At 63.1% G+C, this 120492-nt stretch overlaps 8 protein-coding genes across 16 annotated transcripts; 5 read left to right on the top strand and 3 right to left on the bottom strand.

Annotated features, from left to right (window-relative positions):
• The first annotated feature begins 905 nt into the window (after positions 1-905).
• Positions 906-6470, top strand: NMRAL1 (NmrA like redox sensor 1). 2 transcript variants are annotated; one of them, XM_042798527.1, is made up of 6 exons: positions 906-1199; positions 1397-1462; positions 1768-2006; positions 2840-3089; positions 3569-3759; positions 5176-6470. In XM_042798527.1, the coding sequence occupies exons 2-6, from the start codon at positions 1423-1425 to the stop codon at positions 5344-5346; spliced, it is 891 nt and encodes a 296-aa protein (XP_042654461.1). In that variant the 5' UTR covers positions 906-1199; positions 1397-1422; the 3' UTR covers positions 5347-6470. The 2 variants fall into 2 exon arrangements, with proteins under 2 accessions (XP_042654461.1, XP_042654462.1); XM_042798528.1 differs by lacking the exon at positions 906-1199 and having other exon boundaries at positions 1228-1462.
• DNAJA3 (DnaJ heat shock protein family (Hsp40) member A3) lies at positions 6181-17797 on the bottom strand. Of its 2 annotated transcripts, XM_042798525.1 has the most exons (12): positions 17610-17797; positions 17280-17413; positions 16830-16913; positions 15869-16075; positions 14663-14815; positions 13592-13739; positions 12691-12755; positions 11680-11808; positions 11132-11247; positions 10267-10364; positions 7962-8078; positions 6181-7208 (listed from the first exon to the last, which is right to left on the bottom strand). In XM_042798525.1, the coding sequence occupies exons 1-11, from the start codon at positions 17773-17775 to the stop codon at positions 7975-7977; spliced, it is 1404 nt and encodes a 467-aa protein (XP_042654459.1). In that variant the 5' UTR covers positions 17776-17797; the 3' UTR covers positions 6181-7208; positions 7962-7974. The 2 variants fall into 2 exon arrangements, with proteins under 2 accessions (XP_042654459.1, XP_042654460.1); XM_042798526.1 differs by lacking the exon at positions 7962-8078.
• A 917-nt stretch (positions 17798-18714) lies between these two features.
• On the top strand, positions 18715-54906 carry CORO7 (coronin 7). Of its 2 annotated transcripts, none has more exons than XM_042798333.1 (28): positions 18715-18814; positions 21825-21921; positions 22243-22317; positions 23988-24058; positions 24394-24577; positions 25175-25251; positions 26356-26406; positions 34475-34561; positions 34801-34883; positions 50185-50239; positions 50521-50578; positions 50679-50824; positions 51533-51628; positions 51728-51847; positions 51952-52084; positions 52173-52348; positions 52426-52534; positions 52636-52722; positions 52839-52981; positions 53071-53175; positions 53285-53370; positions 53443-53584; positions 53692-53781; positions 53879-53995; positions 54076-54211; positions 54324-54415; positions 54515-54601; positions 54686-54906. In XM_042798333.1, exons 1-28 carry the CDS (start codon positions 18755-18757, stop codon positions 54689-54691), a joined length of 2769 nt encoding a protein of 922 aa, XP_042654267.1. In that variant the 5' UTR covers positions 18715-18754; the 3' UTR covers positions 54692-54906. The 2 variants fall into 2 exon arrangements, with proteins under 2 accessions (XP_042654267.1, XP_042654266.1); XM_042798332.1 differs by having other exon boundaries at positions 51728-51856.
• On the bottom strand, positions 41157-48697 carry VASN (vasorin). 3 transcript variants are annotated; one of them, XM_042798335.1, is made up of 2 exons: positions 48629-48697; positions 41157-43845 (listed from the first exon to the last, which is right to left on the bottom strand). In XM_042798335.1, exon 2 carries the CDS (start codon positions 43833-43835, stop codon positions 41814-41816), a length of 2022 nt encoding a protein of 673 aa, XP_042654269.1. In that variant the 5' UTR covers positions 43836-43845; positions 48629-48697; the 3' UTR covers positions 41157-41813. The 3 variants fall into 3 exon arrangements, with proteins under 3 accessions (XP_042654269.1, XP_042654270.1, XP_042654268.1); XM_042798336.1 differs by having other exon boundaries at positions 48639-48667; XM_042798334.1 differs by lacking the exon at positions 48629-48697 and adding an exon at positions 44109-45064.
• A 223-nt stretch (positions 54907-55129) lies between the features above and the next one.
• PAM16 (presequence translocase associated motor 16) lies at positions 55130-57475 on the top strand. 2 transcript variants are annotated; one of them, XM_042798341.1, is made up of 6 exons: positions 55130-55245; positions 55485-55569; positions 55965-56104; positions 56529-56594; positions 56768-56900; positions 57198-57475. In XM_042798341.1, exons 1-5 carry the CDS (start codon positions 55243-55245, stop codon positions 56852-56854), a joined length of 381 nt encoding a protein of 126 aa, XP_042654275.1. In that variant the 5' UTR covers positions 55130-55242; the 3' UTR covers positions 56855-56900; positions 57198-57475. The 2 variants fall into 2 exon arrangements, with proteins under 2 accessions (XP_042654275.1, XP_042654274.1); XM_042798340.1 differs by lacking the exon at positions 57198-57475 and having other exon boundaries at positions 56768-56926.
• GLIS2 (GLIS family zinc finger 2) lies at positions 57413-65982 on the bottom strand. Of its 3 annotated transcripts, none has more exons than XM_042798337.1 (6): positions 65674-65982; positions 61200-61575; positions 60715-60891; positions 60110-60243; positions 59721-59839; positions 57413-59594 (listed from the first exon to the last, which is right to left on the bottom strand). In XM_042798337.1, the coding sequence occupies exons 2-6, from the start codon at positions 61557-61559 to the stop codon at positions 58789-58791; spliced, it is 1596 nt and encodes a 531-aa protein (XP_042654271.1). In that variant the 5' UTR covers positions 61560-61575; positions 65674-65982; the 3' UTR covers positions 57413-58788. The 3 variants fall into 3 exon arrangements, with proteins under 3 accessions (XP_042654271.1, XP_042654273.1, XP_042654272.1); XM_042798339.1 differs by having other exon boundaries at positions 57413-59570; positions 65674-65978; XM_042798338.1 differs by lacking the exon at positions 65674-65982 and adding an exon at positions 61868-62181.
• A 3150-nt stretch (positions 65983-69132) lies between these two features.
• Positions 69133-78422, top strand: TFAP4 (transcription factor AP-4). Its single transcript, XM_042798929.1, has 7 exons — positions 69133-69379; positions 73723-73888; positions 74427-74525; positions 75095-75265; positions 75525-75662; positions 76811-76969; positions 77070-78422. Exons 1-7 carry the CDS (start codon positions 69291-69293, stop codon positions 77262-77264), a joined length of 1017 nt encoding a protein of 338 aa, XP_042654863.1. The 5' UTR covers positions 69133-69290; the 3' UTR covers positions 77265-78422.
• A 1428-nt stretch (positions 78423-79850) lies between these two features.
• On the top strand, positions 79851-105567 carry SRL (sarcalumenin). The gene is made up of 8 exons (XM_042798658.1): positions 79851-79911; positions 88396-89478; positions 91145-91243; positions 92041-92136; positions 95976-96011; positions 99951-100067; positions 100777-101010; positions 101790-105567. Exons 1-8 carry the CDS (start codon positions 79851-79853, stop codon positions 102599-102601), a joined length of 2538 nt encoding a protein of 845 aa, XP_042654592.1. The 3' UTR covers positions 102602-105567.
• The last annotated feature ends 14925 nt before the right edge of the window (positions 105568-120492 follow it).

Below are 120492 nucleotides of genomic sequence, written 5' to 3'. Positions count from 1 at the left end.
TGGTGGAGGTGGCTGGTGGAGCTCTGATGGTGAGGAGCTGCTGGGGGTCAGGGTGGGCTCATGGCCAGACCAGCTGCAGACGGTGATCGGCGTTTGGGGAGGGGAGGTGGGGGGACAAGCGGGAGCTGGGGGGCTTCCAGCCACCGCTCAGGGCCGTGCTGCTCCCGGGGATTGCTCCCAGCGCAAGCCGTGCTCTCTGCCAGCCCCGGGGCTGCGCCTGGGAAGGGGTTAAAACCTTTCCTCCCCCCGGGTGTTCGGTCTGGGGGTAACCTCCCACCCTGGCAGGAGGCTGATTTCAAGAGGGGATGGCATCTGGGAAGCCCCCGTCGCTTTCTGATAAGCTGTAGCTAAAGATCCCTCGCATCAAAAATGACTGTGCAGAAGTCAGTGGGGGCTGCACCTCCTGCTTTCACAATTAGTCATTTGTGTTAATTCATACATCGGAATTATTTCTTTGCAACTGTATGTAACACATCCCTCACAGGTTTTCTGAGCTGTTTCCTTGACTCAACGCCAAATTTCCCAAGACATTTACTAAATTCAACCTACGGCGTGGCTTGCCAAGGGGGTGACCAGGGACTGTCCCCTCAGCCTGACGGCATTTGCCGGGGACAACGAGCGGCCCCATCCCCGGCGGGCTCAGGGCGATGCTCCTCGGGAACGCCGATGCTCCGGGAGGAGCGGGGCGAGGCGGGCAGCACGTTACCGGGGGACCCGCACCTCCCCCCGGCTATTGCAGCGCGGGGGGCTGCGGGGCTCGGGACGCCTCCGGGGGTACAACCCCCAACGACCTGCCGGGGGTGACGCGGCGGCGGCAGATCCTGAGCGGGGACCGGCCGTGGGCTGGGGCCGAGCGGCGGGACCGGCCGTGGGCGCGCCGCCGCCCCGGGGCCCGGCCCGCGGGTGGGAGGGGCCACGCGGGGGGGGCGGGGCCGGAGAGAGGGATGGACGCAGACGAGCAGATCCGAAAGTAGTCGGGGCCAGCCGAGCCGAGCCGAACCGAATCGAATCGAATCGAACGCAATCGGGCCGAGCCGAGCCTAATCGAACGAAGTGGGGGCCAGCCGAGCCGAGACGAGCCGAACGAAGTGGGGGCCAGCCGAACCGAGCCGAACGCAGCCGGGATCAGCCGAACCGAGCCGAACGCAGCCGGGACTAGCCGAGCCGAGCCGATTCGAACCGAACAGCGCCGAACCGAGGTGAGGAGGCCTGTGAGGGGCCGTGGCTCCGCGCCGCCCTGGGCTCCCGCCGAGGCCGGCGAGGGGCCCCCGCCGCCGCCCCGTTCCTTCCCCCCGTGCCCGGGGAGGCCCGCCCGAGCGGGGCCGGCCCGGGGGCTGAGCCGCGGCCTCGCCGGGCCCTCCCAGCCGTGCGACCACTCTCCTTCTCGCCCTGGCAGAGCCCCGGGGCCGCCCGCGCCGCGTCATGGCGGGGCAGAAACTGATCGTGGTGTTCGGGGCAACCGGTGAGTGCTCGGGGAAAGGGGACAGGCGGTTCGGGGCCCCGCGACACAAGGCAGGGGCATCCGTACCTTCCGAAAATGCCCGGGCCCCCTGCGGCGTTCAGGGGGGCTGGAAAGCGCCCGCCTCGCAGGAGCAGCAGCCCGGGGAACCGGCGGCGGGGCTGGCAAGAGCGGGGGATGGAGGGACCTTGTGCCCCGGGCAGGGCCCGCGCTCAGCAGCGCCGTCTCACAGTCCCAGCTCGTCCCAGTTTCTTTCGTGAGCGGAGCCCGGGGGGGTGCCGGGGCTCTGACCAGCTCCGCGCTTGCAGGGGCGCAGGGGGGCTCCGTGGCCCGGGCTCTGCTAGAAGACGGGACCTTCAAGGTTCGCGCGGTGACGCGGAGCCCCGCGAAGAAGGAAGCCAAGGAGCTGAAGCGGAGGGGAGCTGAGGTGGTGAAGGCGGATCAGGACGATGGGCCATCACTGGAGCTGGCCTTGGCGGGTGCTTACGGAGCCTTTGTTGTAACCAACTTCTGGGAGCACTGCAGCAAAGAGAAGGAAATCGCGCAGGTACCGGTGCTTGCTTTGCGTGGGACCATGTGTGGAATGGCCTGAGAGGGAGGGATCGAGGGACAGTCGTGTGGCATCAGGGTGGGGGGCACGGGACAGCCCTGACAGTTCAAGTGGCCATTCCAGGTCCCAAGGCCTCACCAACAAACCAGGTCCCAGTTCTCGCAAAGCCCAAACTTGTTCCCTGTTCCCTTGCAGTTACGTGTCTCTGGGATCCGGTGCCTTTGGGGAGTCCTTAAATACCATGAGACTGGGTATGGTGGAGAGCACTGCCCCGGAGTAACAGGAGTGGGAAGACTCGGCTGCACAGAACCTTCCAGGGGCTGAGCCAGGACTGCTGCTGCCTGCGGTCCTGTAGCTCTCTGCACTTGCAGCTTTGGGGTCAGATGTGTATCAGAAATGCCAGGGCCTTCCCCAAGGGCGGTGTTCACCCCAGGGCAGATTTCACATGGTGGCAGGATTGCCACGCCTGGATGGCAGCAAACAAAAGATACTTTAGGGCAGGTATGTTTGCCCTGGCAGATTATTAGGGCTGGTGTTTGTGTGCTTGGCGGAGGAGCTTAGCAGCAGAGCCGGGGGGGTTGTGGTCTTTCTAATGTAGGATGGTGTAAGCGTAGGTCTTGGCTCCACGTGGGCAACTCACAGGACTCTCTGGGTCTGCTCAGCCCTGGTTCCAGCTGAGGACTCAGGGTGCCAGTTGCTGAGGAGCTTGCTCAGCTGGTGTGTGTTGGATCCTGCCCCCTGCCCACTGCAACGAAGGGGAAGGAGGGGGTGCAGGGATGCTGAGAGCCTCCGCATGTCCCATCCCTCTCTTCATGGCCGGCTTCACGCAGGGCAAGCGGCTTGCTGACCTGTCGAAGCGCCTTGGCCTGCACCACGTCGTGTACAGCGGCCTGGAGAACGTGGAGCAGCTGACAGGGGGTCGGCTGGAGGTGCTCCACTTCGATGGCAAAGGTGTGGTGGAGGAGTACTTCCAGGAAGTTGGTGTTCCCACCACAACCATCCGACTGCCGTTCTACTTCGAGAACTTCCTCTCCATCTTCAAGCCACAGAAGGTCCCGCAGGGAGATACCTTTGTCCTGGGTAAGATGGGACCTCTTGCTCTCCACGTCACTCTCCGGTAGTTTTTATCCACTCCCACTGTGCAGGGGCTCACTGAGGGGTGGAGGAACCACCAGCGCTGCAGACTGATGGGGAAAAGAGGCCTGTGCCAGCTTATCCACAGTGAGTTGCAGCTGCACTGTGGCCCTTTAGATTTGTTTGGTGACCTGCAAGAAATAAGTGAGATCCCAGAGTGTCTCTGGACATCCCAACTCCCTGCTGTTGGGATGTTGGAGGTCAGAGGTGGGGCCGCGGATCCAGGCGAGTCACGGTGCTGCTCTGGCTGTTCAGAAGCTCAACCCTGCGGGTTCTCTCATGGCCTGCCCTGCCGATGGGTGCTCTCGGCTCTTCCTCGCCTTGTGTTCAGAGCCTGGGTGCCAAAAACTCTAGCTGCACCTCCTGGGAGCTGGGCTCCCTCCGGCAGGGCTGCACTCTGGCTGGCATCAATCTCTCCCGTACAGAGCTGCCCATGGGGGACGCCCCCATGGATGGGATGGCGGTGGAGGACGTCGGGCCTGTTGTGTGTTGCCTGTTGAAGTCCCCAGAGGAGTACGTAGGCAAAGTGATCGGGCTCAGCGCCGGCAAGCTCACCGAGGCAGAGTACGCCACTGTCCTCTCCCAGCAGACGGGCAAGACGGTGAAAGCCAGCAAGGTAGGAAGCGTCCCTTGGTGTATGTGATGTTCTTGAGGCGGGGAGGAAGCAGCCTGGCACAAGGTGGGGAGCAACAACTCTCACACCTTCCCAACAGCTACACGCTCTGCAGGTTCCCTGCCCAGGCTGGGCACAGGAACAGCATGCCCAGGCCCTGCCGTTGGTGTGGACTGGTGGGAGGGCTTGAGCAAGGGCTGAGCACGCAGAGCAGTGGCAAAACAAGCGCTGTGCTGCCCCGGTAGCAAGGTTGGGAGCTGCTGGGATGGAGGGCCCTCGGAGCTCAGGATCAGCCCCTGCGTGGGGCCGGAGCGCACACTGGCACAGAACCTGCCTTGTGGGTATTGTCACCGAGCCCACTGGTGCTCATGGAGCGCGTGGGTGCGCCTGGGCAGGGCCGTGCCTGGCTCTGAGGGGCCGCTGAAGCGGGAGATCTCCAGAAGAACCAGGGGCCAGGTGGGCGCTGGTAGGGCTGGGAAATTCAGCACCCCTGCCCCGAGGGCCTCGCTGGGTCACCCTTGCAGCGCTCCTGGCCTCTCCGTGCCCCAGCACTTCTTTTTATTTTTTGTTTGTGCTTTGGCTGCGCCGCTCCCCTCGGGCAGTCGATACCAGGGGTGTGGTAGCGCTCTGCTTTGAAAGCGAAGCACATTTCAGCAGAAGGGAAGAGCTTCTGGTGCTCGCTGCAGGTTCTGCTCTCCCAGGGATAAATAAGAAGCTCGTTTCGTCCCAGGGCCCCAGCGCAGAAGCAGTGGGCCACCGTTTGATTCAGGGAGGGAATGCTGGGGTGCCAGAGGACAGCCTGGGTTGTTGAGGCTCCTCAGAGCTCTCCTGGACCCCCAAGCCTGTGTTTCTAGAACCCCTCACCCACGGCTTGTGCCCCAGTGCAGGGAAGGGCTCCCTCATTGCTGCCTCAGGCCTCTGCTGCTGGGGAGAGCAGCTTGTGTGCCTGAGGCAGGGCAGGCTGTTCCCTGCCCGGCGGGGCTGCAGGGGGCTCAACTGGCAGCAGCTCAGGGGGGGCAGCTCCAGTAGAAACTGCTCAGCATCTCTGCGGCATGATTTCCCCACCACCAACTCCACCCCTTCTCACACAGCGCCCGGAGGAAGAGGGGGGAGCTGGGGGGCTCCTGGGTCAGTACTGACTGCCAGACAGGGGGCTGCTTCATCCCACCTCGCGCCAGTGTACTCTGGCAAAGGCTTCCCTCCACCTTGCCTTCACGGCACAGGGCTGCTGCTTCCTTTACACAACCCTGACCAAAATGGCTTGCAGAGCCTCCTCACCAGGGGAAATAAGGTGGGAGGGGGGCTTCTCTAGTGCAGCCCTCTTCGGCTTCCCTGCATGGTCTAAGGGAAACAAAACACTCCAGCAGCCTCTGCCCTACACCAACACTGGGGTTTTTTTTTCCCTAAATTTTTTTGCAGATCTCTCCTGAGGAGTATGAGAAACATGGCTTCCCCGGGGCCAAGGAACTGGCTGCTATGTTCCATTTCTATGCCCTGAAGCCAGACCGCAACGTGGACCTGACCATGAAACTCAACCCCAAGGCCCGCACCTTCCACCAGTGGGTGGCAGACAACAAGGCCACCTTCTGACCCTCCCCTCCCACCCGAGCTTCCGCAGCAGCAGTGGGGAGCTGCGCCCTGGTGAAAGGCCGACCCCCGGGGAGCTGGGAGGAGCTTTGGTCCATGTGCCCACTCCAGGGCTCTCCTGCACCTTGGTTCAGATTGTTTAGAGGAAATGTTGGTTCCAGGGAGGTGGGTGTTTAGTGGTTTTGGGGTGTTTTCACAGCTGTAGGACAGTAGTGGCTTGTTTTCCCAGGATCACCCTGTTTCCCCAGCAGCTCTGAGCATAGAGCACGAGGGGCTGTGCTGAATGCCCAGTGCCTCATGGCCCCCAAGGGCGCTGCCTTCGCTGCAGGTACCCACAGCAGGCCCACGCTCCTAAGCAAGCAGAAAACACAGGGGTTCCTCCAGGGACCAGGTTCAGGTGAGGCAGCAGGCAGAGCGGCAGGCCTGGAGAGACAGAGCACGACGAGTGTAACACAGAAACAGCCTCATTCCTCAGGTCAGACAGCTCTCACCCGGGGCCTGGCCTGTGAATCGAGTAAGACCTTTACAAGATTGCCCAACCCTCAGATTTAAGACTCACTTGACCTCCTTTGAGTACTGCTCAGATAAGAGCCCTGGGACGTGGCAGTCTTCACCTGTGCTTAAAAGCAACCACAGCCCCCAGCCACACTCAAGCCTTCTAGCCCTCTCTGCCCCTTGGCTGAGAGAAGACCTTCCTTCCTGTTTTGGGGGGAGGGAAAGGGGGTGACAGGTAAGGCTGGAAGAGTAGACGAGGCAGCAAGGCACAGCACGTGTTAAATATCTTTATGAAGTCAATCTTATTTACATTGATACAGAATCACTTTACAGACAGTTTAATCAGGAGGCAACGCGTGCTTTATTTCAGCAAATTAAGGGCAAGACTATGACACGTCCTTGTTTAAACTGGTCAATTAGTATGTGGGCTGATGGTACCTGCACGGTATAACTAACAACAGCGGGCTACAGTAACCATGAAAATACTCACTGCAAGAGCTCAACTCCACCTGGAAGGAGTGATCCACTTCACTTGTATTCTCACACATGTAGGAACAATGACTCTTTGACCAATCACTTATGCTACGGGTGTTGCACTAATGTAATAAAAGACTTTGGGACAAACTGGCAAAGGGCTTGGTGATCAACTTGTACCCATTCAGAAGCAACAGCAGTTGTGTTGTCACTTTAGTTAATTTGGCGGGTAAGGGAAACCTGAGGCAAAGCGCAGATTCCATCACTGCTCTTTGTGCAGGAAATCAGCAGGACTAAAAAACCCCCAGGGCAGCTGGGCTCCGGCAGGGCCAGCCCCAGGGAGACTTCCACTCCCCGAGAGGAGTGCAGGGCAGCGAGGAGAGCTGTTGTGAAGACGGGGTTGAAACTCACTGACCCACCAAGTCTCCTGGGAGAAGATAAGCGGTGATAAGTTCACCAAGCACATCTCACATTCAGAAGCGCACCTGAGGGAGCAGCAGCCATCTTGGACTCCATACAGCAAACTGCTCCACTCTGTGCTGGAAGGACATTTTTTTTATTTCACATTTCCTCTGTTTCGGATTCTAAATAATATTTCAACTTTAATTTTTACCAAATAAGCTCCCAGCAGCAGTAGGGACCGTGGAGCGACCTCGAGAGCGAGCCGTGTGTCTGCAAAGCTGGCATTTTCCTTCATTACCATTTCTTAGGTCGGTGGGTAGGTTTTATATCATCATACTTGGTGCCTCAGTGGTTTGTAGCCTCTCCAGCTGGGATTCTCACTGTGCTGCTGAGTGACATCCTTCGCTCTCCAGACCCCACTGCCAGAAACATTCACTCCCGACTGTGAAGACGATCTGCTGTTGCGGGCTCTTAGTTTCCAGTAGAACGCTTCCCTGCAGTCGAAGCAAGAGAGACGTCGAACGTTTCCCAGCTGAACCAGCCCGAGGCACGCAGCAGCCCCTGCGGCCTGCTTTGCGAGCGCGCCTCGCCCCCGGCCTGCCTCACGCTTTGCCAGCCGCGCAGAACGGACAAGTTGGAAGCCGGCGGTGACACGAAGCCGAGGCACCAGTGTCTGCCACAGGTGACCTCGAGTCTGCAGCGCTCCCTCACAGCGGGCCAACACCAACTAAATGGCACCCTGAGTTACAGCACTCTGCTCCTTTTTGTGGCCCGGGTTTTGCTGTGCTTTATGACAAAGACCGATTCCCTCCTGGTGCTGTAACCCCGAGTCCAGCCCGAGCGTACCGGCACCGGCAGCTCTGCGGCCCCACCTGCACCTCCCGGCAAGCCTGGGCTTTGCAGGGGCAGCAGAACTGCCCAGTCCCAGCTTTACCAGCTCCGGAACAACCCCCCGGTGCTTTGAATCTGGCACAGCCACTGTGTGGATAAGGAAGCAGAACTGCAGGGGAGGCCAGCAACCTCCCTGAAGATGTACCCAGCATTTTTGCTGCAGCACCAATGCAATTTAGTCCCTGGCTTTTTGCTCCAGGTCACAGGGGACAGCTAGGGCTTTTCACACTGGTGGCTGGAAGGCCTGAGGCTAAGCGAGAAGCAATGCTGTGTTTTTGCTGCTTCTACCTCCCAAGAAGTGCAAATTCTGCTTAGTGTGGGGGAAAGACGACAACAAAACACAAGAGGCCTCCTACCTCGGATGGGGTGTCAGGAGCTAAACATTTTCTTAAGTTTGGAAAGGAATCCCTCCTTGTTCTCCTCAGCCTCAGGCCTATCCCCGCCTGCATCAGCGCTAGCCGTGGCCCTGCCACCTGGACACAAACAGCAAAGGGCTGCAGTCAGATACATCTCCCACCAGCAGCCAGCACGCCTGACCAAGCGAGTGGGTTATTTCAGACAGGGAATGGTCGAGTGAAGGCAGCTGGCTTTGCCTCCATCCTCGCGTACAGGGCTGCGCCTGGCAGCGAGCCATGGGACTGGACCACTTGCAGGGAAAGCACTGGAGAGTCTGGACCCCAGAAGTGGAAATAACCGTGAGCCCAGGTAACACGGTTCCCTTTCCCTCTCCCCAGCCCTCCAAGTGGCGAGGGAAATCTCGTGCTGCACAGTTAACTCAGGGACCCCACAGGCTATGGGAACAAGCACTTGGAATTGAGAGTCTGCCACTAAAAACAAGTTGTTAACTTGACCACAGCCAGCCATGACTTTACAGGGGAAAAAAAAAAAAAAGCTCTATTGGTGGTCTCTGGAACAATCTCTCTTCCCGTTTCATGGTCATGTCATGACCCTCTAGAGCAAAGTAATGCAACACCATACCAGGAGCCTGCTTCATGTAACTTCAAGCAATGCTCAGACAAACGGCATCAAGGACAAAATTAACTCAGGCTAGAATGAAAAAGGCTACAAGTATTTCAGAACAAGTGTCCAGATAAGGAATCTTACTGGCAGCAACGAGCATAATTTTCCTGTATAAACAGGTCCTGAGAAGTTGTTTGTCCCTCCAGAAGTGGCTACAGCAAAAACAAAGGAGACCTCTTTGCTAATCTGCTTTTTCTACAGTAAAACCATCAATAACAAGACCCCCAAATCCTCCTCAAGCCTTCTTTGCACACAGGGAACACGAAGTCCAGTCCTGCCCGTCCTTCCCCCGCTGACTCCCGAGCTCGCACTGATGCAATGGTATGAAATACCGAGGCCTGGGGCAGAGCACGCCTCTGGCCACTCAGCGTATTTCTGCTTCCCAGAGCAAGGACACGCTTTCAGCAACAGCCTGTCTCTATACTGCAAACTACAGGTGGTGTTCGTAATCCACCTTGCTGCTTAATTGCAGTAAAACCTGGCAGGTTTGCTTTTTAAAAAACATAATTGGAGAGCATTTTTCTTCCTTCGGCACATAAACGTCTTTAAAAATCTGGAATGAAAGTTTTGTGCCTACAGATCTCTCCCCCCGCAAGGCTGACCCTTAATGCTTCCCCTCAGCAGAAAAGACGTCACTTCTGTGTTACGGAAGTGCTATAAAACATAACATTGGTAAGTATTTGACAGGTACTGCCTTTCAATATCCTGAACTTCAGCCTGTATTCCACAGGCTTTGGCATGTGGAGCAGAAAGCACCCGAGTTCCTGGGATCATTTAGCAGCTTTGAAACACTTGCACCTTCGCCTAGCTGTACACAGTCATAAATGCCCTTCTTGGTTTCAAGCATAAAAAGAAATCGATCAGCTTTAACAAGTTAATTGTTCCAATATGAGCAAAGAAAAAATTTGTTTTCCAGTAGCAAAAAGACAAAGCTCTTGTGTTACTGTTCTACCGCACGTTTTGCCTTTAGCTGCTACTGATGCCAGGTACCTCACCCCTGAAACTTAAAACATGTATTTGCTGAATCCAAATTTTTGATCCGGAGCTGATAGAACAGCTTTACAAAGCTCCCAGCTGATTTCACTCCCTCCATTGCACTGGACGCTCTCTCCTGACTCAGCACCAACAAGCATTTCTACCCCATGCGCACAGCGTGTGGCTCAGAGCAGCCCTGACAGCCGTACCCACTGCCAGCTTTCAAGGAGAAACGTCCCCACTGTGGTCAGAAGCACAATGGATTAGCTCACACAGCTGGCCTGAAGCACGTTCTCTTTTTCTACCTCTGCTCCTAAGACATGTTACTTCTGGCACAGAGGCAGAAGCAGGGAGCGGCAGGCATTCACCACCACAACTTGTCAGGACCCCGAGTATCTGAACACCTGCTCTGCAGTCATGCACAGATTTGCCCAGTAAGTATTTGAGTAAAGCTTCCCGGGAAGAGGCTACCTCCTTTGCTTTGTGCTGCAGCCTATTACCATCATACCAGAACTATTTCCAAAACAGCGTGCCTGGCAGGCTGTGCTGACACACGGTCTCAGGGTGGCCCTGGCTCCCCTTCCCCCTCCCCCAGGAGCCCTCAGGAAGCGCTCTGCACTCCCACGCCGACTCCACGCGGAAGGAGCACAGATTCCCACTGCTCACCTGACGCTGTATTTGTGACCCCGTTCACCGTGCCTTCCACATCCGCCTCGTCCTCGGCATAGCTCATCATTAACGCTCTCTGGCGATCCGTCAGCCTCCTGCAGGCCAAACACAGAGGTGTTGGTTACGGTTGTCTTTAGGGACAGATGTCTCTACAGAGCTCCTCAACCTCCTCCAGCAGCACGCATGAGAGGCAGCGACTGGAAGTCCAAGATGAATACACCTGGCAGACACCGAGAATCCCTACGGTGCTCCTGAAATGGGCAACCTATAAAGAATAAGCCCCAGTGGAAGAGGAGATATGACCCACTGCATTTCACCAAACTGCAGGGAAAAACCAAAAATACTTTGAAGCGCTGAGAAGAACCGCATGGAGCTGCAAGAGAGCACACATCTGGTGGGGAGACCTCAGGAGATGAACTGCCTTGCCGAGTATAGCAATGCCAGGGAAGCAGTTTCCTTCACCGCAGGAGCCGAGGGTGGCCAAGCAGTCTGAAAAGCAACGGCCAAGGATTTCAACTCCTTGAAGCCCTAGGTGTGAGAGCACAGACGTGTTGTAAGCCTAACACTGAATTTATGTAAGCGGGATCCAGACAGAATCGCAGACAGACAGGCAACATGCAGATGCAGAATTACTTATGTACTTCCAGGGTTTAGGATTTTTAGAGCTGGGTTGCTGAATGGTATTATATACAGAATAAAAAAAAAAAAAAAAAAAAAAAAAGAGTACCTAACATTAGAATAAAAAACGGTGAGAAATTAATCATTTTGATAAAGCAGTCAGGATTTTTCACAAAATCTTTCTGCACAACATTTCTGGCAAACAGTTCAAGATTTCACAGAAACTTGCATTAGCTCTACTTACTGAGGAATTTTTATCCTTATGTGAATGTAGTGGTCTCCGTAGCCATAACTGTTAACCCTGGGAATGCCTTTCCCGCTCATTCGAATTCTCTGGTCTGGCTGAATACCAGGGGGTATCTATGAACACAGAGGTGTCACATTTATTGCTCTGACCATTTTTATAGTAATTACATGCCTATAAAAATTAACTACCTCCCCAGCAAGCTTCTAAGTAGGATGGGAGAGATCTGGTACGTTTGTGCACCTGGACACATTCAGAAGCTAAATCAGCAATGGTGGAAAAGCTTCTGAAGGAACAAGTAAAGAACTTGGCACAGTCTGTAGACCCTGCATGGGATTTGTCCAGCAATCCACCCAGCCCTTCCTTCCCCAGCGATAGGAAAGGAGGTGTGACCAAGCAGGTCACAAACTACCTGACACTCAATCTTGAAGAAGTCCGAAACGCGATACTGGCAGACTGAGGTGATTTGCACCATCTCTGCAGCAAAGGAGAAGCCTCTGCTGTCCACATCAATTTATGCCCAAGTTGTTCCACCTAAGGGTACTCACTGTGATATTAATTGTCTCGTACAAGCCTTGACATCTGGCTGTGCCTCCCAGAACTGCCTGTGCTATTGAAATAAGGAGGTCCGAATGGATATCTGCTCCATTTCTTCTGAACACAGAACTTTTTTGAACCTAAAAGGCAGGCAGTTCCAAAGAGGAGTGAGCACACCACCGCAAAGTTATCATGGTAAACAGCTTGGAAGGTTCTCAGAAGGAAACATGCCAGAATGCTGGAGTCAGACCCTTTACCATCCACAAACTGCCATGGCTAAGAAGTGTAAGTTAATGTTCAGTCTTTTAGAAAAACACAGACCTGGACATAACCGTAATTAGCCAGAGGCTTAGGAGGATGCCTGCTTCCTACCTCAGCAACTCCCCCCCCCAGTCCTGTTGTCAGTTTATCAGTGTCAGTACGACTGTGGAAGCCAGAAGAGCGAGGCAAGCACCTTGGCAGCAGCCTCACAAGCTGGAAGAGAATGAAATCCTCCTGCACCACTAAAAAGGTGCTGAAAACAATTTTCTCCTTGACAGACGCGCATATGACAGGATACCTACAGGAGAAGAGGGCCCCAGCTACTACAAAACACGTGCTAAGCAGCACTTAACGTGTGTCTGCAAAAGGATGCTTGACCTGCCGGCCTGTCGCGGGCATTCCCACAGCCCTCCTCAGCGCTCCCACCCCACCCCTGCAAGCAGACAGCTCCTTCACATTCCCAAGCCAAAGACTGAAGGCGTATCAAGAACCTACTCTGCATTTTGATGCATGCTACCCTAAGGGCCTCGTCCTGGAACAAGCAGCACAATTCTTCGTCAGCAGACTTAACGTTACACCGCTTGTTACAATGCAGATCTCCCGCTATCTCCGAAAGTTCACGTGGATCATGTTACCTCAGCTGTTTCAGAGGATCACTTGCTCTTCCTCCTCCATTCCCCCATTCAGTCAGTCGCTTCCCAGACAGTTGCAAACAGAACAAGCAACCAACTTAAGTAAGGAAAACAGCTTACGATACATACCCTGAACGTAATGAAAATTTCTTTCTTCCCCACAGGCATCCGAACTGTTTGCCCATCCTCAACGCCTGCAATTAGAAGAAAAAATAAGGAGGAATGTTACATCGCGTCCTAATCCACGTGTTACTTGAATACCTACAACTCCTGCCATCCCCAAAAGCTGGCCACCACAGCAGCACCCACACATCCAGGAGCACGAGGCACAAGACCTACCAGCAGGCAGCACAGTAACACTCTCCACAGGAGCCCAGGAGCTGTGGCCAAAGGAAGGAGGCATCAGCACACATTCATACCTCTGAGGTGATCACTACACCCCAAGCAGGCTCCTTAACGTCAATCCCTACAGAATTCTTTAGGGAAATGTGTCAGACTAAGCAACACTGGGCAGCCTCCACAAGCTGCAGGAAAATTACAGGCTGCTCACCCAGGGCGGTCTCAAAGAAGTAAGTCTTCAGCCCCACCACTCATTTCATCCTCTCTGGTGAGGAAGGCTATCAGCACACTGTTCTGAGCCCAGCTAAAGCTTTCAAGATTCCCACCCTCCCCCCATGCTCCATCGACAACAAACAGAAGACGTGAGGCAACAAAACCTTTTGAGAGTTTCACTCTTCAAAACCTGACTAGAAGAATCCAAGCAAGAACCAAAACCTCAGCTCAGGAAGAGCAAAGCAAACATTTATATCCATGGTCAGGAAATTCACCTCATTGCTAGCCCTTTCAATTGCCAAGCTCTCAAACTGCTTTGCTCTTCAGGTAACTTCTCTGCAGCAAAACTTCTTACGCTGCTGTAACGCTTGTACCTGGCAGGGACCAGCCATGCTTTGGAGGCAAGCTGCTGCTGGCCAAGTGGAAGCAAATAACTACAGTAACTTAACAGAGAGCGGCGCACAAATTCACCACTAACCAGCTGGCACAGGAACCATCACTGTCTTCTTTTGTTTGGTTTGCCCCGTTCCTCGACATACTACACATGGTGTTGTTATGATGGAGCCACGACCGCTGCATCGCCGGCATGTAGATCGCATTACAAAAGGGCCGGTATTTATCGTCTCCTAGTGCAGAAAACACAGATAGTACAAATATTCAGTACTGACCTGGTGCTTTTCATTTACACAAAACGCTGCTGGCAACTGGCCCAGCACATTTGAGACCCTCTAATTGTACACGCAACCTGACAGGACAGCGATATCCTTTAGCAAGGGGCGGAGCAGAAAACTGGCTCGGAAATCCAAAGAGGATGCTGCTTGTGAGAAGGTGGATCAGATTCAATGGCCATTGCATTCCGATTTCTGCTGAAAACCACCACTACTATAGCAAGTGTCTCGTGGCGAGGAGAAGGGAAGCATGACACTTTCCATCTCTAGGCTTTAATGTGCAAGGAGGAGGAGAGTTCCTTACAGTGCTATTTCACAGGGAACTACAAACATCTGCTATTTGAGGAATCCAAGGACAATCCACTTGCATGAATTACTGGCAGTGTCTTGGAAAACGCTATGGAGACTAAGCTCTGGACTGAACTGTGAAAGCCAGCCGCCAGGTTGAAGCACACGAGGAAAGAGTGGGAAGAGCTTGCAGTCTCCTCTGATCAACTACATCTGTTCTGCACAGAAAGAAATTCTAGTCACTGACTGATTGCTGGGACCCATTTTGATGCATGGAAACTGAAAGCCTGAAGTTTGACCATTTAACGCATTTAATGCCCAAGTAATTTCAGAACTGTTACATTAAATAAATATGGTTTGCTGGATGTACGATACCAGATGATCTAGCCCTGAAGGCTACTGCTTTTAGCTGGGCAGAGCACTACTTCAATACAGAGACAATCTTCCTAGGGCCTATCAACATCAAGTCCACGTTAACTCAGCTTCACCCAAGATAAGCTGATGACTGTAGTGAGTATTTTTCACTGAGGAGTGGACTGACTCACCCCAACAAGGAAAAGCACAGCAGAACCTGTGTCTTAAAAAGCACTTACCATGCCAGTGCCGCTGCAGTAGTGGCAGTGCTGCACTTTGGTACCAGGTTCGTGTCCTTTGCCATCGCATCGCTCACAGGAGTCGTTGATGTTCACCACGATCTGCTTGTTAACACCCTTCGCAGCTTGGGTGAATGTCAGTTCCATGATATACTGTACAGGAAACACGGACATCAGCCTACAGCAAACTTGATGGGGCTTCCAGCAGACTGAAATTGGTTTAAGCCAAATAGCAAACAATGCTTAAAATACATCCAGGTAACAAGAGGGTGGGAAAAAAACAGATCCAGAAGGGTTCCACCTCACCTGAGGAAGCAATACGCTCATATAAATAAAAAGGGGTACAGAAGGATAGCAAACATTACAGGAATGATGATTACACCAGTCCGGTGAGCAGCTGCGTAGCAGAAATGAGATCTAAAAATCTAAAAGAAGGAAGTAAAAATAGAAGTCAAGCATTCTTCTGCCCTCAGGAAAACTCTTAATACTTCCAAAGACTTTGTTTAATGAGAATGCACAACAGGTGAGAGAGAAGGCTTTCAATCCCAGTGCATCCCAAGCTCTTCCTCAATAAGCCCTTTACATCAGCAAAGATGACTGCACAGAATAAGAAATTCTTTTTACAATAGAAAGGCCGTTTGCAGGAAAGCCAGAAGTACTGAATACCAAGCACTTCTGAAAGCAGCACATGAACCAACACCGTGTCAATACTTAAAAGAGCATTTAGCTGCAGTACAGAGAACAAGACAGAGGTTTTGTCTTATTATGGGGCTCCACTGCAAGTGAAGCCAATTAAGTTGAAAAATTAAGCCAATTAAGCAGTCAAACCTAATGCTGGAAGGCTTGTTTTCTAGTTTAAAGGTATTTAGTGGATTTCAGCATTACAGATCAAAGCAGACATACGTAAATCAACATACAGCAGAAAAGATGCCTCCGAAACGATGGAATTGTTTGGCAGCACCAACTGGTGTCAGTAAACACCAGATGAAGTAGCTGAAGTCTGAAAAAAATAGTCTGTCTGGAGGTGTGGAGAAGGTATCTACACAGCTTATCAAAAATACATGACTCTACCACCCATACAATGGGACATTCCCAGAAACAAATTCTTCGCTCAAGCTCGTTCCTGGAGCAACCTGTGACAGACTAGTGTCCCTCTCCAGCTTTTGTTTTTCATGCCATTACTCAGAAAACGAATGCAATTCATACCTCCTGTGGCTGGTCAAAGACATTCTGAAAATCGCCGAAAGAGGATCCTGAAAACTCTCCAAAGATTTTTCTGAAAAGCTCTTCCGGATCAATCGACGGACCGCTGCTCCAGTACTGCCGCCCGGCGCCGGCGCCTGTTGCGCCAGCATCGAAACTAGCCGTGCCGTACGCATCGTATTGCTTCCGCTTCACCTCATCACTTAACACCTTTGAGGCAAAAGAACGATGCCATCAGGGCACCGTGCAGATCCCCAGGAACTGGGCAGCCCGGTATCTGCAGCGCAGCATCTCTCGGCAGAACTCAAGGCCACCGGCATTACCGCCACAAGCCCACGGTCTCCAACCTCCTTGCCACCGGGAGGGCTATCCCCGCCCTCAGTAGCATATGAATCACCAAAAAGCTGCTTCTTCCCTGGCATCTCCTGGCTCATCATCAGGAAAATTGCAAGATCTTACTAAATTATATTAAGCAAGAATAACTTACGTTATACAGTTGATCATCAATATATCAGGGGAAAGCTGGCAGTAAGAGTGCTGAGGTAAATCTGGAAACCCACGAAAGCAAAAACCAGCAGCAGATTTCTGAACAAGCCGAAGAACAGGATGAAACGGGGCTGAGGGTGCACAGTGGGAAGGTACCTGTGTCTTAAACAGCTAGTAACTGCTGACAGCTTTTTTTGTCCATTTATTTAAGCCGGCCAGTAATTCCACAGCACTGACCACAGCATCTGTGCCGGTCGCTCACTGATAAGAAAGAGCCCAAAACACATTCAGCTAAATCATATACTTGTGCTAAGTAATTTCCTGGAGACACTGTTGGGGCAGATGCACTCAAGCCTGAAGTACAAGACATCAAAAAATACCCACGGTTTTACAAAAAATGTATGAAAGGAACGTCCCCACCGTTCATCCACCCTCCAATCTTTCCTCCTTTGCACCACGATAAAAACCTGCACATTACCTCGTAGGCTTCAGCCAGCTGAGAGAACTTCTCTTTTGCTTTAGGATCGTCCTTATTTGTATCAGGGTGGTATTTCTTTGCCAGCTAAACAACAAAAACCAAACCATTAGCGACAGACAGAATTTACTTTCGCATATCTCACATGCCAGGTAAAACACGTTAGGCAGAGCCTGGCATTCACCATCTGTGTTTTGGGGAGCTGAAAGCTTTAGCTTTCCCATATCGTTCCAATATAAGGAAGAGCTGAAGCTGCTCCTGAATCTCTCGGCAACCCCAGGACCTTCTGGAAGGACACTCGTGATGACAGCGCAGACGAACAGCGCTTCTGAAGTGTGAGTCCCCCCCGGCCCGCAGCGGGGCCAAACGCAGGGTCTCACGGGCCGTTTGCGTTCTCTGCCCCGCAGGAGGCTGCGGGCAGCTCCGGCCGCGTCCCCCCCCGCCCGGACGTGCCTGGTAATAAGCTTTCTTGATCTCCTTCTGGGTGGCAGTGCGGGGCACCCCCAGCACCCGGTAATAGTCCTCGCCGGCGCGGGCCGCGGCGCTGCTGTGGAAGGAGGCCGCGGCGGCGGCAGCGCGCTTCGTCCCTGCGGGAGAGGAAGGCGGAGGGGCCGGGGTGAGGGCCGGGGCGAGGGCCGGGGTGAGGGCCGGGGCGAGGGCCGGGGCGAGGGCCGGGGTGAGGGCCGGGGCGGGACGGGGGAAGGGGCCCGGCCCGGCCTCGCCGCCGCCGCTCTCCCCGCCCCGGCTCGCTGCGGCCCCGCCGCCCCCCCCAGCCCCGCTCACCCGCGGCGCACAGCGGCAGGAGGAGGAGGCGGCGGGCCGGGGCGGCGGGCGGCGGGCAGCCCAGCCCCCGGACGAGCCAGACGAGCGGCAACCGCCCGTGTCCCCGCCCGCGGCTCCCGGCGGCGGCGGCGGCACCGACCCAGCGCGACGGGACCCCGGCCGCCATCTTGGCCCGCGCGCAGCACTGCGCCTGCGCCGCCGGCGCCGCGCGACACCACGCGCTGCGGGACGGGGATGGGAGGGGGCGCAACGCGCCTGCGCAGTAGCCCCTCCCTCACCGCCACCTCGTTGTCGCGCATGCGCGGTGCCGCTGACGGGGCGGGGGGGGGGGGGGGGCCTGGTCCCGCGTGGGTGAGTGGGTGGTGGGGAACAGCGGCAGCACCCGTGGGAAAAGGGCACCCGGGGCCACTGCGCCCAGGCGAGGGTCACCCCGGGGGAAGGGAGAGGCGGGCGTGAGCCTCGTCGGGAAGCGCAGGTCCTTGTGGGCCGGTTTGGGGAGGTCCTCGCCGGGGAACCGAAATAAAGGCGGTTCTGGACCCAAAACGGCCGCGCCAGCGCGGTGGGGGAGGGAGCTTTTCCCCAGGGAAGAGGATGGCTCCTGCCAAGCGCGTTACCGGGGCTGGCGCTTTTTAAAGGCTCGTCAGCAGCGCCCGTGGGGCTGGGCGGTGCGTGGGAGGACGCGGCAGCAAGGCTGAGCGGCGAGGGGTGGGGTGTGTGTGCCAGATCCCCGCTGCTTTCCTTGTGCACACGCGAGTGTCGCAGCTCGGGGGCGGGGGGGGGGGGGGGGGAAGGAAGGAGACCTGGGCTCTGCCGGGCGTGGGTCCCGCATCCAGCCCTCTCCTCCCTTCCCTTCCCCGGCGGTACACGAAGCCTGCGGGGACCCTGAGCCCACGGGAGTGGAAAAACGTCCCGGTACCCGCCCCGTCCCCTCCGCTCGGGGCGCGAAGGAAGCGCTGCCCTTGTCCCGGGTGGGCGGCTACCGGTCTGGCGGGGGCTGCACCCCGGGGGCGGGAGGGGCCCGGGGAGCGGCTGCCGGTGGGGGCGGGGCTAAGGCCCGAGGGCGCGGCCGTGGGCGGGGCTGTGGGCGGGCGTGGCCCCGGGGCGGGCGGAGCGGCTCGGTTGCGGCTCGGTGCAGCCCCGGCACCATGAACCGCTTCAAGGCGTCCAAGTTCCGGCACACCGAGGCCCGGCTGCCCCGCAGGGAGGTGAGAACCGCGGGGCCGGTACCGGGGGGGTGCGGGGTGGGGGGCTCCCGGTCCCCCTGCCGGTATGGCGGGGCCGTGCCCAGCCCGGTGCCCGGCCGCGGTGCGGGAGCATCCCCCGGGCGGCCCTTCCTTGGCACCAGCCGCTTCCCCCCGGCTCGGTGTCCGCGGAGGCTCCGTGCCACAGGCGTTCCGCAGCCCCGTGGGGTGCCGGCCGGGAGCCCCAACCCTCTCCTGGGGTGCTGCAGCCCCCCAGCCGGGAGCTGCTTCAGTGCAGCCGGTGCCACTGGTTCGGGGTACCCGTCCCATGGCCGGGCTGTGCCCCTCCAGCCACCAGACCCCGGCTGGGCACGGGCGGTTGGCCCCCGGATCACGCTGCCTGCCGTCCCAGCTCGGTTTGGTACCTCGCCCGTGCCAGCCAGGGAAGCACCCACCACCCCGAGTGAAATGCTCCTGCCACCCCGCTTCCGCAGGCAAAGAGGAAGCGCTGGGGCCCCACGGGATGGTGCTGAGCTCCGTCACCCTGCCCGCGAGCTGCAGAGCTCGGCACCGCCAAGGCCCAGCAGGTCTGGTGGGTCTCTGCCCCACGAATAACCAGCCCCGAGCATCGTGATCCATCTCAGCTCCTGAAGAGATACTGGGCCAGGGATGGGTTGCGCCGGGTGAGCCGCATCGGGGAGCGTTATCGGGATCCTGCCCGGGTGGCTCCCAGCCCGTGGGGCAGACAGGAGCTGGCGCAGCTGGAGCAGAGCCCCTGCCAGGGACGGTCCCACGTGGGGAAGGGGTGGCGTGGGCCAGTTGCACGGCGCAGGCTGCTCTGGTTACCAGTTGTGCCGGGGCGGCACGCTGGTGCGGGAAGCCAGTACCCTTCAGCATAGGCCGTGTGGCCAGATGTGGAGGGCTGATCAAGCATCAGGTGATGCTGCTAAAAGTCATTGCTTCTTGCTGCCTCTGAAAAGAATTTGGGGGCCCCCAGTGCCACCAAAATGTTCATCTCCCACTCCTTGGACGTCAGCGCTCTCCTGCCCTATAACTTCCCGGCGAAGCCATCCTCGCGCCAGGCTGGCCCATCCTTCACCCACACGCCTCTACAGCCCCTACCAGCACCCAGAACATCCTCCTGAGCTTCAGCAGTAGGAGAGGACATGTCATTGTGCTCAGCCTCGAGCATCCCACCGTCCCCGCGGCGTGCCAGGCCCGCTGTGGCTGCAGAGCAGGTGGCAGGTTGCCGAAATCTCAGCCAGCCGAGAATTTGGCTCCGAACCTCAGCGTGCAGACGAGCTGCTGCCAACGGCCGGCCCGGGGGGGATGCGTGTCTGTGTGCGTGGGTGCTGGGATGCTTGGCTGTAGGGGGGTTAGGGCATCCTCCAGGCGGGGATGTCCTCCTTACCACTACCCCCGTGCCAGTTCCCATAGTGGGGGAGCTCTGTGGGACACAGAGGGACGGCATGCTCTCGCCCCACTGTGTGGGGAGGCCCGGGCAGCCCACGCTGGGCTCGGCACATGGGAGGTGGCCTTTCAGAAAGGCATTTCCCATCCAGGCGTGAAACATGTCCCTGGGAAGCGAGGCCACATCACCCAGCTCTGTGGGGCAGGAGGTGGAAGATGGATGTCCTGTCTCCAAACCCATCTCGGGTGTCACAGCGGGAAACGCTGTTCGTGTCCCCGGCCGAGCAGAGCAGCTTGTTTACAGAGGCGAAGGCAGACACTTGACCTGGCCAGATCAGGAAGCGCGATTTAAATACAGATGATCACATCTGAGTCGTTTCTCCCCTTCGGGCAGTGTCTGCAGGGCTCTGCTGGCAGAGGCGCCCTGAAAGCTCGCGCTCGCCCAGCTTTTCTCTACCAGCCACCCCGTCACGCTGCGGGAGGGATCGCTCCCCCGAGGGCTCCCGCCTGCGTGCGGGGACGATGCGGGGCCAGGATGGACCTGCTCAGCAAACCCGCTGTGAAACCTCTGCAGGGGTCCTGCGTGGTGCTCCCAGATGCTGGGGGGCCAGGTGTGGGCAGTGACACCCCCCCCCCCTCACCAAGGGACCAGTGCAGAGTGATGGGGCTCAGACTGTGACACCCTTCCTCCTGGGTCTTGGTCACGCTCCAGACCCGTTCCCCATCCCCGCTGCAGCCCCTGACCTGCCTGCTGGGTGCGGGGAGAGGACCCTCCCTTCAGCAGGAGAAGGGTTAACAGGACTGCCACCGAGCAGGCTGCTGTGACAAGGATGAGAGGAAGCGCTGCAGAAACAGCTGCTCTCTGTCAGGCCTCAAAAGGAAGCCGTGCAAGGAGAGGAAACCCAGCGCTCGATCCTTTTGGGGCTGCATACGCAGTTCCCTTCCCTGCAAAGGGCTCTGGCTCTGTTTGTGGGGTATCCACCGCTCCGGACACCCACTGCAGCTCCCTGTGACACCGGTGGCTGCCGGCGGGCTTACAGGCACGGTGGCAGCCGTAAAACACCCGTCGTCGCCTTTGCTCAAGGGTTGGACTTGGCCCGGGGTGTGCCGGGGAGCTCCTGGTCCTGGTGGCCCTTTGAGATCGGGTGTCTGTGTCACCTGGAGTGGGTCTGGTTGACCCACGGGTGCAGTGCTTGGCCGTGGAGTAGTAGTGGGAAACACTGCAAAGTGGGATTTTGGTTTTAGAGCTGTAATGAAGTTCCTGCGTCCATGCGGGAAGCACGATGCCGGAGCGGTTTATTTGCCTTAGTCAGCCACAGCCCGACCCTGTGGTTTTTTGCAGCCCAAGAGCCTTTGTCCCATCCCAAATTCCCTGATACCAGTGTATCGCAAAGCCCTCTGAGCCCTTCCCACCGTGGGAGAGCCCAGGGCTCGGATAGTTTCGGGAAGAGGCAGTGCTGGGAGCTGGGAATGCTGCTGTCTGCCATTCCTGGCAAAGCTGGCCCCGAAGCCTCCAGCCTGGTGAGGGGCTGCGCTTTTATGCAGGGAGCGTGAGCAGCCACGTTGCCCCGGCCCCTCCAAAACAGAGGCATCTCCTGACGTGGGCTTTCCCTTCCCATCCCAGGCCTGGATCGGGGGTATCCGAGCGGGCTCCGTCGCGTCCTGTGGGAACCACGTGAAGGCCAGCTGCCGCTGGGTCGCATTCAACGCCGAGGCGGCAGGTAAGGCGCAAGGGAAGGGGTGCTGAGCGTGCCCGGGGGCGTGGGATGGATTTGCCCCTGTGGTCCCTGTGGGGCTGGGTGGCGGGTCAGCCCCCTGGGCCTCAGAAGGCACGAGGGGGGAATGGAGGTGGAGGAGGGTTTCCCCCAACTTCCCCCGAAGGTGCTGAGAGTCCTGCACCTCTTGGTTTGTATTGCAAAGCTGGGTGCCCGCCCCTCCCCAGCCGGTGTCCACCCAGGCTGTGGGGGTTCCTGGGAGCATCTCGTGGGCGATGGGCAGGTTGGAGGGCGGCTGCTGACCTGCTCCTGTGTCCTCTCTTGCAGGTGTCCTGGGAATCGTGCCGCTGGAGTGCGAGGATGGAGGCAAGAGGACCGTGTCTCAGCTCTGCTGTCACTCAGGTGAGCTGGGTGACTGCCAGCCCCGGTCCACCTTGTCCCGTGTCTCTGCTGTGCTCCGCGCCGGGGCACCAAGGAGTCGGGCACCACCTCCCACCTCCACAGGAGGCATTTGGCCCTGCGTGGGCTGTGCAGAGGGGCTCAGGATGCTGTGCTGGGCCATCTGTTTCCCAGCCGAGGGGCTGGGGGAGCTTCTGGAGTCCCCAGGGACCGTCACCCACGGGCAGGGTGGCCCTGACAAGTCTCACTCGTGTGCGAGGCACAAGCCGACTGCAGCCACACTGAACCACTCAGGGCTCTGCCAGGCTGGGCTTTAGCTAAGGAGCCAAACCGACCCACGGCCCTTCATTTCCCGAGCTGCAGCGAGGTCTGGACATGTAGCTCTTGCTCACGCTCTTTCTCTAGCACACCCTTCCCGTGTTACTCACTGCACGCCCTGAAGTTCCCAGTACAGCCAGTGTCGGGCTGGCGGAGGAGCTGGGGATGGCATCACCGCGGGTTTACCCGGCTGCAGCGACAGGAGGAACAGGCCGAACCGGCGGCCGCGGGGGCCCTGAGCAGCTCTGCTGTGGGCAGAGCGAGTGCTGCAGGGGAAGAGGCGGCTGGCAGCACTGCCACTGGCAGAGGAACGCGCGCCGCAGAGGCGGAGGGCTCTGCCTCCTGCCCCGGCACGGGGAAAGAGTGCTGGGGAGCTCAGGGTCCCCCTCTCCTGCTGTGGAAACAGCAGCGCCAGCCCGGGAGGCACCGAGCACCCTCTTCCCAAAAGCTGCACCGGAGCAGCAAGACTGGAGCCGGTCCCCAGCGCCGCCTTCCTGCCTACGGGGCCTTGGCATCGCCGCCGGACTGCGCGGCGTGCCCAGCCTGCGCCCGGCCCCGGCCCCTGGGCACCGGGACCTGTGCCGTGCTCGCGGGGAGCCAGCGCAACGCCGACGGCTTCCTGACGAGATTTAGCACGAGCCCGTTGGCGCCGGCCGTGCCGGAGCAACGCCTCCAAAGCGGGGAGGGGATTTTTCTCTCCTCCCGGGGCAAATGCAGCAGAGCGAGCTGCTGGTTTTTTCGTGCCTCCTGGGCCTGTCTCTCCGCAGCCTCTTGGAAGCGGAAAAGTACACAGTGACCTACTTTCCCGAGCGTGCCAAATGCATCCGAGGGGCTGCTGCTGGTGGTGCCAGCCTTCCTCCCGCGGGGCCCTGCCGCCGGAGCTGCGAGGAGCGTCCCTGCCGCCGGCGTGCCGAGCTGGGGCGTTACAAAGGGAGCCTTGTTACCAGCACAGCCCCAGCTGGCCATGGCCTCGCTCACCCGGCATCCGGGCCGGCACAGATGCCCTTGTGCTGTTCGTGCTTCTCCCTGTGCCTCCTGGGGATGCCTGTCCTGAAATCAGAGCCAAACCTGGGTGGCGGGGGGTTAGACGGGGAGATGCAGTTGTGTGGTGCTGCCCCTCAGGGCTCCCGTCTTTCGCCAAAGGGGTGCGAGGCCCCGACAGACGGCGTGGAGGGGCTCAGGCTCTCGCAGCACAGCTGAGCTGCTCCGAAATGCCTCAGCGGGGCTGGGTCTGACCCAGCTGCCCCCGCGTATGTGTGTATGAAAAGGGTCTGAGGCTGGAGAAGAGCAAAAGCGAGCAGACACGCTGCCTGCAGGGGGAAGGTGAGGACAAACCTCTGCCCTTCTCCTTCCAGATGTGGTCACGGACTTTGACTTCTCACCCTTCGATCAGCTCCTGCTGGCTACGGGCTCCGCTGATGAAACGGTGAGTGCTCGGTGCCGGGGGTCCCCGTGGGGCACCCTGTGTCCCCGACGTGTCTCTGGGATTCACTGTAGAGCCCCGGGGGAGATGGAGCTGGAGTGATGGGAATAAGAGGAGCCTGGGGAGGAAGGAGGGTGCCGGCCTTGGGGAGCGGTGTGGGATGTTCCCAGCTTTTGGGGGACAGGGCAGGTGGTGTCAGCCAGGGCTCAGCCCTCTCCCGCTTGGGATGCCGAGGGGTGTGCTCAGGGACCGGAGCCTGGAAAAGCAGCAAGGCCGGGTCGAGCTCTGCCGACACCCAGCCAGGTCCGGGACTGACCCACCTCTCCCTGGGGCTGCAGGTGAAGGTGTGGCGCCTGCCCGAGAGCGGCCAGGACGTGCCCGGCAGCGCGGGGCTGACCCTGGGGCCCGGGGGGGCTCCGCTGGACGTGCTGCAGTTCCACCCCACGGCGGACGGCGTCCTGGCCAGCGGTGCAGGGAGGCGAGTCACCGTCTGGGACGTGGGGCAGCAGCAGCCGCTGACAGGTAAGCATGGCCGTGCCCACCAGTGCCTGCCCACAGCACGCATCTCCACCCTGCCTGGGCTCGAGCATCGGCCTCGGTGGCACCAAACGGCCAGCACGGGTGGTTTTTGGGGCAGGGAGCGCCGCAGCCCCGTGTGTGTAGAGAGGCTCCCCCTGCTCTCTCGTGTAGCGGTGTAAAAGGCTCCTGTACCGCCCAGGGTGTCTCTAGCAGCTTTGCTGGGGATCCCCCGGGGCGAGAGCTCCCTCGCCCCCGTGCGTGGGTAGATGCGAGTGCCGCGGGCTGTCGCTGACCAGCCTTGCCCAAACCTCAGCTAACCCGATGGGGAGAGGAGGCTGGGCGGCAGCGCGGGGGTGTAAGCGCCCGGTGGCTTTCCCAGGCCCTTCATATGGAGCTGCCAGCGGCGCGGGGATGCTCCCTGCACGGACACGGCAGCATCCCCGTGGGGCCCGGCCCCCGCTCTGGCTGCCCCACAGAAAGGCCGGATCATTTCCCCCGGGAAGCGCTCGGGTGCGCCCGGGTGGGCGAGCGATGGGTGCTGCCTCGTCCGTGGCCTCATCCTGCTGGATCCCAGTCCTGAGCCTTGCTTTCCTCCCGCAGCCCTGGACTCCCACGGGGACCAGCTGCAGAGCCTGGCCTGGAAGCCAGACGGCCGCCTCCTCGGCACCTCCTGCAAGGTGAGCGGCTCGCTGCGCCCCGCTCCCCGGGGGACACGCGGGGGGGGCCTGTTTTGGGGAGAAAAGGGCAGGAATGGGGGTCAGCAGGGAGGACGGGAGCACTAGATGGCGCCGGCTGCTCGCTGCCGCCGGGTGTGTGTGCGAGCCGAGCGAGCAGGCGGGCTGCCAGGCCGAGTGTGCAGGCTGGCTGAGAGCACGCAGACCGAGCGTGCAGGCTGAGTGTGCAAGCTGAGCGAGCAGGCACACTCCCCAGCCGAGCAGACAGGTCGGTTGAGTGCACGGACTGAGCGTGCGAGCAGGCTCCCAGGCCAAATGTGCAAGCCAAGTGTGCAAGCCAAGCAAGCAGGCAGGCTCCCGAGCCAAGTGTGCAGGCCAAGTGAGTGTGCAGGCTGGCTGAGTGTGCAAGCCAATCGAGCAGGCAGGTTCACAGGCCACTTGTGCAGGCTGGCTGAGCACGCAGACTGAGTGTGCAGGCTGAGTGTGCAAGCCGAGCGAGCAGGCAGGCTCCCCAGCCAAGCGGACAGGTCGGTTGAGTGCACAAACTAAGCAGACAGGCTGAGCGTGCAAGCAGGCTCCCAGGCCGAGTGTGCAAGTTAAGTGTGCAAGCCGAGCGTGCAGGCAGGCTGCCCAGCTGAGCGAGCACTTGGAGCCCTGCACCAGGTGTGCAGGCTGCCCACGGAGGCTTAAACCCCCCCCCGCTGCCTCTGCGCCCCAGCCAGCCCTTTCGGAAGGGCATCCCGCACCCCGTTTGGCTGGGGGCTGCCGGGCAGGAAAGGGCTCACTCAGCCCCCCGGGAGGCTGGGGAGCGCTGGCGAGGTGGCATCCAAGGCTCAGGCTCCAGCCCTGGTTCTATTTCGGAGGCTCCCCCCCTTCTCTGGGAGCAGTTTTGAGGGTGTCGGGGTCCTGGTGGGGCTGTGGGGGCCTTGGGGGTGCGCCCCTGCCCACAATGTGGGGCAGGACATGGAGGTAGGCACTGCAGGCAGGAGAGTGATGGGCAGGAAAGAGGGGGGGGGCTGCTCGCTCCAGCCTTCTGCTTAATACAGCCTGACATCCCGCTGGCCCCAGGGTCCTTAACCCTCCTCTGTTTTCTTTTTATCTCAACAGGACAAGAAACTGCGGATCTTTGACCCCCGAGCCAGCCCGGCTGCCTCCCAGGTACTGTCCTTCCCGGGGGGGCCGGGTGGTGTGGTGCAGGCAGGGTTTGGGGCCCCAAACTGCCCCAGCGTGGGAGAGGCAACGCCTGAGGGCAGGGGGGGGCACGGGGGCTGCTCCTCCTCGGGCCCCGGTGGGGTTCAGCACGGGGGACCCCCGTCCTCCCCTCCCGCCCAGGCTGGCGAGCTGCCCCGGTGCCCTGTGTGCCCGCGGGCAGCGATCCCCAGCTCTGCGGGCACCCGGGCTCTGTGCCGCCGCGCAGGAGCTGGGCAAAAGGCTCTGGGGGGACGAGGACCTGCCAAGGGTGAGGGCTGGGCGGCTGGATCCGCGCAGCTCAGCAAATAACAGCGATTAGGAAATAAGTAGAGGACTTAAGCTTTGACGTCGAGTTTAAACAGCCTCTTATTAGAGGTTTCCTGTGGCTCGGGGGCTCTGGCTGCCGGCGGCCGCCGTCCCTCCCTGCAGAAGGGGCTGGAAGCTTTTGGGAGGGGAGGGACGCAGCGGAGAGCAAGGCGAGGCGGGTGCAGCGGGATCTGCCGATCCTCGCCGCCTCTCCTGCGGCCGGGGCGCGCGTTGCCGGTGGGCTCAGGAAGCTGACGGCCCCCGGTGCCACCCTGGGGCACGGCGGTAACCCCGGGCACGGACCGGAGGGAGCCGGTGCTCCGGCGCTGCGCCGCGCCGGGACTCTCCTGCCGCCGGCTGTCCCTGCGCGGAGCCTGGGTGCTGAGCTCCCGTAAAACCCCTGGGTGCTTTTTGCGGGTGCGAGCGGCTCCCTGACCCTTCAGGCAGCCTCATGCGTACACCACCACAATATATAAATATAAAAACAGCGGCTGCACACGCAAGCCAGCCAGGGCAACGTGCTCCCAGCCCTCAGGTGGCCCCCGTGCCGCTCCCCTGCTCCGGGTGCCCCTCGGTGTGGTACCCGTCTCTGCTCCCAAATTCATCCACCGGCAGCCCCGGGGGCTGCTCCCCTCCCCGCCTGCCCCCCGCTTCTCCCCCCGCCAGACCCGTTGGCTTGTGTAGCGGCGTTTCGGCGAAGCTGTGAGCGCGATGGGCTCGAGCCAAGTCTCCTGGGGAGGGTGGACTCTGTCTCGCTGAGCTATTAAAAATAACGTGTGAATGATGGTGGCTGTTCAAAGCAGGCAGCTCACTTCCCTCTGCTGCCGTCTGATCCAGCCCAAGGCCGGCGCTCGGGCTTTGCCAAGAGAAATATGCACCTTCGCTGCCGCGGCCAAGCGCTGCCGCGCCGCAGCCCTCACCCCGGCCAGCTGAGAATTGATGAAGATGTTTAGTCTTGGAGAAGTACTGTGCTGAAGGGGAAAACTTTAAAATGCCATAAATCCTCTGGAAGTTTGCACAGGGCTTGCTTAGCCGAGAGGAATAACACTCCTGTGTTTTGTTTTTTTCTTTTTATCCCCGGTTGCTGGAGGGCTGGGTTATTTGGAAAAGCTCCTTCTCCCCCCCTCCCCGCCCCGGGCCAGCGTGGTTACGAAACCGGGTGATGCTGGGGCCGCCGTGCAGTGCCAGCACCTCGCGAGCTCCCGGCTTTGAAGTCACCTGGTTTCTGGCCGCGGCGAGCAGCGCGATGGGTTTTCCAGCTGGGCCGGCCCCTGCGGCGCTGCGGGATGGGTTTCCTCCGCAGCAGGCGAAGGGCTCGGGCTCGGCACCGCCGCCGGCTCACCCCGGACCCTCTGCGGCACACGGTGCCGAAGCCGGCCTCGGCAGAGGGCTGCTCCTCTGGCTCGTTGTCTTAATTTGCCAAACCTGCCTCATTAAACCGTTAATTTTTTTCAGAGCAGGGGGAAAAAAGATGAGAGGGAGCTAAGATGAAGAGCCTCGGGGAGGAGGGGTTGCCCCCGTGATGCCTGAAGCTGCTCTGGGGTGTGGGGATGCAGCGCACACGGGGCTGGGGACCGAGGAGGGCGACTGGCAGGCTGCCCGCACCCCGCGGCCGTGCCCCGGCGGGGGCCTGACCCCCCCCCATTCCTGGCTACGTCCGTGGCAGCTATTTTGAGCGCGTCCCAGCAGCGGGCAGGAGGGTGTGACGCAGCGAGAGCAGCGTGGCCGGGGTCTGGCTGACCCCACAGGGTGCCCGCTATGTACCCAAGGCCCCGATTTCCCTCGGGAGAGCAGTGGCCTCATCCTGCTGGATCCCCAGCCCCTCACTGCTGCGTCTGGGCTGGAGCAGGAGCTGCAACTCCAGCGGCCCCCTCTGCGAGCCCTGGGGCTGCGCTGGCACCCCGTCGCCACTCAGCGTGCCTCCTGGGTGTCCCTAACCTGGCAGTGGAGATGCCCCAGCGGGTCCTGCCGTGCCTCCCCGTGCAGCCGCGCTCCCCTCGCCCGCCTGGGTCCGGGTCCGAGCGCCGCCGTCCTTCTGGAGGGGGTCCCGTGAGTCCCCTCCTCTGCCTCATCCCCTCCCTGTCCCAGCTCCAGCCTCCCCCTCCCCTCCCACGGGGGCTGGTGGTCGCCCTCCTCGCCTTGACCTTCTGACATCCTCTCCCTCGTGGCTTCGGCTCTGCCGGGGCTGAGGGCCTCGCTGCTCCCACCCTGGGCAAACCCCACAAAACGTCCCTCCTGCGTCCCCCTGGGATGTGCCCTCAGGGTGCATCAGGCACCAGCGTGGGGGGCCGGGGAACATGGTGCTGAGCAGGGGGTCGGAGCACCGGGAGGGTGCCTGTATCCCCGGCTGATGCCCCAGGTGGGTCACCAGGCCCGGTGCAGGGCAGACGATTTGGGAATGGCGTGGGGTACTAAGGTGGCATCTCTGCTTGCCCGCTCCCCCGCCACCCTCTCCTCCAGGTCCTGGCAAGCCCTGGGTCCCCGGGATGGGTCCCTTGGTTGGGTTCCTGGGTTTCTTCTCCCCGGGGCTGGCGGGGGCCTTCACAGCACACTGGGGTCTTGCTTGTCCTCTAAAGCAGCGCTCTCCAAAGAGGGGTGCACGCAGCAATCCGTGCAGGGGTTGGGAGAAAATATTAGAGCTTCAGCTGTACGTGCGTATCATTTATACCTCCGCATAGATCGGCTGGGGGTGCGTCCTCAAAAATATTTACTGGCAGGGCTGTGCAATCAAAAACACTGGGAGATGCTGCTGGAAAGAAGGGAGGTGGCTCGCGGGGGACAGAAAGCTGCTGCGTGGGGGGCTCTGTCCCAGGCAGCGTGGCCCCACGCAAGCCAGGGCCCCGGCTTGGGGTGACGGGGCCAGTGGGTCGCATCCTGCCCCCGCACGCTGCGCTGTGCGCACCCGGCCGGCACCTGGCTCCCATTACGGGGCCGGGGCGGGTGCCGGGCCGCAGGGCCGCTGCCGAGCGTGGCCAGTGTGGGATGGAGGGGAGCAGGCCTTCGTTCTCACGAGAAACTTCCTCCGCCGGCGTTTCGGCAGGACCGGGGGCGAGGGAACGTCCGCGCGCCCCGGGCGAGCGCACGCTCCTGCTCACGTTTTAATGAGCTCGGTTTTAATGAGCGGGGCTGAGGGCACCTGGGGACAGCTGAGAGGGTGTCCCTGGGGGTTTGTCCCCACCGTGGGTTTGTGGCCCCCGCCCCACCCCCCGCCACCTCGTGGGACGTGCCCGGGGCAGAGCTGGGTGCCTGGGAGCACCCGGGGGGGTTGCAGCCCTCCGAGCACACCCGGTGTGGGGCAGGACCATGCTCTCCCCCCGCTGCCCGTGGCCCCAAGGCAGGGAGAGGGACTCCAGCCCCTCTCCCAAACCGTGGCCACCATCCCGTGGGCCACATCAGCCCCCACCATGGGGGGAGTGTATGGCAGGGAGAGGTTCTCTGTGGGCGGTGTGGCCGTGGTGGCAGATCCAGGTGTTGCTGTGGCAAGGTGGAGATTCAGTCGGGGTAGCCAGGACCCCACAGACCCCGACGTGTCACCTCTGCCCGGGATCTGGCTGTCGGCGCGGGGCTGGTTGGGGACCGCTTGCTGGGGGAAGGCTCATCAGGACGGAGAGAGACTTTTCGCCTTCCTCCCCCCCACCCCATCGGCGCGGTATCCCACGCTGGGGTCACCCCGGGGGTACCTGACTCCCAGCCTCGGCAGCGGCTTCCTCCGGGCTGGGGGAAGGTCTGCAGCATCCCACATTCCCAAGGAGACCGTGGGAAGCTTTGAAAAAGTTGGCCTGGCTCTGGGCTGCCTATTTATAGCACCGCGCGCTCGGCGCTCTCATGCTTCTGTTCCCCAGCGTAGCTGCACGGGACTGTTTATATTTCCTCTGCTCTGCTTCCCCCTCGGCCATCCTTCCCAGGAATGCCGCTTGGTATGGCAGACATGGGGAAGTCGAGGAGGATTCGGGACGAGCCAGCGGCATCGCGAGGGAAGCGGGGGTCCCGCCGGGGACGGCCTCGCCGGCTCGGCAGGGTGCAGGCACGAGGGTCAGCACCTCGCTTACCTGGGGTGGGGGCTCCGGCGCGGCATTTCGGGAGCCCCCCAGCTCGCTGCCCAGCCCGGGGCTCCTGGCAAGAGGGCAGAGGTGTTTGGGGGATGGCGAGGCTGTCCTGGCTGACGGGGCCGGGGAGGTGGTGTGGGCAGGAGGGGGGCTCACCCCGCTCCGTCCCCGCCGTGACACAGACACCCCACACTGGGGCCAGCGCCGGCGGTGGGGTGGCTGCCGGGGCACCGGTGCCACCCTGTGCGGTGGCCGGGGTCCCTGCGCTCCCCCCGGAGGTAACTGGCATCTCAGGGTCTCCCCGAGCCTCCAAGCAGAGACCAGGAGCGGGGCTGGCCTGGGACAGGCTGCTCTGCTCCCCCTGGCCACCTCTGGAGTGACCAGGATTTGGGAATCGGGGGGAGGTCACTCACATTCTTGTGCCAGGAGGAGGGTGCGGTGAACCCCCCTCGGCTCCCCAGGTCCTCGTGCCCCCCCGTAGCCTCGTGGGGTTTGGGGGGAGCGATGGCTTCCCCCCACGCGCATGGACCCATTCTTTCAGCACGGGGCGGGGGTGACTGTCCCCAGAGCCCGCCGCAGTGCCCGGGGGGCTTGGGGGGGGGGGGGGGGGAACCCCTCCTGCCCTTGCACCCACTGGCTCTGGTGCCTCCTGCGCCCACGCAGGTCCCTTTGCTGGGGTGGCTTCCCACAGGGGTCAGACTGCCACGGTCTGCTAGCCAGCCTCATGGTCTGCTAGCCACAGACAGTGCTGAGCTGCCCTGGCCCCTGCCAGCCACAGGGGCTCTGCCAAGGGCAGAGCTGTGCCAATCCCCGCCCCTGACCCCTAGCTACCTCCCACCCATCCAGCCCCACAGCTCTGCCCCGGGCTCCCCATCTCTGGCTCTCCCTGCCCTGCATCCCGGCTGGGGGTGACGGCTCCCGCAGAGGCAGGGATCACCCCGGGGATCGCCCCGGCCCCGCAGTTTGCTTTGTGTCGGGCTCTCGCCAGGAGCCGCAGGCGGTCGGTCGCTCCCTGCGGGGCAGCTGTTACCCCGCTCGCCAGGCCCCACCGCGGCCTCGCCGCCAACAGCTGCATCCGACACGCCGGCCCTGCTCCCCGGCGCTGGCCCCCCGCAGCCCCCCGCAGCGCTCGGGGGCTGCACAGGCAGCAGGGCTGGGGACCCCCGTGGGTACCGGCGCTGTACCCCCAGCCTGTGCTGGGAGGCCTGGGTTGAGATGGGGAGAGGGACGGTGCTGGGAAGCCCTCCCCGTGCGGCCGAGCTGGCTCCGAGGAGGGAGCGCAAGCTCTCCCCAGCCTGGGCTGGCTAAAACCAGCTGGGCTGGACCTGCACAATGGGCTGGAGGAGGCTGGGCTGGCGTGGCTGGGGAACTGGGAGGCCTCCTCGGCTCCCAGTGTGCCGGCCTGGAGCTGGTGGGCTCCTCTCAGCCTGCCGGAGGGACCAGCAGCTCGGGAGGAACGCCCGTCCCTGGGGCTGCGGCTGGTCCCCTGCTCGAGGGACACGGCCCGGGGCGGGGGTGTCCCAGCATCGCACCAGGCTGGGTGCCGGGGGGTCTCTGCCCACCTCTGCCAGCCCCAGGGACCCATGGCAGCCCCACGGCTGCGCCAGGGCTCTTCGCTGACCAAACCAACACCAGTGTCCACTGTCGGTGCCGGGTGACACCGCCCCATCCCACCCGCAGCACCAGGAGAGAGGACATGGGGCCCGGGGCGGGGTCCGCAGGGACCTCCCCAGGATTTGTCTGCCATCCTGCCCCGCACGCTCACCTCCGGCAACATCTGCACAGCCACGTGTGTCTGAGCCACCACCAAAAGCGGAACGCCCCAACCCCGGCCTCCCCACATACTTGCTGCCATACGTACTGCTCAGCCGGGATGGAACTAATGCAGAAAACATGGCCCCGCGCCGCAGCCGGCACGGCGTGGGCTGGGAGCCGCAGCCACATCGCCCTGCCCTCCGCCAGCCGTGCCGCCCGCCCCGGGGGGCTGCCACCCTCCGCCACCTCCCGGGTGCCGGGCTGGATGGCCCAGCGGCGCGCGGGAGCCGGCGGACCTGGCGCCGTCACCGATCGAATCTCCAGCTGTTGAGTTTTGGCCGCCGCAGGCGCGCGGCTCAGGTGCAGAAGTGCTCTCCCGGGCTGGCCGCGGCTCCCGGGGTTCCCGTCCCTCTCGGCACCGATCCTGGGACCGTGTTCCCTTCTCCAGGCCCTTCTCCCCGCCGGGAGCTGGCTCCGGTTGGAGGTGGGGGACGGGCCCCTCCCGCCCCACATCCTGCCCCCGCGGTCGGGAGCGCCGGGTTCGGCTTGGCCAGCGCTGCCCCTTCCGAGCGAGCCGCGCTGGCTGGCGAGCGCCGTGTTTGTGCTGGCAAGGAGGCTGGCGTGCCGGAGCCAGGGGGAGGATGAGCTTGGCACCGTGCGCCTTCTCCCGCCCCGGCTGCGGGTCTCTCCAGAGAGCGGGCATCCCTCTGGGGCCGGTGGCCGGGACCGGGGGGGAGCCTGCTCCTGGTGGGGCTTCTCGGGTGGAGGGGTGAGAGATACGGCACCTCTCGGCGCCCTCGCCGGCGGTCACAGCGTGGCCGTGGCTGGCGGTGCTCGCGCCGAGGGGGACGCAGCTCGCGGGAGGTGGCTCCTCCGGCACCGGGGTCAGCGTGTGCGTGCCAGCCTGTGGCCACCCTCCTGTGCCCACCCCATCCCTCCTGCCCCCCCCCGCCCCCGGCCCTGCGCGGAGGTGCCGGAAGCGCCGTGCCGGCTTTAGCTCTGGCAAAACCCTCCGCTTTTCCGTGCCAGCTCTGAAATCGTTAGCAGTCTTTTCTTGGCGCTTCGCAACCGAGAGCGAGGGGGGCTGCGAGCGCTGGCTGCGCCGTGGGGCGAGCGCTGGCTGCCGGCTCCCGCTGGGACGCCGGGAACCGCAGGACCCATCTGGGAGCCACATGGGAGCCGGCAAGCAGCCGCTGCCAGTAACTCTTCCCCTCCCAGCCTCAGCAGAGCGGCACTGGGGCCAGGGGGAGGTGGGACTGGGCTGGGGACAGTGGGCAAGGATGAGGCGCTGGCCTGGGCTGGGGGGGTCCTGGCCCCACAGGGAGCCCCGGGGCAGAGGGGGAGCGGGGCTGCAGGGGGTGAGGGCGGTGTGGGGAGCGCGGCCGGGCTCAGTCTGCCGTGTGTTTCGGTAGCATCCGGACACACATGGGGCACCCAGCTCCTGCAGCCGGGAGTCAGCATGGATCGAGAGCCCGGGGATGCAGCCAGGGAAGTAAGTCCCTCTGTCACCATGGCCACGGCCAAGCCTCTTCTCCTGCCTGCCAGCACGGAGCCGCTTCCCTGTGGCACACTGACCCCCTATCCCCCTTTCTGGGTGTGGGGAGAGCCCTGGGGGGCCAGGGAGGAGTCCCGTGCCCCCTCACGCTCACATTACCTCTTGCCACCCTTCGCTCCTCGCCGGGAGCCAGGCCAGCCGCTCCACAAAGCAACCACGCCAGCCCAAGGTAGGGGCTCAGGACTGTCACCGCTTGCAGGCTGTCCCCGCTGCACTGTCACCACGGGCATCTCCCAGCCGAGCCGGGAGCCGGCGCTGAGCTCCGTGTGCTCAGCCCCGGGGCAGATCCCGGCCACCGCCGGTGAAACGCGCGTCCGTCCCGCGCGGCGTGGCTGGCGGCGATGCTGACGGCCGTGTCTCCTGTGCTTTGCAGAGTGTCCCGGGACACGAGAACAACAAGGACACCCGGCTGCTCTGGATGGGCTCCAGCGATTGCCTCATCTCTGTCGGGTTCAGTCAGGTATGGTCCTCGCCGGGAAGGTGGCACCGGTGCTACCGGGGTGTCCCAGCCCTGCTCCCTGTGGTGGCTGTGCTGGAAATCCAGGTGCTTTTTGGGTGGCCTGTCCCCGCATGAAAGCGGGAGGTCCCCTCGCCAGGTGACGTGGACCTTGCTGGGGACGGAGGGAGGTTGGCTGGTGGGGGAGGTGGTGCCGTGGGGTCGGCCCAGTGCCCACCGACGCCGTGTCTGTGCCCCTGCAGATGCGGGAGCGGGAGGTGAAGCTGTGGGACACGCGGCGCTTCAGCGGGGCGATGCTCACCGTGGCGCTGGACACCTCGCCCGGGTAGGGACGGGGGACACGCCGCGGGGCGGGAGGGCGAGCGGTGGGGACACCGTGGTCAGAGACCCCCGGGGAACGCGGCAGCGGAGCAGGAGGTGGCAGAGAGCTCCTGGCACCGGCAGCGCTCAGCCACAAAGCTGGGGACAAAGCTGGGGACGGCGTGGCAGCGTCCCCGGCGCCGTTTGGGTGGGGTGGGGAGGGTGGTGGCACTGCTGGGGACAGTGCTGGCGGTGGCTGTGGTGGCTGCTAGCCGGCTGGGCGCGCGCGCCGGGGCAGCACAACAAGGTGCTGCGGGCGAGTGAATCCCTTCGGCGCTGCCCGCGCGCCGGAGCGGCTCGGCCCCGAGCCCCGGCTCACGGTGGGGCCGCAGCGCTTTGTGCCGTGATGGCTGCCCAGCCAGCCGAGCCGCGCTCACCCGGCGTCCCTCGGGGGTGTGGGAGAGGAGATTTTGCAGCCCTGAGGGGTCGAGGCGTGATGGAGCCGTCTCCTGTCGGTGGGGCACCGCCGAGGTGAGGAACGCTCCGGTTAGACCCGGCCTGGCGTCCCCCACACCGCCCGGCGTGAGCAAGGAAACAGGAGGAAGAGGAGGAGGCAGCGCCTTCATCCCTCCAGGGTGAGGGGAGGATTGGGGCAAGGTCCTTGCTGGGCTGTGCTGGAAGCCGCCGGCTCTCCCCAGAGCAAAGCACAGGGACGCCGGGACCCTCGCCGCACGCCGGGCCGGGCTGCTGGAGCGGGCTGGGCGGTCGGCAGCCACCGGGTGCGGATACGGGGCCTCCAGCAAGGAGCTGAGTGAGCCGTGACAGCAGGGCCGGCATCCCCCGCGCCGGGGTGTCGGCTCGGAGCCGGCACTGGCGGCAGCCGGGACCGACAGGAGGGGAGAGGACCGGCCGCGGGCACGCTGGGGAGGTGCTGACAGGGCGGGCGCGGGATCAGCCCTGGGGTGGGGAGCAGGCGGGGAGGCTGATGGGGCACCCCTCGCCCTCCTGCGAGCTGCCGGGGTGAGCGGCTTGCAGCTTTCCTGCGCCCCAGCTCTGCCGGCACCACGGGCAAAACCAGCCGTGGGGTTGCTACCTCCAGCCGTAGTGAGCAGCCATCATTAGTGTCCAGAGTGAACACTCCCAGGGGAGGCCGGGGCACACAGTGTGCTGCCAGGGGAGACTTGGGGGTCCTTTATTGCTGCCGGCAGAGGATCCAGGGGGAATTACCCCCAAATCCCGCTGCTTCTCGGACCCCGCACGCGTGGGCCTCCGCGCCGGCGCTGGGCCGGGGTGAGCCAGCCCGGCTAAATTGGATGCAGACGCCAGGCTGCGCGGAGCCCCCTTTGCGCAGGCCGGAGTTATTTTGGCTGCCGGGTTTATCGGCCGCCAGGAATGCGGCTGCCTGCGCGTCACGCCGCCGGGGCTCTGCCGGGTTGCGGCTGCGGGGCGATATGGAAAAGGGCTGGGGGGTAGGGATGGGAGGGGGGGGGGGGCAAGCGGGGGGACACCCCCCACCCCCCCCCCCTCCTCAGCCAGTGCCGCAGAGCCGCCGAGGAGCGGGAGGGGCTTTTTTTAGGCGGCCTCGGCGGGGCCGGCCGCGCTTCCAGCCCCAACCGCTCCCCGCCTGTAAATCTCGCGGAGATGACAAATGGCGGAGGGGGATTTATTTGGGCTGGCTGCCGGCAGAGGTGCCGAGAGAGGGGCCGCGCTCTCCCTCCGGCGGAGCCGTGCCGATCAGCGGGCTGCCACGGTCGGGAACCCCGGAGCCGTGGCGAGGGCAGGGGAGTGGAGGATTTGGGGATCACCGAGTCCCGCCCCCCCCCCCCCCAAGACATCCCAGAGCCTAAACAGGGGAGCTGCAGGCTCGGGGCAGGGGGGGTTGCCCGCTGTGGGTGCGTGGCGTGGGGCATCGCGGCCCGTCCGGCAGCGCGGTGGTGCCGGCCGTGGCCACGAGCCGCGTGTGCGGGGAGCGGGGCGCAGCAGCGGCAGCTCGTTGGGGCTCTTTGAGGAAGCAATCAGTGGGCGGGCAGGAAACTCATACCATTCATTACTGACGCCGGGCCGGCAGGAAGGGGAGACCGCGTCCCCACCGCGTCCCCACCGCGCCCTGCCGCGGGGGCCCGTGCCCGCCCAGCCGGCACCAGGCGTCCCCAGCACCCGGTGGCACCCCGAAGCGGGACCATGGCGTGCCCTGAGGTGGGGGACACACACACACACCCACCCCAATGCCCACAGCCGTGCTGAACCCCCGCGGGGTGGCTGCGCCCCTTCCCCATCATCCACAGGGGGAGGGAGCCGGGGGGGGGGGTGGGGGGGTGGGCAGACACTGGCCCCATTCACCCCCACGTCAGCCAGTGCATTTTGAAGGTCCCCCCCATCCCAAATCCAGAGCAGGCAAGAGCTTTTTTGACCGTGTAAACTTAATTTTCAAAGCACCCTGGCTGTGCAGGCGCCCTGCTCAGGAGCTGACCCCCTCCCGCCGATGCCCAGACCCCCACGGGAGCCGGTGGTGGGTGGCCCCAGCCCCTCCCCATGCTGTGGTCCTCAACGTGCCGCCTTCGGGTACCCGCCGCTCCCTTCAACTCGGGTTTTGTCTTCTCTCCCCACCCCGGCCCCTTTTAATTAGATCAAGGAGCAGCAGGGCAGGAGCCAGGAAGGGGCCTCAATAGGTTATTGTTGCCCTAAATTGTAACCAGCACCGGTGGGGTTGGGTTACCGGCTCCGACTCGGGGTCAGCCACCAGACCCCGCTGCCGCACGCCCGGCGGCCGGCACCGCGCTGCCCCGGGGACCGTGCCGTCACCACCCCGGGGCCGGCGAGAACAGCGGCTCCCTTGTGTCGCCACATCTTTCCGTGTCCCGAAAAATGTCCCCAGGGAGGCTGGGGGTGCCCACTTGCCGAGCAGGGGAGCGGGCAGCCCCCTGCCCCACACCACGGCTGGGTCGGTTGGGCCGAAGCGACCGGGTCTGCGAAGGTCCCGGGGAGCTGTGTCCCTGTGGCAGATCCCCACGGGGCAGGGTGGTTTTGGGGGGGCGGAGAGATGGGATCCCCACCACCCTCAACGGGGCAAAGTCCACCAGAGCTGGGAGGTGCCAGAGCCGGGCCCTGCCCGCAGCAGGGAGCTGGCATGGCAGGATGCTGGTGGAGGGATTTGGGGCTGTTTGGCTCCCCCAGCGCTGGAGCGGGACACAGAGGTGCCTGGGTGGTTCCCTGGGGATGCTCAGCCCCCCAGCACCCCCCGCTGCTGCCCCCCCCCCCCCCCCCCTCCAGCCAAAGCCTGCGGCTGAGCAAGATCATGGGGGGGCGCGTGGGGCAAGCTTGCAGCCCCGCTATTCCCCAGCTCCAGCCCCCACCGAGGCACACGTCCCACTGAAGCACGTGTCCCCACTGTCCCCTTGCCACCCCTGCCCGGTCCCGCTCCCACCCCGCCTGGGCCTTAGAAGCCTTTTGGGGTCTTGCAGGGCGTTTTAGGGGGGTTCTGACAACACCCACCCTAGCGGTCAGGTCTCACTGGCAGAGCCCTGAGCAGGACACGTCTGTCCCTGTCCCCATCCCCGGTCCCCTGCAGACCCCAGCCCTGGGCTGGCGGCTGCTTGCCCTCGGCGGGGAGGGGGCTTTTCCTGCTGCCCCCGCTTGGCTGCCGAGCTCAGCGGCGGGGAGGGGCCCCCCCCACCGGGTGCCACCCCAGCGGGACCCGGTCGCCGTGGGGTGAGATGCTCCTGCGCGGCCGCTCGAAGGGGTTAACGCCGGGCCGGCCGCCTGCCCCGGGTAATTACACCCTGTAAAAATAACCCTGTGCCGTCCGCTCGGGCGGGAAGGCGGCGAGTGGTGGCAGCGCCGAAATCGCTCCCAGATGGGCCACCACGGCCTTGGCCGACCGGCGCTCCCCAGCTTTCCAGGAAGCCGCCGGGATTTCAGCCTCTCTCAGCTTTGCGGCAGCGCGGGGGGCTGCGGGATGGGCACACGCCTGCCCTCATCCCCGGGGAGTGAGGATGGGGGGGACCCCCCCCCACCCCCAGCACCCTGCGCCGAGGCAGCGTGTCCCGCCAGGGGCTCTGCTCTGGCCGTGGGGACCCGGGGGACCCAGGGGACCACGCTTTGGTTTCCACCGTGCCCGATGTTTCTCTGGAAGCCAGATGGCTCGCAGGCTTCGGGGCGCAGGGCTGGGCCAGCACCGGGGCAGCGGGACTTGCCCGGGTGAAGCCGGTGGCTCCTCCCGTTGTGGCTCCCCGCCGACACCCCCCCCCAACCCCATCCTGCCGGTGGCTGCTGGCCGGGGCTCTCGGTTACCAGCCCCGCTGGATCGCATAGCGACGAGGATTGGGTTTGGGTTCGTTTCAGGGGGTTTTGCAATTCCTCCCCGGCGCTGATTCAGCTCGCAGGAATTAGCAGCGCCGCACACTGTGCCGCTCGGAGCCGCTCCTGGCGCGCGCCGGGGCTGGCAGCAGCCGGGGGGACTTTTGCTCTCAGGTTTGGGAACCCGTGGGGGTGGGTTGGGGGTCGGGAGGCTGGAAGGGCCCATTTTGGGCGCTGCCGAGCTCCCGTGGAGCCGCCTGGGTGCAGATGTGGGTGTGGAGGCGCGGGGATCCGAGGCCACAGCACCCCCCGTACCCCTCCGTGCCGAGGCCGAGCCCCGCTGCCCGCCTCGTCCTGCTCCGGGCCCTTCGCCACGCGGCCGCCGTTGGCTGGAGCCCCCGCACCTCCCGGCTGGCACCTAGATCTTCCGGGCCACCCCAAAATCCTCGCCTGGGGGTTTACAGGTTGCTCTACATCTGCCAAAGCCAAGACCCCCCGCTTTGCCAGGGCAGCCGGCGTGGCATCTCCAAAGCGGACGCGGTCACTTCGGAGGGGCCGGGAATTCCCCCAGGAGCGCCGGGACCTGCCGAGGGGTCGTGGGGGGGGGGTCCCCTGCAACCCGTTAGGGGAAGGGCACGTCACGAAGCCAAGCAGCAGGAGGGAAGGGCTGCTGGTCCCTGCCAGCCCGGTGCCGGTGAGGGGACACGCAGGGGCCGACCCTGCGCCCGGTCGGGCTCGGGGGGGGGGGGGGGGGCGAGGGGGGGTCGTGGTGGCGGCCGTCCGGAGGCACCCGGCGCGAGGCCGCAGCTCCACCGGGGACTTTACTTCTCTCCTCCTGGCGGGGCTAGAAAATATACAAAGCTCGCAGTGAAAATATTTACACAGCAGCAATTTTCAGAGGAATTTGGGATGTTAATTTGAAAAATCTGTGGGGAGAGGACCACAATGGGCCCTTTGAGCGGGCGAGCGTGGCCATCGCACGGACCCGCCCGCGCCGGCGAGGGGCCCCTCCTGCTGCTGCGCCGGCCCTAATGGGAGCCAGCCATGCCGGAAGCCCACCTGGGAGTCGGGGGGCGGGGGGGTCCGTGCCAGACGGCCCCCGCTGCCGCCCCACACCCCTAATTGCATCCAGAGCCTCTCCCTCCCGCCATCGGCCCCCGGGGCGAGCAGGACCGGGGCCGGATCCGGCGGCCCAGCCGGGGCTCCCGGAGAGCCGCCGGCCCCGGTGCGGCAACGGCACGGCGGTGACCCTCGGCTCCGCTGGCGGCAGCCCCGACACTTCAGCTCGTTTTTTTTTGCTCATTCTCTCCAAATCAAACATACCTCAGCAGGCAGGGCCCCAACCTGGAAAATTCCAGCCCGAAAGATAAAGGATTGGAAAACGATTAAAACCAGAGGGTTGGAGCAGAAACCACTTGGCAGCGGGAACCTGCCGAGCGCCGGCTCCCAGCCCTCCCTGCCGGAGCCAGCGCACAAAACCGGCTGTGGGGCTCACTGGGGGGGTTCCTGAGCCTTGGGTCTGGCTGCAGCCCCCCCACGCTTTGGGGGGCGGGGGGGGGGGGGGGGGCTGAGCAGGCTGACACTTGTCACGGGTGTTTTGGGGGCGCTGGTGGTGATGTCAGGAGGTTGGGCAGGGCCGCGCGTCCCGCAGGCGGCCCCGGAGCCATCTGGCAGGCGGGGAGGGATGAAGTAAGGCTGGACGATGCGCAGGGGCTGATTTGAAACCCATGGCCTCTGTTTTGGGAACACCTCCTCAGCACCCGCAGTGCTGGGGGCGGGGGGGAGGGCAGCACCGTGGGGGCAAAGCTTCCCCAGCGCCACCGCCCAGAGTCAGGAAAACTCCCCCCTCGGTCGCCCTGACTCATCCCGGCGCTCGCCAACAACAACGGGACCTTCCCGCTCCTCGGCAGGGGCCACACCGCGCTGCCCGCACGCCGGGGCGAGATGGGCAGCGCCTGCAAAAGCGCTCGGGGCTGCGCAGATGTTTTCATTATTGTTGTTGTTTTAATTATAATTTTTTTTTTTTTTTTTTTTTTGTTACAAAAAGACACCCTTCTGGTCCGCCTTACAAAAGAGATGTACACAAACCTGTACCAGCAAAAAAAAAAAAAAAAAAAAAAAAAAAAAATATTTTCCCAGAAGAAATGGGAAATAACCATGTATAAATATTCTCTCCGAGTTCTTAAAGCTTCAATTCCCGGTTTGCCTGCTCGGCACTTCCTTTGGCCCGGGGGTCCCGAGGGTCCCAGCACCTCGGCCGGGCCTTAATTGCTCACATCAGCTTCCAGGGAGTTGAGAGTCACGGGCCGTGCTCCGCTAAAGGACCCCTGTTACCAGCACGTGGACGTCCCTTAGCCGAGTCACCGGCAGGTTGCTTTTTAGCAGTAGCTAAAAAAACCCCACCCGAGCCCCAAATTAAAAACCCAAACCCCCTCTCTTTTGCTACCCACGTTCTACGTAGAGTCATGGAAATCAAGGCACCGAGTGGTAAAATTAGTGTCTCCTCCCAAAGCGTGGCAGCCTCTCGGAAATTGCACATTATGGGTTTGGAGTTTTTCTGCCTTAACTCCTCGCCGTTCCTCACCCCGGAGGGACTCGGCCGGGCGCCGCTGTTGGAATTCAACCCTCGTCTGTCCGGGGCTGCCCCGTCCCTCCTGGCTCAGAAATAGGAGGGTTTGAGCCCCGGGGTGTTGTTGTTGCTGGGGTAGTGCGACTGCATGAGCGGGACCTCGCACTCGGAGCCGCCGGAAAGCATCGCCGCCTCCGGCACCTTGCGGCCGTGGCTGCTCAAATCCCCGTTTTCCAGGCAGGCTTTCACCCCTTCCAGCTCCAGCGGGCTGGCGTCCGCCCCGGCGCCGGCGTGTGCCTTCGCCCGGCGGTGCCGGCGGTAGTACGTGCCGGCGGTCACCACCACCGCCAGCAGCAGCGCGGCGGCCAGCGCGGGGACGATCATCAGGGCGAGGTTGCTGTCCTTGCTCTGGGTGACGGGGGAGTGCTGCTGGTGGCTCACCGGCAAGGTCTGCGCCTCGGCGCAGTGCTCCTCCTTGGAGACCTTCTCCCCCAAGGGCCCGATGCAGACGCGGTAGGTGCAGTTGGGCTTCAGCGCCCGCACCGTGTACTCGGCGAGCGAAGCCGGCAAACGCAGCATCACCGGCCGCTTGTCCGGCCCGGAGAGATTTCGGTAGCTCAAGCGGATGCCCTTCAGCTGAGCTTTGGATTGGACGTAGTTCTGCAAGTCCACTTTGAGGGAGGTGCTGCTGACCTGCGCGATGCTGATCCGCCGCCCGGGCGGTGGGGCCGGCGTGGCCGGGGCCGGCGTCGTCCCCCTCGCCTCCACCTCGCAGTACGCCCCGGCGAAGCCCAGCGGGCACAGGCACTCCAGGTGGTTTTGGGCACCCAGGTGGCAAGTGCCCCCGTTCAGACACGTGCGCGGGGGGCAGATGGGGGGCGGGGGGCTGGTGGGGGCCGGGGGGCCGCTGAAGGGCACCGGCGTGGAGCTGCCCTGGGGGGCCCCGGCCGCCGGGGTGGGAGCGGCGGTGCTGGGCGGCGGCGCCGGGCGGCTGCTGGTGGGGAGCGGCGCGGGCGGCGGCGGCGTGGTGGTGCGCGGCGTGGTGGGCGGGGGGGTGGTGGTGGTGGTGGTGGGGCAGCCGAAGTCGGCGTACTGCAGGTGGTGGAGGAGCTTGCCGGAGTTTTTAGGGGGGAAGTGGCAGCGCGTCTCCTCGGGCCGCCGGAGGAGCACGTTGCTGGCGTTGACCCACTGCACCAGCCAGCTCATCTGGCAGATGCAGTTGAAGGGGTTGCCAGCGGCCGTCACGGCCCGCAGCCTGGGGAAGAAGCCGGAGAAATCCCGAGGGATGGTGTTGATGTTGAGGTTGCTGATGTCCAGCTCCTGGAGGTTGTGAAGGTTGTGGAAGTCCTCGGCCGGCAGCTGGGAGATGCGGGCGTTGCCAGCCAGGCTGAGCTTGGTGAGGCTCCCCAGCCGCCGCAGCACCGCCGGGACACGCTCCAGCAGGTTGTCGGAGACGTCCAGCTCGTGGAGGTTGTTCTGGGCCTGGAAGAGCTCCTCATTTAAGCTCGTCAGGCCCAACCCCGCGATCTTCAGGGACTCGATGTTGATGGCGTGGAAGGCCCCTGGCGCAATGGTGGGGATCTTGTTCCAGCTGATGTCCAGCAGCAGGAGGTTGGGCAGGTCGAGGGTGGGCACAGCCCAGAGCTGGTTGTTCTGCAGCTTCAGCTCCAGCAGGTTCTCCAGCGTGTCGAAGGCAGCAGCATGGATGTGCTGGATCCTGTTCTTCTGCAGGTAGAGCCGCTCCAGCAGCCGCAGCCCATGGAAGGTCTCGTTGGTGATCTCCTGCAGCTGGTTGGAGGACAGGTCCAAGTTGACGAGCTCCGTCAGGGGCTGGAAGATGTTTTTCTGGATGCTGGTGATTTTGTTTTGTGAGAGGTCCAGGAGCTGGAGGGCGGGCAGGCCCGCAAAGCTGTCCTCGCTGAGCATCGTGATGCCGTTCTCAAAGACGTAGAGGGAGAGGGTGTTGGGGGGCAGCCCCCGGGGCACGGTCTGGCCCCGTCTGGCCGCGCACAGGATGGTCTTGGGGTCTTGGCACTGGCAGCCCGCGGGACATGCCCCAGCCAGCTCCCCGAGGGCCGAGAGGAGCAGCGTGCAAAGGATCAGCTGGTTCATGGTGTCAGCTCTGCGGGAGAGAGAAACCCAGGCAAGGTTAGGGGGTGTCTCAGACCCCCCCGCTGCACCGCTGCCGGGCTGAGGGCCTTCCCCCCTCCCGTGCCCCGCTCGGGACCTTCTGGCCCCAAAGGGACCACGGAGGGAGCGGGAAGTTCCCCGCCAGACCCCTGTGGCCTGGCACAGAGGTGGGGAGAGCGAAGCAGCACACGGGCTGCCCACCCCGACTCCACGTTCTCCCCCTCCCCAGACCGTCAGGATTTAGGGACATGGTACCTTTGCGTACCCCAGGCTCTACCGTAAGACACGTCCCACCGGCTCTGGCCTGGCCTCTTGGTACCGTGGAGCAGCGAGACCCCGGAACGCGGCAGGGCAAGGGCCCCTACCTCCCGGCTGCTCTCTGCAGGGTGCAAATCAAACATGGGGGATGCGGAGCAGAGGCACCGCTCGAGGGGGTGGGAGCCTGGCCAGCCTTCCTAACACTGAGCTCGGCTTAACCCTTTGCTTGTGGCACCGTCCCGGCAGCTGCACCCACGAGGTCTGCTGGATCGCCGGTGCCAGCAACCCCCCACGGGGATAGGGGCACCCAGGGGTGGCACAGGCTGTGGGGCTGAAGAAGCTGGGGGCCCCCCCTGCCCCGTGGGTCCCCCCTGTGCCCTTCAGAGCCGGCTGCATCCCAAGGCTTGTTACTCAGCCCCGAGCTGGCTCCTGTCCCCTGGGGGCCACGGGTCACCTTGCTGTTCCCCTCCCTGCTGCCACCCCGGGGACTCAGCACAGCACCCTGGGCTGCGTCCTCATCCCTTGGGGATGGGACAGCAGGGAGGATGCTCTCGGGGTGAGTGAGGCTGTAGCCACCCCCACCCCAGCCCCCCATGGGTGCAGCTGGCTGTTCCCCACGGGGCGGGCTCCTCTCTCAACCCCCTTTATCAGCCCTTTTAATGACACTCCTAATTAGCACAGGCTGGGCCCGGGACCCACTGCCTCCTGCCACCCCATCTCAGGAGCACACGGGGGTAGCTGGGGGGGGGTCCCCCCCCGGCAGGGAAGAGGCAAACCCCACCATGCTGCTAGAGGTGGGGGTGCTGCCAGCATCCTGCCCCACCAGCCTCCACCACCTCCTCCTCCTCCCTTCTCCAGGCTGTTCCATCCTTCCAGGCAAACACACACACCACACCACCCCCCCCTTTCCCTTGCAGCTCGCAGGGGGCCCCAGCCCTGCACGGGGGGCTGCGGGGTCGTGCAGCAGCACGTGCCGCCTGCCCCAGCCGCCCCTCCGCCGTGGGGGGCCCCGTCCCGGCCACGCCGGCGGTGCAGGGACACTGTGTCCTGCTCCACGAGGGTCGTGCTGTGCATGTGTGTGTGTCCCCAGGTATGACCCCGGCCAGCAGACACCCCCAGCGCTCGCCCACAGCCAGATGGGGTTAAGTGGGTGGCCAGCTCTGTCCTCGCCTCTTCCCCGGGTGGGGTGCACCCGAGGGTGGGGTGCACCCGGCGCTGCTGGGCAGGGTCACCACAACCGCCTGAGTCACTTGGCCCAACCAGCTCTGCCCCGCCGTGACCTGTTGCTGTCAGCCTTTCCCCCGCCTTCCCCCGGTGTCAGAGGGGAGCTGTGCCACATCCAGGGGGTCACCGCCACCCAATTCCCTCCCCAGCCCCCTCGCCGCTGCCGGGTCCTGCTGCACCCCCACATCACGGCCGAGCCGTCGGCGCTCAGCCCGAGCAGAGCTCAAAAAGCATCACGGAGCCCTTGTGAAGCGCTTTGTGGGGCTCAGAAGCCGTGGGGGGGCACACTCAGTACCCCTCACCACCAGGGCAGCCCTGGAGGCGGCTCCGGCAGCCCGAGGGTGCTGGCTGGCAGGGCGCAGGGTGCCGGTGGTGCCGCCGCCGTGCCAGGCCACCCCGGGTGGGCAGCGCCGGAGCGGGGCCAGGCCTGCGGGAGGCTGGTGAGGCCGAGGCTGGTTTTGCAATGCCAGGGTCGGGTTTCGCTGACGTGTCCCATGCTGCAACCAGCTGCTGACTCCAAGTCTCTCTCTCTCTCGTCCCTTTAATTACGCTGGCATTTCCTCCCCGCCTGCCAGGCTCCCCCTGCTCCCGGCAGGTTTGGCTGGTGAGGCCGCGGCCGCGCATCCTCGCCTCGCCACGAGCGAGCGCCGGGCAGGCTGGCAGGGTTGCTCCACCCGCACGCCTCCGCCACCTCTCCCTCGGCATCACCCCGCTCCGCCGGCACACGCCAGCAGCCCGCCCTGATGCTATTTCAAGGCACCGAGGGGTTAACCCAGCCCAGGCTGGCTCACCACGTTGCTCACCCTTCTGAAACAGGGGTGGGGAAAAACCTCCCCACGTCCCCGGAGGGGGGTCCCCAAGGGTGGGAGAGGGGGCCCTGGTTCTGCTGGAGGTGTTAGGACCGCCCTGCCAGCAGCCTGCTGCTGCCTTGGCTGGGCTCCCCTGCGCCTGCACCGCAGATATTTGCCGAATTATTCATATTTTCCGGCTGCGGGGAGGATCCGGGCTCGGATTCCCCCAGTCTCAGCTCAGCCTTTCCCTGCCAGCCTGCTGGGGTGGGAGCGCCATGTCCCCCCTCCCTGCCTGCAGCTCCCCCGAAGCCAGGCCAGCCACGGGCAAGGGACACCCCGCTTCGCACCCACCACGTGCTTTAAGGACGAGGCCGATGCCGTCCCCATGCCGCAGGGTGACACCTGCACAGGAAGGGCCGGAGGAGCCCTCCCGGGGGTCCCTGCCCTTCCCCACCGCTCAGGGACGTGGCCGTTCTCCCCGGGGAACCCAGCGCGGCCAGGATGTCCCTTCCCGCACCGGCGAGCGAGGTCCTGACACCGATCAAAGCCACCGGTGTTGCCGACAGGCTGGTGGGCTGCCTCCCCGGCCGGCGGGCACCGGTGCGGGTAGGACGGGGGCCCTGCACGAAGCCAGGCGCTGGGCTCCGTCCCTGTCACCGCGGGGAAGGACACTGTGCCTTTGCTGGGCAGGACACAGGCACCGCTCCCCTCCCTTACGCCCCCGCTAAAACAAGCCTATGTCAGCACGTGCCCCCTCCTGAGACCCAGCCGGGGGGATGCAGGATTAAGCCCTTAATCCTCCTCCCCTTCAACCCACCCTGCGCCGCCGCAGCTCCCACCTCCTCCCGGGCTCCCCTCCCTATTTAATTAAAGTTTCCGCAGCAGCCCCGGAGGAATGCAGGCCTGGTTATTGCATTCCCCGGGGCACTCGCCAGCCCCTCCGTCCCGCTCCTGCCCCTTTGACCCGGCCGCGCTCCCTGGCTCAGGTGCCAGGAAGGAGAAAAACCAGCAGAGCCGCTTTACCGCCTCCGGAGGAGCCCGAACGGTGGCGGAGGTTGGGAGGAGGCCGGCGATGCTGCCACGCGCGGCCCCGGCAGCATGGGCAGATTCCTACGGCGTGAGTGGGGCGGCCGTGGCTGTCCCCGAGCGCTTCGAGCGCTTCCTCCTGCCGCGTCCCGCCGGCGGAGCCAGCCGGGCAAGCAGCGCTTGCGTCAGGGCCACCCGGTGAGGCCACCCGGCCTCGGCGTGGTGCAGGGAAAAATAGTAATTAGTGTCATCCTTGACGGCACTGCCCAGCGCCGTGTGGGCAGCAGCACGGCCCCAGCTGGGTCAGGTCAGTCCGGCTGCCCCAGTTTCGGCAGAATGAGACCCACTGGTGTGGAGCACATTGGCCAGAGTGGGGGTTTTTGTTTGGGAAAAGGGGTCTTTCAACTGGAGCATCTCTGCTGGGATGCATTGGTTCTTGTGGCAGCTGCCAGGGCAGGAGGGAAAGGGGGACAGAAAGGGACACTTACCCCACGGTGGCCTAAAGTCACACCTAGAGAGGGTGCCGGGGGCCAGCACCCCCCCCCCCCCCCAGCGCACGCCGGGTGGCAGTGAAGCGCGCAGGGAGCTGGCAGCAGGAGAGGCGGTGGGGTATCCCTGCCGGCTGGCAGCCAGGCTGGCTGGGGGCCCTGCTGACGCCTGTCCTCTGCGCCAGCCGGGGTGGGAAACCCCCGCCGGCACTGCCCACAGAGCCCACTCGGCCTCACGGTGGGTCAGCAGCCCAGGACACCAGCCCCCGAGGACGGGCAGGGCGAGGGCAGCCAAACCCCACCCCGGCCGAGCCCTCCGCCAAGGAGGGTGGTGGTGGACACCACTGCCAGCAGCTCCCACCTCTGCCTGACCCCAAAGGGTGAGCCCTGCCGCCACATCGGCCGGGACGGGGCGAGCACGGGATGGATGCAGGACCACACTGGTCCCGTGGGGGGTCCTGGAGCCCTTTTGTAGGGCTGGAGGGAGCTGGGCTGTGCGTTAGCCCTGGCCACATCTCCTCCCTTCCCTGTGATGGGAGCAGCACCAGGCTGAGGTCCCCAGGCCAGAGCCCGGCACATCGCATGGCAGGATAAGCAGAGGCAGGGAGACAGGGAGCCTGCAGCCCTGCCTGCACCCTCATCCCTGCCCACCACAGTGCTGTCACCTCAGCCCCGTCACCAGCCCAGGTGGGGGCCAGCCAGGTGCCCCCCCCCCAGCTCAGCTAAGGCCTCGGGGGTGGGGAGGAGCTGAGCACCCCGACCCCCCAGCCTGGAGCAAGGCGCTGGCCGCGGGTTCCCTGCCTGCGGCCGAGGTGACACCCCGTCACCCGGGGAGGGCTGCGTGCCCCGGCGAGGCCCACGGAGCCCCCTCGGCCCCGCCACTCGCCCGGCAGAGCCCCCTCCCTCCCGTGGGCCGCCGCCCCCCGAGCCCCCGGCGCCGTGGCGAGCGGCTGGCCGGGGCAGCGGCCCCCGAGGACGCGGGACTCACCGTGGCGTGGCGTGGCGTGGCGTGGCGAGCCGGGCCGGGCCGGGCGGTCAGTCCATGGCGGCGGCAGCCGGCGGCCGGGCGGGCGCTCCCCTCTCTGGCGGCGCCGGGCGAGGGGGGGCGGCTTTAAAACCGCGGGGGGGCGGAGCCTGCCCTCCCGCCGCCTTCCCATTGGCTGGCGGGGGGACGGGGCACGGCTGCCCCTCCTCAGGCTCCGCCCCCTGCGCACCTGGGGCCCGACACGGGGCGGGACCCCCCGGAGGAACCGGGACCCCCGGGACCTCCGGTGTCCCCGGGATCCCGGCACCCCTGCTGTGCACGCACGCAGCCATCGCGGTAGGAGTAGGGGCAAGGGTGCCTGCCTCATGTCCCCCGCACCCTTGGCACCCCCCGGCACCTCCAGCACCCTCGGTAACACCAGGGGCTGGGTGTCCCTGCCGCCCCCGGTGACCCCCATATCCAGTGTACACAGGGTCACCAGCACCCTGGCACCCCGCTACCCCCCGGCACCCACAGAGGCCTGCCACCTGGCACCGCAAGGACGGCACGGGCCAGGACGGGACAACCGGACACCCAGGGTGCCCTTGTCCCAAGCTCAGGCCCCGGCGGTGGTGACAGCGCTGGGGACGGTGACCGCAACCGGGCCGGGGACACCGGTGCCTGCCGCGGTGTTTGCCTCCACGGTGCAAACAGTCCCGGGGCAGGACGGTGCCGTACCGGGCACAGCCATCCCTCGTGCCGTCCTGTGGCAGCACCAGGGTGTCCCCACCGTGGGGACTTGCTGGGGTGGGAGCACGGCGCAGCCCTCGCTTCGCCGTATTTTCTCTGAGCCGCGTGGTATAAAACCCCGGCACGGCATGGCACGGCTCCCTCTCCTCGCCACAGAAACGTCAGCTGAAGGGACCCAGATCGTCCCTTTGTTCTCTGCCCCTCCACCCCTGCCGAGGGAGGGCAGAGAGGTGGCCCTGTGCTCCTCGTCGCCACCGTCCCCTCCAGCCACCGAGTATTCCCTGCCACAGTCACCTCTGGCCACCGAGCATCCCCTTGGCCATCGTCCCCTCCGGCCACCGAGCACGCAGGGTGCAGGACAAGGAGCAGGGACACGCTCCAGCCGGCACAGCCCTGGCCACAGGGCACTCCCGGGGCTGGTGGCACCGCAGGTGCCGGGCGAAGCGGGGTGGCGTGCCGGGGTGTGCCACGTGCGCGCCCCAAACTGGCCGAGCCGGCTCAGCCAGCCCCGGGGCTCCCCTTTGGGTGCCGGTGTCTTCCCCGTGCGGGGCCGGGTGCCATCGCTGGGCACGGGGTGCAGGGATGGGAGCGGGATGCCCCGCAGCCCAGCACGGCTTCGCCACGGGCACCACGCAGCCGGGGCTGGAAGCGGCGGTGCCATCCCACCCGGGGTGGGACAGCGAGGGCACCCCCCCAGCACCAGCAGGGCCTGATCCTACCCTGCGCTTCCCCAGGATGGGGTTTGGGGTGCGCACCAGTGGGGGAAGGGGCAGGATCCGGCCCCACAGCCGTCAGGGTGCCCCCGGCTCAGCACCCTCCTTCCCTTGCAGGGCGGCCATCCCGCTGTACGACGCCGACACGGGGCTGCTGGTGCTGGCAGGGAAGGTGAGGTCCCAGAGCAGCGGGGTGTGTGTGTGTGGGGGGTGAGGTGGGGTGCAGTGAGGTGTATGAGGGTGCAAGGGGGGGTGCAGAAGGGTGTATGTGGGTGCAGGGGGGGGTGCGGTGGAGCGTAGGAGGAAGCAGCGGGGCGCAGGGGTGGCAGCAACATGTATGTGGGCGCAGTGGGGTGCGGGAGGATGCGGAAGGGTGCCGGGGGGCGTAGCGGGGTGCGTGGGGGTGTGGCGGGGTGCTCCCCACAGCCCCGCTCATGCCCCGTCCCCCTCCAGGGAGAAAACCTCCTATACTGCTTCGAGGTGACAGCCACGCAGCCGGCGCTCACCCAGGGTAAGCAGGATGCGGCCCGCGCCGGGCTGGTGGCAGCCCCGGGGGGGTCTGGGCTCTGCCTGCGCTGCCTGCCCCACGGCCCCCCCTGCCCGTCCCCCAGTGACCCAGTGCCGGACGGAGGGCAGCACGCGGGGTCTGGGTGCCGTGCCGCGCCTGGCCCTGGACGTCATGGCCTGCGAGGTGCTGCGCGTCCTGCAGCTCACCGACACCGCCCTCGTCCCCGTCAGCTACCTGGTGCCACGCAAGGTGAGGGGGGTGGGGGGGGGAAGGGGTGCGGGGGGGCACTGTGTGACAGCACCCAGGTGTGGGGGGACCCCGGTCCCCAGATTGGAGAGAGCAGGAGAGGAGGTAAAAGCTGGGTGCTGGGTGCTGGTGGTGGAGGCTGGAGGGTGGGTGCTGGAGGCTGAAAGCTGGGTGGGATGGTGGGTAACAGAGGCTGAAATCTGGGTGCTGATGGTGGGTAACAGAGGCTGGAGGGTGGGTGCTGGAGGCTGAAAGCTGGGTGCTGATGGTAGATAACGGAGGCTGGATTTGCTGGGTGCTAGATTTGGGAAGCAGAGTGCTGCGTGCCAAGATGGTGGGTGCCAGATCCTGAATGCCGGCTGCTTAAAACGGCACAAAGCGTTTGAAATTTGGGTGCTGGGTAGCAGAGTCTGGGTGCTGGAGGTGGGATCCTGGGTGCCAGATCTGGTACACTGGGTGCTTAAATCTGGAGGCTGGGTGCTGGAAGGAGTGATGCTGGGAGTTGGGTGCTGTTCTGGAGGCTGGCTGCGTTCAGGGGTGCAGGAGGCAGCCCAACGCCGGACAGCATCTAACACGTACAGGCTTTGGTGCTCAGCTCATGGGGACTTCCACGGCTGGAGGGTCTGGGGTGCCACGGGGTGCCCCAGCCCACCTGGATGGGGACTGTGGGGTTTCGGGGACACCAATTTCACCCTGTCCCCTCTCCCACAGTCCATCCAGGAGTTCCACGAGGATCTGTTCCCAGACTGTGCCGGGACACTGCCAGCCACTGGCGCCCAGGCTTGGTGGGCAGGGGACAGCCAGCAGGTCAGTGTCACCCAGGGGGGTGTGGGGGGGTGTTGTCCTCACCGGTGGCATTGCCAGGGGCTTCCACTGCCCCCTGCCCACCGCTCTGCCCGCCAGCAGGTGGGGAGGGTGAGCCTGCACCCTGCACGAAGACCCACGGAGACCTTCACCTCCCCCATCGCCTGCACCCGGCTGCAGGCAGCCGACACCGACACCGGCCCCACCGACACCAACCGGAGCGTGAGCACGGTGTGCTGGGGGGGGCTCCCAGCGCCCTTGTCCCACGGGGAAGAGGGAGAGCTGGGATGCCAGCACCCCTTGCCCACTTGCTCTCTCCCCCGTAGGAGGGCAGCGGCTACTCCTCACCATCCTCACTGGCCTCGCCGGGCAGCACTGCCACCTCGCTCTCGGCCAGCACCGGCCCCTCCAGCGGCTTCGCCAGCAGCCCCAGCCAGAAGTCGCTGCAGAGTATTTTGGGTGAGCGAGCGGTGGGATGGCTCGGTGTCCCCTGGCTGGGGAAGGGGGTGGGACTCGGGGCGCTCACCCATTCCCCCGCCTGTGCCAGGGCCCAGCTCCCGCTTCCGGCACACGCAGGGCAGGGTGCTGCACCGCGACACCCACCTCACCAACCTGCGGGGGCTCAGCCTCACCACGCCAGGCGAGTGTGACGGCTTCTGCGCCAACCACCAGCGCGTCGCTCTCCCCCTGCTCTCTGCCGGCGGCCAGATCGCCGTCCTTGAGGTACCCCCGGCGCGGCGCGGCGGCCGGCACGGCACCGGTGGGTGCAGGGCAGGTGATCCCCCGGCTCTCTCCCACAGCTCTCCAAGCCCGGCCGTCTCCCCGACGCGGCCATGCCCACCATCCAGAACGGCGCAGCGGTGGCCGACCTCTCCTGGGACCCCTTCGACCCGCGGCGCCTCGCCGTCGGTATGCATGCCATTCCCGGGGGAGTGGGCTGGGCTAGCCCCCCGGCACCGGGCATGCCAGCTCGCCTCATTCACCACTGCCCATCCATTTTGATGCCGTAGCGGGTGAAGACGCCAAGATCCGGCTGTGGCAGATCCCTGAGGGAGGGCTGCGGGAGACGCTGCGGGAGCCCGAAGCTGTCCTCCGAGGTGAGGGGCGCACGGGGAGGCATCACCGAGCACCCCCACGCTGGGGACAAGCCAGCCCAGCGGTGTCCCCCTCCCGAGGCAGGCGGGGACTGCCATGCACCACTTAACCTTACCAGGTCACACGGAGAAGATCTACTCCATCCGCTTCCACCCCGTGGCATCCGACCTCCTGGTTTCCTCCTCCTACGACATGACGGTGCGGATCTGGGAGCTGAGCGCCGGGCGGGAAACCCTGTGCCTGCGGGGACACACCGATCAGGTAAGGGACGACACATCTGGGGACACCTGAGGGGCGTGTTTGGCCATACAGGGGACACGAGGCGGGGGGCACAACATCTGTCTCCCCAGATCTTCAGCCTGGCTTGGAGCCCTGATGGGAAGAAGCTGGCGACGGTGAGCAAAGACGGACGGTTACGGCTCTACGAGCCCCGGCACAGCCCTCAGCCTCAACAGGTACAACCGCAGTGGTAGGGACAGGCTGGGGAGGTGAGGGTGCGGGCAGGTGCCCGTGGGGCACCCCCAGCTCCCTCCGAGCAGGCAGGGTGACCTTCACCCCACGCAGGAGGGTCCGGGTCCCGAGGGGAGCCGTGGAGCGCGCCTGGTTTGGGTTTGTGGCGGCGACTACCTCCTGGTGTCCGGATTTGATAGGTAAAGAGGGGGACACAGGGCAGGGGTCTCCAAAGGACACTGTGCCATGCCCTCACTGTCACCTCCCCACAGCCGCAGCGAGAGGAAGATCCTCCTGTACCGGGTGCAGGCTCTGCCCGAGGGGCCATTGTCCGTCCTTGGCCTTGACGTGGCCCCTTCCACCCTCCTGCCCTTCTACGATGAGGATACCAGCGTTGTTTTCCTCACTGGCAAGGTGAGGGTTTGCGCCTACAAAAAAAACTGGCGGGGGGGGCTACCTGCCTACAGCACCCTAACAGTGCAGGGGGACCCCCCACGCACCCCATCTTGCTCCATCCTCAGGGTGACACCAGAGTCTTCCTCTACGAGGTGACACCCGAGCCCCCCTATTTCCTTGAGTGCAACAGCTTCACCTCCAATGAGCCCCACAAGGTAAAGGGGGGGCCCTTGGCTGCGCTGCCTGTCCCTGACCCCCCTGCCTGCACTGCCAGAGCCACGGCAGGCCCCGCTCACGCCTCCGCCCCAATAGGGCTTCGTCTTCCTGCCCAAAACGGTGTGCGAGGTGCGGGAGGTGGAGTTCGCCCGGGCGCTGCGCCTCAGGCAGAGCACCCTCGAGCCGGTGGCTTTCCATGTGCCACGCGTCAAGGTGAGTGGCAGGGACCCAGCCACATCTGGGGTGATTGTAGGAGGTGGGGGTCCCCCCTCAGCCACCTCTTGCCCCCGCAGAAGGAGTATTTCCAGGATGATGTCTACCCGCCGACCCGTGTGTGGTGGGAGCCGGCCCTCGGCGGCAGCGCCTGGCTGGCGGGGGAGGACGGGCAGCAGCGCCGTGCCAGCCTGCGGCCGGCCGACATGACGCCAGGTGGGTGTGGAGGGACAGGGCGAGGGCCCCGTGCTCACAGGGGACAGGCGTGGGGGGGTGGGTCAGCCGTGGGGCAAAGCCCTCCTGCCCCACGGTGACACTGCTCCCCCAGTGAGCGAGGCCCCAAAAGAGGCTCCAGCACGGAAGTTTGTCCCGGCGTCCGTGTACCTGGAGGAGAAGTCTGACGAGCAGAAGAAGGAGGAGGTGGGTGCTGGGGCACCCCAGGAGCACCCTGCTGCGGGGCCTGGGCTGGGGTGGCAGGCGATGCTCTGGGCCCCACGGCTCTGCCCTGTCTCCCTGCAGCTCCTGAGCGCCATGGTGGCCCGGCTGGGCAACCGGGATGACCCGCTGCCCCAGGACTCCTTCGAGGGGGTGGACGAGGACGAGTGGGTAGGTGTAGTGGAGGGGGGGGGGGCGGGGAGCCGGTCCCGCCCCGCCCCACTGCGTCCCTCACCCCCACCGGGCCTCCCACAGGACTAAGCCGGATCCCGGCGCCCCTAGGACAACGCCGGGGACCCTCCGCACTCGTATGGGCCCGTCAAGGAAAACGAAGAGGAGGAGGAGGATAAGGGGGCGCGGCGGGGCCCGGCCCGGCTGAGGGGAGGCGCGGCAGGGCCGAAGGCCGGGCCGGGCAGCGCCGTTGGGCCCCGTGCCCACCGCGGGCAGGCCCCGCTATTAAAGCCGCTGCGCTATCACCCGTCTCCTGCCGTGATTGTGGGTCGGGGGGCGGATGGAGGGGTGGGAACCGGGGGGGGGGGGGGGAGACACGGACACAGACACCCCCACACAGACACAGACGGGACCGGGCCCCGGTAACAGGCCGCAGCCCTCGCCTTCGCCCGCCCCGTGCGCATGCGCAGCGCAGCCCCGCCAGGACCTCCCGGGAGGCGCGGCCGCCAGGTGGCGCTGTTGCTCATCGAGGCGGGGAAAGGCGGGGACGGTCCGGCCCGCGCCCGCCGCCGTCTCGATGTCCGCGGCGCCCTTCGCTCCCTGACCCCGTGACCGGCGGGGGCGGAAGCGGCGGCGGGGCCATGGTGAGCGGGGAGCGGGGCCGGGGCCGGGGCCGGGGAGGATGGTGCTGGGGAGGGCTTGGGGACGGAGGGACAGGGCCTGGGGACGGAGGGACAGGGCCTGGGGAGGCGGGGGATGATGCGGGTGGGGGGAGAGGAGGGGGGGGAGGTGCGCGGAAGGTTGGGGGGGGGGGTGCGGACAAAGCGTGGGACGGGGCTGGGGAGGGTCCCGGGGCGGCTGTGACCCCCGAGTGTCCCCGCAGGCCAAGTACCTGGCGCAGATCATCCTGGTCGGGGCCCAGGTGGTGGGCCGGGCCTTCGTGCGGGCGCTGCGCCAGGAGTTTGCAGGTAGGAGCCGAGCGGCCGCCCCCGGGTTGGGGTGCTGGACCCCGCGCCGGGGGTGCTGAGCACCCCCCGGTATCCAGGGCACGGCTGCACCCCGCTTCCCCCGGGCTCACAGCGGGGGGGGGGACAGTCAGCACCCCCCGTCCCAGCCACCCGCTGCCAGGCTCCGAGACCTCCCGGCTGCCCCCCCCACCCCGGTTCCTGCCACCTCCCCAGCACCGGCGGCCTCATCCGGGTGACCCCCACGGGCTGGAGGCAGCGGAGGGGTGAAACGGGGCTCTGAGCACCTCGGGCTTTGCTGCCTGGCCCCCGCCCGATGTCTGGGGGTGCCCGGGGGGGCAGCGCTGGAGAGGGGGACACACACACACACACACTCACCCCTCGGTGTCTCCGGGCAGCGAGCCGAGCGGCAGCAGACGCGCGAGGGCGCTCGGAGAGGCCCCAGTCCGCCGCCGCGTCCCGGATCATCGGCATCAGCCTCCAGGAAGCTCAGCAGATCCTCAACGTCTCAAACCTCAACCCAGAGGAGATCCAGAAGGTAAAGCCGCCCTCGGAGCCGGGGGAGAGACAGCTCTGCCCTCCACGTGGGTGCTGCCTGCTGTGGGGGTGACGACTGGTCCCCAGAGGGAGTGTGGGTGCTGTCCTGGGCCCAGTTAACCCCAGCTGGAGGTTTCCCTCCCCCAGTTGGAGGAGCATGCCGGCAGCTCGTGGGCATCAGCAGCCCGCCGGGCTTGGATCGGGTGTTTCCCCAGCCGTGCTGCTGGGGAAGGGGATGTGGGCTCCCTGCAGGTGCCTGACTGGGAGCATGGGGACCCGCCAGGGTGTTGGGCAGAGCCAGCCATGTCCCCAAAATGCCACTTGTCACCTCCAGCACCGCTGCGAGGAGCAGGAGGCCACCAGGGTTTCGAGGCTGGGGAGGGGGGAAGAGGAGATGAATGTGACAGGGAGCTTCTCTTCGGCAGAACTACGACCACTTGTTCAAGGTGAACGACAAGTCAGTGGGAGGCTCCTTCTACCTGCAGTCCAAGGTGAGCAAGGGGAGGAGAGGATGGGGGGGCTGCGCTGGCCCCCAGCCCTGCCCTCCACACCTTCCCCGCCTGGGATTCGGGAGGGGCAGAGCCTGAGCGTCACCACGGAGGGGGCAGGGAGGGGAGGGGGCAGCCCCATCCCTCTGTGTCACCCCGTCCCCCCTGTCCCTCAGGTGGTGAGAGCCAAGGAGCGGCTGGACGAGGAGCTCCGCATCCAGGCCAAGGACGAGAAGGAGAAGGAGTGGAAAGCCGAGACGTGACTCCTGCTGCTCCCCACGCCCCATGTCCCTCACCCTTAATTTATAGGTAGCCAATAAATACCATGTCCTCCAGCACCCGGCCTGGCTGCTCTCCATCCCGGGGAGGGAGAGGGGACTTGCCCGCCTCTGCCCGCTGCCCCGGTGGGGATCAACCCCTGCGAGGGGCTGGTGGGGCTCCCTGAGAAGGAGGAGGGAGGCGACTGGGGAAGAAGGGGTGTCCCTGGAGCACCAAGGGCTGCCGGGGCTCAGATGGCACCCGGGGGGAGGCTGCGGGAGCTATTTTTGTGGTGGGTTCGGACGCTCTTGGCCCGAGCACGTGGATACCCCTGGCTCCGTACCACAGGCGTGCCGGGAGCTCTGTGCCATCACCCGCGGGCAGCCGGCATGGCTGCAGGGTCGGGGCGACGGGCCGTGGCCATCCCCACCCGTGGCTTGTGCCAGAGCTTCGCCGGGAGCACGGGGACCTGCCGGGGCATCAGGCAGAGCCAGCCGTGCCCCCACCATCGCACCCACCACCTCCGTGGGCTCGTCGCCACGGTCACGGACTGAGACAGGAACTTACTTCAACTTCACTTTATTGTTTTCTTAATAAACTTCCTCTCCCCTGGAGGAATATAGTGTTATAGTCGTTAGCTTATCTCTTACTTCTGCAGTCCTTAAACGCTATGCTAACAGCGATGGAGCCCAACAGGAGGAAAATAAAAACAACCCAGAAACTACGATAGAAAGGCACTTCGAGACCGTTAAAATACTGATGTCCTGGAATGTGCAACAACAAACCGACAAAGGAGCGAGGAGACGTACACCGTACACCGGCCGGGGCGGCCTGGTCGAGGGCCCGCGGCCATGCTGGGGTTGTGGCAGCGCCGGGCGGCCGCCGCGCCCCGGCCCCGGGAGGGTGAGGGCAGGGAGACCGGCTCCCCGCGGGGCGTGCGCGGCGGGGGGGCTCCTTCCAGCGGGGAGGGGGCGGGATGGGGGGCACCCCCCCCCCCCCCAGCCGCCACCCCCCTGGTTTTGGAAAAAAAGCCATGGGCGGGGGTCCTGCCCGGCAGCCGGAGGTACGTGGGGGACCCCCGGGAAGGGGGGGGGGGGGGGGGCTCACCGGGGAGCCTCGGTGGGGAGCGGGTGCCCTGCCCACCGCTGCCTGCTGCCCGCATGCGCTCGCGGTACGTGGTTAGGTATGAAAACGTAGTAGCTAAACAGGGTGGCTCTGCCCCGGCGTGGAGCCGGCGCGGCGAGCGGCACACGCGTGCCTTGTCACGGAGAGCGGTCGGGGGGGGGGGGAAGCCGGCGGTGGGGGGGACGAAGGGTGGCCGCGGAGCGGGAGGGATGTGGGCGGGCAGCGGGCCGGCGTGTGCCCAGCCAGCTGGGCCCGGCACCCAGGTGCCGTGGCTGCGGCGCTGCCCGCAGCCGTGCCGGCCAGGCGGGGTTGGATGGCACGGCCGGACCCCGAGCTGTCACCCCGCTGTCCCTGCGGTGGGAGGGTGGGGGAATGTGGGACCCCCCCACACCCCCAACAGCAGTGCCAAGGCTTCGGGCAGGGAGACGCCGAGTCAGCGGCAGCGGATGAGCCCAAGCAGGACCCTGTCAGAGCAGGGGGCTGGTCAAGAAATAAATAGCGGCGTATCCGGCTGCCCAAGCTGGGGGGGGGGGGGGGAGTAGTGGGGACACCCCCCCTCCCGCCCCCGCCTGCCCCAGGGCTTCCCCCGGCACAGGGTCGCAGCCGGCTCCGGCCACCGAGGGATTATTGCTTTTCTCAGAAGAGTCCGTTCTTCTTTCGTGATGGTTAAAAGCACGAGCGAGGCCCTGGGGAGGGTGGGTGGGGGGGTGTGTGGAGGGGAGGAGGGGGTGTTGCCCCCCCCCCCTAGTTCATCCCCAGGGAGAGGGATCTGCCCGCCGGGCCGGCAGCCGGCCCCGGGCATCGTCAGGCCCCCTCAATTCACGGCGGCGGGTTTGAGCAGCAGGGAGCCGGGGGGGATGAGCACCCAGCCCGGCGGCAGCGCCTCGGGGCTGCCCCCCGAGCTGACGCCGGCGGCCGAGAGGTCGAGCACGGCCCCCGGCAGCAGCGCCAGGCTCTCGGGGGGGACCCGCGGCCGCCCCAGCTCCGTCCTTTCGCCTCGTTCCTTCCGGCTCTCCGGCCCTTTGCCCGCTTTGGGCGGCCGCCCCTCGGCCCCGCTGCCCTTCTCCCCCTCGGCCTTGGCCCCGCCGGCCAGCAGCGACATGACGGGCAGCCCCAGCCCCGCCGCGAAGGGCGAGGGCAGCAGCGGGCTCTTGGCCAAGTTCAAGGGGCCTCCGTTGAGGGGCAAGATGGGGCCGGGCAGGGCGCCCGCGGCCCCGCAGCCCAAGGCGCTGAGGTCGAGGGGCGCCGGCGCCAAAGGGATGGGCAACGCCGGCAGCCCCGGGGGAGCGAAGAGGGCGGCGGGGTTGGGGATCACGAGCTGCGCCCCGTTAACGTAGGGCACCTCCGCCGAACCCAGGGGCGTTTTGGGAGGCGGGTGGACCTTGAGCATCTCCGGGTGCTCGGGGGAGACAAAATGACCGTGGGCTTTGATGTGCTTGCGGAGGGAGCTGGGGTCGGTGTAGCGCTTGTGGCAGCCCGGCATCTTGCAGGAGTAGGGCTTCTCCACGTAGTGGGTGCGGGTGTGCTTGAAGCGGTCGCTGGAGTTGGAGTAACGCTTGTTGCAGCCTTCGTAGGGGCAGATGTAGGGCTTCTCGCCTGCGGGACGGCACAGCGCCGCGTCTGCCGGGGCGGGGGGGGGCACAGCCGGGTCTGCCGCAGCCCCTGCGTGTGTGTTGCCCCGTGTGTCCCCGTCCCCCCCCCGAGCCTCCCCGCTCCCCCCGGGCGAGCGCGGCAGCCGGCACTGACCTGTGTGCGAGCGGTTGTGGATTTTCAGGTTCTCCAGGCGGGAGAAGCTCTTGTTACAGGTGGGGCAGCGATGCGGCTTCTCGTTAGTGTGCGTCCGGATGTGGATCAGCATCTTGTACCTGCCAGGGTCGGGGCGGGGGGGGGGGGGCCTGTCAGAGGGGGGCAGCCCCGGCCCCCCCGGGTCATCTCCTTGTCTCTGTGCCCTGGCTATGGGGTGGGGGGGACAGGGAAGGATGTCCTGCCCGGTCATCCAGCCCCCCCAGGACCTCGCACCCAAAGGGCTGACTGGCTGGAGACCTCCCCCTGTACAGCCCCCCAGTGCTGGGCTTCTGTCTCCCCACAGTGACTCAGAGCAGCCCCCCAAGGAGCCCAGAGCCCCCCCTGCCCACCTGGCGTTGAAGCCCCTGCCGTGGCGGGCGCAGCCCTCCCAGTGGCAGCAGTACCCCGCGTCCTTCTCGGGTTTGACGTGGAAGTCGTTGACGTGGTCCACCAGGTCTTGCAGGAGGTCAAAGAACTGGTTGCACTGTGGGCGGGAGGCTGGGGGTGAGGGGGCCCGGTGGGGTGGGCACGGCAGGGGGGGCTGGGACACCCCACCCCCCCAGGGCCAGCCCCCCCCCCCGGTCCCGCCTGTACCCCCATGCACAGCAGCACCAGCATCTGGGGAGGTGGAAATGGCCCTTTGTATGACACACCCCCCCCACAGCATCCACACACCCCCTATTTCACCATCACCCCCCTCCAGCCCTAAACTGTCCCTGCTTGCCGCCACCCCCCAGCCCCACATCCCCCCACACAAGCCCCATAGAGCTCTGCCACAGCCTTCCAGCCCCACATCCCCTCCCCAGCCCCAAAATGCCCTCGTGGCCCCCCCCCCAATCTTCACAATGCCCTTACGTGATCTCCCAGCCCCCTATTACCGCCCCCAGCCGCAAAAAGCTTCCGCACGGCCCCCCCCCAGCCCCATCACACCCCCCCCCCAGCCCTCCCCACTGACCTTGGACCAGCGGCAGACGAGCTGCTTGGGCAGGGGCAGCTCGGGGGGCAGGCGTTTCTCCTTGCTGGGGGGCAGGAAGGCGGCAGGGGGCAGGTGCAGGGCCCCCCCTGCCCCCAGCGGCAGGAAGAACTGGAAGGAGCTGGGGAGGCCGTCGATGTATCGCAGGGACTGGAAATCCTGGAGCGGAGCCCAGAGGGGGGGGCGGGGTGGGGAAACGAGCCGGATGGAGACCCCCAGAGACCCCGTATCCCCCCCCAGAACTTCCCGCTGTCCCCCAGAGACCCCCCCCAGGACCCACCCTGGGGCTGCCACCGGGGTCAGGGTGGGGGCCAGGCGGGACAGTGACCCCAGGGTGTGTGTACATGCTGGGCACGCTGCCGAGGTCGGGAGCACCGTCCCAGGCACAGTCCCCACCGCTGGGGACACCTCGGGGAGAGGGGGGACACACACACACACACACACAGGCACCACACGGCCGTACTTACGTGGGGGGTGAGGGGGCCGGGCAGGTCCCCGCTGCCCTGGCGCTCGGGGGAGAGCGAGGCGCTGCCGGCCGGAGACTCCCCGCCGGAGCGGGGCGAGAGGCTGAGGTCCACCACCGGCATGGCCGGGAAGCGCCCGTCCCGCGGCTCCACCAGCCTGGAGTGTGCCAGGAGACCGGGGGACGGCGAGACCGGCACGGCCCGGCGACCCCCCCGGCTCCCCCCTCGGCCATCCCCGGCCGGCGGGGTGTCCGGGCGCTGGGGAGCACGGGGTCGGGGGCCGGGGGCACCCCGCTTCTCCCGGGCGGCTCGCAGCTTGGAGATGCTCAGCTTGAGGTCCAGCGGCTCCTCCAGTGAATGCATGGTGCCGGGGTGGGCTCTGCGGGGGGGGGGGGATGGACACAACAGGAGGGGGTCACCGCAGGGATGGGGGGCACCAGTGCCACCCCTTGAAGCATCGCCCCAAGCCGGCCCCGCGGCGATGCCCGTCTCTGCTCTGGGCCGGCGGCCACGGTGCTGGCGCAGGGACCGCGGCGGGCAAAGGGCAGGGCACGGCCCCGGGGGGGCGCCCCCCCCCGCCCCCCCCCCCCCAGCCCCTCGGTGTCCCCAGCGTGTCCCCTCCGTGTCGCCAACCCCCTCCTCGGGGTTGGCACAGCCCCTTGGCCAGTTACCAAAACCTTGCTGGGGACTGCCAAATCCCCCCGGGGGCATTGGAGCTGCGGCGTCCCCGTTTCTGCCCCTGTCCGTCCGTCCGTCCGTCCGTCCCCAGGGGCCTGCCCCAGCGAGGCCTTTCCCAGCGGCAGAGGAGGGCGGTGGCGGCCACCAGCCCGGCGGTGACCCGGGCGGCCGAGCCCGCTGGCCCCAGCCCCGGAGGCGGCAGAGCTTCCTCCCCCGCCGGGGCCCCTTCCCCGCCGGCCAACGCCGCTGCCTGCCGGGGCCGGGCAGGGGCTGCCTGCGCCCGGGCGAGCCAGCACCCCCCCCGCTTCCCAGGCCATGGCGGGGGACCCCGACCCCCCCCCCCATTCCACTGTCCCCTCGGGGGGGGGTGGGGGTGTGACAGCTCCGCAGTGCCAGGCTCCCCCACCCCACATCCCCCCCCCCCCCGCCTAAAAAACACCACCCCCGCGGTGGTTCGGCCGCCACACCTCCGGCAAGCGGCTGAGAACGGGCAGCTCAGTGCAGGAGTGACCCACAGCAGCGCCGATCCTGTCCCCCGGCTGTGCCCCCCCACCCCGGCCACCCGCGTCGCCCAAGGCAGGGTGGGGGAGGCCGAGGGGCCGTGTCGCTGTGGTGGTGGTGGGGGGGGGCACGTCGCACCCAGCACACGTGGCAGCGGGGGCCCCCCCATCTTCACCCCACCCCGCCCCGGGGGGCCCGGTCCCCGCCCTGCCCCGCCGGCGGGGCCCCCCTGCGCTGGCGGGGGTCCAGCCCGGCTCAGACGCTGAGGAATGCGGAGGAGCCGCGGGGGGTGGGGGGCCCGGCCGGCGAGGCGAGGGACCCCCCCCCGCCCGCACCCCACCCCACCCCCACAGCAGCGCTGCCCCCCCGTCCTGGTTGTGGGGCCAACCCCATGGGGGGTCCCTGTCCCAAGCGGCTATGGCAGGAGCTGCCCCACAGCTGGCTCCCCTTCCCTGTGCGGGGAGGGGGGGGGGAACACGACACACACATCTTGAGCCCCCAGGGCCATGGGGCTTGCCCTATAGTGGGGTGCCTCCTTGAAAATTGGGGGGGTGTCCCTGCCTGATCCTCCACCTCCTCCCAAAGCGGTGGGGCCCGCCCCATAGCAGACCCCCATCCCTTGTGGGGGAGCCACCCTGCCGAGCCCCCACCGCCGTGGGGCCTGCCCCACAGTGGGGTCCCTCCCCTCCAGGGGGTCCTCACCCTGCGCCCCACAGCAGGGCCTGCCCCGTGGGGGGTCCCTGCCCCGAGTCCTCCCCCCGTGGTTCTCAGGCTCCAGCCACCCTCCGCAGCCTGTTGGCACAGCTCGAGGACAGAAGGACAGACAGACGGGGGCCGGGGGGGGCAGGACCCCCAGCCGAGGCAGTGGGACAGGACCCCCACAGCCCCCCCAAGCCACGGGCGTCCCAGTCAAGGCGTCGGGGCTGATCCCACCGCAGCGGCCGCGTCCCCCACATCCCCCGGGGTGGGGAGGTTTTTTTTTTGGGGGGTGGGGGGGTGGGGTTGGTCCCGGGTGGGCGGGAAAGGGGCCTCCATCCGCTGCCGCGGCGCGGCCCCGGGCAGCTGCCAAACCACGCGGCCCCGCCGCTGCTGGGAACCGGCCGGGGCGCCGCGGGGGCCCCCCCCCCCGGGACGGGGACGAGGATGAGCCCCGCGGTGGTTTGGCCGGACGCCCCCGCTGCCCCCCCCCCCCGCACCTGCGCCCCCACGTGAGAGGCCCCTGCCTGCTCTGCCCCCCCCCCCCCCCCCCCCCCCGGCTTCTCCTGCCCGCGCCAGGCGCTGCCAGCCCAGCCCGGCCCAGCTTCCCCTCTGGCCGCCCAGCGAGCCGCCCCCCCCCCGCCCCCCCCCCCCCCCGCCGCGCCAGTTCAAACCAGTCCAGCGCGGCGCAGGGCCCAGGGGCTTCCCAGTCCGGGCGGGGGCTGCTGGGACGAAGCCCAGGAGCAGGGGGAGCCCCCCTCCCCAGCTCCGCCAGCTAAGCTGGGGTCCCCCCAGGCCCCCCCACGCTGCCCAGCCCGCCGGCGGCTGGGGGACCCGGGGTGACCCCGCTGCCGCCGGCGGGGTGCCAGCTCTCCGGGCCACCCCGCTGCTGGCACGGTCGGGGTGTTGTGTTGTGTCCCGTCCGTGTGTGTGTCCCGTCGTCCCCCCCCCCATCAACCCCTGCACAAAACCTGCCAGGAATAGCATGGGCACCGGCGGGGATGGGGGGGGCACGGGGCAGAGACTCCCTGGCGGCGCGGTGGGCTGGCGGCAGCGAGGGACGCCAACGCCGCGGGCCCGCGTCACCCCGAGAGGGGACGGTGACCCCGGGGCTTGGCGAGCCGGGAGCGGTGCCAGTGCTGCGGGGCAGGCAGGCTGGGCTCACTGTGTGTGTCGTGTCCCCCCCACTCTTGGCACTTGGCAGGGCTGGCACCGCCGCGCAGGCCAGGCACCCCCAGGACCACCCCCCCCCCACCACACCACCGCACCGGGGTCATTGTCCCCACGGCTGCTGGCAGGGCACGGGCCACCACGGGACCCACCATCCCTCCTCATCCCGCTGCGGACGGTGCTGGCTCCTCACCGGACCCCCAAATCCTGCTGGTGGCTCCAGCTTGTCACCGTGTGTCCCCCCCAGGGCTGGTGGCAACTCCCCAAAGGTGTCCCCAGGAGTGGCCACGGTTCTCATCCCTGAGCCGAGGCCGGTGCCATGGTCCCCCCCTCCCAGGCGCGTGGTGGCAGCGGGGACCCCGGCGGGGGGGCTGAGACCAGCCCCCTCCCCAGGGAGCAGCCCCACGGTGGTGCCACTTGGCACCGGGGGACCACGCGAGGACCCCCGGGTTAGGGGGGGACACGGTCACAGCAGGGTGACACAAAGGCGTGGGGAAGGGGAGGTGGCCGGTTGCAGAGGGACTTCTGCATTTGGGGCAGGGGACGAGCCCCTGCAGCAGCCCCCTGGGGACATTGGGGACAAGCTGTGGCAACCCTTGGCCCCCCGCTGCTGGCACCTCGGGGAGCGGGTCACCCCGGCCGGGCCCCCCAAAACACCCCCCCCACACACTCCCCCGCCGTGCCAGCACAGCCTGGGCTTGGCTACCCCACACCTCGTCCCCACGAGGCTGTGGGACCAGCAGCCCCCCCGTGATGGGGATGGGGGGGGGGGTGACGAGCAGTGGCACCACCGGCGTGGGGCCAGGATGGGGCTGCCCTGCGGCCCCCAGCCAAAGCCACCCCTTTGCCCTCCCCCCACGGTGGGGACACGGGTGGGGTCCCCGGGGGTGGCCGCGGCCAGGCAGAGCCACCGAGCACGTCCCCGCCGCAGCCCCCGCCCCACGGCCAAGGTCAGGACACCCACCCCGCCCGCGGGGGGACAGCGGGTGACGGCCACCCCCCTGGCATCCACCGGGCAGCGCGTGGGGGGGTCCCCTCTCTGCACCCCCCCACCACCCACCCTGTGTGTGTGTGTGTGTCCCCGGGGAGCCCCACGCTCCCACCTCCTCCCCCTTTCCCCCTCCCTCCGTGCCCCGGGGCCACGTCCCCTCTGTCCTCCCCCAACCGCTCCCCACGGCGGGGAGAAGGGGAAGGGGGGGGGGGGCGGCTGCAGGTGCCAAGGGACCCCCACGCACACACACCCCACCCCCCCCGCGCAGAGCTCCCGCGGGGCGGTGAAGGGGCTTCCCGGGAGGGTATACCCCCCCGCCGGTGGCAGCATCCTCCCCCTCCTCCTCCTCCTCCTCTTCCTCCAACCCCCCCCCCGCCCCCCCCCCCCCCCCCGCGGGCGCGGCGGCGCGACAAAGCGCCGGTCCCCGGTGCGCGACCGTACCTGCGGCGGGGGCTCAGCGCCGGCGGCGGGCGGGGAGCGGGGCGGGGAGCGGGGCTTGGCGGAGCGGGCCCCCCCGCTGCCGGGCCGCCGGGCCGCTCCGCCACATCTGCAGGGGCTGGGGGCGGGGGTGGTGGCGGCGGTGGCGGCGGGGCTCTGCCCCCCCCCTCCCCGGTCCCCCGGGCGGCGGCGGCGGAGGGCGGCGGCGGGGCGGGGGCTCTGCCCGCCGTGATTTATGGCCGCCCCGCACCGACCGGCCCGGCCCCGGCTGCGGGCGGGAGCTGGGCGGGGGCCGGGGCCGGCCCCTCCCCGCCGCGGGGGGCACCGGGGGGCACGGCGGGGGGGGTGCGGGTTGGGGGGGGGGGGGGGGAAGAGCCCCGCCCCGTGAGGGGTGCACGCACGGACACGGGGGGACACCCCCTACCCTACCATAAACCCCCCACCACCACCCCCCCCGCGCAAGGTCACCCCGGCGCTGCGGCAGAGCCGAGCCCCCCCCCCCCCCCGGGTGTGTCCGTGTGTCCCCCCCCCGGGGACGTGGCGGGGCGGGGGGACCCCCGGCGGCGGCGCAGGAAGCGGGGGCGGCGCCCACCGGAGCTGCCTCCCGCCCCCCCCCCCCCCCCCGCACCTCTCCCAGCACCGGGGCTGGCGGGAAGGGGGGGGGGGAAGTACACCGGGGAGGGGGGGGGGGGATCCCCCTCCCCGCAGGAACGGCGCCGCCCGCCCGCTGCGTGACGTCACAGAGCGCGGCTGGCGTCACGCCTGGCGGGGGCCTCCGCATGACGTCACCCCCGGGGGGGTTGTCCCGGGGCGCCGGGGCCGCGGCTCCTTCCGGCGGCAGGATGTGGCGGGGCCGGCCCGGATGCTGCAGCCTCACCGGGGGGGGGGGGGGACGGGACTCCCTCCCCGGGGCCCGCGGGTGGGGGGGGCGGGGGCGCTGGCCCACGCGGGTGGCCGGGGGCACGCCCCACCTGTGGGGATTCTGCGGGGAAGTGGGGCGGGGGGGGGGGGGGGGGTTGGCGCAACTCCTGTGTCCTCAACAGCCCCGCCACAAAAAGGCGGGGGGGACACGAGTTGGGGGGGGGGGGGGGAAGGGGGCAGCGCTGTCCCACGCCGTTAGCCGAAGCCACACCCCACCCGTGGGGTTTTTTCTTGGACGGGGTGGGCTGCTGTGTCCTCCTGCCACAACATGGGAGGGCACGCGGGTGGCTGAAGCCACACCCCACCCGCGGTTTTTTTTTTTTTTGCGGGGCGGGGGGGGGGAAGGGATGCAGCTGCTGTGTCCCCAGCACAAAAGGAGGGGGCACGAGGTGGGGAGAGAAGCACTGCCCGACGCGGGTGGCTGAAACCACACCCCACCCGTGTCTTTTTTGCGGGGGGGGGGGGGGGGGGGGAGAGCTACTATGTCCCCAGCAGTGACCTCTCCTTCCCTGAGCTGGTCACTGCGGGGGGGGGAGGGAGGGGTGTAAACCCCGATGTCCCTGCCCACACCCCCCTCCAAAAAAAAATGGAAACGGGCTTGGGGGAGTGGGGGGGGGGGGGCTTCAATGCCACCCACGATGGTGGCCCCAGTGGGGATGGGGACACGCAGCGATGGCAGGGTGGTTCGGTGTCCGCAGCCTGGTTTCCCTTCGGGCCCTCCCCCCCCCCCCTTCACGTGACCCCACTCCCCCCACTCCAGAGTCCTGCCAGATGGGGGGGGGGCACGGGCCCCCCATCCTGGAGACACACAGGGACAGCTGCCAGAGCGATTTTGGGGACCCCTCGGGCTGCTTGTCCGGGTGGGGGGTGCTCCGGGGGTGGGGAGGGGGGCACAGCAGGGGGGACGGGGGTGTCCCCGGGAGGGAGGGGGGGATGCTGCACATGCCCCCCCCCCCCCGCCGGTGGCGGGGCCTCCCGTGGCGGGATGGGCAGGGGGCCCACGGGGACGGGCAGGGACCAGGCAGAACCAGTCCTGCCAGCTTCGGGGTGGGGCTGGGCCGGGGGGCGTGGGGGGGGGGGGGCTCTGCAGGGCCGGATCCTGCCCACCCGCAGTGCCAGCTCAGCTCCAAGACTCCCCCCCCCCCCCCCCCCCACCTCAGGGGCTCGCTGTGACCCCAGCAGGCCCTGGCCCCAGGGCAGGGGGGACAGGGATTGCCCGTCCCCCCACCCCCCCCCAAGCCTGGGGGGTCCCCAAGATCCCGCATGGCCCCTGCCAGCCCCCCGAAGCCCCCCACTACTCACATGACCCCTGTCACCTCCAAACCCCTTGAGCCCCGAGTCTGCTGTGACCCCCTGGCAGCCCCCTGAGGCCCCCGGTACCCCCCCTGGCCCCTGAGCACCCCCATACTGCTCTGTGGGTGCTGTGGGGCAGCCATGGGGCTGGGGAGGGGGCGCAGCACCCTGGGGGGGGGGGGAGTGGGGGCTGCTGAGTCCTGCGGGGGGGACAGGGATGGGGTGGAATGGGATGGGGGTGGGATGGGAATGGGACAGGATTGGATGGGCCAGGATCAGATGAGGCTGGACAGGATGGAACAGGCTAGGATGGGGACAAGGTGGGACGGGACGGGATGGGATGGGATGGGATGGGATGGGACGGGACGGGATGGGATGGGACGGGATGGGATGGGACGGGACGGGATGGGATGGGACGGGATGGGATGAGATGGGACGGGATGGGACGGGACGGGATGGGATGGGATGAGATGGGATGGGACGGGACGGGGTGGGACGAGACGGGATGGGATGAGATGGGATGGGACGGGACGGGGTGGGACGAGACGGGATGGGATGGGACAGGATGGGATGGGATGGGATGGGACGGGGATAAGGCAGGTTAAGATGGGAACAGGATGGTGGGATGGGATGGGACAGAATCAGATGAGGTTGGCCAGGATAGAATGGGAATGGGGACAGGACAGGATGGGATAGGATGGGATCAGAACAAGACAGGTCAGGATAGGATGGGATGGAGCTAGGGCAGGGTGGGATGGGGTAAGGTGGGATGTGATGGGGATGGGTTGGGGAAGAGACTGGTTAGGATGGGATGGGATGGGATAGGCTTGGTTGGGGACAGGGCCGCGTGGGATGGGGTCAGGATGGGATGGGATGGGGCAGGAACTGGATGGAATGGAATAGGATGGGATGGGGACAAGACCGGTCAGAGCGGGATGGGGGTAGGATGGGATCGGGTGAGAAGAGGGTGTGATGGGGTTGGGATGGGGGCAAGACAGGTCAGGGAAGGGTAGGGACGGGGTAGGATGGGATGGGGACGGGAGCGGGCCAGGCTAGGGCAGGGTGGGCTAGGGTAGGATGGCGCTCGGGCCGGGCCGGGGAGAAGATGGGCCAGGAGAGCCCCCCACGCCCCGCGTGGGGGCTGGTGGCGGGGATGGCTCCGCTCCCTTCCCCCCTCCCCGCGCCGTCCTTTGTTTACATGGGCCGGTGGCTGGCGGAGGCGGCGCCGCCGGGGGCGGGCGGGGGGAGGCGGCGGGCGGGCGGGCGGGCGGGCGGGAGCCGCCGCGCTCGCACCAGCTGTTTCCCGCCTTGAGCCGCGGGCAGAGGCCGCCGGAGCCGGAGCCGGAGCCGGAGCCGGAGCCGGGGCCGGGCCCCCCCCCCGCCTCCGTGCCCGCCCCCCCCCCGGCATGGAGTACTTCATGGTGCCGGCGCAGAAGGTGCCGTCCCTGCAGCACTTCAGGAAATCCGAGAAGGAGGTCATCGGCGGGCTCTGCAGGTGGGGGCGCGGGGGGACCCCGGCTGCGTGTGTGTTGGGGGGAAGCGGGGGGGGAAAGCAAAAAAAAAAAAATATATATATATATGATAATAATCATGGCGGTTTTAAGGTTTTTTTTGAGGGGGGTGAATGGATGGCGGGGAGGGGGGGAGCGCGGCGCGGCCGCCGCAGCCCCACCGCCCGCACGTGGTCCCGGCCGCGCACATGGGGCCGGGCGGCCACGCGTGGCCGGGACGGGGGAGGCGCCGCCCGCTCGCCCCCTCCCCTCCCCCGCGGCGGGGGTGGGTGGGTTTTTGGAGGTGGATGGTGGTGGGGGGGGGGTGTTTAAAGGAGTTGGGGGGGGGGGGGGGGGGGAAGTCCGCGGCGGGGTGTGCGTGGAGTGTGTGTGTGGGGGGGGTGTGTGTTTACTGCCGGGCCTGGCCGTGACTCTGCAGCCCTCCCGGAGGAGGCGGGTCGTGGCCGGGGCTGCCGGGACATGTAGTGCGGGGAGGCGGCGGCACAAAGCCCGCGGACACGGCGGAGTGGGGGGGGGAGCCCCGGCGGATCGGGGGTGGGGACACACACACACCCCCCCCCCACAACCCCCCCCCCCGCCCCCCGCCACCACCGGCCGGGGATGGGGCCGGAGCCGCGGGGGCTGCTCGGGGCCTGGCGGGAGGGCCCCCGCCACGCGTGGGGGGCCCAGGCCTCTGGGGGCCACGCGGGGCCGGCCCTCGGCGCGGCGGGACCCGCGGGGCGGTGCGGGATCCCCGCTCCCGGGCCTGCCCCGCCGTGGGGTGGGCCTGAGCGGCAGGGCCCTGCCACGCGTGGGGTGGAGGGGGCGGCCCGGGCCCCTCGGGGCCCAGCCCAGCCGTGGGGCAGCCCTCAGCAGTCAGGCCCCACTACACGTGTGGGGCGGCCCAAGGCCCTGTGGGGCAACCCGGCCCCCGCCACGGGCCCAGCCCCGCTGTGGGGTGGCCCTGCCCCCAGCCCACGGAGGTCCCGTGGCCCTGCCCCACTTTCCCGCTGCCCCACAGGCTCATCTGGGGGGGCGGGGGGGGGGGGGGCTGCGTCCTGGTGATGCTCGGGGGTGGGAGGTACAGCCGTGGGGCAGGGACCCAGGACAGGCTCACTGGGGTCCCCCGTGGTGGCCACTGCAGGTGGCTGTGGCCCACCGTGGGCTCATGGCCTGGGTGGGAGGGCAACCACCCCGGGGCGGGGAAATGTGGCTGTTTTACCCAGGGCTGGGGGGGGCTTCACAGACCCACACCCACTCCTGGTGTGGGGCAGAGCTCCGGGGGAGCCTCGCTGCCTTTCCACACCCCCCCCCCCCCCCGAGCTCCGGGACGCCCTGCCACCAGGCTCGGGGTACTGGGGGACACCCTGCCTGCAGGCGTGGGGGTACTCTGCTCCCGAGCTTGGGGACACCCTCCCTGTGACCTCAAGGAGTTTGGGGACACCCTGCCTGCATGGCCGTGTCCCCCCGGCCCACCAGTGGCAAATGGCAGCACCAGTTGCAGGCTGCGGTGGACACGAGTGGGCAGAGCGGGGTGTCTGCTGTGGGCCCACTGCTGAGCCCCCAGCCTCCTCGCCGGGCAGAAGCAGGGTGGCCGGGGCCGGGGTCGGCTCTGACACCCCCCTGGGTTTGTTTCCCTTGAGGTGCGGGCAAGTGTGACGTCCCCGCCGGGCTGTGCCGGCGGCTGCCGTGCCACCGGGGTGGGAAGGACCAAATTCTACCCTCCTGACCCAAATCCTGCAGCCCCAACACCAGGCTGGGGGCTTCTATGCTGTGCCAGAGCTCCAGTGGGTGCCACCCGCTCCCCCTGCCTCCATCCTGCCCCTTCCCTGGTGGTGCTGGGTGCCAGGCCAGCTTATGAATCCATGGGGTTTTTTTTCCCCCCTTCCCGTATTTCACTGTGACTTCTCAGGTCTCTTCCCAGGAAGAGCAGCTGAGGCAGGTTGCGGGAGGTCTGCCGGCACGGAAGCAGGCTCTTCCTCCTTCCCCGGTATTTAAGAAGCCGCTTCCGCGCTGCCCAGTCCTGGGCCTCTCCGTCCTGGTCCCCTTGGGTGGCTGCAGCTGGCAGTCCGACGTCCCGGCGCGGTGCTCCGGCCACCTCCCCGGCACCACTGCGGGGAGATGGGGGACAGACCCTGCCCGTGCGAAGGGACCACGTCCCCGAGACCTGCTGGGGTTTGGCCCATTTGGGGGGACGAGTTTGGGGCTGGTTCTTGGCAGGAGCAGGGAGGTGGGTGGGGCAGACCCCCGGGCACCCATCCCAGCTCTGCACCCCCCCCCCGGGACACCCACTGGGAGCTGCACGGGTGGGATCCAGTGCAGTGGGGGCTCAGCACCCAGCACCAGCCTGCACTGGGATGCTGCCTCAGCAGCTGGGGACAGACGTCTTCCTGTCCCTCTGGGATGCACTGGGATTCTTCCCCATCCCTCTGGGATGCACTGGGATCCTTCCCCACCCCTCCCTGGGCTGTGCTGGGATCCTTCCCCATCCTTCTGGGATGCACTGGGATCCTTCCCCATTGCCCTGGGCTGAGGTGGGATCCTTCCCCATCTCTCTGGGATGCACTGGGATCCTTCCCCACCCCTCCCTGGGATGTGCTGGGATCCTTCCCCATTGCCCTGGGCTGAGGTGGGATCCTTCCCCATCCTTCTGGGATGCACTGGGATCCTTCCCTGTTGCCCTGGGCTGAGGTGGGATCCTTCCCCACCCCTCCCTGGGCTGAGCTGGGATCCTTCCCCATCCTTCTGGGATGCACTGGGATCCTTCCCCGTTGCCCTGGGCTGAGGTGGGATCCTTCCCCATCCTTCTGGGATGCACTGGGATCCTTCCCTGTTGCCCTGGGCTGAGGTGGGATCCTTCCCCACCCCTCCCTGGGCTGAAGTGGGCTCCTTCCCCATCCCCCTGGGACGTGCTGGGCTCCTTCCCCATCCCCCTGGGATGCACTGGGCTCCTTCCCCATCCCCCTGGGACGCGCTGGGATCCTTCCCCGTCCCGCTGGGATCCTTCCCCATCCCCGTGTATCTCGGAAGAGTTGCGGTGCGTTCCCTGGTCACAGGGGGCAGTGGGTGCCCTGGGAGCCTCTGGGCGTGCGGCGGTGCCGGGATCAGGGCCTGGCTCGGCTGCTTACCCCGCCGGGCACCCAAACCTCCGCGGTTCCTCCGTGGCCTCGCCGGGAGGGCAGGATGCCAGGATTTGCTCTGCAGCCCAGTGTTGGCGAGGCGCTGGGTGGGCCGGTCCCGTCTCCCCGCCTCGGAGCCGTTCGGCACCTGGGCAGGAGATCGAAGCCCGTCTTATCTCGTCTCGCGCCGGCAGCCCGGCCGTTGTGTTTAGTCTTCGGTGCCTCGCAGCATCCCCGGCGCCGGCAGCCTGACTTGCAGCCGGTGGGTGCTGGGTGCTCGCGTGCACCCCAGCGAGAGCCGCTGCTGGCGGCGGCGGGGAGGCGAAAAGGCCGGCGGCGTGGCAGGGGCCACTGGTCACGTTGGTTTGGCCTAACGGCCACCTATTAGCCCCAGTGCTTGGCTTATTAATTGCTGGTGCTGGCCACTGCTTGGCAGACGCGCTGTCCCTGCCATCCAAACCCCTTGCCAAGATTCGGTCACCCTGCTCCCCGGGCTGTCTCGGGGAAGAAGCGGGGTGTGGGGGAAGAAGCTGGGTCCCCGCAGGGGTGGGGTTTGCTCGGGGGGCCGGTGCCCTGGACCCACGGTGTTGGACTCGCCTGGCTGGAGCCCACCCCGCCGCCGTTCCCCGCTTGCTGCCGACGGCGTCACCGGCTCTGGGAGGCATTTCCCGGCCCATCTGCGGGGCGAGGGCGCGGGGGGCGAGGAGGCGGCGGCAGGAAGCAGGCAGGAGCTGCGGCTTGGGGTGGGATGGGGGCTTCTCTGCTGGGAGCTGTCATCTGGAAGCCATCAGCGGGGCGGGAGGGAGGGAGCCGCCTTCCCGGGGCCACACACGCCGGCCGGCCCCGTGGGGACCCAGCTGACCGGCCCGCAGCCTCCCTCTCCCGCCCGGGGGTCCCCGCCGTGCCCTGCCTCCCCCCTCGGCTCCCCTCGCCCAGGTTTGGTGCTGGCATCGGGCAGCCCGTGTCCGAGCCGGGGGGGCTGCAGCAGGGCTGCCGTTTGGTCGATGCATCCCCCAAAACTTTGGATACAGGGGCTGGAGAAGCCCACCTACCCACTTCTGTGCTCGCCAGCGCTGCAGCCCTCGGCCCCTCCGTGTTTGCCATCCCTTTGGTGACTTGGCGTCGTCACTGCGATGTGAGGGGGGGAGGCGGTGGGGGCAAGCCGGTGGCAAGGGTGCAGCCCCCTCCTCCTCCCTAACCCCGTGCCCCTCTCTCTCTCTCTCTCGCAGCTTGGCTAACATCCCGTTGACTCCGGAGACCCAGCGGGACCAGGAGCGGCGGATACGCAGGGAAATCGCCAACAGCAACGAGAGACGGCGGATGCAGAGCATCAATGCTGGCTTCCAGTCTCTGAAAACCCTCATCCCACACACGGACGGGGAGAAGCTCAGCAAGGTGAGCGGGACGTCACCGGGGCCGTGGCGATGCGGGATGCAGACGCCGGTCCTGCGCGTGGAGGTTTTCAGAGTTGCTCGTTGGGCAGAACAGGGCTGTAAGAATAATTGGGGGTGTTTGCATGTGTTAATTCGGCAATGGAGGCCTCTCCGGTGGGAGGTGTCCTCGGTGGGAGTGGGTGTGCATCACAAACGTGGTGGCCTGGTGCAGGCTGGGTGCGTGTGACAGCACCCAGCGCCCCGGGAGCAGGGTGGCACGTGCCTGGGCGACGAGGCGGCCCCGCCGCCGAGGGGAGCGGGGCGAGGAGGCTGGCGCCCGGCAGCCAGTCCGCTTCCCGAGGTGGGTGAACCGGAGATTCACCGTGGTGGAAATCCCAGGGGAGACCCCGGAGGTGAAGCAGACCCTGGGTGGAGACGCCGGGGCCGGGGAAGGAGCGGTGCTGCTGCCTCGCGGGCGGGGAGGGAGCTCGGCAGGAGCCGGGGGCTCGGGGGCTGCCGGTGTCTCCCGCCTCAGCGTGCTCCTCCTGGCTCCCCCGCAGGCGGCCATCCTCCAGCAGACAGCCGAGTACATCTTCTCGCTGGAGCAGGAGAAGACGCGGCTACTGCAGCAGAACACCCAGCTCAAGCGGTTCATCCAGGTAGCGCCGGCCTGCGCGCCCCGGGGAGGGGACGGGACGGGAGGGGACAGTCCCAGCTGGCTGGGGAGGGGACGTCATCGCTGTTTCTTGGGGTCAGGGTGAGACCCTCTGCCCTAATAAGCCGGGCAGTGGTGATGCTTCGCACCCTCCTGGCAGGGAAGGGGAGCCCTGTTCAACCCAGCATCCCTTACCTGGCCGGGGGAGAAGGGTTGGGCTCCCATTTTCCATCTGGGGTATCGGGGTATGGCCCGGTGGCAGCTCCGGCTCTGGGGTGGCCCAGTTGAACTGTCCTGGGTGTCACGATGCGAGAAGCGCGTTTGCACAAGGCTCGGGGGGGTGAGGACCAGGGGGGGTGGGCACGCACAGGGCGCAGGAGCCCATCTGTCCCCAGGCATCGACCCCACGTGCTGCCCACGTCCCTCGGGAGACCCTTCCCTGCAGGGAGCTGTGTTGAAGGGGGGGGGGCAGGGGGGCGGCTGGGGGCGCGTGGCATCACCCAGACGTGGTCTGGATGGAGGGGACAGCGTTGGCGCTGGTCCCCATCCCCTGACGCCGCGTCCCTGTGGCAGGAGTTCAGCGGCTCCTCCCCGAAGCGGCGACGGGCGGAGGATAAAGACGAGGGGATCGGCTCGCCGGACATCTGGGAGGACGAGAAGGCCGAGGATCTGCGGCGGGAGATGATCGAGCTCCGGCAGCAGCTGGACAAGGAGCGCTCGGTCCGCATGATGCTGGAGGAGCAGGTGAGGCCACGCGGGGCCGGATCCGGCTGCGGGGGCTGGTGCTGTGCGGGCCGTGCCAGAGCCCCCCCCCCCAGGGACACCGGCGCTGCCATGGTGTAACGGGGCATCTGCTCTGGCCAACATCCCCCCACACACACACGCTTGGCCGTGGGGGCCCTGGCATCGCTTGTGTCCACCCCACGGCTGGGGATCGAGGGTGGGTGCTGTGCCGGGAGCGCGCTGGGCTCCCCACCGATGCCGGGGTTCTCTCTGCCGGCAGGTTCGCTCCCTGGAGGCCCACATGTACCCCGAGAAGCTGAAAGTGATCGCTCAGCAAGTGCAGCTCCAGCAGCAGCAGGAGCAGGTGAGGTTGCTGCACCAGGAGAAGCTAGAGCGCGAGCAGCAGATCCGAACCCAGGTGAGCAGATCCCAACCCACCCGGGGCCGTAGCCCACCCGTGGGGACACCCCGGCAGCCTCCCACCCCCCGAGGGGCGCAGCCCGGCAAAGTGCGTGGCACCTCCCGTGGGCTAGCTGGGTCTGGGAGCAATGTCCCAGCAAAGCTCTCGCCCTCGGGGGATTGGGAAAAGGTCGACTCACGGCCCCCCCAAAGTGCTCAGGGGGGCTGCGCTCGCGGGCACCCCGTGTTTCGGGGGGAGATGGTGGCTCGGACCGTGCCGCGGTGGCCTCGGTGATGCCAGCAGTCGCGATGGCACCTGCCACCGGCGGCTGCTGCAGGTCCTGCTCCCCGTGCTGGAGCGGGTGGTTTGCAGTGGCGAGGAGGCCAACACGCCCCCCCCCCTTTCACCTCCCCCATGTGTGACTCCCACTGAGTTTTGGGGACACCCCCCCCCAAACCACTCCGTGCCACCTGCCAGGCTGGGAAAGGGGAGAGGGCGAGCTGGCAGGCCGTGCTGCCAGGGAGACGAGGCAGGAGTGCAGGGACAGGAGCCTTCTGTTTTTTTCCCCGGCACAGTCGGATTTGCCAACGGTGGGGGGAGCCTTAGGCCAGGCTGGTGCAGCGAAGAGCCGAGCACCGGTCCTTGCTCACTGCCGGCCTCGAGCTCAGCCCCGGGGCACGCTGCCCCGGGGGGAGCTTCAAAGGGAGGGAGACAAACCAGTTCCTCCCTCCTTTGGCTTCCGCGGAGCTGCCGGCCGCCTCCCGGGGAAGTTCAGCCTATTTTTAGGTGAACTCTCCTTAGCCTCCTGCTAGGGCGGATCTTCCCATCCGCTGTTTTAACGAGGATCTGTGAGGGGTGCGACGCGTTCCCGGCTGCGCAGGTTGGGGCGATGGGAGGGCTGGCACTTGCCTCTCCTGGCTTAAAACCCCAAGTCTTTCCCGCTTTGGGCTGGGGGGAATCCTCCACGTTCCGCTCTGCCAAAGCTAAGGCGACGGCAGCTTTCACCTGGCATCCTCGCGTCCGGCGGAGATGCCGAGCTGCTGCTTCAGCTTTTATGGGCTCTCAAAGGAGTTTGAAACGAGCGTGATGCTCGCCTCGTCGCCGCCGTGCCCGGGTCCCTGCTGACCGGCGTCGGGGGGGGGGGATGTTTTTGCTTCTCTCCCCAGCTCCTGCCATCACATGCTCCCCCAGCGCCCACCCACCACCCCACCGTGATCGTTCCAGCGCCACCTCCCTCCCATCACGTCACCGTGGTCACCATGGGCCCATCCTCGGTCATCAACACAGTCTCCACGTCCCGGCAAAACCTGGACACCATCGTTCAGGTAAGGAGGGGGGGACTGGGTCCCTAGCGCCCCCCCCCCCCCCCCCCCAAGTGTGCCGGAGCAGGGCGGGGGGGGGACCTGATGCGGGTGCCCTCGGCAGGCGATCCAACACATCGAGGGGACGCAGGAGAAGCAGCTGCAGGAAGAGGAGCAGAGACGCGCCGTCATCGTGACGCCGGCGCGCGCCTGCCCCGAGCCCTCCACCTCCGACACCGCCTCCGACACCGAGGGCAACGACAGTGACTCCATGGACCAGAGCAAAGAAGAGCCCTCGGGGGACGGGGAGCTGCCCTGACACCCCCCGGCCGGCAGCCGGGGCGGGGGGGGGGGGGGGGGGGGGGGGAAACGTCAGAGAATATGCTGAAATTTTTAAAAAATACAACGCGATTTGGGTCTCTTTTATGACCTTTTTCCAATACTGTAAAGCAGAGCGCTAGAAGCAGGCAAAGGTCACCCTTCAGCTCCTGGGGGGGGGGGGGGGGGCGGGCGCTCGAGGGCGGCCGCAGTGGGATGCGGGGGGGCTCGGGGGGAAGTGGGGCGGCGGCGGGGGGGGCGTTAGGGATGAGGGGGTCGCAGCCCCCCCCCCGCCCCATTTTATCAACACCCCCCCGCCGACCCACGGGGAATCCTGCCAAGCCCCCCGCATTCCCGATGGCGTTCCCTCAGGACAGGGCCTTCGGTTGGGATCTTAATTTGTTTTTTTCCTCCTCTTTTGTGTCTTTCTTTTAATTAAATGTTCGTTTTTAAGCAGGGGGGTGATGCCAAGTGACACGGCAGCAAAGGCGGGACAGGGACCCCCCGGCTTTGGGGTACAACCAGCCCCACCACAGCTCCCGCACCCCACGTGGGGCAGTGAAAAACCCTTTTGGAGAGTAAAAAAATCCTGGGATTATGGCACCGGAGCACAGGCGGGAGGGCTGGCACGTGCCACCCCCCCAGCATTTCCAACACTCACCTCCTCAGCACGGGGATGGTGGTTTGGGGGCTGATTTTACACCCCTGTCCCCGTCCCTGTCCCCACCCCTGTACCCCCATCCCACTCCCATCCCTCCTTTAAGCACTTAATCCGGTTCGCGGGGTCCGTCAGCTCCAAAGAGCTTTTCTATTTTGTGATTGTGTCGCTTGGGTCTGTCGCGGCAGGCGGGGGGGGGGTCCCCATTTTATGCATCCCCCCCTCGCCCCCACTGCCCCCCGCCCGGCTGTAGGGTTTTAGGCCAGTTGTGTGTAGAGCCTCGGTGGTATTTGGTAGGTTCCCCCCCAGCCGCAGCTGTTTCTCGGTTCCTTTCCCTTTTTTTTTTTAATTTTTTTTTTTTTTGTAATTTTTTTTTTACAATTTTCAGGTCTTTGTGTTGATTGAGAAGCTATTCTATTTTGTTAAGAAAGTGGAAAAAAAAAAAAGAGGCTCGTGCCTTTGTAAAGAAACAAAATAAAGTTTGTACTTGGTTTTTTAGAAGCTTGGTCCCGGCGTTAACATTTGTGGGGGGGGATCCAGCCCCTGCGGGACATGGGTGTGTGTGTGTCCCCCTCCACCTCGGGGGACACGGGCTGGCGGGGAGGGCCGGGGAGCGCTGCCTGCGCTGGGAACCGCGGGCAGGAGGCAAAGGCAGAAGGATGCCGGCCCGGCGAGGTTTCCCGCTGAGCGGCCAGGCTGTATTTATAAAGGCTCAGCCCTGCGTGTGCTATGAGCACATCGGGGCTCAGCTCACTGCTGAGATGGAGGGGGGGGTCTGGGGCTGGTTTTAGTGAGGCCTCTTGGCTGTGGGGAGGGGGGGGGGGGGGGGCGGGACCAGGGTCAGGCTTTGTCCCCCCCTGCCCTGGGGATGGCACCCCTGGGGCTGCGGGATGGGGGTGTCCCTATAGCTTCTGGGGGGGGGGGGGACACGACCCATCTCTCCGCGGAGCTGCTGGCTTGCCTCATGGCTCTGTTGGGGTGGGGGCACCCATCTTCATGGCTTTTTGGTGGGGGGGCACCCATCTTTTCTGACAGAGGACCCACCTCTCGGCATCCCCCCTGGCTGTGGGTCTCTCCCTCTCCACGCCGTGGCCCTCTGCGGTGCCCAGCCCCCCCACCATTGCCCCCCTCCCCACCACCCCCATCTCGGGGCAGGGGGGTCCCCCTGCTCCCACACCTGAACTTTAGCGGGGGGGGTGTGGTGTGTGTGCTGTTGTTTTCCTCCCAGTTTGGCTCCTTCCCCAAGAAAAAAGCTGGGTGGTGGCCCCCCAAAAGTGGCTCCTCCAGCGATGGAGCCCAGGGGCCACTCTGCCGCGGCCAGGTTTTGGGGACAGCGCTGGGTGGCCGTCCCCTACAAGTGAGGGTGACAGGAGCTGGCAACCCTGCGCCCTCCGGTCACCGCCATCCCCCGTGCCGTGCTACTGGTGACAATGGGGACATGCCCCCTTGCCTATGGGGTGCATGGCATCACCTGGAGCTGGTGACATGTGGTGGCTCGAGCGGGCCCCAAATCAGCCCAGGACGAGGACACCCACCTTTGGGGACAGATGGGGGACACCGCGGTGCCGTGAGGCTCGGCTCTCCCCCTCTGTGAAATCCTGCTCCAGCCCAAAAGGGAGCCAAAAGGCACCCCCAAGGAGACCCACCACCCCACGCCAGTGGGATGCCACGACGGGGACGGTGACCCTGCGTGAGCGTTGCCACCCCAGGGGGTCCCATGCCATCGCACCCCTGCCACGAGCCTTTCCCCGCAGCGCTGCCGCCGGGGCCCGTCCCCGTCCCTGTCCCCATCCCCAGGGCCCCCCTGGGAGCGGAATCGCGCCGGTGGCAGCATCTGTGCCGGCCTGTGGCAGCTGCCTGCCCGGCCCCGCGCCCGCCGCCGCCGTATAAATAGAGGCAGCGAGCGGCAGGGAGCTCCTGGCAGCCACCATGAAGGGCCTCAACCTGCTCTGCTGCTGCGTGGCCTCGCTCCTGCTCCTCGGCACCGCAGGTACGGCTGTGGGGCTGTGGGTGCTGGAGGAGCTGGGGGTCCCCATGGGGCTGGGGGGTCCCCACGGGGTTGGGGGTTCCCCCGGAGCTGCTGGGTCCCCGCGGGGTCCCCACAGGGCTGTGGGTCCCTGCGGGGCTGCAGGGTCCCCACGGGGCTGTGGATCCCCATGGGGCCACAAGTGCCCAAGGGGCTGTGGGGTCCCCACGGGGGTGTGGGTGCCTGTGGAGCTGGAGGGTTCTCATGGGGCTGTGGGTCCCCAGGGGGCTGCGGGCTCCCCATAGGGCTGCGGGGTCCCACGGGGCTGTGGGTGCCCAGCGCAGCTGTGGGTCCCCAAGGAGGCTGCAGGTCCCCATGGGGCTGCCGGTGCCTGTGGGGCTGTGGGTGCCTGTGGGGTAGTAGGTGCCTACGGGGCTGTGGGCACCCATAGGGCTGGGGGTGCCTGTGGGGCCATGGGTGCCTTATGGGCTGTGGGTGCCCAGTGGGGCTGTGGGCACCTTTGGGACTGTGGGTGCCTGTGTGGCTGTGGGTGCTCCTCGGGGCTGTGGGTGCCTGTGGGGCTGCGGGCACCTGTGGGGCTGCAGGTGCTCCTCAGGGCTGTGGGTGCCTGTGGGGTTGTGGGTGCCTGTGGGGCTGCGGGTGCCTGTGGGGCTGTGGGTGCCTGTGGGGTTGTGGGTGCCTGTGGGGTTGTGGGTGCCTGTGGGGCTGTGGGTGCTCCTCGGGGCTGTGGGTGCCTGTGGGGTTGTGCGTACCCTGCAGGGTTGCAGGTACCCGTGGGGTGGCAGGTACTGGTGGGGCTGTGGGTACCCGTGGGGCTGCGGGTGCTGGTGAGGCTGTGGGGTGCCCAGTGAACCCAGCCTGAGCCCCAGGGCCGGGTGGGTGCCAGGAGCAGGACAGGGTGGCAGGGGTACATGCCCGGGCTCCCCGGCAGCTGTGCCAGGGCTGCAGAGTCACCCCAAAATGTGCAGGGAAACACAGTGGGGGCAGCCGTGGGCAGGAGGGGCTGGAAGAGGGGGGGGGGGGGGGATGCTGGCTGGGTCCCCCCTCCAGAGCCAGCGTGGGTGCAGGTGGCTCAGTTTCAGGCTGTGACAATTTGGAGGGGGGTGGTGTGGTGCTGCTGGGGTGCCGGGGCACCCTGAGGTGGGCTGTTTGCCCTGGGGGCTTCCCCCCCCAAGACCCCCCCCCCCCCTCCAAGGACCTGCCAAGCAAAATAGCACTTTGGGCGACCCCCAGACCCCCTTCCCCAGGCTGTCCTGAACCCCACGGCCAGCTGGGCGTCCCCCTGGGGCCGCGCGGCGGGGCGGCATCGCTGGTACCCTTGCTTGCCCTTGAGTTAATTTGGGCCGGTTCTCTGCCTGGCCGGGCTCCGGCGGCCGCGCTGCCGGGAGGAGGGGGGCGGCTATGTATGGAAACAGCCGTGTAAGGGGACACTGTGCTCCCTCCAGCCACCCTGGCTCCCCCCTCCTCGGCCACCGGTCCCCCCCGCCCTGCGCCGCCGCGGCCCCGCGCACGGGCACCCGCAGCTGCCACCTTCCAGCACCCGGCACCCCCGGCCCCGCTGAGTTTTGGCCTTTTAAGGGCATCTTGGACCATTCTTGTGAACAAATGGGTTCGGGGGCCGGCGACTCAGCCCGCCGGCGGTGGGGTGACATCTGTGGGGCTGCGGGTTGGGTCTGGGGAAGGGGGGAGGTGGAAAGGTCCTCTCTGTCCCAGCACTGGGATCCCCCGTCTTGGAGGGAGCTGAGGGGCTGGGAGGCGTGTTGGGGTCCGCAGCCCCAGAGCCGGCTCCAAGGGGTGACCGGACCCCCCCCCCGAGTCCCCACTCTTATAATCTCCTGTTTATTAGGGGTGGTGTCCTGTATTTCACCCCAATCCTGTAAATTTGGGAAAAAGATGTAAGCGGTGGCATGTCTCCTGCCTGTGGTTCTGCTCCGTAGGGACCGGTGGGGTTTGCACAATGAGTTTTGCTTTTCCTTTGGCACCAAGCTCAGCTCTCAGAGCTGGGCACCTTTGGGGTGCAGGAGGTGGCTCAGCGTGGGTTGTTTTCCCATTTTTGGGCTTTGTCTTCCTCCTTTGGTGAGGAGAAGGCGGGGGGAGCCCAGTGGGGAGCCAGGGGCTTCACCGATGCATCGTGTAGCGGTGCAGCCCTCAGGGCTGAGGGTTTGGTGACGCCTGGGGCTGCTGGGACCCTGTCACCGCTCCCCGAGGCTGGGGGTGGGAGGGTGCCCTGCGCCCACGCTCGTGCAGCCCCAGCCAAAACGGCCCCTGGCCCACGTGGCACGGCCAGGAGCCCCGTCAGGAGCCAGCACCCACCGTGGGGCTGGGTGATGGCTCAGGGCGAGGGTGTTCCTCCTCGGGGGAAGGTGTCCTTCTCCCCACACTCACACCCCAGGCAGATCCCGGCCATCCCTTCCAGGCTGGGTGGCCACAGTGAGTCCCTGTGGCCACCAGGAACGGGCCCCAAGGGTGCTGGCTGGGCACTGCTCGGCAGCTTTGCCCTGGGGAGCCTTTGTTCCGCCCTCCCTCAGCCACCCACGGATTTGAGTGGGAGGGCTACGCTGGGCTGCGTCGTCACCCGTCACCACCCCCAGGCTGGGCGAGGAGCTGAGGGAAGCCCTGGGGCGCTGGCACCCTCCTGCAGCAAGTGCAGAGGGCACCACGGGGCTGGCCCAGCCCTCTCCTGGTGACAGCGAGCCCGGGCCACCGCCCCCGGGGGGACTCCTCAGCCTGGGAGGTGTCACCTCAGGGTGGCTCCGTCACCATGGCCTCATGGCATCCCCGGGGGTGTTCCCCAACACCCAGGACATGTCACTTTGGGGTGGGCTCCAGCACCTGCAACGTGTCACTTTAGGGTGGGCTCCGCTTCCCAGGATGGGGCGGGCACCACCGCCTGGGTTGTGTCACTTTGGGTGGGCTCAGCCTGACCACCCCAGCGTAACCAACTTCCCCAGAGATGGGGGGGGACCGCTGTGTCCCAGTGACATCCCACTGGATTCACTCCACACACCCCCAGCATCAGCACAACCACGGGCACCACTGCCCTTGGGTGCAGGGGTGGCCACAGTGAGGCAAGGTGCTTGGGGTGCCACAGGTACCCACAGATCTTGCTTGCTGGTGCCACCTACATCCCTGTCACACCCCAGGGACCTTGCCGGGAGGAGATCCCAGCCCCCGTGGGTGCCCCATCTCTCTCCCTAACTGCTGGCTGAACCCATCCAGGCAGAGGTCGAGCGGGTCGGCCGCGCTGTGACACCCTCTCCCATCCTTCTCCTGGTGCGTAGGTGACAGCTAGCTGGGCAGGGCGGCTGGGACGCCTTGCTCGTGCACGGCCCCTGTGAGGCACAGCGGGTCCCTGTGAGATGTGTCCCCTCTTGCCGTGTCCCCACCGGGTCCCCCCTTGCCGACCCACCAGCCTGCCCGGGGAGCGCGGGCTCGCCGGCGTGCCAAAACCCCAGCCCGGCCGGCGGCTCCAAGGGTGACCAAATTGCTCATAAAACGGCCCGTTCTCCAGGCGCCGCAGGAATAGCAGCGATGCCTTGGCAGGGCTCCGCCGGGCTATTTTCAGCTCGTGGGGACATTTCCCTTGTAAGCGATAGCCCAAGGAAGCCGGCGAGCTCGGTGGGGGCTGGCGGAGGGGCTGGGGAGTCTCCGGCCGGGCACCCCCAAGCCAGGCTGGGGGGTGTTGGCAGCGTGGCCCCGGTGCCAGCCGGGTGCGTGGCTCGACCCTGCCCACCTCCCCGCTCGTGGGGACACACCATGGAAAAGGGCTCAGAGCCATGTGGCCCCATCCCTGTGTGACAGCTGAGCTGGGACCCCCCATGTCCTGCTGCTTGGGGGGCACAGGAGAGACCCCCAGGGTTGGGTACCGCTGCTTGGCACAGCCAGGCAGCATCTCTGCCCGGACATTCCCAAGGATCTGAGGATCTTGTGGGACAACGGATCATCGGGCATTAAAATCCAGGCTGACAAGTCCAAGGGCTCTCCCCGTCCTGCCTGGGTGACCAGGAATCCTTGGGATGACCAAAGAAGGGGGATGGGGAATCTCCACCCAGGAAGACTCACACCCAGTGCGTGGAGGATGTCCCCTGGGGCCACCAGGGAAGGCCGGGGTGGGTTGGTGAAGCTGGAGGCCTCGGGGACAGGACCAGAGTGACCTCTCAGGTGTGTCAACCTCTGGAGGAAGGGGTTCCCCCAGCCCCAGTCATGGCACAGTATTTCCTTCGGGTCCTTCCGCATCCCCCTGGGCTGCGGACCCCACAAGGGATGTTCCTACACGTGTAGATGTTCCTCAACCTACAGCGTGACATCTGCCTGTGCCAAAATACATGCTGCGTTCTCACCATCTGCTCGCTTACAGACCCAGATCTCCCCCCCCCCCGACCAGAGAGTGGTGGCTGCTTTATCTTTCACCGCCCCAATCTTTGTGTCTTCGGCAAGTTGGGAGTTCAGGTTTTCTTCCAAACCTTTAGGGTGGGCACCCTGTGGGGACACAGTTGAAAAAACACCCCACAAAAGTGATTCCCCATTTTCATCTCTATATTTAGAAAGCTCCAAGCCTGGGTTTAATCCCTTTGGTGCATCTTAGTGATGTTCCTTTACCCTTTCTTAATCAAAATATCATGCAGTTCTAGTCAACTATTTATAGAAATCAAATCAATTTATATATTTTTTTCAACTAAACTTATGATCTCCTCCACAAATGAGGTCAAGTTAGTTTGACAAAGCTGTTTCCTATACCCCTGCTGGGCTCTGCTTTGAAAAACTGGAAAATACTTACTTTTTGGTGGGTGCCTTGGGACCACAAAGCCTCTGGGATGGGATGCTGTAGCTGGGTGTCCTGGGCTTCGGGGTGCACAAGGGTCTGGAGAGCCAACCCCATCCTCAGCCGTCCTTGTGCTTGTGTCCTCTGGGATTCTTGAGCCACTTTGGGACACCTTCCTCTCCCGGTCAGTGAAGGTTTTGGCCCGGCCAGCTCCGAACTGGTGCTGGAGCCAGGTTCCTGCCTGCCCTGGCTTCCGTGTGAAACGTGGGCAAGAAAACTCCGGCACTTCCTCCGCAGGGCTCACCAGTGGCACCGGGCTCTGCTGGGATGGTGCAGAGTGGGAAACTGAGGCACGGGAAGGGCGGGAAGGAGGCGCCGTCCTCTGCTGCGCTCCAGCCGAGCGCCCGGGGGGTGGGTGTGCAAGGCTGGGGTGCCCAGGCCTGAGCCTGGGTGAGGGGCACGGCCCCCGCTTTGGGATCCCCTGGCCCTGCCTCCCGCCTGGGAAGGATCAGTGCTGGCAGAGAGGTCAGGCTCACGGGGCTAATCTGCCTCGACTTACTTTTTCCAGAAGCCCGGCTGCTGGCTGGCAGCAGCACAGAGCATCGCAATGCCCGGGCGCTGGACCCCCTCCCCGGCAGACCCCCTCACGGCCGGGGCAGGCAGGGGACAACCCTTGCTGGGGGCAAGACCGGGTGTCGCGGGGCCGTGGCTCCTTTGGGTCCAGCCACTTCCCGCAGAACAAAGCACAGCCTTCAGGCTTGAGTCAGCCTCGCCTTTCCCTGAGAAGGAAGCGACACACAGGTTTGGGGTACAAGCTCACCCCCAAAACCCCACTGGGAGGACAAGGGGAGAGCAGGACTCGCAGGACACGGCGGATGACTCCCCTGGGTGCTGCAGGAGCCCGGGATGCGGGCCGGGGAAGGGGGTGTGCGAAAAGCCATCCCTGCGGGGCTGCGCATCGCCGGCCCCACGCTCGGGGCTCCGATTTCTGCTGGAGGGGGAGCGCGTCCCTCCCAGGGCCACCTGTGCCCATCTGTCCCTCCTAGCCGGCCCCCAGCCACCGGCCCCGGGGCTGTCCCTCCCGGAGGACCCATTTCAGCACCAGGGCCTCGCCGTTCAGCGCAGGGGTGGAGGGGACACCGTGGCAGGGTCACGTTCGGCCTCCGGCAGCCACCCATCATCCTTTCTGCACCAGGCTTTTCCTGGGTGCAAACCAGCCGTGGCATCTTGTGGCACGCAGAGCCCCGCCGTGAGCTCTCGGTCCCTACAGCTGTGCCTCAGGGCCCTGTCGCCCCCGGGGAAAGGGTCCCCAGGCAGCCAACAGCCCTCCCAGCCCTGAGGAAGGGTGTGCGTTTCGGGGTGGGCAGGGACAGCGCGAGGGGACCCTCTGGGAGGTCAGGTCCCCAAGGGGATCGGGGCGAGGGCTCCTCTCCGCTGCCACCCGGCTGCTTGGCACGGTGCAGGGCGCGAACAAGGGGAGCCCCGGTGTCACTTTACAACGTGGCTGTCCCAGCTCCCTCCCGGCGTCCACGGAGACCCGCAGGACGGCTCCCAGGTGTGGATGTCACCCCTGGCTGGCAGCAGGGCGAGGGGCCGGGGCCAGTGGCCGAGGGGGCTGGTGCTTCGCCGTCCGCACCCCGCCGAGCTCCTTCTGATTCCCCCATACAGTTGCTGGGCCGTATTTTTAGCCTCCGTCGGACGCGTGGAGGGTGTTAAGCCCATAACCTTCGTCCCATTTCGCTGCTCATCGGCCGGCCATCTGCAGATCAGCACAATTTGCCTTGCGGTGGATTTGGAGACCATGTAGGGGAAACAGGAGGGAGGAGGTGGAGAGGGACTTTATATAAGACCTTGAAGGTCACAGGAAATAAAGTCTGCGATCAGCAGACAGGCAGGAACATCCCAGTTGAAGCACCTGGGGAGTATTTCCCTTTTCCCACAAGGGAAGGCTCACGGTGGGTGCCGGGGCTGCCATTGTGCCCAGCCACCGTGGGTGATGGCCCCTCTGTGCCCCTGCATTGGCTCAGAGGGGACACACAGACCCCGGGCAAAGCCCTCGGGATGCGCGGATCTCCTCTGCCTGGCTCTGCTCCCCCAGCTTCCCAGCCGTGACCCTCCCCAGCCCTCCAGGTCACCAGCTATTTTGGGGTCAAGCTGAGAATATCCCTGTCCCCGTTGGCCGAGGGGACCCTCAGGAGACCCAGGCTGGTCTCCAGGCTTCCGGGGCCTGGCAGGGGCATGCTGGCCCCCGGCCACCCAGGGCTTTGCAGGTCAGACGTAGCACATTCTCCTTCGAGTGGCTCCTGGGAGGCTGGGCACCCTAAGGGGTCCCAAGGGAAGGTGACCTGAAGGAGCGGGGTGCTCCTGATGGGAGAGGGAGGCGGGTGGGAGGCGCGCGGGACCCGTCTCCCTCCGTCCGGGAGCTGAATTGGGAGCCCGGAGGCACCTGCGAGCCGTGTGCCAGCAAAGGACCGGGGCGGTCGGCGAGGGCAGGGCGAGGGTGACCCCGCGCATCTGGTTTCGGCAGGGCAAGGGGCCGCGGGGACGGCGGCGGCTCCACCGTGCCAGGCTGCACACGCGAGTGACTTGGAAACCCCGGCGGGGCCGAGGCACAGCGCGTCCCTCCCAGCCGCCGTCCCCGGCACAGACAGACCTGCCACCGCAACGCCCGGCATCCCTGGCCACGGCAAGTTGGCTTGCAACTGCCCCGACCTCGGCTCCGCGAGCCCGGCACGGACACGGCGCAGGAGCCGGAGGAGAGGGCTGGCTGCCAGCCGGCCGGCTGTGCCCGGCGCTGCCCGTGCCCGGCGCTGCCCGCTCGCCTCCCCGCAGCCTGGGTGGAGGTGGCATTTTTTCCTGGTTGGCATCTGCTTGCCAGCTGGAGTACAAAGGAATTATTTTCCTCTGAAACGCTTCCCTGGTATGCAGGCATTAGACGTTTCGGAGGATTATTTAGACTAGCAGCAACTGTTTGTAATGGAGACAGTATAGCCCATGATCTTTTATTTTTGGCACCCGTTGACTAATGTTAAATTGGAGTTGGAGGCCTATGGAAAATACGGATGGCTTCTCCCAGGCCGCAGAACAAACTCATTGTGTCCCCGCCAGCCGCACGGCACGGCAAATGCTTTCCTAGTGAAGGGATGATCACAATAAATAGCTCCCGAGCCCTGCTGCCGGGGTCAGGCCCTGCCTGCGGAAAGGCAGAGCCCGGTGCCGGGGAGCCCTTCGCCCCTTCCTCCTCCCCCTCGCCCAGCCACCCGCCGTGGCCGGTGTGATGCTCTCCCAAGGGACGGCTGGGGAAGGATCCTTTTAACCTGCCAAGCGCCCGCAGCCCCTCGAGCCACGCTTTTTGTTGATTCCTTTCCCCCCGTTTTTTTAGGGCTGCTTTGCCACCTCCCTGCAGCGCTTCGCGGCGGGTGGCAGCCACGGCCCCAGGCAGCCATGGCCAGCGCAGCCGCAGGGCCCCCTGCTAGCATCAGCTTTGCCACCCCCCCCACCCCCCCCCCCCCCGCCAAACACCCCTCTGCATCCAGCTTCTCGCGACAGGGACGAAACAAATCGAGCTGGAACTAGAGCAAGTTTAGAAAAGAGTTTAAGCCTCTTTGGTAACAGCCACAAATCCTCCCTCAGGGCCCTCCCTGGCGCTGAGGGGGGGCCGGTGGGTGCCCCGGTAGCCAAGTGCTGGTGCGGGTAAGACTGACGGGGCTGTTCTCATCGTTTAGAGCCGCGTGCCCCCGGCACGGACCGTGCCGGCGGTGCTGCCGAAGGGCCCTTGCCGGCTGCAGAGCCCAGGCTGGAGGAGAAGGCAGCCGACGGCAGCCCTGAGGAGGACCAGGATGGCGGCCCCACCAACGCCTCCTTGCCTGGCGCCGCCGAGGAGGGACATGGAGAGGGGGAGGAAGAGCCGGCGGGCGGTCTGAGCAGGGACCTGGGGCCAGGGGATGGACAGCCCGAGGAAACCGCCACGGAGAAGGGCCAGGAGGGGCTCGGAGAGACACAGGGCCCAAGGGAGGACGCCACGCTGGGCACCCCTGAGGCAGCACGTCATGAAGGCAACCGCGGGCCTGGCCCACGAGATGTCCTCCGTGCCCGGGAGGATGAGGAGCCCGGCACCAAGAAAGGAGCCTCTGAGGAGCAAAGGCAGCCTGGGGAAGAGAAGATGGAGGAGCCGAGAGCAGTGTCCGCACCCAAGGCAGGAAAGGAAGTGGGCAAGCAGAGCTCAGAGGAAAATGATGAGCAGGGAGAGTCTGAGGAAGATGAACATGGCAAGTCTGAGGAAGACGTGAGCGAGGAAGAGTCTGAGGAGGAAGGAGAGTCTAAGGAGGAGGAAGAGTCTGAGGAAGATGGTGCCAGGCCAGCGGGGCTGGAGAACAGAGCTGAAGGGGGTGACAAGGAAGCAGTTAGTGCATCCAGAAAAAATGGTCGTGGCAAACCAGCAGCTGCCAGCCAGGGAGAATCCAGGGATGGGCCTGCCAGCTGCCATCACCCACCCTGTGGGGACGCAGCAGGAGACCCGCCGGCAGCAGTGGAAGACCCAGCAGCAGCAGTGAAAAACCCCCCAGCAGCAAAAGACTCACCGGCAGCAATGAAAAACCCCCCAACAGCAGAAGACCCACCAGCAGCGGTGAAAAACCCCCCAGCAGCGGTGAAAAACCCCCCAGCAGCAGAAGACCCGCCGGCAGCAGTGAAAAACCCCCCAGCAGCAGAAGACCCCCCTGCAGAGAAGCCATCACTGGCAGAAGCAGAGAGCCCACCTGGCCACAGCACCCACCCAGCTGCCACCGAGCTCCGGCACAGCCAGATAGGTTGGAGTCTTTTCTTGTCGGTGTGCTGTAGCAGCGAGAGTGACCTACTATCAACCCCGGCAGAGCTGAGCTTGGCACATTAAACCGCGCCTAGTGCATGGCCCTCTCCTAACGCTTGTGCTTCCCGTGCCTGCCCCTAACCGCTGCGGGCATCAAGGAGCCCAGGGATGCCTGCAATGCAGATGCTCGTTGCAACAGTACCAAAGCTGGCTGACATTTCCCTCGCTGCACTTTAAGCCCATGAGTTCTGCTCTGGGCTGTGGACATGGATACGATATCAAACGCCCACGCCCCTTTCAGTACCCGCAGACCTCTTAAAGGCTCTTTATCTTCCACCCTCAGAGTTCTCTGGACCCCCAGCTTTCTTGGTGCAAAGGCAGGATGCTGTCCGGGCTGGTGGGTCTCTTGTCCACCAGCCCTTGCCTCGTAGGGGAGGTGTGAAGAGCTACTTCAGACCAACGAGTTGCTGATGCACCAGCTCTGGTCAGTGAAAGGCTAGCTCAGGAAAAGGGACACCCCTCACCATGATTTCCTAGAAACACTTGTGGACTTTGCCCCGCAGGTTAGACAGTGACCTTCAGACCCAGATGAGTCTTTTTCTGCTTTCACTTGTAACATGCCAGCTCAAAAAGTGCCCATTTGTGCCAAAGGGGAAACCCAGTTTGTTCTGTGTGGCTTTACTTGGCAAGTCAAAAGGTCTTCCTCAGCCCAACGCTTGGTAGACACTCAACACAGTCCCAGGGTTTGGCAGTGCCCTGCTTGGCCCAGGCACCCCCAGCTCAGCCAGCGTCTGTCCTCAGGCCTATCCCCAAGCCCTGTCTAGAGCTCGACCCAGCTCCTGATATCAAAAAGCACTTGGAGCTGCACGGGGACCTTGGTGTGCCAGCACCTCTGGGTCAAGGACACCTCTGTCTCCCTGTCTCAGGGACACTGGGGTGCCCACCCTGGGTGGGGGGCAGCTGCCTCACGCTCCCCAGGCCTGGCATGGAGACGTGGGGTCCCCAAGGCCCCCCCCGAGCCATGCAGAGGGCTCCAGCCTGATACGGGGACAGAGGCAGGAGAAGCGGGAGGGAACATCCCCACTGGCAAAGGCAAGGCAGCCAGGATGGGTCGCCCCAGAGCCAGCCCCAGCCTTGCACATCCCCATGTCTCTGGCTCAATGCATAATTTTCTGGGGGAGCGGACAGACAGAGAGGCAGAGCAGGGTGCGCCTGCAGTTGAGGCTTAGCCCGGCAGGAGCTGCAGCTGGGGGGGAAGCGCCGAGGCGGGCAGGGGCCCCTCGGGCTCCAGGTGCCACGCGTGCTCGCACTCCACCCCAGCCCCGGGAGCCCCTTCCAGGCACGTCCTTCGCATTCCCCACCAGCAGCCGGGCCTCGCTCCCCGCAGGGGGACATGGCATGCCTCCCTCGCCGGCCCCTCCTCGCAGCCAAGCAGTTGCCCGCCGTTCTTCTTCCCCCGGCAGCCCCCGCCAAGCCTCCAGGAGCCTTTGCAAAACAGAAACTGCGCAGCATGCCAAAGGCAACGGCGGCTGCCGAGGCGCCCGGCGGGTCCGTGGGCTCGCGGTGCCTGTGCTCCTCCATGTCATCTCCCTGGCAGTACTTTGTGTGAGCTCCCGCGTGGATTCCCCCCTCCAGCGGTAACAGGTCTCCTTGCCTTTTTCCTCCAGAAGAGGTTGAAGATGCCAGCGAGCCGACCAAGCGCGACCGGTCCCACTTGGAGAACACCCTCAAGCTGAATGAGGACAAACCTGCTGACGATTTCTCAGGTGAGGGGGCCTGGGTGGCACCGAGCTATGCATGCCCTGCTCCTTCAGCCCACATAATCCCTGCAGGACAGGCATCTCGCCATTCTGCTGCACCAAGAACACGGATAGGATTTTCCTTCTCTAGAGCGTTTTAGCTTTAACTTTGCTTCTGGTAGGTCCAGCAACACCATATCCTCAATAAAAGCCCCTTTTGCTGCGCTTGGGTTAATATTTTATAGGTATTTTAAAGACAGGCCCAAGGGCATACAAGAATTAAGAGGGTAGAGAGGCTGAAAGATGCAGATGAGGAATCAGCCTGAGCCAGCCACATCCCTGCTCAGAGAAACCTGGGACAACTTGAAATAAGGGGCTGGGGTATTTATTCCAATTATTTATTGGGTTTTGCTATTATAAGGCTTGCTTCTGCTGGCCCCGTGGGCAGTCTGGACTGGAAAGAAAGTGATAACAGCTGCTGTGGAAAAGTCCCCTTTCTCCTAGCGAGCAGCTTAGGGGCTGTGCCAGGGGTCCCTGGCACCATGGTGGTGCCAAGTAGTAAACAGCCTTAATGAGAGGTGACTTCCATCAGCTGCTGGCACGTGCAAGACTGGCAGCAGATGGGGACAGCGCCCAGCGGGAAACGGGAATCAAAATGTGTGACTGGGATCAGTTTGGCCAAGATTTCAACTGTGAGCCAAGTCCCTTGATCCACAGCTGAGACACCCTCGAGAACTGCAGGGAATGCCCAGCAGCTTACTTAGGAGGGACTCAAGGGTGGGAGCATTTGCCTTTCACCCATCTGCATGCTTCTGTCCTCGCAGGAGTACTGCAGCGGCTGAGGAAGATCTACCACTCCTCCATCAAGCCCCTGGAGCAGTCCTACAGATACAACGAGCTGAGGCAGCATGAGATCACAGGTAATGCCATGGGCACCGGGGTCTCCAGCACCATCAGGTCATCGGGATGCAGATAACAGTGCAGAGAGCAGGTCATGGAAAGGCTCGGATAGTTTGTCTTCCTTTGCAGCTTCCCAAGAAGGCCGTGAACATGCTGGGCTTAGAGGACATGCCCCAGTGAACCCAGCGGCAGGCATTCCTGCATCTGCCTTAGCCCATCTGCTGCCAGGACCATCTGTGGGGACTGAGCATTGAACTCTGCCTGCTTCAGGTCCTCCACCTGCTCAACATCAATGCCCTGTCCCTGTGCCAAGCTTGAGATCACGGCCCAGTGAAACAGGCTTGGCAGGGAAGCTTAGGACCTCTCAAGGCTGGGGATGAGCTTCCTGGAAGTAGCTGGAGCTGGCATCCTTCCTGCTCAGTACAGGACACAGCCATACGGGCAGGGTATTCCTCAAGCTCAGCAGCTTTCACTCATCCTGGGAGTTAGATTTTCCAGTCCTTGGCAATTAGACACATTGGATTAGGTGAACAAGTCCCTGTGGCCACAGGCATCGGCTTGGGCTGAGCCCCAGCAGTACACGTGTCCCTTCGGAAGAGGAAAATGCAACCCTGGCCCCAAGATGCTTACAAGCTACAGGAAGCTCTTGTGACCCGTAGGACACAAGCAGTCTCATTTTCCAGTCACAGATGGCTCAAGCCCAAGTCCCTGTTCCCTGGGGTAACTCTCCTGTGAGCCCCTACTCAAGCCCTGTCCTGAGCCAGGGCCAGATGCCCCCTGTGCCTTGGCTGGGCAGGCGGGGGATGCTGGAGGCCCTGCTGCCGGTGTCCCAGGGCTGCATGACCACATCAGCCTCCTGCCAGGGTCCCTCCTTGTTCCAAAGTTCTGCCTCCCGCCCCAGGTTTCCAGCCCCATGCACCCTGGGGCCATGCCCTCCCTCCTGGCAAGGCAGGACCTAGATACACCCTCCACACAGACCTTCTTATCGCAGCTGGACTCCGCTCCACCAGTGCATGGGTTCATTTGAGCCAACCCCTGGGACACATCCCCTTAGAGCAGAACCCCTGTTTCACAGGCACCCCCACTTCAGCCCAAATGCAACTTCTAAATCCATATCAGACATTTTTTAAGCAGGCTTGAACATCTCCATACCCAGCCAGCCCATCTCCAGCTTAGACCCAGTGGGGAACATGGGGGACACATGGAGACAGGGCTGTAGAGTCCTCATCACCAGCCCAGGCCCTGTCCCCTCAAGAAACAGAGCACCCTGGACATCACCCACCACCCACTCACGGGGGATTCTGGAAGGGATGTTTGTAGGTCTCATAAAACACAAGCTGTGCCTAGCTGCTCCCGCAGCCAGCTCCACGTCGCTGCCTTTGCCTGCCTCGCTCTGTGCTGCTTGCCATGGGGGAGGGTAACCAGGGAAGTGTGTGGGGGGGTCACAGCAACGCGCCAAGCAGCAGTCAGCACGGGGGGGGTGCCCAGCAGACCACCACCCCACAGCTGCTGCCACCCAACCGGCGCGCCGGCCTGTCCCCTCCCTCACACAGCTGGAAAGGAGCAGCACCGAGCTGTAGGGCCTGCACCCCGGTGCACGTCCCCGCGCCTCCTCAGCGGTGCCACCGTGCAGCGAGGACAGCCCAGCCATGCCCTGTCCCAGCTGCCTCCATCCGGGAGCTCACAGATTCTGCAACACCCCGACCTCCTCTCCGAGCTGCTTTGGCCTGTCTTGGTGGCAGCGCAAGCATCTGCACGCGCTGTCAGCTCAACCCGGGACACCGTCGGAGAGAACATTTGGGGTTACAGGGGTAGCTGGTGGGCTTCCAGCCTCCAACCCTCGCTTGGTTGCTCACTGCTAGAGGATGCAGCCCCCCAGCCTCAGTTTCCAGTGTGCAACCCGTTTCCTTGCTCAGGACATCCCACCCTGCCCTTCAGCCATCCCACACCCGAGCAGTCACCTCTCTGCTCCCTTTCTGGGAGGAAGCAACTGTTTTGCAGACCCTTGCTGGCTTCTTCCCTCCCAGCTCCCAAGGAAACAACCACCAACCCTTGTGTTTTGCCAACCCAAGGTCCCTCCCAAACTCAGCTCCTGAGCCGGACTCGCCACAGGCAGCAGGCCCTGGTGTTCCTCACAGCCTCATCTCACAGCTCTCCGTGGTCTGCTCCACTTCACCATGAGGAACAACCTCCCCTTCGGGCTGAAAGTCCCCCAGGTCAGCTCCCAGCACAGCCTGTGGTGTCCTATGTGACACCCTCCCGGCAGTGCCGATGCAATCCCAGAGCTGGTAACCCACACTCACAGCCTCCCAGCCCTCAGGGAAAGGCACGTGGATGCTGCATTGCCCCCAGCCCTTGGCTTAGCCACGAGAGGCCCTGGCCATGCTCCCCTCAAAAACATTTCTCCTGCCACCAGGCCCCTTGAAGCACCTCTGACACCCCAACCATATCCAGGCACACACAGCCCCATCCTGGAAACCTGAAGCCCAGCAGTTTGCTTTTAACACCCACAGAACCAGCTTTTCCCAATCTCTCATTAGCAGTGTAATTAGAGAAACCTGCAAATTAGTTAGAGGGCTGGCCCAGGGAGCCCTCTTGACCTTGCAAGGCAGGTGAGGACGTGGTGGGGCTGAGGGGTCTTTCTCAGCTGCTTCCTCTGCGTGGTGCCCCTGTCCTGAGCGGGTTTTTTGCACCGCTGGTGCTGCTGCAAGCTGGGAGGTGCCCGCAGCCTGTCCCCCTGCGCCCACCCCCCGTGGCAGAGCTGCCGGCTCAGCTGGCCGGGAGGAGCAGGACAGCTGGGAGAGCAGTGGGACAGGGCTGTCATGGAATATGTGTGACCTTTGGAGGTGTAAGCCAATATAGAGGGGTGTCGTCGCGAGCACCTTCGCCCCTCCATTACGCGGCAGCCTTCCATTTTGTCTCCCTCCCCATCGGCTCTGCTCGTGCACACTCGTCAGTGTAATCCAAGGAGCCTCTCTGCTCCCCACGGCTCGCAAAAACACCCGTGTAGTTGAGTGTCACCTGTCCCGGGAAAACTGTGACTGCCGCCATCAGCCTAAGACTCCGAAATTTCGGGGTGCATCCCAGGAAACTCATCCCACACCCTCTGCTTGCAGCGTGTTGAAGCCTGGCAGGTGCCACCTCCCGTTCCCCGCCTGCCGCCCTCCCACTCCTCCGCTCTGCCGTGGGTGTGGGCACGCTCCGGCCGGGGGCTCCTCTGCGCTTGGTCGCAGCGGGGCCGCCCCACAGGCACTGCGCCTCGCTCGGGGGTGAGGGACTCTTCCAGCCTGGTGATGGGAAGCTTGCCGTGAAGCCGTGCCGGTTTGCGGTGCGTGCTGGTGACCCTCATAACCGTGTATGTGCCCATTACCGGGCCCGTATAGGGAATGACCTCCCAGTTGCCATCGCCAGCCACCCTAGGTCTGGGTACGTGTAACCACGCCGCTGGGGTGGTCAGGACACTTGTCGGGGTTGGTCGCTGTCCTGACCGCAGCTTGTCGGGCTCCGTTTGCTCGGTGAACGTTGCTGGGGAAGGCAATAACTGGCTCAGCGGGGCAGGAGGGTTGGGGTGCTGTCTCAGACGCAGCAGCTCTCCTGGGGCTGCTCCCCCCAGGCCACGTCCCCGGCGTGCAGGGCAGGCTGGGGTTTAGTGCTTGTCCCGGTAGCTGCAGGTCTCGTTGCTCACAGGCTGTAACTCTTCCTCTCCTGCTGGGAATGTGGCCAGCGCTGGCTTTTCCTGCCCACGAGAAGGCCAGGGCCAGTCTTCAGCTCCCTCCTCGGCCTGGGACAGCCCCAGGCAGCCGCGTCCCTCCTTCGACTCACGGTACCTTTTCTCTCTCCCCGTGTCCCCTGCTAACAGCTTACCCCGGACGCACCCTGGGCTCCTCCGCCACAGGTTGGTATTGCTGCCTGCTACCTGCATGCTGCCAGCGCTGCCGAAGCTCTTTGCTGGCCTCCCAGCTTTCCCATTCACCCGCCCCAACAGAGCCACGCTTCCCAGGCACTGAGCAGACCCCGGTACTCGGCGTCCCACGGCACTCACCGGAGCCAGTGTCCCCAGCCCTTCCAGAGCTCAGCACGGGTGTCGCTGCACTTTGTCCCTGACTCTGTGCAACCTGACAGCCCCCTCCTTCCTGCAGTCCCCAGGCTTTGACACCTTTCCCTCCTGCGTTAAGGCTCAAGAAGTTGTGTATTGCTCTAGCCGGGACTCAGAGGCCTTTGTGGTGGATCTGCAGGTCGATCTCTCACCCCTGGCATGAACTGGAGGAGCCCAGCAGATAGCTCACCCTATGGAGGGGACTTCTTCCCACCCTTCATCACCCTCCTACGTGCAGAAACTTTCCTGAATGTCCACCCTAGACCCCGCCGGCTGCAGTTTAAGCCGATGAGCCTGCAGCAGCTCTCTCAGTAACACAGACTGGCCCCTGCACAGCAGCCTCATCCCCCTCAGGACCCGGAGCTGGCTCCTCTCCCTGCCTGTCCTGCTTGGGGTGCGCTGTTAGGTGTCCCCCGGAGAAGCAGGAGATGGGGGACAGGCCAAAAAATGCCAGTCAACACCCAACCCTTCCTCAGGGTCTGGTGCTGGGCCGCAGGGACAATATCCCTGCTGTGATACAAGACAGGGAAACCCCATCTTCTGCCCCTCCTGTCCTACCCCACGGTCCCCACTGCCAGATCCTGCCAAAAAGGGCTCCCCCGCACCCCGTCCCCAGACGCAGCAGAGCCCTGCCAGCACCTGGAGGGCCTCTGGCTCCCCGGCGTGCCAGCGTGCCGGCAGCAGAGAGGGTTGTAGATATATATAGCATATTTCGATAGCTCTCTTATCTGCATCTCTAGCTGCAGGCGCGCACACGCGTGCTGCTTGTGTGGGCGTATGCACACAGGGAGCACGGCGCGGAGGCAGGCGCAGGCAATCTGCAGCCACGTGTGGTTGGTCCCTCCGTCTGTGGGCACACGTGCCGTGCCGATACTCGTGGCTTTTGAAGCTTTGGGAGAGAGCTGGTCGGCCCTCCAAGGGCTGCCGGGCAGCGCGTCCCTGCCGTAGGCAGAGTGGCCGGTGGTGTTTGCGGTGCAGGGGTGGGGTGGCAGTGTGGGCGATGCTGGGAGAGGCTCCCCCGGTGTTTTAGCCTTCCTGGGTGGTCTGAGGACAGAGCGAGACCTTTGTGCCCTTGCCTCAGTCTGAACCAGGAGAGGAAGGGGGTTTCGACACGTCCTCCGTTTTGCCTGGAACCCTCGGGACAGACGTGCACAACAGGGGGTGAGCCGACACCAGGCAGTTCTGCTAGGCTTGAGGACAAGGAGGGAGAAGACCCAGCCTGGGGTTAATCCCAGCTCCAGAGCAGCAGTGCTCCCACACAAGGGCAGCCTGGCATCGCAAGCAACATGGAAAAAACACTCAGAAAGCCACTGCCCTAGGAAAAAAAAAACATCTATTTGGACATCCAAATTGCTCCTACCCCCAGATCTGAACAGTCCAAGACAAATGCAGGCTCTGGGGAGGGTGATGGGACCTTCCTGGCCTTGTTTGCCAGGTGCTTTGCAGGATCGCAGCATGCTCCTTACCCTGCAAACCCGGCAGCTTAGAGCTGTGTTTTAAGTCGCTGTGTTTTTAGCAGGACCACAGATGAAGGGGGGCAAGGTTTGAGGACCCCCTCCTGCTCGCGGGCAGGGCCTGACCACGCACCAGCGTGCGACTGCTTCTGCAAATGCCACCAGGACGTGCCTGTCTGGGGCTGGGCTGAGCTTGAGCTGGGCTGAGCTTGAGCTGGGAGCGAGACAGGCTGGGCTGGGAGCGAGCAGCCACAGGGTGGCTGGAGAGAGCCGCCGTGATGGAGCTGCCGCCATCCCTGCCATGCAGCCGGCGGGGACCGGCTCTTTTCCCCTGGCCGGACCATCAAGGTGATCCAAATCGGTGCTGACAGACATAGTGGGGGGACGTAGCAGGGAGAGATGCCAGGCCAGCACCCTCCCGGGTGGGAGATGCTCTCTGCTCTCCCAGACCCCGGGGGCAGCAGTGAGGAGGACCCATGAATGGCCTCACATCCTCAGAGCTGCTCTGCTACCTGGACAGCTGCAAGCATCCAGTGCCTGGCGCTGCCCACAAAGCCCATGGGGTGCCAGCACCCCGCTCCCAAAGCACGGGGGTAGAGATGGACTCGAGGAGCTGTCGGTGACTGGGGGGGGGGGGGGAGGCGCCTGCATCGCTGCCCACCTCGGCGCAGAGGTGGGGATGTGGAGCGGAGCCGGGGCCCGCGGGCTGCCTGCCTTCACACAGCCACGCCTGGCCAGGTACCTGTTACGAAAGAGCACGCGGGGACCCGCCTCAAACCTCTGGCACAACATCACAGGGGATAATAATAATAATAATCATCATCATCATCCGAAACCCAATTAAAGCCAGCAAGCGAACAGAGCAGCAACGATAGAGTGGCACAGAGGAATGATTAATAACGAAAGTCCCAAGTTTCAACATTTGTTTTTGAGGAGGTTGACACGCTTGGCCCAACTCCTGCACCCATGGTCAAATGGGTTTGGTGCGGAGCCGCCATGCAGTGCCCTCCAGCACCCTCAGGAGCCGGAGCTCAGCGCCGTGTGGGCTTTGTGGCTCCCTGAGCCTTGGAGACGGATCCCTGGCTTGCTGGAAAACTGTTGGCTCCTGCGTGGGCAGCAGCCATGGAGAAGCGAGGTCTCTCAGCCGCTGCAGGGAAAATAGCTCTGCCTTAGGCGTGGGGTCGAAGAAAGGGTGCCGAGGGCAGCATGGGTCCCCCGAGGGCATCTCCTTGCCCTGGGCCACGGAGGAAGGCTCAGCTCTGCCTGAGAGACAGCAGCTCCCAGCTCCTCAGGCACTCACTTTTTTACTTCCATTTCTGGCCTAACTTGGACTCAAGGTGACTTGCAGGCTCATGGCTATCCTGGGGGCTGGCCCAGAGGCTGGGGGGCTGGGGGCGCCGAGTGATATGGGCACAGGGTGACTGCACGAGTCCCGCTCAAGCACTGCTCCTGGGGGCAGCGGCTGCGCGTGTCCAGCGACCGTCGTGCCCCCGGACTGCTCGTGTGAGGTGGGGGCAGGTCCTTACGGACCCGTCGCCAGCCTCCCCGAGCCCCTCAGCAAACTGCGGGACTTGAAGAGTGCGGGATGGGGACTGTAGTTCATTCCCCTCCCGCTTTTCCCCAAGCCCAGAGCAGGGCTGTTCGCCCAGCCTGCCCTCCTCGCGCCCGGCTGGAGCCTCGCCCCCAGCCCACGCGTGGTCCGGGACCTTCTGCTCGACCGGGGGGCTGGGAGCCACAACCCGGGGGCAGATCCCTGTGAGGGTACGGTGGGAAGGCTTGCAGGCGGCTGGCACAAGGCTCGCACCGCGCTTACCAAGCACAGTGCCGTGGTGTTGCTTCTTCAACCGCGCCAGCTCCCCTCGCACGAGGCGTTCGTCTGGTTGCGGCATGGCCACCTCCTTCGCGTGTCCCGTGCTTCAAACAACACTTCCCCCCCCCCCACCTGCAGCCAGCCCCAAACTCACTCTGGCTAAACCAGAACCGAACCCAGACAAGATTTAAAAGACCTCCAAGTCCTTCCGTTGCCTAAGAAGGGCCAAACCTCAGAGAAGTGAGGTGGGGTCCCCCCGCAGAGCATGGTAACATCCCGCTCCTGCAGACACCGGGGCCCGTCGCTGGGCGATGCCTTGGCTCGTGAATGGCTGGCGGCCCCAAAAGGGCGGCTGTTTCCCCGGCAGCATCACCGCGCCGCTCAGATGGGATGCTCGTTACAGCCGGGAGTTAATCGCCCGGTGGCGACGGCTATTGTTCCTTCACTTCCTCTTGTTATTTCCCCTCTCTGCAGATGGGGAGATCACTTCCAAGCCAATGGTGCTATTCCTGGGACCGTGGAGCGTCGGCAAATCCTCCATGATAAACTACCTCCTCGGGCTGGACGACACTCCCTACCAACTCTACACAGGTACCGTGCTCACCGCTCCCTCCCTGCTCTGCCAAGGGCTGAGCTGGCGCCGGCACTTCTGCGTCCGTGCGGTCGGCAATTCCCACCCACAGCTCTTCGATCCCCCCCTCCTTACGGCAGGGGGGTTGCAATCCGGTCCGTGCCGCCCGGCTGCGGTGCCAGGCGGAGGGAGAGGTTCTCCACCACGGCCCAGGGCCTGTCCACCCTCCCCTGGGAGGAGGAGGGCATCTCCCCCAGCAGCGTCCCCATCCCGCAGCGCAGGGCTCGCTGCCTCCAACCCTGACCGTGAGAGCAGTGGTCACGTCACAAGGGCAACTCGCCTTTGTCTTCTCCCCTTCCCTCCTCACGTGGAGCCAATTAATTTGCCCTCCCAGGAGAAAAGCCATTCCCCTCCCCTCCTCCCTGCTCCCACAGATGTCATCTCGCAGCTGAGGGCAGACGTCCGTGGCCAGCTCTGCGGGCTCCCGAGAGGTGGTTCTCCAGGGTGCCTTGTACAGTCAGGCCACTTCCAGAACAACCAGTCCCCACAAAAAAACAGCCCTGCTGGCATTTTCTCAAGAGGTTTGGCAAGAATTTCTTAGCCCCACTGCTTGCCTTCCCCCAGCATCTCTTGGCAAGTGAGCGATGCTCCTTGGCTAGTCCCAGGCCTGTCATGTCCGTTGCCTGGCATGGATTTCACAGCTCTGCTGCTCCTCTCGTTGCTGGGCAGGGGCAGAACCCACCACCTCCGAATTCACTGTCATCATGCACGGCCCCAAGCTGAAGACCATCGAGGGCATCGTGATGGCTGCTGACAGCGCCCGCTCCTTCTCACCCCTGGAGAAGTTTGGGCAGAACTTCTTGGAGAAGCTGATAGGAATCGAGGTGCCCCACAAACTGCTGGAGCGAGTCACCTTCGTGGACACGCCGGGCATCATTGAAAACCGCAAGCAGCAAGAACGAGGTAGGGGTTTACTGGGTTCATCTAAGGGACTCCAGAAAAGATGCTGTAACGATGTGAGATGACAAAGATGGCTGAAGCACAACGGGGAAGAGCCTAAGGCTACAAAAGGGTCTTGCATCGGAGGGGATGGTGACATTTGTCTGCCCATGGCTATGGCAGCAGCAGCTGGGACGTGGGGAACACACCCAAGTGTCAGCAGCCAGAGCAGCCGTTTCGGCTGTTCGGAGGTGTGGCAGACAGGCCTTTCGGCGAGGTGTTTCTCAGGGACTCTGTGGGTTGTTGATCGTCTGCCTCAGCTGAGAATTTCATGCCCCGTTTTGTCACCCCTGGAGCCAGGCTTTGCCAATGGCGGGTGCTACAGGAGGGCCCAGAGAAGCACCAGTCCATCCCCACGGCACCTGGGATGCCAGGACAGATCAGCAGGGCTTCCTGACCCACTTGGTGCCCACTGGGGAAAGCAACGATGTGGCTCACAGGAGCAGCAGGAATCTGTGGCCAGCAGCAGGGAGAAAGAAGATTTGGTGGTGAGGCTGAGGAAGACATGTAGTCGCAGGCCCAGACACACAGGAATGGGTTTTCATGCCAAGAAACTCAGAAGTGTTTTTAGCACATGAGAAACAGGTTCTAGGCTGCATGGGAAGTCCGCTGAGTCGCACACCCTGTCCAACCCGGAGGGGGTGTGAGGCACGGCAGGCTCAGGGTTTATCTGTCCCTTGGCCTGAAGGGACTCATCCTGTGCTGGCCATTTCTGCTGGATTTCTCTCTTTCCTCTCCTCAAGGTTACCCGTTCAATGACGTGTGCCAGTGGTTCATTGACAGAGCCGATCTCATCTTCGTTGTCTTTGACCCTACCAAGCTGGACGTGGGCTTGGAGCTGGAGATGCTGTTTCGCCAGCTGAAGGGCCGCGAGTCTCAGATCCGAATCATCTTGAACAAAGCCGACAGCCTGGCTACCCAGGAGCTCATGAGGGTCTACGGTGCCTTGTTCTGGAGCCTGGCTCCTCTCATCAACGTCACAGAGCCACCCAGGGTGTACGTGAGCTCCTTCTGGCCCCAGGAGTACCATCCGGATACCCACAAAGACCTGTTCCTCAAAGAAGAGATATCGCTCCTGGAAGATCTCAACCAGGTGATTGAGAACAGGATGGAAAATAAGATCGCCTTCATACGCCAGCACGCCATCCGGGTGCGCATCCACGCCCTTTTGGTCGATCGCTATCTACAGACCTACAAGGACAAAATGACCTTCTTTAGCGATGGAGAACTGGTGTTCAGGGACATTGTGGAAGATCCTGACAAGTTCTTTATCTTTAAGTCCATTCTGGCAAAGACCAATGTCAGCAAATTTGACCTCCCCAACCGTGAGGCTTACAAGGACTTCTTTGGCATCAACCCCATCACCAGCTTTAAGCTGCTGTCTCAGCAGTGTTCCTACATGGGAGGGTGTTTCCTAGAGAAGATCGAGAAGGCCATCACTCGCGAGCTTCCCGATCTCTTGGGAAGCATCGGCTTGGGGAAGAAGCCCAACGTTCTCTCCTGCGACATCACTGGATGTGGCGAAACCCCCAAAAATCGCTACAGGAAACCCTAAGGTGTTCTGTAACACAACCGTCCACGTGTTCCTACCGGTGGTGAATGAGCTTATGTCTTATCTGTCCAAGAAGCCGTGGTTTGTTAACCCTTTGAGTGCCGCACTGGCAAAGGCTACTGTACGATGAGGACTTTTTGACATCGATGGCAGGGGAAGATGGGTGGGCATAAGAAAGAGAATAAAAACTGTGAATTCCTGATATTTTATCTTTGTTCTTTTGAGTAGAAGGCAATGTTTAAGCTGTAAGTATGAGCAATGCACGGGGAGCTAGAACTGTAGCTGCTTTTTCACTGGTGCCAAGAGTGCGTGAACAGGAATTTCAGCCTCTGCATCCCCAAAGCCGGCGGGAGAGCGCAGGGGAGAGTGGTGACACACTAGCCCGGGGCATCACCGGCGCTGGGCAAGGAAAGAGAAGCCAGGTCCCAGCTGTTGTTTTCAGGCACAAGCATCCTACAAATCTCTGCAAATATTGATCTTGTTTTTCTTTCCAAGACTTTTAGGTCGCCCAGTGAGTTCTCCTTTTGCGTGACAGTCAAGTTGAACTTCTGCAGCCTTCCCCTGGGTGTTTGCCTTAAGAAGGGGCTTTTGCAGGGGCATTTGTATTTCCAGACAGGTAGACATGAAGGGATTTGCAAGTCCATGTCAGAGGAAGCAGTGGGTTGGAAAGGAGCTGAGCTGTGCCGGAGGAGGAAGGCCAGCACCCCAAACTGCACGGTCCCGCAAGGAGCTGCGAGCAGGTTTTCCTTGCCCTGCGCCAGCACAGGGACAGGGCACCTCGTCCCCATGTGTGCCATCAACTTCAAAAACTCATGCTGGCAAGTCAAGCCTGTGGATCAGCAGGGCTCCAAGGATTAAGGGTTTGGCAGTTCGACCTTGTTCAAGTCCATGTTGCTGTTTTCTCAGTCAAACCCCCATGGTTTTGTGCTCTGTGGAGGGGGGCAGGATCAGGGGGGGCACTAGCTGCATCCTTTTTCCCATCTGCTGATCTGATCTCCCCAGGAAAACCCAGGCAGGTTTTTCTGTCTTGCTCACCAAACTTCCCCCATTTTAGCCATGATTTTGCTGGCTCGTCTCTGTGCATCAGCGCTCAGTCCTGGGAGGAGAACAAGTATTGCTTCAGAAACACCCGAGCAGGGTGAGATTCCCTGTGGAGAGACGACCTTGAAACCCAGCAGTGAAAGCCGGGGACGCAGGGGTGGCCTCGTCCCTTGGCCCCCACGGCCAGCACGGCTGGCTGCCGAGCCGAGCACAAACCAGCCAAGAGGCAGATGTTGCTCTGGATGGACATTGGCACCTTCGAGCCCACCCACGACCTGCTCGGTGTCCCTTCTCCTTCCTCCTGCCAAACGACCACAGCTAGTGCTGTTCTCCAGGAAACCTCCGGAGCAAAGGGACTTCCCTTTGACAGGGACAAGAAGATGTGGAGGTGCTGGGTGAGACAAGAAAAAGGCAAAAGGAACAAAAGAGGGAAAGAGAAAGCTGGGAATGGAAGGCTGTGTTGTGATGGGGAAGGTGTGAAGGGTGATGACTCTCATCTCCACGTGCCCAGAGGGACGTGAGCTGGGGCAGAAGGTCTGTGGGAGCTCCACGTCCCTCAGCGCCGAGGCCAGGCACTGTGAGCAAGAGTTGCCCTCAAGTCCAGGTGAGTCTGGGGGGACACGGCCCCAGGCACTTCTGTGCTCCTTGCCTCTGCTTCGAGGCAGGACTCTACCTTTGGACTAATGAAGGCGAGACCCAAATCTACATCCAAGCACGGGAAGGGGCACGGCTTGTGCAGAGGGCTTTCGCCCACAGCACAGAGGGGACCGGAGGTTCAAATGAAGGCAAGCAGAGTGTCAGAGGAAGCAGCAGCTGGAACAGCTCGGAGAGAGGTGATGTGCTCGTGAGTCAGCGCCGCGCAGTCTCAGACCTGCCCCAGAGCTGCTGCCCCCCTCCGCTGCTGTTCCTTCTTCTTTCTTGGACGTGACCCCGCTGCTCATCGGCATCCTCTCTGTCTCACCCACTCCTCCTCACCTCTCACCCTCCTCTGCCGGGCCCGTCTGCGTGGTTTTCTTACGAGCTAATGGAATAGAAACACCAACAGAAATGCGCTAATATCGTCACTGTTCCTGCTGCCACACTGTCACTGTCACGGCAAGCAAAGGCCATCAAACGTTTCTATTTGCAAGCGCCGTATCGCGCCATCTCTTTCCTTGTTTCCCTGCACCCCCCCACAAAGCCCGTGGGCTCTGGGGGTGCCCAGGGAAGGGCCCCCCATCCCAGGACAGCGCTCTGACTCTCCCTTACACCCTTGAACCTGAAGGCACAGTCGCTCTGCCCCCAGGCCGCCCCCATCGTTCTCCCCACCCCTTCTCTGTTTCCCTTTTCTTCTGCATTATCCTCCCGCACTCGTTGCCTCCTCTCCTCCCTTTCTCTTTCCTTCAGCACTCGCACGCCCTGTGCAAAGCCCTGGTGCCCCATGTCCTGGATGGGGCTCCTCTGTGACAGCCCAAACCCCTTTTCTCTCCCCCAGTATCGTACATTAGGTTTCTCCTCCCAGAGCGATGGCAGCAGTGGTCTGAGGCTGGGGCTGTTTTCCGCTCCCTGTGACGCACACTGACTCGGCTCCGTGCTGGCTCGGGGAGACACCGACACCGAGATGTTTTCTCTCCTGCGGATCCAAGTGGCTGTCTGTCCCAAGAGGATTGCAGTCCTCAGCCCAGCTCTCTCCAAGCTTTCTTAGGAGAGCTCTGGGAAGTTGTGAGTGGAAATGGGAAGCAGAGAGGCCTTTTAATTTTGCCAAGAAACCCCAAGGCCCTGCACCCGCAGCACGGGGTGTGTGAGGAGTGAGCATCTCGCCTGAGAGCATCACAGGAGGGAGGGAGCCGGGACACAGGCCCACGTAGATGCCCATGATAGTGTGCATTGGGATAAAACTGTCAGTTTGAACATCAGCCTGTGTAATAAAACCTGGTATTTTCCAAACACACTCCCTGGAGATGCTCGTTTTGTTTCTCCGGCCGGTGCGGTGCGAGCGCTGGGGTTGGGGTGGCCGAGGGGGTGCAGCTGCAGGGAGCGAGGCGGGAGCTCCCTTCTCCTTCCCCGCACCCCGGTCTCGTGCCCATCCCTCGCCGGGGACCTGCCGGCCGCGCCTCAGCCATTTGGTTGCTTTTTCCAACCTGGCTTCCCGTGCCGTAGGCACGAACGGGCGAAGCGAACGCCAGCCCCTTGGCTTTGCGCCTCAGGGCAGCGCGATCCTCCCCGGTGGGATGGATCCTCGCTCCCGCCTGCACCAAGAGATGTTCTTTAAACCTCCTTTGTGCGCGGTGCCCCCTCCTCCTCCTCCTTTTGCAGAGGCGCCCACCACGGGAGAGAAAAGCCAACCCTCCCCTCCTCCCGGCACAAAGCCGGCTCCGATTCACCCCCGGGGGCTCCGGCACAAAGCGGGGGCTGAGCCACGGCTCGGCGGCAGGGTGGGATGCTCTGCGCCGCGGCCGCTTCTCCTCCCTCCAGCGTGGCCTGCCCTGGCCGCCGCCTCGGGGGCAGCCCCGCGGGGCCCAGCCCTGCGATGCTGGATGCGGCCTCTGTCCTCTCCGTGGTGGCAAAGGCGCCCGCAGCCAGGCAGGGGCCGGGCTGCAAACCAGGGCCTGCACCCCCCCCCCCCCCGGGCCTGGGCCCACGGCGGAGGGAAGGGGATGGGGGACCGTGGCAGAAGGCAGGGGAGAGGGATCGGGGAGGAGGACAGGGTGTCGGGGACCGTGGCAAACAGCGGGGCCACCCCGCAAGAGGCGGATGGAAGCACCATCCCACCGGAGGCTGGGGCTCCTGCAAACCGCTTAGTATAACCCCACTGCCTGGCTTGTCTCTCTGTCTGTCTTTCCAACTATCTGTCTCACTCACTAATCAAAGAAGGTTGTTCCAAGAAAGCTGGAAGAGGAGAAGGAATGTCTCACTTGGCCGTGGCTTCCTTTGGAAAGTCTGGAAAAACTGTGGCATCTCGACGTGCGTGAAGGTCTGCCTGGTGAGAAGCACATTTTCCTTCCAAAGCTGCTGTAAAGATGTGAATCATGAGCCGGTAACGCTCCTGGCAGAACGAAAACCGATTCCACTGAGACGTGGCGCTGGCAGCAGCTCTGCTGTATCTCTTGGATGGAAAAGACAAACATTTATCTTAGAGACATTGTTGGGGAAGAGCCACGGGTGCTGCCGAGAGCCCGGCAGCGGCCGGGTCCTGCCCACGCCCAGGGTGCTGCCGCCCCGGGGAGCCTCGAGCAGGTTTCCCAAAGGTCTCCCAGAGCCCGGCGGTGGCCTTGCCAATACTCAAACACAAGCCAAGGGCTTTACGGTCCCCTCCGGTCGCCCTCCACAACCTCACCCCGGCGGGGGCATCTCTGCATTTCAAGGATGAAAACATCCCATACCCCAGTGGCTCATTTGTGATGATGTCGATTCAATTTCGGGGGTTTTATAGGCATCACCTTGGACGTTGCAGGGAGAGACGAGGCGGGGGTGCCTGAGCAGAGTGTTTTTTCTTGCTGTGAGCTCAAGGCCAGAGCTTCTTGCGGTCATGACCCAAACTCTGCACTTCTGCAGCCGGAACCATCCCACAGCAGAGGACGGGCCTTTTGGTAGCAGCGACCACGTCTGGGGAACGTGGGGATTCATCGCCCCTTTCTTCAGAAAAGGACCTAAAACCTTTGGAAAGGTCTGCTGGGAGCTGGGGAGGGGGGGGAGCCTTGGTGCCCCACCTGCAGCGGGGTGGAGGTCTGTCTCCCCGTGCCACCGTCCCCATCCAGCCTGTCCCCTGCTGTCCCCATGTACCCGACGCTGGGGCCAAAACCCCCCACCCAACCTTGCCCCCGAAACACCCCGTGATGAAATTGCAAGACTCCAGTGGACGTGGCACATTTATGAAGCCACTCGCTCCCATCCCAGGTGGCCCCCAAAAGTCTGCCCACCCGGTCGTCCACCACAGAGCTGGGGCTGCCGCCCTCCCCGCTGCGCCCACCCCATTGGCAGCCGCTCACCTGACTGCCTCAAGCCACCGTTTATGGATCCCGGGAGCAAAAATACCATCCCTTCCATGCACATCCCTCTTTTTGGGGACTTCCAAGCCTCCTGCAGCCCAAGAGGGCACGCCGGCTCACACCACCCCCAGCCTTCAGCTGTCCCCTCAGGTTTCATCACCACTTTGCTGCTCAGAGTTGGGAGAGTTTCAACGTTAAGCGTCGATGTGCAGCGTGTGGCTTCAGGTCACGTCGGCCAAACACTCCCCACCTCACGCCAGAGCATTATGGCCAGTTTATGTATGTGGAGAGCCCCAAAATCAATCCGTTTTGCCCAAGACATGCATGTGCAGGACACTGAATCAGGAGGGCAAGCAAAGCTGCGTCCTGAAGAACGTGCAGGTGTTTTGGGGACATTTCCTTCGGTTGATAGCCCATGGAGGATGGACGACCGGCCATTGGCAGGCTGCAAAGGGGTTTGGACCCAGAATTGGGGTTTGCACGTGACATTGGCCCTTCCTGGCAGAGACAGGGGGAAGGATGGGGAGCAGGCCCACCGCTGGGGATGCCTGCCTTGGGAAGAGCCTCGGGCTGGGGACCAGTGATGCCCCGAAGGGTCGGCTGCTTGAGAGAGAGGAATATTGGCCCCAACAGGTCACTATTTGCTTCAGCATGCTTGGGTGACAGCATTCAGGGCAAGAGGCAGAAGAGTCAGGGCAGCCCGGAGCCTGGAGGAGGTTATTTTCACCCCACGGGGTGCCCAGCAAACGTAACCCCTGCAGAATGGGGGGATGGAGGGCTGGCGGTGGGTGGTTCAGCCAAGAAGCTCGCTTGGACGCTGGAAATGAAAGAGGTAAGAGGGAGGTGAGTGGTGAGCCAGGACCTGGGGGTGTCCCTTGAAGCAGGGGGGAGACCGGAGGGATTGCAGGGTGCTCACACGCTGCCTTCTCCCGGCCAAGAGCCTGTGCAGCACGGGAGGCAGTTCGGTGCGACGTTAGAGTGAATTCCCATGCAATTATTATATATATGCCCAGCACTCCTGCACGGGTTATCTCATTTGGCTGCTCCTGCTCCAGTGTGTTCATTAGCGGTCATTTAATTACAGGATGCAAAATTGAGCTGCTCTGAAATACTAATATACATATGCAAAATATGCAATGAGCAATTAGTGCTACTAATGAGAGAGGGAGTTGACGGCGAGCGGCCGTTTCCTACCCATGGGAGAGACACGGGGCGTCTGAAACCACCCGGATTCACAGAAAAAGCTGTCAGAGGGGATGGGAAGGGGGTGCCGGTGCTCCTACCACTACAACTCTGGCCCTAAATTCAGCAGGACAGGGAAGGCCCTTTGCTTCTCAGAGACTCTCCGGTGTCATTTGCCTGGAGATGGGAATTAACGGGGCTGAGCATGTGAACCGAGCGCTCCTGGGGCTGGGGAGCGCTGCCGGCTGCTTCCTGGTAGCCGTGATTAATTGTTGTTAATATTAAATTCAGAGCTTTTATGCAGGATGGAGAAGTGCTTAGGCAGAAGCCCAGCTCCTGTCCTACCTGTCATCAAAACACATTGCAATTAAGCCACAGTGGAAGGAAATACAAGTAAACGCATCCTCTATAAGTGGCTTCAGCTTTCCACAGACATCTGTGTCCCACTGTTTCCTCTTCGGCTGGCTGTGTGCTTCTGTTTTCCCTCTTCCCAAGACCCATACATTGCTTTTTCTCCTTAATCCTGCCGGCGGCTCCCGACGGCGGGGGCTCGAGCGGGGAGGAAAGGAGCCCCAGCTGCCTCTGACCCATTGCAACTCACGGAAATTTCGTGTCAGTTGCAGCTGCAGCTCCAGCCCCAGCCAAAATCAAGGCTGTGCTCCGCATACTTGCTCACCTAGTCGGTCGCCGATGTTTTCTTCGCTCCTTTGCAGCCTGCACCGAGGCGGGGTGCGAGCCGTACCCGGTCGGAGCTAAATGCCAAAGCTCTGCCGGGGGGGGGACTTGTCGGTAAAGCCGGGTACACGCCGCACCCCGGGAAAATCCTCAGTGGAGCTCAGAGAGGCTCCTCAGACGCGGCGTGCCTTCGGTCGCTGCTCACGCCGCGGTGGGATGGGGGGACCCGGGGAGGGGGTGCGCCAGGAGGGGGGCCCCAGGGCCGCGGGTCAGCCGGGGGGGCACAGCACAGCCGGGAGGTGCCGCCGGACCCCAAATCCCCCGGGGACGGGGGGGGGGGGGGGGCAGGCAGCGCCGTCGCACACCACGCTTGCCAGCACCCCCCAGCCGAAACATTTCATCCTGCTTCAGCCGGTGTGTTTGTCGCATTCAGGGCAGAAAACTGAGGAGCTTTAGAAACTGTGAAGAAGCGTTTAGAAACTTGGGGGGGGGGGGGGGGGCCACAGAGCCCCGCTCCTCTCCGTTGGCAGAAAACCCAATGCTCTGTGCTTCCTGCTTGACCAAGGGTTGCTACTGCCCTGGTATAAAGCGTTTAACAACTTCTCTCCACCTTGCAGCAGACGTGGATGGGATTTTCAGCAGCCGAGGCCTATTCCTGCTTCAGTGAAGGAGAAGGACCTCAGCCAAACCCTCCCAAAGAGCCAGCTCCGGCTACCGACCCCGCAGCGCCGGGGTCTGCGGCAGAGCCGCACCGACAAGCGCGACGGCGGGGCGAAGCAGAGCTGGGGGGTGGTTATCGCAGCCCGGACAGGGGTTTCCCTGGGTTATTCCGGCTGCGGTTCTCCCCCAGCAAAGGACGGGGCAGGATGCCATGGGGCGGGGTGTGGGGCTGGGGTCACCAGAGGACACCCAGAGCAGCCAGCCTGGTGGAGGCCGAAGCAGGACCCTCCTCTGCCTCTCCCCAGGGACTGACGGGACTGCGACGTGGCCAGAAGCTGCGGTTAAAATCTTGGGAACGGCAGGAGAGACGGGACAGGGCGGCAGCAACGTAGAGCCAGGTGTGCCACGCCGCGGCAGGTTGGAAACAGCGTGGCCAGCATCCCTGACCCTTCCACAGCAGGTCTCTGACGTTGCCTGGGGAAAGGCAGAAAAAATCCAAGATAAGACTTAGAGTGAGGGATTTGGAGATAAAGAGGGGCAGCGAGGGAAAATAAACCCTGTGGCAAGAAAGATACTGGTGCCAGGAATACTGTGTTGAATATTTTGGACCTGGTGTGATAAAGATGATGTGAAAAGTGTCCTGAGAGCCGAGGGTGGCTTTTCAGAGCCACGAAGGATGGTGGCAGCACCGCACGGGGTCAGTGGGGGGTCAGGACGGACGGGGAGGGATGGGGGAGCGCCAGGCGTGCCTAAATCCGGGTAGAGCTGGGACGCCGGCAGCCCCGGAGCCCGGCCGGCTTGGGGACGGGGCAGCGGGTTTGGGGCGAAACACAGGGGGTGGCGGGAGCACCCCGGCTTCACCCGGCACCGGGCGGCAAAGAGCGACGGTCCCCGCGGCGCACAGGGGCTCTGGCCACGGCCCCCGGCTCTGCCGCCGTGGCAGAGAAGGGAAAGAGTTTGCTGGGACGGCAGTGTTGGGGAATGACTTTTTTTTTTTTTTTTTTTTTTTTTTTTTTTTTTATCCCCCATTGCTTGCAAACATCGTCATCTTGTATATAAACACAAAATGCCAAAATGTGAGTCAGCGTAATGGCAGTTTGGCTTCTGCACAGAAACAAGGCGATAAACGGCAGAACTACAGTTTGCAGAGGTGATTTGTTCCTGTTTCAGGGGGTTTCAACAAGCTGCTTCATGGCAGGTAGAATATACCCCCATGATGCAAAAAAAAAACCCAAACAAATTAAAAAAAAAAAAAATAAAAGAAACTTTAAAAAAATGATAATTTTTTTTTTTTTTTAATTACTTGCTTCCCATCGATGAGGGAAAAACTTTCAGTCTCAGCTAGTGGCCAAACTTTGATACACATTAGAGAACAGAAAGAAATGCAGACAGTATCTTCCCATGAGCAGTAGATTCAAACTATATAAAGGTGTTAGGGTTTTTTCAATAGTTGCTAAATAAGTTTTGTGGCCCAATGCCGTGATCCAGCACGACAAAAGATCTTATTTATATGAGGGAGCAGATCTGAGACTGCCTCAGGAATCTTAATTCCTGAATTTCTCAGCTCTTTTTTTTCCTGACATCAAGAATCTCAAAGAGCCAATTATGAAGATCTTGACATAATGTCATTTTTTTCAGTAACAAATGCTGTAGTTTAAACTCCACTCTGTAAACACTCAGGCATGTACTTATATCTACATGTGTAAATAATCCCATGCAGGTCAGCAAAACTAACCACGTACATAAAGTTAAGCGTGTCTCAAAAGTGTCTGCAGGATTGAGGCCAGCGATTGCAAAACAGTTTAAACTCTAATCCTCCATTTTCATTAGTTTCTTGAAAAACTTCTGCTGTGGGCTTGAAATTCTTCCTGTTTTGCTGAGCCAAAGGTGATTTTTCTCCCCAGGCAGTCAGAGCAAAAACCTTCCCGCTGTTTTTAAGTTGTTAGGCTTCAAAAATCACTTTTTCCACTAAGGACGTTCTGCCCTTTTCTTTTAGAGAATTCAACATTGACATCTATTGTGTAAATAGAGCTAATTAAAGACGGTTATTATTTGCTATACATAAAAGTCCTCCAACAGCACAATCTGGTAGATTTGGCTGCTTTTGCTAGGTAAAGCAGTATCCGCAGGCACTGGGCGCATCCTTTACTCCTGCAAATGGGGTGTTAATTTTTCAGCCTAATTTAAATAAGACCTCAGCCCCCAACCTCTACCTGTTTATCCTCTTCTAGGATGCTGAGCCAGGGGTGGGCTCCAGGCTGAAGCTCTGCTCTCTGGAGGAGAGGGACATCCACCCAGGAAGGGTGCTAAACCCCCGCTGCCGTGCCGTGCCTTGCTGAAAAAAAAAAAAATCAAGGCAGCGCATCCGTGTTGCTGAAGTTCCCGTGGTCAGCGAAGCACACTGCTTGCTCAGGGGAAGGAGGTGGGTTGCGGGCTGGTTTGCAGGCTGGCTGAGGTTAGGAAGATGCTAATCTCTCCGAGAGACCTGCCCGTGTTTCTGCCTTGTAAGAAGAAGTTTGAGGCTGTAGCAAAGCGATGAACTCGGTGCCTCTTGGTCTAAGCAGCCCAGCTGTGAAGGGAAGACAGGGTTGGATGAAAAATGTGGTTAAAAATCAACACACCTCCATTCAAGACAAATTGCCACAAGGGAATATGGCGTGGGCCTTGAGTTTGAATGGAGCGCGACAAGGGAAGGAGGCAAGAGCTCCAGATTAAGGGCAAATCCTTCGTTGAAAGTTTAAACGGTCCTGATAAAATATAAAACATGGCAATCATTATTTGGGTTATAATAAAATGGGATTAAATAAATACGTGTTACAACCATGAAAGGGGAATAGAATAGTTTCCTTGCTCTTCCACGAAGCCAAAGCTGAGGAAGGAACCGAAACGAGGATGGTAAAAGAAGAGAAATGAGCAGACAGGAAAAAGACACTTAGCACAACAAATCTGCTTCTCAGCCCCCACTTTCCCGGCTTTCGGCCGGAGCCCTGGCCTCCCGCAGCCCCCAGGGGACTCGTGGAGCGGGTGGCACCCCGGGGCAGAGCCATCCTCATCCTCACAGGGGCCGGGGCGGGCGGGTGGCCAGCCAGCGCGGCGAGCGAGGCGCGGGGACGCGAGCCGGCCGCGGGCACCAAAGGCAAAAAAAACATTTCCAACCACAATCCAGCGTTGTAGCTTATTCAGGAGCAGGCTCCCCAGGCACCCAGGAGTTTAATATTAATAACCGAGATGTTGTGACTAGATGCGTAAGAAACACAATCTGCTTGCTTGTTTGTTTGTTTGTTTGGACTGAAGAAATACTGAGAGGCAATTTCAGCTCCTCGCTTTGTTTTCTAAGTGTCCTAGGAAATAATTCACCAAATTAACAGACAATATGTGGGACAGTTTCAGGCACGCGGTGACAAGACAGGGTCACACGTAGTAGCACAGCAGCCAGCTCGGGCTGCACCCAACTCCCTGGACGAGATATCTTTTGGTACATAACTCGGCTGCCTAAATCTACCAAAATGTAACCCCTGAGCCGCTCTCACAGGTACAGATTGTGCAGAGCCTCTGAAAGCTGCAGCCTGGAGGAAACCTTTGGTAGGAAACTACCCAAAAGCCTGTGATGCGTTATGGTTTTTCCAGATTGTCATTAAGAGTTTAGGGAGCGCCACAAAGCACAAGGGTTATTTGATTTTTGCTGATCAAGGGTGACTGCCGGTACTCCCATTACCCAATTCAAGGAGACTCCAGGTTTATAAAAGGATTAGGGCCCTGCTCCTAAATCCTGATTGCATCTAGCCAATAATTGCTGGATTGAATTGAATTTCTCCCTCAACAACCTCTCTTCACATCCTAATCGCCACATTGCTTTGCCCCCAACTCACCTTTTTAACAAATATTTGCTGTGTTTTCAGTACCCCGGAACAAATATTTCTCCTTCACTGCAGAAACACACATTTTCTCTTGCCTCTGTCAAAAGCTATTCAATGAACACAGCAGAACCCCAGACCCGAGTGACTTCACATTTCATTTCCATCACATACCGCAGCTGTTGGGGCAGCAACATAGGTAAAAATGACTAGGAGATGCGATAACCATCTCGGCCAAAGCATTATGCATTCCTGTTTCCAGCAACATTTTCCTCCAGTCTTGTTCCCTGGAAACGGAGCTGAGCGCGGGGCAGAAACGTGCATTCACGCTCAGCTCTAACCATGACTTTGTGGAAGGTGTTCGCTGCTGTTTTTGCACTCACAGTTCATCGATAGACCTGAAAAAATCTCAAATACTTGGTGAGCTTTAAGCACCCCATGGATATTATTTAAGAGTGTCAAAATGCCAAAAATTAATGTTATCTTTCTGTAATTTTTAAGTACTTGATTCTGAACCCCCAACAAGAATCTTTTACTGTAGTCTCTTCTTTGTGCAGTGTAAATAAAACCTTTAAGTCATAAAGTGTGAAGTGCAGAAGCAACTGGCTTAGAACAAAATCAGTTTTTAATCAATACAAATGCTAAATATATTACCTAGCAGTAGAATCAGTGGACTGTGTTGGGCCACCCCAATTTCCATCACCACACTAGCATAGCAGGGGTCAAATTGCCCTGTATAATTTTTTCTTGTTTCATCAAGGTCTTAACCCTACCACCACAGCCATAAATTGAAGCAATGACTGGTGCCTCTGTTTGCAGACTGGAGAAGCGTACTTTTCCTGAGCTTACAGAACACAAGTTTGTAGAAACCATCTTAAAACCTAAAAATTGATATAATGCTTTCTCAACGCCTTTCACTTCACACTTGTCACATCATTGTTAAATTGCTCAGATGTATCCGCTCGGGTTGGAGTAGTGGGGGTTTGTCTGTGTTCCTAGACAGCATCAGAATTGCAGCCACACAGGTGACATCTCAGGTATAGCTGAGGAGAACGCTCTCTTCTCCCTTTTCGGGAAAAAAAAAAAAAAAAAAAAAAGAATCACCAAAAATCCAGTATTACTGAGTTGGTGTGGTTTTTTTTTTTTTTTTTTTTTAAAGGATTCTGGCACCCACAGCACAGAATAACAGATCTGTAGTTAAAATACACAGTGACAGCCTGAGCCAGGGGAAGAGAAAGCGAATCTATTCAGGGATGCGGCTGGGAACGCTGTGTTACTCAGCGCAGACAGCGAGGGCTCTCACCATATCCGCTCCCAGCTCAGCAGCGCTTGGGGTCACCTTTCTGCAGCAGATCAACCGAGAGAAGGGATCAAGTCACAAAAATGCCACAGCAATTCTCTTCTCCCCACAAAACCTAAATTTAAAAAGGGCTTGGTGCACACCTAGCAAAAGTTTTACGTTGTGTAGTTCCTTGTGGCTCTCGCAACCCCCTAGCTAGGCTTTTCTGTGGGTTTGCAGCAGGTTTTTCTTCCAAACCTGCAGCATGTGCACAAGACATTTGCATAAACTTGTCATTGTGCTGGTAAAGTCGCATCCCCACCTCTTTTCGGTTGAATAATCCAAAACACCAAATAGAAAATGTGTTGCAATTTGCAACTGCACTGTTGCAAAAATCAGCAAACGGTAAAAATGTGTGTTGCAACGTTCACACCCATTGCAGAAATGACAATTTTTTCCAAATCTCTACCGCTTCCTCCATAGTACTGCAGGAAAATCTCATACCAAGTGTTATCCTATGAGGAAACTTGCCTGCAAGGTTATATGACTAGTTTAGGATAGTTTAATTCTGAGTAGTTAGACGAGTTTAGGATAATTTAGTTCTGAGGGTCCTTTTACTGCTCCTGTAAAAGAGAACTCCCCTATCCGTCAGGATCTTCCCACAGAAACTGTGCTCTGGAAACAGGCTGGCTGAGTAAGCGAGCTGTGAGAATGGAAAGGTTTTATTTTCTGTTTCTCTATAGTGCTGCCTTCAGAAACCTTATTTTGCAAGACCACTTAAGTTATGAAGTTACACAGATAAAGGAGCTTATACAAAATCTTCACGGTGAGAAGGGAGCGGGTCACACTGCGGCACAGGAGAACAACATGTGGGCATCCAGCCTTTCTTTCAGAGGAAAAGTTTCCAGAGAAAGTAAAATACATCCGGACATTCCCTAAGGCAAAGGCTTTTTTTCCCCCCTCAGCCCAGTAACGGTTGCGTATCTGACCTGCTCAGGGTTCGGAAGGCGTTACTGGTTTCTCGCTTGCCCGTTAGAATGGCCTGCCCTTCAGGGAAGGCAAAGCCAGCTCAGAAGACTTTTAACAGAAGCGCCAGTGGCAGTCGTGTGCTGGGAGCGGGAAGAGCGTGAGACCGGCCGGCAGCACGCGGGAAGGGACAACCAGGAGCACCCGCGGGAAGGCGGCGCGCAACAAGCTTGACAGACCCCGAAACTTTATTTTTAACGGGTGTCCTTTTGTAGGATGCTAAAAATTGCTGATGCTACATCTGCAAGGTAAAAAGCCGAGTAACTTGAGAAGGGGAGAACGGGTGAATGAGCACTGTGATTACTTTTCTACTTTTTGGCCTGACCTGGATCCACAGAAACTCCTCCCTAACTTAGATCACAGAGGGACTATTTTTACATGCTTTTTCACCACCTTCCACCTACTCATGGAAGTCCTGCTGATGACTTTAGAGTGTCACTTCCCACTGTTTGACTGTAACTGTTGGTCATTTTCACCGTTTTTTGCTCTTTTACACTGTGCTATAAAGCAGAGTTAAGGCATGGCAGCGAGAGTGACTCAACTGTCCTTTGGGAATCCCAGGTAAGCGCCGCTGTAGTTGATCTCCAGTCAGTGTTTTCTAGCTTCTACCCCGTCTTCTTGCCATCGTTGCTTAATGACACAAGCCTTTGCTTTAGCCTGCTTGTAGCCAGTCCCTTGTCTCCCTAATTTGAATGTCCGGAGAAGCTGCAAGCAGATGGAGCAGGAGCCTGATGCTGGGCTGGTCCAGGTGCCACCGATGACTGTCACTTGTGCAGTCCCTCCCCTGCTGTTTATTCCTTGGTGCTTCCACACCCTGACAGCCCCACCCATAGCAATATTAACACTCCTATTTCAAGCAAGAAAATGTCTCTTTTTTTTTACCCTTTGCATTGTGTTTTGTTTTGTTGTTTGGTTTTTTTTTTTTTTTTTTAGAAAAGAAGCAGAGTGTCATGCAAGTTCCTCCACTGAGTGTTTGTAGTTATAAAAGCACGTTAGATGTGGCTGTATTTTCAGACAACAGTGGTACTTCCTCTCTTCAGAAACAGAGCAAGTTTCTATTTCAGGCTCTGCTGACTCAAGGGTGAGGTACCCAAGCTGATTCAGCAGCTTGGCAAGCCAGGAGAACTTCTGGTTATGAATGGAATGAGCAATAAATTTTAAGTTTGTCTTCATCTTACAGAAATGTATATTTGAGTGAAGCCACCTCCTGGTGGCAGACATTTTGCCAAATAAGTGGTATAGCCTGCATGGCTTTCAGCACAGAAGGTCACAACCACACAGCCTGCAAGTAAAACCCAGGGATCCCCACTCGGCTGGGTCAGGTTTTATCCTCTCTCTGGAGGTCCAAGTCATATAAAAAGCTCTTCTACTTCTTACTCGCTTATTTTATCTGTACATCGCATCTGGGATATGAAATTATGTTAGTAATATGGATAATGTGAACTGCAATCCCAGAAGGATGAAAATACAGAACGCAACACCAACCTGGCTCCCCCGAGGAAGTGAGAAGAATGCACCACTTACTCAGCTTCCGTGGCTTCATATGGAAAAGATGTCAAAGGTAATCCTTGTGCTCTTCTTCTGTGGAAAAGTGAAGTAAGCATCATGATACTTTTATAAATTTAAAAACCATGCAGGAGTAACAATCCTCAAAAATATTTTCTGTTGTTTACCTGTTAGTCTGCAAACAGAAGTCAGAAAAGTTGTTGGGTTTTTTTAAATCCATGAGTTCTTTCACCTAGAGGTTACCTGGATTCGAAACAAAGCTCACAGTGAATGCTGCACGCACCAACAGGGATGCAGACGCGGAAGTTTGTCAGAAGGTGAGATCCTGCTGTTTATTAAGGTAAGAAAGTAGGAAATGGGGCATCTGGGCTGTCTCCCTTGAGCCTTTCTGTCTGTGGACAGATGAAACAGGTTTTAATGTATTTTCTTCCAATACTTATGCTGTTTGCAGAGCCAGACAGGATCAATAGTCCCCACCCATAGCATCCATGATGCCTTTTCTTTCAGGCTGCAAGTTTTTCTTTGACAACACGTAATAAAAGCCACAAACTTCTAAACAGCACTCCTCCTCCCCAACTCCACCAACTATACTGGCATTAATATAGGCTGTTGTTCTAGCCAGCAGTTCCCGTGTCATATTCTTCTGCCTCGTGAAGGCGGTTTGTGAAGTCTAAAAAAGCATCACGTGGGTTGTCACATTTCAGAACCCCCCTAAATAGTTCCGCACAGCTCCATCAGATAAGCAGAGTACAATATTATGAACGTCTAACAAAAACTAATCGTTAGAGCTGACAAAGCTCTGCCTCTGAGAAGGGAAGTAAATTCAATTCTGTAGACTAACTACTTAGTGGCATGAAGGCAAGAGAAATGTGCAAGTAGGGTATGCATCTGCCCAGCTATTGCTCTGTCAAATATTTCCTCTAACTCGGTCTCTGAGAAAGGAAACCAGTCGCAGAGTATTTTGGAAGGGTGGTCAGAGGTCTCTACAGGAAAACAGCACAACCCAGAACTACCAGACAGTAAAATGAACCCGGGATTCAAAATCAACACTGCGTGGTAGCTCTCAGCTCTACCAAGATGTGCTAGCTGTGGTTGCTAAGAAAGCGACCAAGAGGAAGCATCTGCCTTAAAGGATGCTACAGACATTACCCACGCAGACGCTGCCTTAGAGGGACACGCTGACAGTATTGTATCCCATGGGGTTAAACTCCTCTTGGATACAAACAAATCAGAATGCAGCGGGGGAAACCACAGATACAACTTCAAACCACTTCTTGTCCTCTAAGACGAATTTTTTCGCGCTTGTAATAAATACAGGCATCACTGGCATTTCTTGATTACTGCTCACATGTATTTAAGCTGCTTCATGAATTCAATGGAGGAAAATCTTAATGATAAAAGCAAAGTGAAAGAATAGTGTCCATGACATAACACACGATTTTAAAAATTCAGTCTTTCGGGAGGCGGGACTAGCTCTGTCCCAGCCAGTACAAAGCTGACAAAAGTGACTACGAGGTAACTGTTCTCCCTGCGGTGTACGCAGCACGTGTTTCCACAGAACTCGATAACGACAGAGGAAGCTGAGGAATGGCTGGGCTAGTGAGTGTTGGGTGACTGTTTCACCCAAAAGATCAAAAGGAGGAGCAGGATGGGAGTCTACGAGTAACAACCTAATGGGAGCTTCCTCGGGGGAGCAAGGATTCTGAGCAATCTTGAAATCACGACCTGAAGGTTACCAAAGGAAGGTTTTGACAAGTCAGATGTCTTCTGTCCTTCAAACCAGTAAAGGAAAGCTGGGAAAGAGGAGGCTACTTCATCAGCAGAGATCAAAAGCAGTCTCTGACTAGTAGTCAGACAAAATTTGGGATCATGTGTGTCAATCAGTTAGAACTTGTGATGTAGCCAGTATCTTTGATGTGATGCCGTTTATTCTAAGGCCACACAAAGTCCCACTTTGTTGAGCATGGGGGGAACAAGACACACTTCTCTTGCTGCTCAGCCTGAGCTTTGCCTCTGCTTGTCCTCCGGCCCCCGCACGCGCGTACCCCCACACTCAGTGCGCCGGTCTCTCCCGTGTTCCCGCGGGGAAAACACGCGAGCGGCCTCTCGCCGCTGACGGCGGGAGCTCTCCCCGCGCAGCAGACACGCACCCCAGCCACCGCCTGCCGCTCGCTTACCGCTGTACACGCGCAAACCGCTGCCCAACAGTCTCATTCCGAAGGAAGGGACGATCCCGCGTCTTCTTTTTCGATGAAAATTAAAGCCTACCCAAGCAAATTTCTGTAATAAACACCAATTCAAAGGACCTCAACTTTTACTACGCTCTAGGCAAACAGCGTTTTACTTATTTACTGCCCAGGCACTCTTAACCACCCTGGACCAAGAGAACGGAATGAAACCATGACTTTTTTGATACCAGAGGGAAACCCCACATCTTCAACTGGAGGAAAACGTACCCTGATGTCCTTTTCAATGACACCCTGATTTACTTGGGAATAATAAGGGCTTAAATCATTTCCTCTTTTCTTCCCCATATTTAAGCTCTTTGTAGATTAGACCCTTTTTGGAGGGGTGTTAAGGAAATGCAGCTGATCCAGACTGGCAGCTGAGTAAGGGTAAAAAGCCAATACCATCATAAAGCAAGGCTACAGAAATTCATGCTGGAATTTCAGTACCTCTCACACCTCAAAGTTCAAATCACCC

Source organism: Tyto alba, unplaced genomic scaffold, assembly GCF_018691265.1.
Source record: "Tyto alba isolate M040663 unplaced genomic scaffold, T.alba_DEE_v4.0 Super-Scaffold_28, whole genome shotgun sequence".
Classification (NCBI taxonomy): domain Eukaryota; kingdom Metazoa; phylum Chordata; class Aves; order Strigiformes; family Tytonidae; genus Tyto; species Tyto alba.
This window is presented reverse-complemented; position numbering and strand designations above follow the sequence as displayed.

Coding starts and splice junctions, on each gene's coding strand:
- DNAJA3 (XM_042798525.1), bottom strand. CDS start 17,775: ATGGCGGCCGGGGTCCCGTCGCGCTGGGTCGGTGCCGCCGCCGCCGCC. Junction 17,414..17,609: donor CCTGCCGCTGTGCGCCGCGG/GTGAGCGGGGCT, acceptor CCTCTCCCGCAG/GGACGAAGCGCGCTGCCGCC. Junction 13,740..14,662: donor ACTGCAGCGGCACTGGCATG/GTAAGTGCTTTT, acceptor TTTCTGCACTAG/GAGACGATAAATACCGGCCC.
- SRL (XM_042798658.1), top strand. CDS start 79,851: ATGAAGGGCCTCAACCTGCTCTGCTGCTGCGTGGCCTCGCTCCTGCTC. Junction 79,912..88,395: donor CCTGCTCCTCGGCACCGCAG/GTACGGCTGTGG, acceptor CTCATCGTTTAG/AGCCGCGTGCCCCCGGCACG. Junction 101,011..101,789: donor CCGCAAGCAGCAAGAACGAG/GTAGGGGTTTAC, acceptor CCTCTCCTCAAG/GTTACCCGTTCAATGACGTG.
- CORO7 (XM_042798332.1), top strand. CDS start 18,755: ATGAACCGCTTCAAGGCGTCCAAGTTCCGGCACACCGAGGCCCGGCTG. Junction 22,318..23,987: donor TCAGCTCTGCTGTCACTCAG/GTGAGCTGGGTG, acceptor TTCTCCTTCCAG/ATGTGGTCACGGACTTTGAC. Junction 52,723..52,838: donor GCCCGAAGCTGTCCTCCGAG/GTGAGGGGCGCA, acceptor TAACCTTACCAG/GTCACACGGAGAAGATCTAC.
- GLIS2 (XM_042798337.1), bottom strand. CDS start 61,559: ATGCATTCACTGGAGGAGCCGCTGGACCTCAAGCTGAGCATCTCCAAG. Junction 60,892..61,199: donor CCGGCCCCCTCACCCCCCAC/GTAAGTACGGCC, acceptor GCTCCGCTCCAG/GATTTCCAGTCCCTGCGATA. Junction 59,595..59,720: donor CCACAACCGCTCGCACACAG/GTCAGTGCCGGC, acceptor CCGCCCCGGCAG/ACGCGGCGCTGTGCCGTCCC.
- VASN (XM_042798334.1), bottom strand. CDS start 44,254: ATGTTTGATTTGCACCCTGCAGAGAGCAGCCGGGAGGTAGGGGCCCTT. Junction 43,846..44,108: donor AGAGCCTGGGGTACGCAAAG/GTACCATGTCCC, acceptor TCTCTCCCGCAG/AGCTGACACCATGAACCAGC.
- NMRAL1 (XM_042798527.1), top strand. CDS start 1,423: ATGGCGGGGCAGAAACTGATCGTGGTGTTCGGGGCAACCG. Junction 2,007..2,839: donor AAGAGAAGGAAATCGCGCAG/GTACCGGTGCTT, acceptor GGCTTCACGCAG/GGCAAGCGGCTTGCTGACCT. Junction 3,090..3,568: donor GGGAGATACCTTTGTCCTGG/GTAAGATGGGAC, acceptor TCTCCCGTACAG/AGCTGCCCATGGGGGACGCC.
- PAM16 (XM_042798341.1), top strand. Junction 55,570..55,964: donor GCTGCGCCAGGAGTTTGCAG/GTAGGAGCCGAG, acceptor GTCTCCGGGCAG/CGAGCCGAGCGGCAGCAGAC. Junction 56,105..56,528: donor ACCCAGAGGAGATCCAGAAG/GTAAAGCCGCCC, acceptor TCTCTTCGGCAG/AACTACGACCACTTGTTCAA.
- TFAP4 (XM_042798929.1), top strand. CDS start 69,291: ATGGAGTACTTCATGGTGCCGGCGCAGAAGGTGCCGTCCCTGCAGCAC. Junction 69,380..73,722: donor GTCATCGGCGGGCTCTGCAG/GTGGGGGCGCGG, acceptor TCTCTCTCGCAG/CTTGGCTAACATCCCGTTGA. Junction 74,526..75,094: donor AGCTCAAGCGGTTCATCCAG/GTAGCGCCGGCC, acceptor TCCCTGTGGCAG/GAGTTCAGCGGCTCCTCCCC.